The sequence below is a fragment of the Sebastes fasciatus genome, chromosome 6 (assembly GCF_043250625.1).
Source record: "Sebastes fasciatus isolate fSebFas1 chromosome 6, fSebFas1.pri, whole genome shotgun sequence".
Taxonomy (NCBI): Eukaryota; Metazoa; Chordata; class Actinopteri; order Perciformes; family Sebastidae; genus Sebastes; species Sebastes fasciatus.
This window is the reverse complement of record NC_133800.1, coordinates 31,044,395-31,167,203: the sequence shown is the minus strand read 5'-3', so window position 1 is coordinate 31,167,203 and position 122,809 is coordinate 31,044,395. Positions and strand designations below refer to the sequence as shown.

Sequence of the window (122,809 nt, the reverse complement as noted above, 5' to 3'; positions counted from 1 at the left end):
GTGACCTTTGTCTCTCATGTCAGATGCTTCACTTCCTGCCCTTGTGTGTTTCCCGCCTGTGTGATTACCCCGCCCTGATGAGTCTCACCTGTCCTTAATCAACCTTCCTCCCTTGTGTATTTGCTCCCCTTCGTCTGTGCCAGTTCGTCTTTACTGTTTTTGCCCAGTAAAGACTGTTACCTGAACCCTATTGAGTCCTTTACCTGCTGGTTTCCTGTGCATTCGTGATAGTGAGTGGTGCACAGAAACTTTCTGCAAAACAAAAAGCATGGCAGGCCCTTTTAATGAAACTTAACTGCATCAACAACTTATTAACTTGTTCAGTGTTGAGATTTATGAAACCAGTTTTGCTATTACCCTTCTTTTTTTCACCTGATTTGTAAAAAGCAATTCCAGCAAAGGATTTCGAAGGACTTTGTAATTCTTTTACTACAATTATAACAACATATTTGATTGCAAGGTCACACTACACTTAAATTATGCAAAGAGAGAGGCATGTGTGTATATGGCAGTCATCGTCTGACCTGCTGAATGCAGTGTCCGGTGTCCAGTTAATCTATAACACCATTAGTGCTTCAACCAGAGTCAATGAGCCAGTTTTAACACCTGACTGAAGCAGCTTTATGCTAACGAACAGCAGTGATCACACATAAACATTAACTTAGGACATACTTTAAAACACATAAGCATGCACTTACACACACAAAGATCCACAAACACACCCACTCAGTTGGTTCTATATATAGAAGCCGTGGATAAACATATCCGAAATTCAGGAAGCGCGGCGCTAATCTCCACACTGTGTTCATTCTGTCTATCTGTTGTTACCTAATTATTGCGGAAATAATAGTAGGATTCTCATGCAGTGAGTAATGTGGTTGGTGGAAGCCTTGTTGTGTATCTTTTAAGACAACAAACATTTCCACGTGTGCCACGTATTTGTTTTTGCAGCTCAAGGCTGATTCATGTTATATTTTCACTGATGTTTTGTTAGCCACGCTAGCAGCATGCTTCTAGGGGCGGTACTGTAATGTGGGTTTGTTGGTGCACTACTTTGGTCAAGACTGAAATATCTCGACAACTAGCGGGTGGATTACCATGATATACAGACATTCATGATCCCCAGAGGATGAATACTAATGACTTTGTTGCTCCAGTGCTACAAGGAGGTCAAAGTTTGAACTTATCCAGTGAAATATCTCAACATCTTCTACATGAATTGGTATAAAATATTGTACAGACATTCATGGTTCCCAGAGGAGGAATCCTAACGATCCCCTGACGATTCCTCCAGCATCATCATGAGGTTGACATAATATTCATGCTTTTGAGGGAAATGTCTGGAACAACTATTCCATCGTTTGCAAATTTGGTGCGGACATTCAAGTCAAGACATTCAAGAGCTGCAGCGCTGCGAAAGAGAGTTAGTCGATTGTTGGTGTGAGTACATCCCGGTACGGAACACACAGGCATCGTAGCTTCAGCGAGAGAGAAAGTCATCTACGCGACTTTTGAGTGTATCTTTCTAATTACGTATTTCCACCAACCTGGTCTCGTAGGAAGGCGTATAACTACCGCGACATTACATGGACATTCCGCGTGTCATGAGCATGCATTTTTGCCTTTATGCTTGTCATTTGTACGCCACACAAACGTGAGCAACAAAACCACTCACTTAGGTTTAGGAAAAACGTCATAGTTGGGCTTAAAATAAGTACGTAAACTAAGTAAAATACGTACGGGAACAACGTAACATAAGTACCTAAAACATGTCACAAACTTCAAAATAACTCAACAATACTTTGGGCCTTTTTCACTTTTTATTCTACGTCACTGGCTCCGAGCGTAGCATATTTACATGGATGTATTTACATTGCAGTCAATACAGACTACATGGCGTACAAATGGCACGCCACAAGCAAGAACGTCGTTCTTATTGCATGCAAAATAACTTACGAATTACCCTGTCATTCATTTGCCGTCTAAGGGCGCCGACCGGGCAGGAAACTGCCTGAATTCAGCTGTCACCTGAAAGGCATTTATACCAGCTGGGACAGGTGATACAAATCAGGCCAATCAACACAAAAAGTCCTGAGAGCAAACACACATGGCGAAATGTTAGTTTAATCCTGACAGCCACTGAGCTTATAACTGTTTTGAGACAATGCATGATTCAAAGTTTTATCCAAATAGATACGGTTGTATTTGTGTGTCAGAGAGATTTCCTCCTTCATGCCGTTAGCTGTGTAGTGGTGTGTTTACAGTGGGCGGCTTCTCTCCAGGCTTGTGTCAGACTTTCCACAAGTTCATATCACACATCCCCAATGCCATTACGCATAATCCAAACAATTCAATTCCACTGCCGTTATAAACAAAACGCGTCAGGAGCTTCTGGTCGTCGTTGAGGCCCGAGGCATGAGATATAGAAGTTCCCAGCATTCCTTGCAGGTTTCTGTTGGATTCCACCGGTGATGGGAGAGCCTGTCTGTGTGCAGACACAACAACATAACCAACACACCCATCTGAGCAGCATCCCCACCCAAGCCTTAAGGTCTCCTCTTGGTTACTGTGTACCGAAATAGTAACATCATTTAATCAAACCACACACACACACACACACACACACACACACACACAATTATTTCAGACACATGTTGAACAATGCAGAGCAGACATGGTGTGCTTTAACAGGCGACTGAATAAAAATATAAATAAAACAACATGTTTTTAAGAGTGGAAGTTACTCTGCGTGCTGTTCACTGTTAAAAAACACAATTAAAAGATGATTTATCTTAAAAAATATATGAGTTATCGCTCAGTGAAAAAGCGAAACAGTGTCCATGATTACGTCTCATCATTGATACTGAACCACAAACGTATTTTATGATCCTTCATTGTCATGTAATTTCTTTCTATTGCTCTTTGTACCGAGTAAAGTGCAGTTGTGTCTCTGAGTTTGTGTTTGTTTGTGTGTGTATTATTGTTGCCAAGTTATTTTTTTGGGGTCGATTTTTATGTTTTCAACCCCTAAAACTCATTAATTCCTACCATTACACACTGAGAAATCCCCAAAATAAAATAAAATATGGCTATACAATTTCAGTATTTGAAAAACTGACAAGGTTTTCACCTGGTAACAATGTTATGATACCTGCAGTATATAAACTATTAAACTGACAGTACTTTAAAGTGTACTTTCATACACTAAAAAAGTGGGCTACAAGTATATACTAGTATACTTGCAGTTTAAAAACTATTAAAATGAGAGTACTGTAGCGCTCGCGGCTCCGTAGCACGGCTGGCCAGCTAGGTTAATGGTAAATGGTAAATGGACTTGGACTTATATAGCGCTTTTCTAGTCTTCCGACCACTCAAAGCGCTTATGGTGAAGTCAAGGTGGATGAACTTTAACCGGAGAACCGGGATTTATTACTCTTACATACCAGGGAGGAAGAGTGCCCAAAACAACAAAAGGCTGGTAGCCAAACGAAACTAGCAAATCTGATAAACTGGCAGTAACGTTCGTGGCGTCTCTCTCCCGCTCTCCTCTTCTCCCCTCCTCTTCCTCCCACACTCCCTTGCTCTCCCTGCCCCCTACCCTCTTACTGAACCTGACCTATCCAGCTTAACTAGGTTAACATCTCCCCCCATGAACTCCCCATGTGTCTGTCTCATGTTAGTCCTGCAGGGTCGCTACAGTACTTTAAAGTGTACTTTCATAAACCAAAAAGTGGGCTACATGTATAGAACTATTAAACTAACAGTATACCTATTATACCTATTTTACCTGTTATACTTACTTGGCTTATACCGTGTACTTTTATAAACTAAACAGTGGGCTACAATTATATACAAGTATACTAACAGTATACCTATAAGTTCACTTGTAGTATAGTTCATAATATAGTTGCAGTACAAAACACAACTTGGATGTAAACTAGTTGTGTACTCAAAGTTTACTGTTCTTACACTTAAAGTACACTTAAAAGTATACTTTTATAAACTAAAAAGTGGTCCAATTTAGTCCCAAGAAGTATTGAATTAGTACACTACTAGTACATTGATATTAGTATATTTACTACATAAAGTATACATGATAAATTAAAGTTGAAGTATCCTACTTTTTGGTGAGGGTGTGTGTCAGTACTGGGCTGACGCTGTAATTATGGCTTAATTCGTGACCGGAGAGGGAGACATGAGGGAAGCAATAACAGTTAAAGAAGCAGGAACGAAATGTTTCTGTGGGTTTTAATGGCGACTAGAAACAAGTCAGAATACATCAAACTGTTTTGTGTCTCGTTCCCACTAATTATTCCCCAACAGGAGCCTCGTCGTGGATGAGAACATGAGGTGCAAAATGCGTTGCCTGAGGCAGATTAATCATTACACACACACTTAAACACACACATAATGCATCTATTGGTCTCTCTCTCTCCCTCTCTCTCTCTCACACACACACACCCTTCTTTCTCCTTGGAGTCGAGAGGCAGGCGTTGGTCTATAAAAGCTGCACCCAGGAGGTAAAGAGAGCAAAGCACAATCTCTATCAGCAAGGGAGAAACACCAACACACACTTTGCACACACAGATTAGAGCAGGACTGTCATACACACAACATTTCCTGGGATATGAACCCTCTCGTCCTCACCTGTCTCCTGTGCTTCGGTAAGTCTGGACTTGTACTTGTGTATATTTTTCTGTGTGCAGAGAGCGTGAATCAATGAACTGGAAAGAGGAGAAATGTAAAATGGTATGAGAGGAGAGGAGAGAAGGAGGTGGAGGAGGAGTGGAGGAAGGAAGAAATGTCTCTGCAAGTGAGGACAGGAGAGAGATATTCAGGTGTTTTAATTTGTGCAGCTCTCTGTGAAAAGGTCATCATATTTCAAATACTTCATTAGCCTTTGGTTGAGTCTTATTCATCACTGTTCCTGTCTGGTATGAGCGATGCGTTCAGGTATAGTACGGTCCTGGATGTGGACTGGTTGTACTGGTTTCATTTCAGAGTACAGTGTCTAATTTGCAAGCTCTCCATATTTTAAAAAGTGATGGATGAGTCAGATGTAAACGGGCCAAGATTACAATAAGTAACTAAGCAACCTTGTGTTCCTGGTCACTATAGAAGAAGAAGAAATGTCTTTATTTATGTCTTCTGGATAATTCATCTCTTTATGTAGCGTAGACATATAAACCCACATTAAACTGCCTCATATGATGTAAACTTTGACCCTAACTGCTCCTTATCATTTTCATATCTCATTGTTGTCTTTTTCTTTGTGTGCTGTTGGTTCTACAGTCGTCTCCGGTGCTGTCGGTGCCCTGGGATCCGAGGCCACGTTCTCCGGTGAACTAGCTGGAGTGACCGGGGGTCCGGCCTCCGGCGAGGGCCTCCTGAGTTTGCTGGGCGACGATGACGAGCTGGAAGTAGACGAGGACGTCTCGGGAGCAGACAACGGAAATTTCAGCCTTATCGGTACGAAAACAAAAACTCTTTTCTTCTTCACCTTGATTTTTTTTTTTTTATATTCCGCTTCAAATGCTTGTTTATTTGGGTTGAAGCTCATATGTCATGTTCTATTATGTATGTTAAAAGAATAACCAAATCTGTGATTGGTAAATATATGTTTGTTGAACCCAACGGTTCAAACATACGTTTTGAGGGAAACACATTTTCTCCCGGATTACGGTCGCAGTTTTTAAACAGTTTTAAACACGTGATTAACGTTGTAAATGGAAACAAAACAAAACAAAAACTACTTAGTTAGGTTCAGGCAACAAAACTTGGTTAGGTTTAGTAAAAAACACTTCATGGTTTGGCTTAAAATTACTCTAAAAACTAAACAAAAAACGAAAGAAATGACGTTGATGATGAAGTTTTACATGGGACACGAACACCGGTCTCCTGGGGGAAAGTCTGGTGTTTGTGGACTTTCTCTCTTATTATACCAATCATTATTCAATAACGTTTTTATTCAACATATTTTCATTCACGGTCGCTCAGTATACTACGTCACTCACTGCAGCCGTCTTCAGAATACAAACGGTCTGATTTTCACGGTCTGATACTTCAACAGTTTTACAACAAACTGCAACCTTCTTTACTTGCAAAACTATCTTTTATATTGACAAACATCATATGTGTGATTCATGGCACAATTCAAACGGGATTGAAAAATTGTTTGTCTCCCGCCGTTCACTATCTACATATTCTTTTTCTTCGATATAAGGTCCAATGGTGGTCCCTTCACCTTTCCTCCTTAATTTGGTTTTTAAATAGTATGGAACAAAAGTCAATGATGTATGCAGCTTCTCAGGATGTCATTAAACATGTTGAATTGAAATACTGTACATAATTTTACTTTCTCGTTAGTTAAAAGACGTGTTGTTTTACTGTCACAGAAGTAAAAACAAATGATAACATCTGAGTTTTTTGGTTTAGAGTGTATATGGAAGAGCCTTAAAAATGCATCTGAAATTCTTTTATCAGGACCTTCAGTCTAGAAACTCCAAATGATGCCATAAACCTTTGCCACAGTTTCACCTGCAGTGTCTCTTGTATTGCCGCAGATTTACATCCCAGTAGAGATGAGAAGAAGAAGAGGAAAGGCAAAGGCAAGAAGAGGAACAAGAGCAAGAGCAAAAACACGACTCCTATCATCCCCGAGCACACTATCACTAACGGATACACGTCGACTCTCAGCACCACGGAGGATCCCTGCACCTCCACCCACCTGGGCTACTGCATCCACGGCTACTGCAAGTACATAGAGGGCCTGCAGGAGCCAGTCTGTATGTGAGTACAGCATCAGTTAATCTCTCTGTGTTGATATGTTTACATATGTGTGAATAGGAGCTCAATTGTCATCCTGAAACTGAATCATCAGAATATATTTTTGCAGAACTTTCCAACAAGTACGAATAGAAATGACATCACTACATGGCTAAATTAAAATTAAAATTGATCATTTTGACTAAATTCAGTCCATTTTACAAGTGTGCACCAAGTTTAAACATATTTTAGTTCATTATCTGACACATCTTAACTCTTCACTCTGCAGATGCATGAAGGATTACGACGGGGAGCGCTGTGAGATCCAGTCTCTGGGGGCGATTAAAACCCAGCCCGATCAGATCACCAACACTGAGTTGGTGCAGACGGTCTTAGTGATCATCGCCGTGGTCCTGTCGGTCATCAGCTGCACCGCCATCCTGCTCATGACTTGTGCTCAGTGAGTATGCAACTAGCACACAGCCATACACACCTACACACACGCATTTTGATTTTAAAACGCCACAAAAGGCTTTCAGACCGGACATTAGGGTTTGTGGGTGGGAAGCCAGTGAGGGATCTTGCGGTAAAATTGGTACCAACTCCTCAATGACAGGTGCAAAGATGATGCTACTGACTTCATTTGTACCTCATAAATATAATAGATTAAAATGTATTTGATCTTTTACTTGTTTTACTCTTCTATTATCTTTACAACCTTATTTTATTTTGGGGTCTCTGCACCCATTTAACTATTTATCAATTTCTTAATTTCCTAAAGCAACATTTCCCATTTTCCTCAGCTCGTTACCCATTTTTGTACATGTATGCAATATTTTCCGTAAGGATCCAAAGGCTCCAGACTTATCAGATCATGAAGGATGATGGCAAGAGGAAATACTTTCTATATTTACGGTTTCCCAAAATGATATTTCTTTGGAAGGAAAAATTGGGTTAGGGTTAGGAAAAAACAACGTGGTTGGGCTTAAAACTACTATGATTATACAGTGAAAATGACACTGAACGTTGTGAACACAGGACACCAACGAACGTCTGATTGTAACGTGTCGCACGGGACATGAACAGCGGTCTCCTGGATGAAAGCCTTGCTTCCCTCCCGCCCGGTGTGTCTCTTTTCGCTCTTTAAACTACATCACTTGCTCTGACCGAATGCAAAAACGTCACCATTCAATGTACCCCCGGTTTGCAGAAACGTCCAATGCCAACATTTTTTCCTGGCGACTGGGGTGGCATCAGTATGTGTGTACAGTTTGTATTGAACATAAAATTGTTCAAACTTTTAACTCAAAACTTACAACATATGTTCTATAATACTGGTTCCCAGTGTGACCTGCTTCTCTCTCCTGCTTTGGGATCACTTTTCACAATAGTTGGAGCTATAATAAGACAGTTGTTTGGTACTAAAGCCCTCTTATTCTTCTTTATTCTTTAAAACTGGACAGATTATTGAAGTTTTAAGCGCTTGAGGGCAAACACCCCGGCGAATCTCAACACAACACACATTACAATCCACACACATCCTGCCCAGAAACACTTCTTGGCATTCAAACTCACTGACACATCAAAAAGCACATTAACACACCCAAACACGCCCACACTATACAGGGATTGCTCACACAAGCTGGACGCAGTGACTTCTACAGCTTTCATGGCTCAGTCTTACTTTTATTGTAGACTTTTCATTTCACCGGAAGTCGTGTCACGTCGATGGATGTGTTACTCATTCTTTATTTTAAATTGCTTACGGTAATGGTGCAACAGGTCATTTACTGTGGATCACAGCTCCTTATCAATATGTAACCAAATCACAGCTATTGTTGGAATGTGGGACAAAGTCAATAGTCCACTTCTTTACAGCCACAAGTAGCCAAAGTACTTAAGAAAGGAGGTGGAGAGAAAGTAGAACTTATTACTGTGAGAGCGAAACTACCTACAGTTTCATTTCCTATCAAAACAGACTCAATAGTCATATAACAATTTTATTAATCAATTATGTGCTGTAATCCATAGAAATTACTGCCAAAACACAACAAAAACACGCCTTGAATTTCATTTGTCCATTCAGGATCAAAGCCGTGTAACTGAATCCTGCCTATTAAAATAACTTTACTGCAATCATCTGATAATCACGAGGACTATACTCTCACGCTTTTATACTCATGTTGAATGTCTTTTGTAGTTACAGGTCACATAAAAACTTCCTGGCATCCTACCTGGGAACTGGGACGGAGCAGGAGAAGCTACAGAAACCAGTTGGGGACGTTGTGGTGTGAGGGCGTCAAGTTACGTTGAGGTAGGTTTCGCTGAACTTGTCACTCTTACTTTACTTCTTTACAGCTCAACAATGAATAGCCTACTGCATCAATTACATTCTGACGCCGTGCCATTCATCAACATCTCAGTACCCCCAAACTTAAAAACTTTAATTGACAGTTCACTAAACTGCTCCCCTGGACAGTCCAATCTAGTAACTAAGCTTCCAAGTCTTAATCCTGCACATGAAATACAACATTTTTATTTTTTAACTAAATTTTAGTCTCCACTTTTTTTGTCAACTATATTGCATGTTGATAGTGTTTAATGACGTCAGTGCCGTCATCGACTCTCGTTTTAGTTCTCACTGGCTCTAACGTAAGGTGCAACTGTTAGCTTACTACAGTAGTGGTGCAGCTTTAGCCTCAGTCTTTTAACACAACATCATGAATGTAGCCATGAAGTGCATATTTAAGACCTCTTCACATAGTCAGCGATAAACATTAAAAATCTTTGATTTCAGTAACGTTTCAACCAACTAATGTTAGTTTAACTAGCTAGTTAGCTATAGCTGATAAAATTTACTAGCACAATTGTAATTTCAGCCAAAAAAATCAACATTCCAGCTTTAAACAATGAGCCTGCTTTTGTCTATCAAGGAGCCATTGTTTTGGAAATTACTACAAATTTCTACGGTATATCTGCCCATGTTACCAACGTACAGTTCTAGAATGGAACGCTCGCCGTAGCAACAGTAACTAAGGAGGTGGAGCTTAGCAAGCAGTCAATTGCTGGGAATCCAATTAAAAACCCAAACCCAGTTCACCAGGCTGATGCTGTGTTAATGCCATTTTGTCCAACCAGTATTGTGATGCTGTAAGAAGGACATGCAATCAGGCGCTGCTGTATTTCCGGTGGTGTATATTTTGGTGATGTATTTCTTCCAAAAGTCTTGCTCAAGTCCCCGGAGGGCGGTGTCGGCCCTCTGCTCACGAGAGCCTTAAGCCAAACAGGAAAGAGTGGGCTCAGAGCGCGACAGAAGAGCCCGTATGCCTGTTGTTGTTATTGAACACGGCAAGTTGCATCACGCAAAGAGGAATCCCCACTCGAGGAATTAGTCCGGATTAGCCTGGGGGGGGTTGTCTCGGCCTGTCCCATCTCGGCGTCGCATACCAGCGTAAAGGAAAAACCACACACATTCACCTGTGTGTCCACAAACAATAACAGTCCTGACACACTGACTCCACACGGGATGACCCTGATGTAACAGCTTGATTACTCCACTGACATGTGGTCAGATCTCACTGAGCAACACACGCACGCACGCATGCAGACTTCACGTGTTCACACAGAAAGGTTAGCCTCCAGACAAACAATGCGGCCGTGCAGCATTCTCCTCGCAGCCTGCGCGTCACTAAGTGTCCACCCTGAATAAAGCTGCCTCACACGTACAATTAATATTGATGGCTGGAACATGTGTAGCATTTCAATTCATAACTGTAAGAACTTATCTTTCAACTTTTAACTTATTGGCTCAAAAATGAGACAAATATTATAACAACAATCTCACTCACCGACTACATGACCATGAATTCATGATGCTCAGAGGTTTGCAGGCTTTAAATATTTTTTATTAATGTGAAAAATATGACTCAAGTCTTATTTGGCCATCATTTTTATCAGTTTTGATAAGATTGTACTCACCAAAGCTACTGCTGAGATATGGGAACTCAGGGACAATGAAGTCTGACGGGACAATGTCAAGAAAGGAGCAGTCAGACAATTAGACAGGTTGGAAACTAGTTTCAGTTTTACGAGATTATTTAACTTTATTTGGATTTAAAAACAAAAGTGCACACACCCAGAATGTTAAAGGAACAGTGTGAAACATTTTGGGGGCTCTATTAGCAGAAATAATATTCGAAATTAATAATATTCATAACTATGTTTTCATTAGTGTATAATCACCTGAAACTTGTTGTGTTTTCGTTAGCTTGGAATGAGTCCTTCATATTCAAATGTTACCTGAAGGCCACCGTAGTTGCCAAACACGCTTCCGTTGCTCCTAAAGTAGTGTCATTATAGTAAGGATGGCCTTTGAGAGAGGCGAATGGCGTTACCACGATTTTGCACTCGGCGGCTCACGTTACTGCAGTCTTGGAAAGGGAGGAGTGAGCGGAGGGATACTCAGTTGGTTGCAATCTGTGACCACACCACTAGATGCCGCCAAATCCTACACACTTTACCTTTAATTATCAAACCATTGCGCGTACAGTGGGTCAAAGTTGAACCAAGAAGTTAGTCAGTAAACTTAATTTTCCTACAAACGCAAACTTGAATGAAACCTTTATGAAACCTATATTGCCCCTCGGGGAATTAGCTTTGCACAAAGAGCATAAAAAAGAATATCAAGTGAATGTCAACAACCATATATGACAGCTCATAATACAACATAAAGCATGAGCATCATAAAAACATCATAAAAAAACATAATTTGGGAAATCAATAAAGGACATCAGGTGCAAGTTAAAAAACTGCAGAGTTCAGACCGTGTGATCAAGGCTTGTTAAACAGCTGAATGGGACAAAGGATGTGATGCCTCTTCACGGAGTCCACCATGTTTCTACAGTAGCCCAGAACGGACAAACCAAACACTGACTCTAGAGAGAGACTTTCACATTGTTACCGTAGTAAGGATGTCCTCTGAGCAAGGCAAACAGCCACAGTTTTGCATTTGGCGGCTCACGATACCGCAGTCTTGGAAAGGGAGGAGTGAGCGGAGGGTTATTCAGTTGGTTGCACTGGATGGCACCAAATCAGCAGTTTTAAATAGCAGTTTTAATTTCTTATATTATAGTTTTACTTTTACAAAAAATGCTCGTTGTTTCCATGTTCACAAATTTATTGACTTTTGATTTCTCTCCATCTTTCCTCAGCCAGCTGCACGACTCAAAGACGAAGCGGACGGGAGGAGCCTGAGGACCTGATAAAGCAGTAGAGTGAATAGACTGCTTCATTAGATGCTATGTAACAAAGAGTTTGTTAGAATGTAATTTATTTAGTGTGATTATTTATTGCTAACGACTGTATGAGTATGTTTGTATGTTGGACCATTGTTATCATGTCTATTATGTGCGAATGTGTGCGATTCGGTCTTATTTATTGCACTGCCGTTGTTATAGGTCAGAGAAATGCTCTTCATCTCACTCTGGGAAAGGGATGGAATTTGATCACCAATAAAGTGTCTCAGTGTTAAGTGAAGGACTTGTTTATTTATGCATCTCTGTTTGAGTTTTGTGTTTACATTCCTATCTGCGGATGCGTCCCATACCTCCACAGCATGCTCACACAAACACCTCGGCCTTTTAGCCAAACACAGATAGAGCAGACGAGAATAACCCTGAGAGGAGCTGTCTGACATCATCCAGGAATTCAGACAATCATGAGAGCAACACAAAAGCATGAGAGGCTGGAAAGTCTTTTTAAGTGTTTGTGTGACAAGCAGAATTTATATTATTTCAGCTTTTGACTCTTGGAAGATTAATCTTAAAGAAAAACACAAAGATTTACACTACTCTGTCATTACAACCACTGTGTTGCTATGTCACTGAGTGACATCCAGAGCTTTGTGAATGGGTAGACGACGTGCTGTCGCACAGGTGTACTGGGAACAGAAGCGGGGGCGTGTCTGGTCTGATCTATTTTGGGAACGTCCAGGTAACTTGGTGGTTCAAGACAAATACAAACAAAGACTTGAACATAATTAGATGGTTCAACTTCAGCACAAAGAAGCCTGTTAGACTGTGCACAAAGAAGGTGACATAGTTTCACATGAACACGGGGAGACGCATGTTTGCAGCACAAAGTGGAACCAGGAGCAAGAAAAAAAGGCCATAACAACTAGATTCCAAGCTTAAAGAGGACCTATTATGCTCATTTTCAGGTGCATACTTGTATTTTGGGTTTCTACTAGAACATGTTTACATGCTTTAATGTTCAAAAAACACATTATTTTTTCTCATACCGGCTGTGCTGCAGCACCTCTTTTCACCCTCTGTCTGAAACGCTCTGTTTGAGCCAAAAAAGAAATAGAAAAAAGCCCAGTCTTCTCTGATTGGTCAGCTGGTCCACTCTGTTGTGATTGGTCAACCGAACCAAACTCTTCGGACTCTGCTCCAGCTCCACTCTAACTAGCTTTGTTTGGGGGCATGCTCAACTAGCTGCTATAGGCAAAATGTGTTACTTGATGACATCACCACGTTACAGAAGAAAAGGCGGGACTTCAATCAAGGCGTTTCAGACAGTTCAGGAGCAGTGTTTCTGTGGGGGAGAGTAACTAGACTTTGGGCTTTGTAACTTTGCACACCTTTTACGTTCACAAAAAAAACTATATAACACACTAAAGGAAAAGGGGTATCAATCTTCTCATCGAACTCTCCGCCAAAAAGCATGGTGTATTTACCATAATGGCAAACTATTCCTTTAAAAATCTGAAACTTTCCTCTAAGTCAGGGCTGCCCAAAGTGAGGCATGCAGGCCACAGTTGGCCCGCCATAAGGTTTGATTTGGCTCACCAGATGTTAGCAGTTTCTTTTAATTAAAAGGCCCGTGGGATCGCCAGTGATCGCTCCACAGTTAGGCTAGATGAGAAAAAACTGGCATGGCCATTTTCAAAGGGTCCCCTTGACCTCTGACCTCAAGATATGTGACTGAAAATGGGTTCTAAACAGTTTTTGAATGCAGCATAAATATCTACAAATGGTAAAGGCTATTTGAAAATGGGTTGAGTTTTAAGGGGTTAACTATGTAAAAGCTAAAATAATATTCAATTAGGGGAACTTGGTAGCCTGGTACCGTTTTGTATCTTGACCATCGGTGTTTACTTTTGGCCCGTGGCCCACCACTGAGTTCAAGTTATGGCCCAAGTTTGGTACAAGTCAGACATTAGCATATAAAGATGACTGTGACTCATCTGACAGGATACGACCGTTTCCAGTCACCTTAATAAAACAAGGTTTGTGTGTGTGGCGTTGCGTCAGTAGTGAGCGAGGGAAAAGGTGAGGCGAGGTGAGCAGCTCATCCAACACACATCCAGGTGATGCAAACCCAGGTAAACATTTACTCTTATGTGTGTGTGACGGTGATCTCCATGGCAGAAATGTCTATTTAAACATACCAAAAACATTCATTAACAGTCATGCATTCATCCATCTGACAAAATAATGTAATAAGGGTGTGGCGAGCTTTGATAGTTTCGGTGGCACCGAGGTGGGCCAGTGTGCGTTTGTGGGTGACCATGGTAACGGAGAAAACAAAACGGGCAGATGGTTGGTCAGTGATAATTCACTTAGAGCTCAAATAAAGGACATGCTGGAATTTCCTGGGTGTGGTTTTTTCCCCTTCACCTTTAGCTACAAGAGAGTGCCAAGGTAAGTATTTTTATTTTCTTTTTGTATTTATTTTTAACCTCCTACGCACACACTAATATTTCAGCAAAATGACACATGTTGTCAAGCAGATTTTAGTCATGCTAGAAGTGTGACTCATGGCTAAGTCAGTCGGCCCAACACTTTGATCCAGACTGAAATATCTCAACAACTATCAGACGGATTGCTGTGAATCTTTCTACAAAGATTCATGGTCCCCAGAGGATGAATCCTACAGACTTTGGTGATCCCCTGACTTTTCCTCTAGCGCCACCATGAGGTTTACATTTGTGGTTTTGAGTGAAATATCTCAACAACTATTGGATGGATTGCTGTGAAATTTGGAATAAACTGTCTCCTCTGGAAAAACTGGAATAACTTTTCCTCTGCAAGCAGCATCATTAGTTCAAAAATTAAATTTATATATATATATATATATATATATATATGTTTTGTCTTTTGCGTGGGTGTGTAGATGTCTTAATATCTGTATTTTTTTCTGGTCTGTCATATTTTTGTTAATCTTACTGACCACTCCTTTATACATAATGTTTGGTTTGATTACCTTTTGTTTACCTGTATTCACTGCTGTATTGCTGATTTTATGTCTACATCTCTTTAGTTCAAATAATATAAAAATATAAAAAATTTGATCACAAAAACAAAATAATACATCATAATTTAATTGTTGATTATATTTTGTATTATTTATCTTAATCTGCAAAGTAACTAAAGGTAACAAATAAATGTAGTGTAGTAAAAAGTACAATATTTACCTCTGAGATGTAGTGGAGTAGAGGTATAAATTAGCATAAAATGAAAATACTGAAGTAAAGTACAGGTACCACAAAATTGCACTTAAGTACAGTACTTGAGTAAATTTACTTAGTTACTTTCTACCACTGGTCTCAGTAGTTGTCTTACAGTAAGTTAGATGCTAGATTTGATGTGTATAGCCAATGGGGACCAAAATGCATTAACAATATAGCATATTTCTATTTTTCTATCTCTTATTAACAAGACTAATTATTTTTTTATTTATTTATTTTATTTATTTTATTTATTTTATTTATTTTATTTATTTTATTTATTTTATTTTTTTATTTATTTTATTTTTTTATTTATTTTATTTATTTTATTTGTTTTATTTTAAGTAATTTTTAGTTCTGTAAAGTGAAATAATATTGACCAACAGGTGAGTAAAATCTCCTCTTTGTAAATTTCTGCACCACCAACTAGAGCAGAGAGCACCACCTAGTGATGGAGCATGAAAATACTGAAAGTATGAGTGTCAGCGCCACATTTACAGTTAGTTCCAGGTCATAAAGTCTCACTGAGTGTACACAGTAGGTGTAATTAGTAGGCTAAGCCCACAAGAATTTAAAGTGGGGAGCAAATACTGCAGAGAGACAAATGTGCTCCATCCGCTCACGGGAACGAAAGAGAACAACGGTGTTTAAGATAAGAGAGACAAAGACAACGATGAATAATCCTTCCATTAATGTTACTGTGCCAACTTTAATCACACTGGCAAACATTTCCTTTTACTGGATGTGTTTGACGTGTTCAGTATTTGAACAAAGGCACTTATGCAACACTCATTTGCACGTTTCCTGTCGGGGGGTCTTAAGATATGCCGTGTGAATGTGACTCCTGTGGTGTCTCTGGTCTGAGTAAGCACACGATCAGCAAGATCTGTTTTTTTTTCTCTTTATGGTTCAGCGCTTCATGTCGTCTGCGTTGACATCACTATACTGTAATTGCAGGAAGCGTTTTAGAGCAGGAAGAAACAAGAAAATGTCTGTCACGTTTACTGAGACATCAAAGGTTTTTAATATCGATCGCACACAAAAAGTGAAACACACATCTGTGATGCAATGAAGGTGTGAAATTAAGAGCTACTGTAATGACACAAGAAAGAAATATGCATGTCTCTGCCTTTAAGACAGTAGCCAATGGGGTTTTAAGCAGTAACAATATGGAATAATAATGAGGAAATAATGAGACCTGGTGGTGAATCTCTCAGGTTGACGGGTTGAATAAATCACTTTCACTATAGAAAAAAAATCACTATAATGTAAATCCTGTTCATATAGGCTACAGTAGCATAAAATAAGCACAAAGATAGATGTTGTTAGGGTGGTTAACTTGGTCAAGAATATAGAATAATCAACGCGTTCTCATCCCAACTCGTCACATACTGACGCTCTGTCAGATCCCTCGGCGTCACTTTTCGGTCGCAGTAAACGCCTGAAAGCCACCACCCGCTGTGTGTCTTTTCACTCTTAAAGCTACGTCGACACACATCCGGCGCACTTCCCCTGAGTGTTTAATGTTGACCCAGATGAGTTTACATTGTAGTTAAAGGTACTGCTTATAACTTCTTACACGTATAAATCAATCCGGGTCGGTGTCCCATGCGCGCTTGAGTGTGGCTACGCTGTTCAGACTCAGACTCCAACATAAACTACACTTTTAGCTGATGTGTGTCGCCTTACTGTTTTGAGTGATGCTCGTTCATGTCTGTATGTAGAGTGAGCACAAGCACGAGCGTGAGCAATAGGATGCTGACTTGCATTGACTTAACGGCCACAGGTGTTGCTGTTAACAAGCAATTTCTGATTCTTACATCGAGTCCCTTTAATGGATATTGGATCTCATATTGACGCTAACGGGTGCCTTAAGCGGCGGTATCGAAAGCCGATGGCTGTGACTATTTGAGGAATGACAACGGGCTGGAAAAATAATTTCCTTATTAAATTATTATTGAAATACTTATATTTTAGACTTTTTAGAAGGCCGACGGCCGTGACAATGCATCAGTGTTTGACTCCCTGGGAATGAGAACGGGTTGAAATAATAATTAACAAGAAGGTGCTCCTTATATTTCAGACTTTTTCATTGTCTTTGTGATCCAGGTGAGTTGTTTCTCTGACAGAAAAGAGTACACTCCAGGCTTTTTAATCAAGCCACACTTCACTCCAAAAGAAGTGACACCGACTAGCGCTCCATTGCACAACAGAGGGCCTCCTGAATCCCCCTAGAAAGACAATAAATACATGTCATTTTCAGGTACAAAGATAGCAGTTAAGATGGTTTCTTCCTGCACAAAAAAAATTCAAACGTACTCACCTGACAGCTATCAGCCGCGTTTTTACCCTCTGAACCAGCACATATCATGTCTCTGGTGATAACATACTTAGATTGGCCGTAATATTCAGGAGAGTTGCACTTCACTCTTTCGATCACCGTCACATTGACAGACCTCAGGACATCTGAAGGTTTCTTGACATTGTTGTTTGTGGTCCCCCATCCAGCCACCAGACAGTTGCTGCCAGCTGCTGGGTCTTTGACGGTGTTACCCAACTTGAGACATTTCACCGTCTCTGTCATCTTCACTGGTTTCTTAAGCTGAAATTTAAAAAAGGAATTACTGATGTTGACTGTTGTCATAGTCACAACACAAAGAAAGTATGTTTCCCCAAGGCACCATTAATTTCCTCTCTGGATTTGCCATTCCTCATCCATCCACCAGATGCCCTCAGACTTTCACACCAGTCTCATTCACCTGCTCAACTGTTTCCACTTTCCCTCATCAGCCCTCCAGTATATAACTAGCCCTTTTCCACTCATACACCTTTGCTTTCTGGCCACGTGAACCTGATCTGCTCCTTGTTTTCCCCTGTTACCTGTCCCCTGACCTGCTCACCTGCTGTGCTGTCCTGTTCCCTACTTCTAAACGTATTCCTAATCTGAAGCCTTCAGTAAACTTCCCCTCATCCTACCTGCTTGCCTGGTGAGTTTTGGCATCTTTCTCTCCTGCCTAAACAGACTTATTGAGTAGTTTCTCACTCATCTTGAACCACTTTCCTAGCTTGCAGATTGTTGCATCTTTGCTTCATGAAGTGGTAATTCACTACTGGTAACTGTTGCCTTACCTTGAGCAGCATGAGGTCATTGTCGTAATCAGTTGGATCATAGCAGGGATGAGGAAAATGTTTTTTAACCTTGCAGACCTGCCTTGAATCTTTTTCGTTTTCTTTTTTTTTGAAGGAGTGCATGCCCAGAATCACCTCGTCAATGCTGCAAGAGCAGGAAACAGGGTTTTATTAGCTCGGACGCAGAGTTTAACATGCTAGGAGTGCATTAATCAATGATAAAATTATGACTTTACTGTATCAGTTTCATCATGTGCATAATCCCATTTACAGTTTTTCTCAATTGTTTAAACACTAGTACTTGGGACACAATGACAACAACCTGTAACTGGTGTATCAACCCCCTGATCCAATTTTGCTAAAATACAAGCACATTTCCTGCTTTACAATCACATTGCAGTTGTAAACCACACTTTTTTCAAAATACTACATACAATTCTTTACATTTGGCCCAATCTTCAAGGATAAAATCTCTTGTTTATTACGTAAAAATATTTTACAACATTACATATTTTATTTTACAGGAGTAACACTGAATGTGCAAAACCAACACTGTTTCTTAGAAATGTCTATGCATATGATGGTGTGTGTGTGTCATTTGAACAGTTTTGAACAGTCATTTGAATTTCATTTTGTAGAAGAGGTGTTGAAGTTTTGCCTTTCGTGTGTGTTTTTGGATTTGTGTTCTGAGAATATGAGGTATGCTTTCAGAAAACGTGCAAACAATTGAGAAAAACTGTAATATATATATATATATAATACGGTCAGGATATGGCTTTTTGCTGCAGTGTCAGTAAGTGTTGGGACTTCAGTGTTGGTTGGTCAGCCAAATAGTTGACTGAAATGATTGTCCTCAAACAGAGCTAATGTGACTGTGTGATTGTTGAAAGTGTAAAACTGACTCATGTGTGTGGACTAATATAATGCAGGTGTGTTTATCTTCACACTACATTTTTCTTTAATACCTCCTTTAGTCTGTTCTTTGTCGGGTGTGGAACAAACAAGTCGGCCAATTCAAAATAATTAGTATTGCATATCATATATATATTTCTTGTTTTGAATAGCATTGAAGAAACTAGTAGTACTAAGTTCAACTTAAATAACGTCATTTGAGTGGTTCCCAACCTTTTTCTTTAGGGCATCCTTGTTCTATCATTGAGTAAACTGACGACCCCTGATTAAGTGACATATTTTATGGATATTTCATATTATATTCAATGCATAACAATAACGGTACAGAACAACTGATAAACTGTACAATTAACCCAAATAATGAACGCAAGAACTGCAGAAAGTTTGTGTAAAATGAGCCATTTGGATGAATTTTGAGCAGATAATTTGAATATTGCATCGGAGATGAGTTTTCCTGTTATTTTTAGGAACTTTTTATACAAGTCTCTGTCTGTAATGTAGTTTTTTTGGCAAATATACGTACTGAATAGGCTTCTTTTTCTTTTTGACAAATTCAGTGTTTGGCCGTTGTTCTATCAGCTCTTCGGTTGTTTTAACTGCGTACTTTTCTAATGCAGGACGAGACTGATCAGCAGAGAGGGAAGGCTCCGTGACTATAACTTGTGTTCAGGTCTTCACTGTGCCCTTATCCTGTTTATATCTTAAATAATAATCCAAACCATTTAGTTTTCTTCACAGAAAAGAATGAAATGCTGAGATACAGGCCAACTGTATATTTTAAAAAAACGTCTTATACACCTCAAAATCAACCAGTGATTTAGAGCACGGACTGCACTTCTTTTTTAATGTTTGATTCATGCTTTCTCATTTGATTCTTTTGTCCAAATTAAAAATTAGTTTGTCCAAAGTGCAGATAAAAAAAAAATGTTCCAAGGCTCTAAAGCATATCCTGCCTCACCCTATGCCCTTTGTGGTTTCTTGAAGTGAGTGGCATTTGTGCTTGATGACAATCACATGCTTTCCTGTCAGAAGTCTGTCTGTCCATGTACTTTACATGTTAGAATAAGTTTTGCCAAACTAAATCTTAATAATCTTGCTAGAATCAGTAGAATTGTTTGGTTGCTGTTCCCCAAAAGGAACAACTGTAGACATATACTGACCTCAAAACACAAATACATCATTTTAAATGTTCGTGTGCAAAGCAGCCTCGTCAATATTAGTTTTACAGTACCAGTAGGAAATAAACGTCTTGTTCTTACCCAATAGTACAGTGTGCAGCAGTCAGGACCCACGATGGATGGATGAGGGTCCCTCCACAGATCCCTTTTGGACCTTGCAACAGAGCCATGTAAGGCAGCGAGTGGGGCTCCACTTCTTTCCCACCAATAATCTCCGCACCATGACCTGAAACAGAACACACACTCTGCTCATTAATTCAACAAAGAAGTATAGATTAGTAGGAGTGTTTTTAGGTTGTAGCGGGCTAAGTTTTAAAGCTAGAGTGAAGATACTGGTATCATCTGAAACTAGAAAACCCAATGAATCCATTGGTACCAACTATTTATGCAAAATTTTGGCTTGGCCATTTTCAAAGGGGTCCCTTGACCTTTAACCTCAAAACATGTGAATGAAAATGGGTTCTATGGGTACCTACGAGTCTCCCCTTTACAGACATGCCCACTTTATGATAATCACATGCAGTTTTGGGCAAGTCATAGTCAAGTCAGCACTCTGACACACTGACAGCTGTTGTTGCCTGTTGGGCTGCAGTTTGCCATGTTATGATTTGAGCATATCTTTTATGCTAAATGCAGTACCTGTGAGGGTTTCTGGACAATATTTGTCATTGTTTTGTGTTGTTAATTGATTTCCAATAATACATATATACATACATTTGCATAAAACAAGCATATTTGTCCACTCCCGTGTTGATAAGGGTATTAAATACTTGACAAATCTCCCTTTAAGGTACATTTTGAAACGTTAAAAAATGTGCAATTAATCACGATTAAATATTTTAATCGATTCACATTTGACCTATAAATTAGTCAATAAAATAAAACATAACGGCTGCACTGTAATATTGAAAGTAGCATTAATTTACATTCTACATGAATGAGGAAGATATCACAAAGTAAATAACTGCGATATAAAAGAACAAGTGACTCACTTGACTGGACAATGAGGAGGACCACGCAGCAGATAACGACCCCCGGGCAGAACATCATCTTCTCTGGTGAGATGGTGAAGGCTCTGAAACTTACCTCTAAGCACACACTTTATGTGTTAAGCTCGAAGGATGTGGTCAGACCATGGAAATGCGTGAGTCAGCAGAATGAACGCAAGCATGACATGAGAATCGATGTGTCCTGTCTTCTTTTAAAAGCCTTGTGGTGACACTTTATTGTCATTTCCCAGTCATCATCACCGTATGATTGTCAGACTGTGTGGTGGTGGTACGTGAAGCATGTCACATCATCAGGGTGCAGACATGTAGTTCACTATGGGTGGGCTTAGTGTGAAACCTAAAACTTGAGGCTGTTGTCAAGCCTTTCAGCTACACTTATGAGTGTGTATTTATATTAACGTCATCTAATGATTCAAAGGAAATCATGAGAAAGTGGAACATGTTGGCTGATGTGACACCAGGCTGGTGGAGGTGAATTGCTGGATGAATTGGATGCTATATTTTATTTTACCTTAAAGCAACAGTTTGACATTTTAGGAAATACGCTTACCGGTATTCTTCCTTTTTCTTCCACTCTCATATTAAATATTGTAAGGCTATAAGGCTACAGTCTACAGCTGGTTAGCTTAGCACAGATAAACTAGAAACAGCTGGCCTGACTCTGTAACAAAACCAGCACCTCTAAAGCTCACCAATTAACAAGTTAGCCTAGATTTAATTGGTACAAACACTGAAGTGTAAAACCAACTATTTACCGTTTTACAAGCCTTAGCCTACAGTCTATTTCAGGCCAGGCAAAGTAACTTTCTAGAGTCAGCACAACTCAGAACCATAGACTGTATATAAGAAGTGGACGTATTCACCCTGACGTCACCCATTGGTTTGTGGACTGCCGTTTTGAAGCCTCTAGTTCAGCATTTATTGCCGTCGCCATGTTTGCAACCAGAAGTGTCCATACTTGCCAACCTTGAGACCTAAAAAATAGGGAGGATTTCAAAACCAAAGAGGGGGTCAAATTTGAGTTTCCTACATTGTGGTGACATTTGAAGAATGAAAATGACAAAATAATAAGTACCCTGCAACAGCATTTTTTGTTAAATAGGCCTACTTTTAATTTTACTTTTAATTCTCAGGAAAGAAAACTGAATAATTCTCCCCTCTGCTGTGAACTTGTGAGTCTCTTGTATACACTAGGCTAATATTCATCACTATTCAGTCATTCATTTATTCATGTTTTGCTCCTGCTTGAGTATTTCTCTCTTAGTACTCTCCATTTCTCTCTCCTTCGCTCACTCACTGAAGGTCCTTTCAGACACAAGGCGATAACGACACCACTGTGCTCTGAAACCCGTTATCTCCAATGGCTTGCAGCACGCCACGACCTCTTTCCTGTGATGCTGTGATGTGCGGTGAGTGCAGCTCAAACCACGCCGCGTCAAAGATGTTAAGATGTCACGAACACCTCTGTTGGGCTTATACACGTTATAGTCAGTGCGAGAAACGGGTTGAGATGACGACGAAAAATTGCCATAAATTGGGAGAATTGTAACCCCGGGAAAATCGGGAGGGTTGGCAAGTATCGAAGAGACACGAGAGGGTGGAGCTAAGTACAACCAAACTAAAAAATTCATTTTTAGGCGACCAAAAAGGTTATAATTAACTTTCATGAACTGGAAACACACTGTGAAAGGTCAAAGTTGTAAGACGAAAACACGGACAACTCTCAGATCGAACAATGCCGTGGTAGCGACCTGTCAATCACAAGGTAGCCACGCCCTAGAGCATCCCCTGCTTTATGGTCTATTTGACTCTAAATGGGACCATCATTTACTAATGAACATCATACTGTATTGAAGAAGACTTGAAACTAGTGATTGAGACCATAAACTCATGTTTACAATGTTTACTGAGGTAATAAATCAAGTGAGAAGTAGGCTCATTTTCTCATAGACTTCTATACAATCAGACTTTTATTTTGCAACCAGAGGAGTCGCCCCCTGCAAGTTTAAGGCACTTCAGCATTGGCTTCACTTCTAAGAACCAAGAAATAGTCCGGCACATTAATTCCCCGTAAAATGTACTTTGATGCTAGTAGGCAGATTTTTCTAACTTTACACAGAGAAGCACAAAGAAGCATGTTTCCCAAAATGTTGATCCTGTGTTTTAATTTTCTTAAAATGAGCAAAAGAAATAGTCCTGTCATCATCTTACAGTATTTATTTATTCATATGGCTAACATTAGCAGCCACCAATGAAAGCAACAAGTCGCTTACAGTAGCTTACATTTATTGTTCAACACTCACAACAAAGTGTTACAGTATATAGCCTAATATCCTGAATGCACCACAAATCTTAAACTAGTTAGTTTTTGACCCACCCATCCACCCCGACCTGCTCCCTACGTGGTGTTCGCTGCTCTTTATACTTCGCGGTTCACAATTACGTAGATTACATGTTAGCGGATGGGACATGGGATAAACGAAAAAGTCAAAGTACACGTCAAATAAATTTTTTCCAGAGATGGTTTGTCATTTTAGATAGTTCTTATCTTGATGATGTATGTTCAAGTGTTAATCTTTCTGATAATGATCGTCATGATTGGCAGCTGTGAGTCTCTCTCACTGAAGCTGCGGTCATGCTCGGCTCGTGATTGGTTCAGATGGGTGACCTCGATACAGTGTCTCCATCGCCCAATCACTTCAGCGCAGACTCTGGCCCCAAATAGAGAGGCGAAGTCCCGCCCCTTTCGGTGACCTTGTTTCGAAAAAAATTTGAACGATAGTCCACAGAGATATTTTTTTGATCCCGTTTCAATTGCACCATGAATCACACATATGATGTTTGTCAATTTAAAAAAATATTTTGCAAGTCAAGAATGTCGCAGTATCGGATCAAAAAAATATTTCCTTATAGCTCTCTCCATTGACTACCGTTCATATTTGTTCTGAAATAAGGTCCCATGGGGTCCATCGGAAGGGGCGGGACTTTGGCTCTCTATGATGTCAAAATCTCAAGATGACAGGTGCCGTATACGGGATATTTTGGCTTCCCTTCTGTACAGTGGGAGGAAGTGGAGACGCGTCATCCGTCTTTATATACAGTCTGTGGAGATTACAAATTAATAGGAGTCTCATAGAGCGCCATATTTCTTTGATTGACGTAAAAAACGTTAAGTCAACTTCTCTTTAGCAGCCACAACCGTTTACCAGATACGTCACCCACTAACCAGACAAAAGAACCCTCCTTCTCAAACAGTAATCAGCCAAGATGAACACGTCAGACTGAATAATGAAGTGAAACAAAATAGCAACTCATCCTGATTTTCAAGCTAAAAATCACCACCAGATTAACTGCAATTTTTACACTTTTAAATAAATAACAATTACTGAACATCTAGAAAGCCATCAACGTATTTTAAATTCTATTTATAGGATTTTTAAAAGGATGTTTTTCACATGTAAGTCTTTCTTTGCCCCCCGACAATTCACAAAACCTCAGGAAACTGTGACATGTCATAGCGAACGTAGTGACTTTTGATGTGTTTCATCATAGTTTCACATTTACTGAAAACCCAGGACATGAATGAGTCAGCATAAAATGGCATTTAAATATCTCGGCGATAGACGACACAGCTGCAGCTCCAACTGTCACACCGATGCTGCTCTACTAATATTACTCAGCCTGTATGATGATGCAGTACATGTATTCCTACGAGGCTGTTGTGAATGTGTTGTAGTTGTCTAACCTGTGAGCTGGTAGAGGGGGCTGAGGGAGGGAAACTCCCAGGACCAGCAGGTGACTTGGTGATGAGGAAGGCCGTGACCTGTGACCAGATATTTCTTCTTTTCAGCCCATCGTAGAGAACAGATCTGCAATCGGAGTCATTAGGAATAGTCTGTCTGATATTTATACAGTGTGAAAACCGAGGTGGGCCAGTGTGCGTTTGTGGGTGACCATGGTAACGGAGAAAACAAAACGGGCAGATGGTTGGTCAGTGATAATTCACTTAGAGCTCAAATAAAGGACATGCTGGAATTTCCTGGGTGTGGTTTTTTCCCCTTCACCTTTAGCTACAAGAGAGTGCCAAGGTAAGTATTTTTATTTTATTTTTGTATTTATTTTTAACCTCCTACGCACACACTAATATTTCAGCAAAATGACACATGTTGTCAAGCAGATTTTAGTCATGCTAGAAGTGTGACTCATGGCTAAGTCAGTCGGCCCAACACTTTGATCCAGACTGAAATATCTCAACAACTATCAGACGGATTGCTGTGAATCTTTCTACAAAGATTCATGGTCCCCAGAGGATGAATCCTACAGACTTTGGTGATCCCCTGACTTTTCCTCTAGCGCCACCATGAGGTTTACATTTGTGGTTTTGAGTGAAATATCTCAACAACTATTGGATGGATTGCTGTGAAATTTGGAATAAACTGTCTCCTCTGGAAAAACTGGAATAACTTTTCCTCTGCAAGCAGCATCATTAGTTCAAAAATTAAATTTATATATATATATATATATATATATATATATATATATGTTTTGTCTTTTGCGTGGATGTGTAGATGTCTTAATATCTGTATTTTTTTCTGGTCTGTCATATTTTTGTTAATCTTACTGACCACTCCTTTATACATAATGTTTGGTTTGATTACCTTTTGTTTACCTGTATTCACTGCTGTATTGCTGATTGTATGTCTACATCTCTTTAGTTCAAATAATATAAAAATATAAAAAATTTGATCACAAAAACAAAATAATACATCATAATTTAATTGTTGATTATTTGTTGTATTATTTATCTTAATCTGCAAACTAACTAAAGGTAACAAATAAATGTAGTGTAGTAAAAAGTACAATATTTACCTCTGAGATGTAGTGGAGTAGAGGTATAAATTAGCATAAAATGAAAATACTGAAGTAAAGTACAGGTACCACAAAATTGCACTTAAGTACAGTACTTGAGTAAATTTACTTAGTTACTTTCTACCACTGGTCTCAGTAGTTGTCTTACAGTAAGTTAGATGCTAGATTTGATGTGTATAGCCAATGGGGACCAAAATGCATTAACAATATAGCATATTTCTATTTTTCTATCTCTTATTAACAAGACTAATTATTTTTTTATTTATTTATTTTATTTATTTTATTTATTTTATTTATTTTATTTATTTTATTTATTTTATTTTTTTATTTATTTTATTTTTTTATTTATTTTATTTATTTTATTTTAAGTAATTTTTAGTTCTGTAAAGTGAAATAATATTGACCAACAGGTGAGTAAAATCTCCTCTTTGTAAATTTCTGCACCACCAACTAGAGCAGAGAGCACCACCTAGTGATGGAGCATGAAAATACTGAAAGTATGAGTGTCAGCGCCACATTTACAGTTAGTTCCAGGTCATAAAGTCTCACTGAGTGTACACAGTAGGTGTAATTAGTAGGCTAAGCCCACAAGAATTTAAAGTGGGGAGCAAATACTGCAGAGAGACAAATGTGCTCCATCCGCTCACGGGAACGAAAGAGAACAACGGTGTTTAAGATAAGAGAGACAAAGACAACGATGAATAATCCTTCCATTAATGTTACTGTGCCAACTTTAATCACACTGGCAAACATTTCCTTTTACTGGATGTGTTTGACGTGTTCAGTATTTGAACAAAGGCACTTATGCAACACTCATTTGCACGTTTCCTGTCGGGGGGTCTTAAGATACGCCTTGTGAATGTGACTCCTGTGGTGTCTCTGGTCTGAGTAAGCACACGATCAGCAAGATCTGTTTTTTTTTCTCTTTATGGTTCAGCGCTTCATGTCGTCTGCGTTGACATCACTATACTGTAATTGCAGGAAGCGTTTTAGAGCAGGAAGAAACAAGAAAATGTCTGTCACGTTTACTGAGACATCAAAGGTTTTTAATATCGATCGCACACAAAAAGTGAAACACACATCTGTGATGCAATGAAGGTGTGAAATTAAGAGCTACTGTAATGACACAAGAAAGAAATATGCATGTCTCTGCCTTTAAGACAGTAGCCAATGGGGTTTTAAGCAGTAACAATATGGAATAATAATGAGTAAATAATGAGACCTGCTTTACCTGAGAATTAACCTTTATCACAAAATCTTTCCATGATTAGTGGAACAAGAGTTGAGCTGAAGCCTCAATGTCAATTTAAGCTTCTGATGCAGGAAGTGGTGAATCTCTCTGGTTGACGGGTCGAATAATTAAATAAGTCCCTTTCATGTAGGCTACAGTATATCTCATGGGGATAAAGTGAAAGTAGCATAAAATAAGCACAAAGATAGACGTTGTTAAGGTGGTTAACTTGATCAAGAATACAGAATAATCAACGCGTTCTCATCCCAACTCGTCACATACTGACACTTTGTCAGACACTCTCGGCGCACTTTGTGTTTAATATTGACAGATGGGTTTACATTGTAGTTAAAGGTACTGTTTGTAACTTCTTACATGTATAAATCATTCATCGGTGTCCCATGCGCGATCGCTTGTGGCTACGCTGTTCAGACTCAGACTCCAACACAAACTACACAGAAGCACCAAAACCGCAAAGTTATATCTAGTGAAGCCCGTCTTGCAAAACAGTGTTAACGCTTCCTGCTTTGGCCTCTTGACCGTGGTCAGAAGACACAGTGGAGTCCGTAGCTTTGGTCTCCAGGGCCGAAGTCGATGCTGTTCTCACTCGCTCCACCTCTCACGTGCATGCGCGCACACTACACAGAGAAGAGCAGAAGAGTAACGTTTTCGTCTCCGACCAAAACTCCGGTGTCTCCCCCTGTTCCTTCTGACCACGGTGAAGCAGGAAAAGTTGACACTACGATCAGCAGTGATTCATGGAGAGACCTTCGTCTGGTCAGCTAACATTACTGCCAAGCAGGTCAAATGTAGAGTGATATTGTGGTTTTAGCTGACGTGTGTCGCCTCACTGTTTTGAGCGATGCTCGTTCATGTCTGTATGTAGAGCGAGCACGAGCGCGAGCAACAGAACGCTGACTTGCATTGACTTAACGGCCACAGGTGTCGCTGTTAACAAGCAATTTCTGATTCTTACATCGAGTCCCTTTAATGGATATTGGATCTCATATTGACGCTAACGGGTGCCTTAAGCGGCGGTATCGAAAGCCGGTGGCTGTGAAAAAATTATTTCCTTATTAAATTATTATTGAAATCCTTATATTTCAGACTTTTTAGAAGGCCGACGGCCGTGACAATGCATCAGTGTTTGACTCCCTGGGAATGAGAACGGGTTGAAATAAAAATTAACAAGAAGGTGCTCATTATATTTCAGACTTTTTCATTGTCTTTGTGATCCAGGTGAGTTGTTTCTCTGACAGAAAAGAGTACACTCCAGGCTTTTTAATCAAGCCACACTCAATTCCAAAAGAAGTGACACCGACTTGCGCTCCATCGCACAACAGAGGGCCTCCTGAATCCCCCTAGAAAGACAATAAATACATGTCATTTTCAGGTACAAAGATAGCAGTTAAGATGGTTTCTTCCTGCACAAAAGAAATTCAAACGTACTCACCTGACAGGTATCAGCCTCGTTTTTACCCTCTGAACCAGCACATATCATGTCTCTGGTGATAACATACTTAGATTGGCCGTAATATTCAGGAGAGTTGCACTTCACTCTTTCGATCACCGTCACATTGACAGACCTCAGGACATCTGAAGCTTTCTGGACATTGTTGTCTGTGCGCCCCCATCCAGCCACCAGACAGTTGCTACCAGCTGCTGGGTCTTTGACGGTGTTACTCAACTTGAGACATTTCACCGTCTCTGTCATCTTCACCGGTTTGTCAAGCTGAAATTTAAAAAAGGAATTACTGATGTTGACTGTTGTCATAGTCACAACACAAAGAAAGTATGTTTCCCCAAGGCACCATTAATTTCCTCTCTGGATTTGCCATTCCTCATCCATCCATCAGACTTTCACACCAGTCTCATTCACCTGCTCAACTGTTTCCACTTTCCCTCATCAGCCCTCCAGTATATAACCAGCCCTTTTCCACTCATACACCTTTGCTTTCTGGCCACGTGAACCTGATCTGCTCCTTGTTTTCCCCTGTTACCTGTCCCCTGACCTGCTCACCTGCTGTGCTGTCCTGTTCCCTACTTCTAAACTTATTCCTAATCTGAAGCCTTCAGTAAACTTCCCCTCATCCTACCTGCTTGCCTGGTGAGTTTTGGCATCTTTCTCTCCTGCCTAAACAGACTTATTGAGTAGTTTCTCACTCATCTTGAACCACTTTCCTAGCTTGCAGATTGTTGCATCTTTGCTTCATGAAGTGGTAATTCACTACTGGTAACTGTTGCCTTACCTTGAGCAGCATGAGGTCATTGTCGTAATAAGTTGGATCATAGCAGGGGTGAGGAAAATGTTTTTCAACCTTGCGGACCTGCCTTGAATCTTTTTCGTTTTCTTTTTTTTTGAAGGAGTGCATGCCCAGAATCACCTCGTCAATGCTGCAAGAGCAGGAAACAGGGTTTTATTAGCTCGCACGCAGAGTTTAACATGCTAGGAGTGCATTAATCAATGATAAAATTATGACTTTACTGTATCAGTTTCATCATGTGCATAATCCCATTTACAGTTTTTCTTAATTGTTTAAACACTAGTACTTGGGACACAATGACAACAACCTGTAACTGGTGTATCAACCCCCTGATCCAATTTTGCTAAAATACTAATACAAGCACATTTCCTGCTTTACAATCACATTGCAGTTGTAAACCACACTTTTTTCAAAATACTACATACAAATCTTTACATTTGGCCCAATCTTCAAGGATAAAATCTCTTGTTTATTACGTAAAAATATTTTACAACATTACATTATTTCTCTGTCTCTGTCTCTGTCTCTGTCTCTGTCTCTCTGTCTCTGTCTCTGATTTCATTTTGTAGAAGAGGTGTTGAAGTTTTGCCTTTCGTGTTTTTGGATTTGTGTTGTGAGAATATGAGGGATGCTTTCAGAAAACGTGCAAACAATTAAAAAAACTAATATATATAATAAGGTCATGATATGGCTTTTTGCTGCAGTGTCAGTAAGTGTTGGGACTTCAGTGTTGGTTGGTCAGCCAAATGATTGTCCTCAAACAGAGCTGATGTGACTGTGTGGTTGTTGAAAGTGTAAAACTGACTCATGTGTGTGGACTAATATAATGCAGGTGTGTTTATCTTCACACTACATTTTTCTTTAATACCTCCTTTAGTCTGTTCTTTGTTGGGTGTGCAACAAACAAGTCGGCTAATTCAAAAGAATTAGTATTGCATATCATATATATATTTCTTGTTTTGAATAGCATTGAAGAAACTAGTAGTACTAAGTTCAACTTAAATAACGTCATTTGAGTGGTTCCCAACCTTTTTCTTTAGGGCATCCTTGTTCTATCATTGAGTAAACTGACGACCCCTGATTAAGTGACATATTTTATGGATATTTCATATTATATTCAATGCATAACAATAACAGTACAGAACAACTGATAAACTGTACAATTATCCAGATAGTGAACGCAAGAACTGCAGAAAGTTTGTGTAAAACGAGCCATTTGGATGAATTTTGAGCAGATAATTTGAATATTGCATCAGAGATGAGTTTTCCTGTTATTAGTCTGTCTGTATAATGTCGTTTTTTTTTTGGTTGTTTTTTTTGACAATCATATGTACTTAATAGGCTTGTTTTTTTAAAAAAATTCAGTGTTTGGCCGTTGTTCTATCAGCTCTTTTGTTGTTTCAACTGCGTACTTTTCTAATGCAGGACGAGACTGATCAGCAGAGAGGGAAGGCTCTGTGAATATAACTTGTGTTCAGGTCTTCACTGTGCCCTTATCCTGTTCATATCTTAAATAACAATCCAAATCATTTAGTTTTCTTCACAGAAATGAATGAAATGCTGAGATATAGGCCAACTGTATATTTAAAAAAAAAAAACGTCTTACACACCTCAAAATCAACCAGTGATTTAGAGCACGGACTGCACTTCTTTTTTAATGTTTGATGCATGTTTTCTCATTCGATTCTTTTGTCCAAATTAAAAATTAGTTTTTCCAAAGTGCAGATAAAAAAAAAATGTTCCAAGGCTCTAGAGCATATCCTGCCTCACCCTATGCCCTTTGTGGTTTCTTGAAGTGAGTGGCATTTGTGCTTGATGACAATCACATGCTTTCCTGTCAGAAGTCTGTCCGTCCATGTACTTTACATGTTAGAATAAGTTTTGCCAAACTAAATCTTAATAATCTTGCTAGAATCAGATCTTGTTTGGTTGTTGTTCCCAAAAAGGAACAACTGTAGACATATACTGACCTCAAAACACAAATACATCATTTTAAATGTTCGTATGCAAAGCAGCCTCGTCAATATTAATTTTACAGAACATAATATCTTCCACCAGTAGGAAATAAACGTCTTGTTCTTACCCAATAGTACAGTGTGCAGCAGTCAGGACCCACGATGGATGGATCAGGGTCCCTCCACAGATCCATTTTTGAACGCGCACCAGAGCCATGTAAGGCAGCGAGTGGGGCTCCACTTCTTTCCCACCAATAATCTCCGCACCATGACCTGAAACAGAACACACACTCTGCTCATTAATTGAACAAAGAAGTATAGATTAGTAGGAGTGTTTTTAGGTTGTAGCGGGCTAAGTTTTAAAGCTAGAGTGAAGATACTGGTATCATATGGAACTAGAAAACCCAATGAATCCATTGGTACCAACCATTTATGCAAAGTTTTGGCTTGGCCATATTCAAAGGGGTCCCTTGACCTCTGACCTCAAGATATGTGAATGAAAATGGGTTCTATGGGTACCCACGAGTCTCCCCTTTACAGACATGCCCACTTTATGATAATCACATGCAGTTTTGGGCAAGTCATAGTCAAGTCAGCACACTGACACACTGACAGCTGTTGTTGCCTGTTGGGCTGCAGTTTGCCATGTTATGATTTGAGCATATCTTTTATGCTAAATGCAGTACCTGTGAGGGTTTCTGGACAATATTTGTCATTGTTTTGTGTTAATTGATTTCCAATAATATATACATTTGCATAAAGCAGCATATTTTTCCACTCCCGTGTTGATAAGAGTATTAAATACTTGACAAATCTCCCTTTAAGGTACATTTTGAAACGATAAAAAAATTGCAACTAATCACGATTAAATATTTTAATCGATTCACATTTGACCTATAAATTAGTCAATAAAATAAAACATAACGGCTGCACTGTAATATTGAAAGTAGCATTAATTTTCATTCTACATGAATGAGGAAGATATCACAAAGTAAATGACTGCGATATAAAAGAACAAGTGACTCACTTGACTGGACAATGAGGAGGACCACGCAGCAGATAACGACCCCCGGGCAGAACATCATCTTCTCTGGTGAGATGGTGAAGGCTCTGAAACTCACCTCAAAGCACACACTTTATGTGTTAAGCTCGAAGGATGTGGTCAGACCATGGAAATGCGTGAGTCAGCAGAATGGACGCAAGCATGACATGAGAATCGTTGTGTCCTATCTTCTTTTAGAAGCCTTGTGGTGACACTTTATTTATTTTTTTTCATCATCACCATTTGATTGGCAGGCTGTGTGGTGGTGGTATGTGAAGCATGTCACATCATCAGGGTGCAGACATGTAGTTCACTATGGGTGGGCCTAGTGTGAAACCTAAAACTTGAGGCTGTTTCCAAGCCTTTCAGCTACACTTATGAGTGTGTATTTATATTAACATCATCTAATGATTCAAAGGAAATCATGAGAAAGTGGAACATGTTGGCTGATGTGACACCAGGCTGGTGGAGGTGAATTGCTAGATGAATTAGATGCTATATTTTATGTTGCCTTAAAGCAACAGTTTGACATTTTAGGAAACACGCTTACCGGTATTCTTCCTTTTTCTTCCACTCTCATATTAAATATTGTAAAGCTGTAAGGCTACAGTCTACAGCTGGTTAGCTTAGCACAGATAAACTAGAAACAGCTGGCCTGACTCTGTAACAAAACCAGCACCTCTAAAGCTCACCAATTAACAAGTTAGCCTAGATTTAATTGGTACAAACACTGAAGTGTAAAACCAACTATTTACCGTTTTACAAGCCTTAGCCTACAGTCTATTTCAGGCCAGGCAAAGTAACTTTCTAGAGTCAGCACAACTCAGAACCATAGACTGTATAGCGGACGTATTCACCCTGACGTCACCCATTGGTTTGTGGACTGCCGTTTTGAAGCCTCTAGTTCAGCATTTATTGCCGTCGCCATGTTTGCAACCAGAAGTGTCCATACTTGCCAACCTTGAGACCTAAAAAATAGGGAGGATTTCAAATCCAAAGAGGGGGTTCTGGGGGTCCTTTGTTTCCCGCATTGTGGTGACATTTGAAGAATGAAAATGACAAAATAATAAGTACCCTGCAACAGCATTTTTTGTTAAATAGGCCTACTTTTAATTTTACTTTTAATTCTCAGGAAAAAAAACAGAATAATTCTCCCTTCTGCTGTGAACTTGTGAGTCTCTTGTATACACTAGGCTAATATTCATCACTATTCAGTCATTCATTTATTCATGTTTTGCTCCTGCTTGAGTATTTCTCTCTTAGCACTCTCCATTTCTCTCTCCTTCGCTCACTCACTGAAGGTCCTTTCAGACACAAGGCGATAACGACACCACTGTGCTCTGAAACCCGTTATCTCTAATGGCTTGCAGCACGCCACGACCTCTTTCCTGTGATGCTGTGATGTGCGGTGAGTGCAGCTCAAACCACGCCGCGTCAAAGATGTTAAGATGTCACGAACACCTCTGTTGGGCTTATACACGTTGTACAGGGCGAGAAACGGGTTGAGATGACGACAAAAAGGTGTGAAAAATTGCCATAAATTGGGAGAATTGTAACCCCGGGAAAATCGGGAGGGTTGGCAAGTATCGAAGAGACACGAGAGGGTGGAGCTAAGTACAACCAAACTAAAAAATTAATTTTTAGGCGACCAAAAAGGTTATAATTAACTTTCATGAACTGGAAACACACTGTGAGAGGTCAAAGTTGTAAGACGAAAACACGGACAACTCTCAGATCGAACAATGCCGTGGTAGCGACCTGTCAATCACAAGGTAGCCACGCCCTAAAGCATCCCCTGCTTTATGGTCTATTTGACTCTAAATGGGACCATCATTTACTAATGAACATCATACTGTATTGAAGAAGACTTGAAACTAGTGATTGAGACCATAAACTCATGTTTACAATGTTTACTGAGGTAATAAATCAAGTGAGAAGTAGGCTCATTTTCTCATAGACTTCTATACAATCAGACTTTTATTTTGCAACCAGAGGAGTCGCCCCCTGCAAGTTTAAGGCACTTCAGCATTGGCTTCACTTCTAAGAACCAAGAAATAGTCCGGCACATTAATTCCCCGTAAAATGTACTTTGATGCTAGTAGGCAGATTTTTCTAACTTTACACAGAGAAGCACAAAGAAGCATGTTTCCCAAAATGTTGATCCTGTGTTTTAATTTTCTTAAAATGAGCAAAAGAAATAGTCATGTCATCATCTTACAGTATTTATTTATTCATATGACTCTTACATTAGCAGCCACCAATGAAAGCAACAAGTCGCTTACAGTAGCCTACATTTATTGTTCAACACTCACAACAAAGTGTTACAGTATATAGCCTAATATCCTGAATGCACCACAAATCTTAAACATTGAACCTAAAGGCCTGAGGGACATGAGAACGGCAAGATTTGTGGTCACAAATGGGCTATTTTCTTCATGTAAAACATGTTCATTGCCTAAATCCTCACTATGTGTTTTAGACATCGCTTAGTTTTGAATCAGAATACTGTTTTGAATTATGTGAATAATGTGAATTTTTGCTTTCAAAACATCCAAATGAGTGTAGTAACAGCAAAGGCCTGCTGATGATGAGGATGATGATAATAAATTATGATTTTACTTAGTCAGCATGTGAATAAAGGCCCAAACTTAAAATACTGTATCAAACAAAACAGGCTACTGAGAGCAAACAGATAATAAAAACAACATAAAAGTGCAAAGAGATACCAAATGCCATGCCATGATATGACTAATACTATCAGAATTTGCTGACACATTCACATTAAAGTTCCCCTTTAAGCGTTAATCTGAACTAAAATATTCTCTCATATGATTTCACTGAAATAATGTTTTTAGTTTTAAAGCTTTAAATCACTTTTTAGGGTTAGTTGTAACATCTGGCATGCAGGAACACCAGATGAAATAGCACATATTGTGTCAAGAAAATAAGTAGCTTATACTTTGCAATTTCTTCTTGCAGCTGATTCAATGACTCTTTCTTTTTCAGCTGCAGTCACATGAAGTTGCAGAAAGGCTGGTCGTGCAAATGCTGCCGCCTACAGTTTAATAGTTAAATTACATTTTGAGAACATTGTTCCCACCTTTGTTGAACCTACAGTACGTATGAGAACGTCATAATTTTAAGAGGAAGAAGAGCCTCTAAATACAGATCACACACGGTTTCCCAACTGGAAGTAAATCATCTACATCGACTCTTCGGCTCATTGATTTATCCATTGAAGATCATTTGCTCCATGATAACACATCAGCTCAGATTATAATGAGTGATTTTACGACACTGGCAATATTTCAGAAATGAGAACGTAAGAAAATGAAACCAGTAGTCTGCTAGTTTTAGTGGAAAAACGGATAAGACGATAGTAAATATGACACAAAAATACCACCAAACATCCACTGACTGCAGTTAAACATCATAGTTGCTCATCAGAACCAGCTCCAAAAACAGATGCATAAAATGCATTGATGAAATAATACAATTCCTCTAAAGGCTTCAAAATAAAAGGTTAAGCTTTCTTACTGGATATTGTGAGTGAACCACAATCACATCTCTATCTTGATCATGTGAACTGTGATCAAAATCAGTGCTAACTGTGTTTCTGTAAAGGAACAGCATGAGAAGAGTGCTGCAGGAACGAGTCCTAAAACAAGGAAATGAGTAAGCATTTTAGCACTTCCTGTTCCCTCGTCTGGAAGTCAATGGGTTTTTATTCAATGGGTTCTTAGTTAGCTGCCTGAAATAAGGTCTGTAGTTAACACAAGCTTAATAGATTTTAACATTTTGTTCTATGACATAAAATACATAATTTGTGTCTTAAAAAAAGTGGTTGCTAACGAGAGGCTAAATTAAACTACAAAACGTCATCACACCGACACATCCGCCTTTACAGCCTCATTGTGTATACTCGTGCTCATGCAACCGTGGTGTAGTTCATTTGCCACAGAGCTTATTTTCTGCAATAATCCAAAACCCAATGGAAAAATCCCATTGGCTTTTTGTGGAGGGAACCAGTACGATGCTAACTTCCTGGTTGGCCCACAAAAATACGTCATCCCTGAAGCACTCTATAGACATTATCTAAGCCTACACCTTTCACTCTAGCTTTTCTGAACGTTTTTAGTGTGCAACTTTTTTAGTGTTTAGCTGTTTCAGAACGTAGAAGTCGCTAAAATTAGAGGTTAAAGTCCATTCCCTTATTTAAAGGTTTCAAAGTAAACCAAAAAGCACCCAAAGATGTCCTAATTTTGATTTATACCAACTCAGCACCTCTGAGCAACAAGTTAGCTGCCGAAAGGCTTTCACTGTGAAGCAGCGACAGGAACGTGGGAATACTGAGATGGTTTATGCAAAATGGAGAAGAATGGAGCAATGAAACAAGTGATCTACAAGGTCACATGGAGGGTCATTTCTATGTCGATGTTCTCATCACTTACCAGTTGAGTTGACCATCTGGTCAGTTTCTCAAACACTTGTTTTCCTTAAACTGACCAGTTGTGTTCAATTCTGTATTTTTCATCAGCCCTGTTTTTGCCAGATTAGCAAATTCGTCTTCATATCGTTATGATATTCAACTTGTTCAGGATATTTCATGTTTACATTCGTAAACAATTCATGCCATCGAGAACAAGGTTACTAAAGGATTAAATAGCCTTTTCCCGTCATCTAAATCTTAAGGATTTTTTCGATTTCCTCAGGGATCAGAGTAACAATTGATTCCTCAGTTGAGAGCTCCACCGGTGAGACGGCGTGATCTGACTCCTTGACATCACCTGGAGAAGAAAAATAATGACATATGAAGGACACGTGGAGGGTAAATATTCAACACATTCTCACAGCAGTTTGTGAAATAGTCACAAAATTGAATCTACTTGATTTGTGTACACAGACACAAATTTCCCTTTTTATTTGTGATGCTCAGCACGACTTTCAAAAATGTATTTTTGTGCGTTTTCCTAAGAATGTCCAGCAACATGTGTCAATTTCCGCTCCAGTCTAGTTAAGTTTAGGAAAAGATTGACTTGGTTAGGTTTGGGCAACAAACTACTTAGTTAGGTTTAGGAAAAGTTCGTGGTTTGGATGACTTCTGGTTCTACACAGGACACGAAGACCGGTCTCCTGGGCGAAAGTCCTGTTTTTTGACCCACCCATCCACCCCGACCTGCTCCCTACGTGGTGTTCGCTGCTCTTTATACTTCGCGGTTCACAATTACGTAGATTACATATGAATTGATTTTGTGCTGACCATCATGAAAACAATGTGAAATTTGTGTCTATATACACGAATCAATACATTCAATTTCGTGACTATTTCACAAACTGCTGTGCGACTGGGCTGAAATATTTGACCTGCGTATATAATATGAGGCGTATTTTAGTGTATTCATTTAGAAGAAACGAGACTTGCCTTTTTTCAGGATACGATAAAGAAGCCACAGTGGAGGAAATAGAGACACGAGCTTCAGCAACATCAAAATTATAATGATGACTCTGTGCTGCCCATCAGAGTCCACTGGGGGAAGAGAAAAGACAAATATGCATCACATACAAATACATGAGATCAATTTTGTGCTGGGTTTCCGGTAAGACTAAATGACATTTAAGTCCTTCGTACCTGTTTTGACTTGTAAAGCTGTCGGGTTACTTTGAAGAGTCACGTTTTCTCCAGTAACACCGTCGGGCCGAACAACAAAAGCAGAAACCTCTATGAAGTGCTCTGTGGCTGAAGTCAGGTTGGAGATGGTGATGTTCATGAAGGCCGAGCCATCGGTGTAGGGGAAAACGAGCGTATCGCATGTGTTGGTGCATGTTGTTACGTTGTAACGGTGTGGCGTCATCTGCATAGACGCTGAGACGTTCCAGCTGAGAGTCACCTGATCGGAGCCCGCTGAGTCCACCGTCACTGTCTTTGGAGAAACTGGACCTGTGAGTGAGAGTAAACAAGTTAGAAAGGTTGTAGGTTCCCTAATCGGAGTCTGGTTCACTTGGTCTTGTGTTGAAGTCTGCTTCCCCTTGGAAAAGAGTTGCTCCCCACGGTCAGGGTTAGGTTGTTGTTGGTACAGCACAGTGATAACTAGTTAGGATTGGGGGATGGCTGTTTTAAGGGTCAGTATCGCAGGAATTGTGTTTCTCCATAACCTGGAGCCAAGACATTTAGATTTTGTCAGTGAAAATAAAATGTGACATTGAAAACATAATCTGAACTGAAAAAGGTAACGCTGACTTTGAAACACTTGTATTCGAAAAAGTTGTTTTGGCCTCTGAAAAATAAAACGAAATAAAATGTCATTAAATAAATCTAAGATTCCAATAAAGAAGGAAGGTAAAGCCTGTTTTTTTACCATGCACTCACAATATAATCGTATTTTATTTTTATATTAGGGCTGTCAAAGTTAACGCGATAATAACGTGTTAACGCAAATTAGTTTTAATGCCACTAATTTCTTTAACGCAACTTGAAATTTTTAGGTTGTAGCGGGCTCAGTTTTAAAGCTAGAGTGAAGATACAGATATCTAAATAACGCTCCAAGCGTTTTCTCTGGGCTCTCTGGCTTCCGCCCACAGTCCAAAGACATGCAGGTCAGATATGCATGCTATGTTGGCGATAAGATCAGGTAGGACCGGATTTTTAGTCATTACATCATATTAAAAAATAGTTTAGTTGGTGATGTCTTCCACAACAAAATTGCGTTCACCTTTATGTCGAGTCTGGCAGGAGTTTTGTGCCTTCTGTCATAGCAGCCAAAACACCTTGTTGAGCATCGTATTGCATAGACGTGTATGTAGCATTTATCAGTTTGTGAAATGTATAAACAAAGACGCATGCCTCACCCTGACAGACAAACATGTGCAGCTCTTCACAGTAGCGAGCCAGCAGCTTCTTGTCTTTCTTCAGCATTGCCTCCAGACTTGCACAGCGGCCTTCGTAGTTTCTCCTGTACCAGTGTTCATAGCCCAGCTCTTCCCCGTTCACCCACTTCCAGCCACTGAAGATGCTCTGACGCTGCAGGCCGAGCCAAAAGCTGACTTTGCTTGCAGTCGTGGCATTGAGGAGGGTGAAGTATTGCTCTTCCGTGCTCAGGACGGCGAGGTCAACATAGTGCCTCTGACAGAACTCCCGAGCTTTGAACCAGGACGTGGGTCTCTGGATCAGGAGGTCCTGTGAGATGATCTGGCCCACTGCTAAGTCATAGCACACCACTGAGTCAGGGGAACAGAGAGGAAGAGAGATGAGTTATTTACAGCTGCAGTACACTGTAATCCAGCTGGTTCTGCTTCAAATGCAAAATGCTACTGAAAGAGACTCTAAACAAATAAAAAGAAATGCAAAACAACCACAAAGAGATGCAAAATGACTACAAACAAATTCATAAATCACAAATCATATCACCTGCCAGCTGTTGCATTTTGCATCACATTGTATATCTCTAAATGCTGTACCCTTACAAAAAATAAATATAGTATTCAAGTATAAACCCAAGTATGCTTTATGTAATAATTATACTAATATCAATGTACTAGTAGTATATTTGTAAATGTACTACTTGAATACTTCTTGAGACTAAATTGGCCCACATTTTATAGTTTATAAAAGTATACTTTAAATGCAAGAGTAATAAACTTTGAGTACACCATTAGTTTACGTCCAAGTTGTATTTTGTACTGCAACTATAATATGAACTATACTACAAGTGAACTTATAGGTATACTGTTAGTTTACTAGTTATAATCTTGTAGCCCACTTTTTACTTTATGAAAGTACACTCTAAAGTATACTCTCCGTAAACTACTAGTTTAATAGTTTTTACTGCAAGTACAGTATACTTAAGTAAGTTTTCTTTAAGTGAACTTATAGTTCTCAGCCAAATATACTTTTCCGTAAACTTTTCAGTATAAGCCAAGTATGCTTGGACTATTCTATATACTTGTTGGTGTAAGCCAAGTAAACTTAAGTATAATTTTGTTAAGTGTATCTCTGATAAATACATAAAAAGTAAACCTGCCGAATGCTACTGAAAGAGATTTTAAATGAATAAAAAGAGATGCAAACTGACTACAAACAAACACATAAATGACAAATTATATCACCTGCCAGCTGTTGCATTTTGCATTACATTGTACATCCAAAACAAAAAAAGAAGTATACTTAAAGTTGATTGTATACTTAAAGACTTTTTCTGTATACTTGCCAAGTTCACTTAAACATTTCTATATACTTGCCGGTATAAGCCAAGTATACCTCAGTATAACTTGTTAAGTACATAAAAAGTAAACTGAAAGCATATTCTCTTATTTTAAGTTTAAAGAAGTATACTAATAGCACACTTGAAGTGTCAGTATTGACAATTTACAACAATCTTATGTCAAACTTGATCTAAATTAAAGAAATGAAGGAAAAAAATTACCCAGAACAGCCATTCGCTGCAGAATCTGCGTCGCACAGGCAAACATACAGCAAAATCTGTGTTTCTTCTGCCTATGAGTTGCTTATTTTTTCATTCCTTTACCGTCCAACAGCTGTCCATGTGCTGACCCAAATGTTGTTGATAATGTAGGTTTCATATCTCTTCCTGATCTGCCTAAACTTCCCTGTATGCTTGGGAGTTTTATACAATCACACTGTAGCGTGATGCAAGGGGGTGGAGAAAATGGGAGTGTCTGCTCACCTGTTTGGATGATGTCAGGATGTTTTCCTCTATAAAACCACACCACTGAACAACACCCTATTTCAGTCTCATTGCCTCATGATAGTGCAAAATATCATGAGGCAATGATATATATGCAATCTGCTCGAGCGTCACTAAAGTCATCTTTACGTTCTGATTATAGTGGTGAACAGAAAACAATGAATGCTTAGTTTGGCAGAGCAAAGTGTAACTGAACACCAGCAGAAAGGTGCTAAGCTTTTATCGGAGCTGCTAAACATACTGATATGCCCCACCCTGACCTCTATTTTTAGAGCTGGCGGTGTAATAATATATAAACAATAATTACTGTTAATTACATGAACAATCCACGTTTTTTTCAAGCAGGAAATGTTTGTAAAGAAAAAGACAATGAAGCGTGGGCAACCTCAGCCTTCACTCTGTGTCATGAATACTTGAATACTGGTTTGGATGTGACAGAGAAGTGTTTGCAAGAATAACAAGTGTCTTATCAGCCTGATCAGGGTTGGGATTTATCAGATGTTTGTGGTGACAAACCTCACATGCGACACCGTCTCTTTTTCAACCAAAAGAATTATCACATTTGATGGTGGGGTTTTGTTTCTTTCGTTTTTAAAGGTTGTCTTCACCGCAGCTACTTGTGTACAAAGTCTTCTCTGAAGTCTTGTCTGTCAGATAAAATCAAGAAGTGTCGGTTTGGGCACTGTGGCAAGTGAGACACCTCATCAACAAATGTTATGTAAAAACACATAAGCCTGATAAATAGAGAGAATAAGTCCACCAGACTTAATTTAATGTTCCAAATATAAAAATGTTTATTGGGTTTAGAGGTTACCTTTAAGGTGTAGGCAAGACAGAAAGGATAACACACATGAAACAAAACATTAACATCATTTTTGAATAAATAAATAAATAAATGGTAATTCATCCCACGTGCACAGTTTTTGATTTCAAAGTGAGCTTCTTGCAAAATGATGCTTCAACAATAATGAAAAATTGCATTAAATCTTAAAACAAAGTCTGGTTACAAAATACATCATTATATATACCAGGTTTTACAGGGCCAGGTGCCAGAGTGCATCGGTGGATTTGTATCTTCTTATTGTTCAAAGTGCTGCTTGAATTCAAGAGATGATTGAGCTAATGCTGTACAGGCACCTTGGCTTTAGAACAGTCCTCCAGTTAGTATTCGGTCACTGTATCAGCTTTTAAATCATGTCCTAAAACACATATTATAGACACCTTCTTGTCTGACAAATTAGATGTATTTTTTGACATCATTTTTGGATGGTTTTATATGTAACGGTCTTCTTGTGCTGTTTATTTTATAGGTGTGACTGTCTTTTTGTCCTGTCTTCCTGCACCGGAAAACACTCTGCTTTGCTTCTTGCTTGAAATGTGCTATAAAAATTAAGTCATTATCATCATTACTACTTTTCACACACAACCTCCGTGCAGACAGTCTTTTAATGTTGACTGAACCCCTCAGTCCATTGGAGGTATTTTCTGTTCACATGAATGCCCTGTTATGCATATTTCAATCACCAAAAAGTGAAACTTAAATGTAGTAAACAAAAAAGAAAAGAAAAAATGAATATATTGTATAGAATTTGAGTAACTTCTTAATGTGTTACTTTGCCCTTTACTCTCTTAGCCTAGTTTGACTGTGGTTTTCTAGCTTCTTATTGTGGTTAGTTCAGAGCAGAGGACAGGAAATGTGCATTCTCAACACGATGGCATTACCAAGAAAGTTATCTACTTGCATGCGGACACAAGTTTCACACCAGATAACAACATTCACCGTCCATGTTCAGTGACGTTGTTAATTACATGTCCCAGATGTGAAACTGCTGGTCTGCTCCTGCAGAGAAAATCTGAGTGCTGTCAGAGTTTATGGCCAAGTGCAGGACTCGATGAGAGTGACCTGAAAAGAAACAACAACATGATTAAACTTTGACCTTTAAATACCTTCTTTGTCATATAAAACAGGGGTGTCTCAATATGATGGAGTAATAAAGAAGTTCTAACTCTGACAAAGGATTCATATTGAGAACGGATAAACACCGGACCATGACGCTTGCTGTGGTTGTCTTTTATGGGGTTGGTTTCACTTGCATGACATAATTTGCGTCACATCAAAATACAAAGTTTTAGTAACCCGCAAATTTCAATGTAAGGCCGGACATCCACTCAACAGTAAATCACGAAGAAAACCCAAAAGTCTGTATATAAAGATGGATGACAGGACAACTCCCCAAAAGTGAAGCCAAAACATCTCGATCGCCCCCTGGTGGTTGGCTGCAGTATAGGTCATAAGTCCCACCTCCTCCATGTTAGCGGAGGGGACATGGGACAAACGAAAAAGTCAAAGTCACGTCAAATACATTTTTCCCAAAGATGGTTTGTCATTTTAGTTAGTTCTTATCTTGCTGATGTATGTTCAAGTGTTAATTTTTCTGATAAGTTTAGTTTTAATTTGTTAATTGATGCTATAAAAGGGGGTGAGATTGGCAGCTCTGAGTCTCTCTCGCTGAAGCTGCAGCCGTGCTCTGCTCGTGATTGGTTCAGATGGGTGACCTCGATACAGTGTCTCCGAGCCGAAGTCCCGCCCCTTCCGGTGACCTTATTTCGGAAAAAATATGAACGATAGTCCACAGAGATAAATATCTTTTTGATCCCGTTTCAATTGCGCCATGAATCACATATATGATGTTTGTCAATTTAAAAAATAATTTTGCAAGTCAAGAATGTCGCAGATCAAAAAAATATTTCCTTATATCTCTCCATTGACTACCGTTCATATTTGTTCTGAAATAAGGTCCCATGGGGTCCATCGGAAGGGGTAGGACTTCGGCTCTCTATGATGTCAAAATCTCAAGATGGCAGCTGCCGTATACGGGATATTTTGGCTTCCCTTCTGTACAGTGGGAGGAAGTGGAGACGCGTCATCCATCTTTATATACAGTCCATGGAGATTACAAATTAAAAGAGGTCTCATAGAGCGCCATATTTCTTTGATTGATGTAAAAAAAACGTTAAGTCAACTTCTCTTTAGCAGCCACAACCGTTTACCAGATACGTCACCCACTAACCAGACAAAAGAACCCTCCTTCTCAAACAGTAATCAGCCAAGATGAACACGTCAGACTGAATAATGAAGTGAAACAAAATAGCAACTCATCCTGATTTTCAAGCTAAAAATCACCACCAGATTAACTGCAATTTTTACACTTTTAAATAAATAACAATTACTGAACATCTAGAAAGCCATCAACGTATTTTAAATTCTATTTATAGGATTTTTAAAAGGATGTTTTTCACATGTAAGTCTTTCTTTGCCCCCCGACAATTCACAAAACCTCAGGAAACTGTGACATGTCATAGCGAACGTAGTGACTTTTGATGTGTTTCATCATAGTTTCACATTTACTGAAAACCCAGGACATGAATGAGTCAGCATAAAATGGCATTTAAATATCTCGGCGATAGACGACACAGCTGCAGCTCCAACTGTCACACCGATGCTGCTCTACTAATATTACTCAGCCTGTATGATGATGCAGTACATGTATTCCTACGAGGCTGTTGTGAATGTGTTGTAGTTGTCTAACCTGTGAGCTGGTAGAGGGGGCTGAGGGAGGGAAACTCCCAGGACCAGCAGGTGACTTGGTGATGAGGAAGGCCGTGACCTGTGACCAGATATTTCTTCTTTTCAGCCCATCGTAGAGAACAGATCTGCAATCGGAGTCATTAGGAATAGTCTGTCTGATATTTATACACAATGAAAAAATACCTCTGCTACACTTAAAGCACCTGAGAGTTTGTGTTGGCAGAAGTCACACAAGTCCCCGACTCTGTGTCCCAGACTCTCAGCTCTCCGTCTTTCCATCCGCCTCCTGTGGCGATCGTCTTTCTCTGCCACGGACACCATCCCATTGCCTAAACACACAAAAACAATGAATACAAAAACATGCACACACAACGGCGTCACTTTAGGATTAAGCAACTGTGGCGCACCTGAGACAGTGTGGCCACATTTAAGTGATCAAATTGTGAGTAATGATTTGCCTTATAATCTTGGATCATTATGTGCATTTATGTTTGGACATTTATTTATTTTCCTTGCATTAATGGAGTGATGATACGATTTTAAAGACAGATCCGGTGACACACGAAGGATATGCTGAGAAGTGGCATAAAACAATGACAGAAGCATATCATATTGCTAATGATAACAGCCTGTCATCTAGTGCCAAGGGCAAGTCCTATTATGATAAGAAAGTGAGAGGAGTGGTTCTAAAGCCAGGAGACTGGGTGTTGGTTAGGAATATAGGTGAACGTGGCGGGCCTGGCGAACTGCGTTCCTACTGGGAGAAGAGAATATACTATGTGGTAAAGGAACAGCTTTCAGATAACCCAGTGTATGTCATCCATCCAGAAAGCGACAATAAAGGGAAAACAAGAACACTGCACAGGAATCTGCTCCTGCTGGTCAATGACTTACCAGTGGAGTTTCCACCACAGCCAGCCAAACCAACTTCACAGCCATCACTGTTTCATGTACTACTGTCAGGATATAGCGACCGTTTTATAAAAAATACTTTTTTTAAATCATATTCACTTCAGCTTTATTGGAATGCCCGTTGCGTCTCATACCGGCGGTGCCAAACGCCGACGGCTGTGACAGAGCGTCTGTACTTGATGCCCTGGAAATGAGAACGTGTTGTTCTAATAACAGCTAAACCCTTCAGCACACCAACCAGCAGCGTGCCATTCCAGTTTGCACGAGCTAATATTAGTCATCAAGTCATACAGCAGAACACACCGTTGCTTGCAATATATGATTGTGTCAATCAAGTCTTTCTTCCCCCTTGTGAATGATGCAAGTGTTCTTTTGCAAGTCAAGCAAGTCAAATCAGTAACAAGATACACAACTAGGTCATGTTTTCATCATCTACTGGATGGATTGCGGTGACATTTGGTGTAGACATTCATACTCCCATCAGGATAAATTCTAATAACTTTGGTGGTCTGATGACTTTTCATCTAGCACCACTATCACATCAACATTTCAATGTTTCCAATACTTTATGACCGAATACCTGCAATGTATTTATTTATGTTAGCATGCAAACAATTGGCACCAGTTAAAGGTAGGGTTGCAGATGAACCCACGCGCACAGTCCACTGAGTGAGCTGAAGAGCACAGGAGAAATCAGCTTTTTATACACACTGACACTTGAGAGGTCAGATAATGATTAAATTAATCATTATCTGTAAGCTGGTAAAGAACAGCATCTTCGCAGACAGGAGAGCAATTAAACACATCATATCGTGGACAGTCATGACTTGTCTCTGTATATTAAGTAAGACACTAGCAGTTTGTTATTTGCAGAGGATTAAACGTAGGGTCTCTTCACGTTTCTACTGCAGATATGAAAATTCCCATCACAGTAGTGCTGTTCAAATTATTTTTTTGTTATATTAGTTGAATTTCTCATTAGATCCCGATTGCAATGTATAAATCAAATGCTCTGACAAAAAAAAGAGAAAACGATCTGGTATCTTTGGCTGTCGCAGGACTGTAATATAAATCTGCGAATGTAATAATTGGGCAGACTACCTGTCTACCTGCGTGCACTCTGCTCGTGCACTAATTACACGTCACCGGAGTCTTCCACAAGCTGCTACCTTGACAGCTGTGAGTACTAATAATAGCCATGTCCATTGTTTATTTTCATAATGATAATTGTGGGGGAGCTTTGGAGGGAGGCCTGAAGGGACGGATGTCAGTGTTGCTGACTTGGTGACTTTCTCTCTAGATCTTTTGGAGCTGGTGCTGCTAGCTACTTTCATTGGAAAAGAGTTGACGACACTGGGCTGGGTTTTTCAGTTGGAATTTTTAAATCTAGTGTACTCTTACTAGTTTCTCTGCAATACCGACCCTGCCTTTAAGATGAAACCACAGCAAACATAACCTAAGATAAGATAAAATAAGATATACCTTTATTGTCCCAGTGGGGAAATTTTTCCTGCACTCCGCCCAACTGCAGCTACTGTTCAAACACTAAATTAAAACAATAAGAATGATAAACGATTCCACATAAGACAGGGAAAGTTTCACAAAAAACAAATGTTTCAACACATACACAGTCCACGTACATAATGGCACATACCATCACACACACCATGGCAGGTATTGCACCCAGGTAGTGCACAGCACCGCCTACCGTCTTGTCCATATTTGCACAGACAATAGCCCAATATGATGCAACATAATGCACTGTCCCTATTTCACACATTGCAGCTTCCTAACATATTGCACTGTCCCCTATTTAACATATTGCAGTTTCCTAACATATTGCACTGTCCTAACTTATTGCATTGTCCCTGTATAACACATTACACTATGACTTTTTGTCACCTATTGCACTTCCTTTATATTGCACTTATGTCACCTATTTCGCTGTCTTAACATATTGTCTCCCTGCTGTACATCAGTCATTCTGAGCATGTTAGCATGCTGACATTAGCTTTTGGCTGTAAGCACCACAGAGCACACCACAACGGCTAGTGTGGCTGTAGACTCTTGGTTAAATACTGCACAATACAACAGAGTGCAAAGATGGGTCTTCCCTCCCTATTTCTTTAAAGTCAGACAAGTGGAGTCCAAGATACATTGCCTATAAAAGTATTCATGTTTTATTGTTTTACTTTGAATCAAAGTAGATTTAATGTGGCTTTTTTTTGACAGTGTTGTCACTGTAAATCTAAAAATATCACACACACAGTGTTTTGATTTCCTAGTCCCAATCACGAAGCATATACACTGACCTTAACAGCGCTGGGCTGTTTCATCGTAGCGATTGGCTGACGTGACCATGTGACCCCTGCGATGTCACTATCCCATATACAGAGAAGGCCCTCTGTGGAGCCGCTGGCCAGCCAGTCGTCTCCTGGCGACCACTGGAGGCTGCAGAGCCCCTCCCCCTGGACGGCTGCGCCCACCAGAGGCGTAGGAGCCCGGGGGTCAATGTGATGGATACGTCCCAGAACAGAGCCGCTGTAAGATCATTCCCCTGGATGAATACTGCACACTTCATATTGATACTGTGATGCCCTTTTTTTTTTATAGAGAATGATACTTTAACTTTCATTTAGTGTACTGACAACACATACCTGCTGAGTAACTGCTGTTTCCAGGAAAGTGCTCTGACTGCAGACAAGTGTGACGGCACACACCTTATCTTCTGCTTGTGTTCGACATCCCACAACTAAAAAGAAACCACAAACAGTCATCCTGCTATTACACCTCCCCTCACACGGCCCCCCCACCCCATACCACAGTTTGTATGAATCAGTTTCCATCTTCTTCGTACTCAGTTACTTTAAGCTGCAGAGCGTTTACCTGTATCTCCCCTCGCCTGGTGCCAACGCAGAGAGCTCTGCCGTCTCTGCTCCAGCTCAGACACGAGACGGACGTCTGATGGTACGCTCGTCCTGGTTGTGGACTCGGGTCCAAATGTCCCACCAGAGCACGAGTTTGTGAATCCCAGAGGTAGACAGAGGAGCCCAGTGCTAATGCAATCACACCGGTACAACTGCAATCGAGTAGATTGGCGTCTGAAAGGGACGAAAGGGAGAAGAGAGAAGCGACACTGAGTCATGTATCACAGAATGGGTCTTAACTAGCTGATTGAATTTTTCATTACAGAATAATACTAGTGTGTACTAATACTAGTTGGTTTTTTTTCGTTGTTTTTTTGTTTTTAGAGGATGTTTGTTTTTAAACAGACCTTGTGACTTTGAGGGTTGGACAAACAGATAGTGGGGGCTTCTAGCTTATTCTCTACAGCTTATAGGCAGTAGGTACAGGAGTCCCCCAACACTGTCAGATAATTTTCAACAGAAACTAAAAATATATACATTTTTTTAATATTTTTTTTTTTAATATAAAATACCCAACATTTATAGAGTTTTAACTGTAGAATTTTAAACTTTCACCAACATGCTAAAACCAACAAATTCACAAAATAAATAGAGGACATAACATCAGTGTTTATTTTCAGGTACAATGACCTGCTGTAAAAACTCTCTAGAGCATTAATATGTATTAATTCATGGCTGAAAATAGTCCCCCAACAAATACATAATTTCCTCCTATTTAATTAACATTTGCTAAAAACTACAGTGCCCAGCTATTTGAGGGAATTACCGAGGAATTACCGTCTTTTCATGGGATTTGTTGACCTAAAAAAAAAAAAAAGCTGACCGAGAAACAGAAAAGAGACAGAAAAAGACCACAGGCTGAGGTTTGTATGTTCTCTTACAGTAGTCGTTCAACAGTGACGGTGCTGCCAACTTCATCACTGACTCTCCCTGCTGACTCACGGACGTTTTGTCCAGAACAGCAAATGGCTGCAAAGCATGTCTTCTCTCATCAGAACCTGCAATGGAAACATACTAATATAAAAACACAGTCACAAACATATGCACAAAGTTTTACATCCAAAGCAATACATCTTTGCATTATTACTGTTGATGATGTCGATTGTATTAACTTTCACTCTGACACTAAAATGAAATCACTAATTTTTTCTCAAAAAATAAAACAAACTCTCTATAAAACCACCAAACACGCTCCTTTACAAGATGGACTAGAGATAATGTAATAATACAGGAACAGGAACTGCAGTCTGCTGCAGATAGATAAGCCACGAATTACTGCATAAGTTCCTGGTATGACAGCATGCAGTATCGTTCTACATATTACACGGTAGTGCTGTAACAATGTAGTGAAAGATAAAAGCGTGCATTCCGTACCAGCCTGTTGAGCTGCAGCTCTCCACACCCATCCCTGCAACAAAAGACATTATTTTTAGATTTAATCTTTTACTGGATGTTTATATTATGTATTTTGTGGCATAATGACACTACCTTCCTTCAGTAATAATTTTTTTTATTTTTTTTATTTATTCATTTTTATGCCTCCATGCCTGCAACAGCCAAAGGCATTATGTTTTCGGGTAGTTCGTCCCGTTCTTGTGAACGCGACATCTCAGGAACGCTTTGAGGGAATTTCTTCACAAACGTCCACTTGGACTAAAGGATGAACTGATTAGATTTTGGTAGGCAAAGGTCACTGTGACCTCACGTCCGTCCCAATCTCGTGATATCTCAGGAACACCTTGAGGGAATTTCTTCAAATTTTGCACAAACGTCCACTTGGACTAAAGGATGAACTGATTAGATTTTGGTGGTCAAAAGTCACTGTTACCTCACAATACATGTTGGTTTGGTCATACCTCAAGAATTCATATAATAATAATAACAAGAAATTGGATTTATATAGCGCCTTTCAGAAACCCAAGGACACTTTACAAAGGGGGCACACAAAAATCATACTAATAAATAACACAGAGGAGAAACTATAGCTAAGTAATTAAAAAGAGTGATGTGTAGGAAGAGTCAGCTGATATCATAGGCCTTGATGAACAGGCGGTGTTTGAGGTGTTCTTTGAAAATGTCCAGGGATGAAGCATTTCTTATTTCAGGAGGGAGAGCATTCCAGAGGGCTAATTATGAAAATTTCACATAAATGTTTAATAGGATAAAATGATGAAGTGATGACATTTTGCACAGACATGGATGTAAACTGCGACTAGTTGGCGAAACATACAACCACGAGGCGTTACTTCTAGTTTTACCTTAAGTGACCTCACAGCTTTTCTTATTTCACTTCAAGTAATCTTGCATAAGGAAACCACAGATACAAATCAAACTAAATGTTTTGCTCTGCCGTTTTTTAACTAAATCTTCCAAAGAAACCAGATCCTTTGTTGTGTTTTCTGTCTTGTCACTCACTTTTCAATGTTATCATTGTTATGATCATGTCAGAAAGAAAGACTGGCTGCAGAAAGGGAGTCTAGAACCTGCTGGAACATATTTTGTTTTGTTTTCTTGTGAGTGGCACAGGTTCAAGTTTCTTAAACAAACCTGTTCTGGGGCATTGTTCCGAGGCCCTCCCCTGGCAGCGAGGGTGTGTGATGTGCTTGGTGGCGTGATGACGCCACAGCAGGACACACCTGCAGCCAATGCTGCCTCTATAAGATATAAGATATAAGAGATAGAGATGATATCACAGAACACATTACATCATCAATCCGTTATGTTCCTTTACATGTGACATAGTGAAACAGCATTTAACGTGATAAGTCTCATGAAATAAACAAAACAAAAATAAATCTTACATTTTGACTGGATATTGGATTTGGGGGCCAATGTTGATACCATAATGGGAGATTAAACTAATTCTGGCAGTGATTTATCAGCCAAGGCAAGGTATATTACAGTATGTTACTCTGCAACACCGCCTGCTCAGCTTTTATATGCAACACCGACCAATTATAGCATTGAAGCATGCTGCAGGACACACAATGTATTGACACATAAATTACACAAGCATTAATGCATTTTTTTCAAGCAGAAAAATGTAATATAATGCAGTAAAATATATCCCATGTAATAAGCCATCATTCGACCTCTTACATATAGGTGGAACTTCAGTTAAGTATGCCACCTAAATTAATAATGTAGTTGAATTACAGATGCCTAAATACTTCTGAGAGAAAGTATAATGTGATGGTGGAAAAACTATGAAACAAGTGGCAGACAATTTGTGTCTTTGTACAGTCAAACTGTGGCAAATTAATTGATTAAAATCTGTTTTTAAAGTGGTGCTTGCATGCAATACTGCCCTGATTTGAAAGTATTTTCTTCCCTGTGCTTCTCAAAAAGAGGAAAGCCATTTTAAAGTGACCTCAGAGCAGAGTTTGGGTATTCCCTCATAATGAGGTTTAGATGTTTTGCGTGGGAGATCAGTATCACAGACAGCCAGGTCTTCTACATCCTTAATTATTGTGGTGTGTGTGGGTGGTTTTAATAATACCTGGAGGGTTTCCCCGTAGGACTCCCTGTGCTGATTCATGTTGTCTGGGTGGAGAATCCAGATCCAGTCTCTGACAGACTGTGTCTAGCTCAAAGCTGTGCTCATCCTGCCGCCCAGTGGCCAGCGGTGTACTCGCAGCTGGAGCTTCACTGCTCCCTCTCTGGGTGATCCACCTCCTGAACCGCCAGTATGAGACACGATGGGCGTCATTTTGTCCCTGAGAAGACAAAAACACAATGAATTATTTAAAGAAAAATCACAGTCAATGATCTCAAAATACTGAAAACTGACACAAACCTCATACCTCTACAAACTTCAAACCACAGAATTTCAACTATGTCAAGCAGGCAACGTTAAGACCAAAACTTCTGGTTAAAACTTTCAAAGCAAAGACATTGAAGCATTAAATGCTTTTATATTAAGCCAACATGTTAATATCCATAGATATAAAACAGCTTATACATACAGCTATATTTCACAAATTTTTTATCTGTTCAAAATGTATCTTAAAGAAAGATTTGTCAAGTATTTAATATTCTTATCAACATGGGAGTGGACAAATATGCTGCTTTTTGTAAATGTATGTATATATTTATTATTGGAAATCAATTGACAACACAAAACAAAGACAAATATTGTCCAGAAACCCTCACAGGTACTGCATTTAGCATAAAAAATATATGCTGAAATCATAACATGCATAAAGTGGGCATGTCTGTGAAGGGAAGACTCGTGGGTACCCATAGAACCCATTTTCATTCACATATCTTGAGGTCAGAGGTCAAGGGACCCCTTTGAAAATGGCCATGGCAGTTTTTCCTCGCCAAAATTTAGTGCAAGTTTGGAGCGTTATTTAGCCTCCTTCCTGACAAGCTAGTATGACATGATTGGTAGATACCAATGGATTCATTGGGTTTTTATAGTTTCATATGATGCATATATATTCACTTGCTTTAAAACTGAGCCCGCTACAACCTAAAAATTGTGTTAATGCGTTAAAGGTATTCGTGGTGTTAAAATGAATTTAGCCCTGAGCCCTAAAAAGAAGTAAACTAAAATAGAAAAAGTAATATTGCACAATAAATTGAAAGTAATATTGTAGGCCTACATGACATTTTGTCATTGTGTTATTTATGGATGGATTTATAGTGAAAATAAATGATTATATGCAATTTCTTTAAAGTTTTTAAGTGAAATTATTGTCATACTCTCACGGGGTCTTTTTTTTATGTTGGTTTTGTTTCATTTGTGTTTTCCTTTGATGTTTGGCACAGCTCTTTGTTTATGTTTTAATGTTTTCTGCTGTTACTATGTAAACTGCTATTTTGAAATAAAAATAAAAAATAAAAAAACTCGCCGAAATGAGCCAATCGCATGCGCATGCGTTAAACCCCAAACCCCAAGACCCGTGTCCTAGCCTCCTTTCTATAGGCCTTGTATTGTGGTAGTGTTCACTAACTTCCCAGGTCCGCCCCCAAGACTTGATGAAGGTCTGGAGCCCCCTCTCCTCCTCTCCTCCTCCCTCTCCTCCTCGGTTCCTGCTCCGGTTCCTTCTTGCCCCTCCAACATGGAGGCCTTAGGGGGCTACCCTACCAAGTCCTCCAGCCCTAAAGCGAAGAAGTTGACGGTGCTGTTGAGCATGACGGTGGGTGTCGGCTGTCTGTTCCTCCTGCAGACTCAACTGAAGCCCAGAAAACCAACCGACTTCTACTCGTTCGAGGTGAAAGACGCGAAGGGGAGGTCGGTTCCTCTGGAGAAATACCGAGGAAAAGTACGTCCACATCATCACCACCACTTCACTTTGAGAAGAAATCTACGCAAACGTTATCCAAGTCATGCAGTGTTAGTTAAAGGTGTGTTTCATTGCTTTACGATGTGTTTATTATACTTATTTCCCCTCTTGTTTTTCCTTCATGTGCAGGCGTCTTTGGTTGTAAACGTGGCGAGTCACAGCGAGCAGACGGAGGAGAACTACATGTCTCTGCAGGATCTCCACAGGGAGCTGGGCACGTCTCACTTCAACGTCCTGGCTTTCCCCTGTGGACAGTACGGGGACACTGAGACCTGGGCCAGCAGGGACATCGAGGGTTTCGCCAAGTCCACCTATGGTGTCACTTTCCCCTTCTTCAGCAGGATCAAAATAATGGGCTCTGAGGCGGACCCTGCCTTCAAGTTCCTCACAGGTTGGCATCTAAAGCACATCTGTCTGTCTGCTGGGGGGGATTAATGCACATCTGGCCTGCTGCAGCATAGGGGTCCATGTTTGGCCAGATAATTTGTCATTATTTAAATGTACTTCAGAGGAAATAACAACAAACTTTACCACTATTGGTTTGCAAGGGCCCCAGATTGGCCAGATTATTTTTGAATGAATGAAATACTTTATTTCGAACATAAAAATAAATAACAACAGATACAAAATAACAAAGAAAACAAGAGTAATAGTGTCCGAAAAGGAGTAGGTAGAAGTAAAACTTATATTTCCCTACCCCTTTCTCACTTCTCCTCTAATAACTCATATTTCATAGAATGATAATATAATATAATATATAAACTATCCCAGGTTTATTTACATCCCAAATTTAATATATGAACAACATCCCCAAGTTTATTTACAACCCACATATCCATCCGGAGTTAAAAAGTAGATATTAACCAACCCTTAATGCAACCCTTAACACAACTCTTCCTCAACCATATACCTCCCAAACATAATGCATGGTGATAACACCAGCCTTCCAGAAATAACTGTCGTGTCCCATACAACACACATAATTATGCTTCCTCAGAGGAAAAAACAAACTTTATTCATGTGTTTGAGAATGGTAAAAAAATTATTTTTGGACATGCATCTGGAAGAACATCTGGAGAACTAGTCTGTGAACTCCTGAAGTTATTGAAATGTAAAATCTGGTAGGCTACTTATATACAAACTAACCTAATTTTTAAGTGACATCTCAATTTAGCGCCTTACAGCTCTGCTAAAATAACATAAATTTTATGATAATGAAGCAGCTGCTGATTGAACATCCCAGAAATGATTTTCTGTCATTTGTTTTGAGCTGTAGTAATATCCAGTGTGTGAATGTAATGAGTTATATCGCTGTTATGACGATACAAACTATCATTTGTCATACTGTTTATATTGTGGTAGCTGTCATTTTTTTTTTTTTTTTGCATGAATGCAATGAGGTAGCATTAATTCAGTGATGGAATGTAACTAAGTACATTTACTCAAGTACTGTACTTAAGTACAGTTTTGAAATACTTGTGCTTGAATATTTCCATTTTATTCTATTTTCTGCTTCACTACATCTCAAATGTAAATATACTTTTTACTTCACTACATTTACTTGACACTTATAGTTACTAGTTACTTTTTAAATGATCATATTATATGATACGATGCAGCACTATACCACTAATCTACCCAGTAGTAAACAAAGTATATCAAAAATTGGCTTCACATTGACGAACTACAGCATTAAAGAGCTCTTGTGTGTATTTGTTAATGATAAAAATAGAACAAAATAATATTCTATGATAATATAACACTGAAAGGAGCCATTCTGCATAATGAGTACTTTTACTTTTCATACTTAAATTACATTTGCTGATAACACTTTTCTTAGATTTTTAGGCTATGGTATTTCTACTTTTACTTCAAATCAGAGTATTTCTTCCACCACTGCTTTAGTTGTCCCTGTATTAAATTTGTTGGAACATCTAGATATTTCATCCCAACAGTTTAGCAAATGCTTACCAGGGAAATGCACTATAGCTTGATATATATTGATATCACCCACTCCTATTAGAGAATAGCAAAAAGGGCAATTATTTATATGGCAGAGTTTCAAGTCATGACTTAAACATAGACATTACCTGCTATGAGGTTCAGGTTTGATTTTATTTAATATTTTACAACACCTAAAAAGCAACTCAGTCAGTTAGTCATAAGCAAGGAGCAATAATCTGTATTTACAAGTTGATTTACGACAAGCTCTGGACGTGGGAACATGCAGAGTAACATCAGAGTTCATGGCTGAATTTAGGTTGTATGATTTACCATTAATGAATGCTTGATGTTAATGTGTTTCAGACTCTGTGCAGAAAGTTCCCAAGTGGAACTTCTGGAAGTTTCTGGTGAACCCAGAGGGGAAAGTGGTCCGGTTCTGGCGAACGGACGAGCCGATGGAGAGCATTCGACAAGAGGCCACGGCGATGGTGCGAGAGATCATCCTGAAGAAGCGGGTGGAACTATGATGGCGACAAATGCTGGACACACCTGTGTGTGTGTTGTGTTGTGTCGGTGTTTCCTGCGCTTTGACAGCGAGGAAATGACTGAACTGCTACAGTGAGTGTGGGTGGCTGAGGTCTCGCTCCAGAAACATGCAGTATGAAAAGATCCACTTCAAGTCATTCGAGGCTGGTCGGAGTGTGTGTGTGTCTGTGTGTGTCTGTGTGTGTGTGTGTGGGACCATCCTGTGGTTAATAATGACAATCAGAATGAACATTCCTTATAATGACCACTGCTGCCATTAGCTGAAGGATTGTTTAGCCATTGAAGTGTGTTCAGTTTGGCTTCGTCTGTTCTTTGTACCATCTCTCTCTAATGTTTACATTAAAATCAATTTCTTATGGTGAAGCATAACGTTTTAGCCCATTTTGACTGATTTGAGCCCAACTTGTGAAACATCCATCCAGCATTAAAATAATGTCATAATTATTTGATTTAGCTCAAGAGCTCAGGATCTAACGATTATTTTCATTGTTGATTAATCTGTGGATTATTTTCTTGATTAATCGATTAGTTGTTTGTAGAGTTGTTCCGATACCAATTGGAAATGCGTCCAATACTGCCCAAAATTCAGTATTAGGTATAGGCGAGTATGCCAGTCTATGTAGCGATCCGATACCATAATTTATTAACCCAAAAAAAAATGAAATCGGCTATCGGAATATCTCTAGTTGTTTGGTCTCTAAAATGTTAGAAAATTGTGAAAAATGTTGACCAGTGTTTCCCAAAGCCCAAGATGACGTCCTCCGATGTCTTTTTTTGACAAAGATATTCAGTGTACTGTCATAGAGGAGTAAATAAAACCAGAAAATATTCACATTTAAGAAGCTTTTCAAAAACATACTCAAACTGATAATTAATATAGTTGTTTATTTTAACAGTTGACAACTAATCGATTAATCGTTGCAGCTCTATTCTCTTTTAAAAGCAAGAAAAATGCTGATAAATGAATCCACATTTTTAACTGTTGATGCCAGCTTGCAAGTAATGCAACACAAATGCATATTGGTGCTGATATTCTGTACTTGATTTTGTTATTTGACACCATATATAACTGTAATTTCAGTGTGTTTGGCAGGTCGCATCTGAACAGTGGTGTAGTGGTCGTTGATGAGGTGGGTGTACTACTAGGTAGATGGGTAATAGGTTACCGAGGAGGAAGGGTACTATCCTATATATTCCATTGGCTTTTTTGGCTGATATGGGTATACTGTAAACCGCCAGGAAAAAGAGGAGGGTATACTCTGTATACCTACGTAAAATCCTCCACTACACCACTGCCTCTGAATATTAAAAAAAACTGATGAATGCTTATTTCTTCAAATGTACAACTGGAGCTCTGAAACCCAACCTGCTGTTTTGAATTGATAGAAGTGCATGTTGATTGCAGACGTCTCCCGGCCTGCTGGTGTGGATTTAAGTGGACAGTTGGAGGGCAGCAGCAGGTAAGCTGGCACACACACAATCAACCAGCTAACAAGACACTGCCTACCAGCCATCCACGATAAGAGAGTTCAATTTGGCCATATTATCTTTCTAAGTTCTTCTTTGTTACACCAGAAACATTGAAAATAAGACCAGCTGCCCAAATTGGACAACCTAACTCTCCTGTGCAAAAGTTTCTAAACATCAAGTACTGTAGGAGTCTTCTATCTCTAAGTGCATGAGTCTAATAAACCTGTAGTCAAATGTAGCTGTTAAGGTAGCAGAGCAGAGTGAGCTGGCAAAAGAAACGTCAGCTAACATTACACTGCCTCCCAACCAGCCACAACTCATCCTCCCATACTGTACATGCAAATGAACGGATTTGACTATGTTGAACTGATGTAGAGCTGAAGGTTTCTCATTTCGCTGAATGCAGAATTTAATATATTTTTGAATACATTCCCCTCTGAAATGTATCCGGCTGTTGACTTTATATTTGTGAATGAAGTGTGATAAAGTGGCAGCATTAGCAGACTGTTAGAGGTCAGTGGGTAGCAGCAATGAGGAGTGCAGCTGACAGCTGTCCATCAGATATGGTTTAACACAGCCAGCAGCAGTACACTGCCACACTGTCACCACCACCACCAGCTCAGAGGATGCAGCCACAACTATTAACCTTATTTTTCCCTTTATTTCCCATTTACCTTGAAGGGACAGAGTCTTCTCTTTCCCACAAAATCCCTCGGCATCCTCCTCATATCGTCCTGGTTATGAAAACAAAAAAGACTTTTAGTCAAAGTGATGCTCATTATCATGAAAAACAACTTTCTCATAGGATAAACTCAGACTATTTTGAAATAATTATTCAGAAAGTTGGGGATTATTTTATTAATGTCATAATGAGTAGCAGTAAATGGGTGTTATTTAATCAACATTAAACAGTAAAATAAGCTGAATTTTAATAAGTGCTTTTCAAGTGACTTTTACTGGCAATAATCTGTCTTTATTACTTAATTTTATTCACTATTGCATAGTATTTTTTACTTAGACTACTCTTGCACCTAATTACAAAATTCCTATAATAAATGTCAGTTTTTTCTGTTTGTTTTTTTTACTTGCTTTACTTTACTAACATTTGAGAACTATTTACATAATATTTCATATACCTTTGTATGCATTTGTTTTATTATGGGTTTTTTTTTATTCAATTAAACTGTTTTTAAAATAAGGCTATTATGAAACATGAAACAACAGATCCTTTTAAACAACAGCACCTTTATTATTTTTGGGATTAAGCAACAGCTTACAATGGTTCCAACATATACAGTCATAAACAGACAACACTGCATCTAAAACATACTTGTAACTAAAGACAAGTTTTTTTTTATATTATTTTTTTTTTATATTATTTTATAAATTACTCACCCAGTCTTTTGATTCTTCAGCTGTAAATTTCATTTCCAGTCTCCATTACTTGAGTCTGTCCTGCAGGAGCCGGTGGTTGCCAGTAGCATAAGGTCATAATGGAAAAACAAATGTGGAGTGAAATTTACTTCTATTTAAGCTAGGTAGAAATTTTGACACAGAAATTCTGAGTAGATTTTACAGATGATATTTCACTACTTGGAGTTAAGAAGTGCTTTTCAAGTAACTTTTACTGGCAATTATCTGTCTTTATTACTACATTTTACTCACTATTGCATAGTATTTTTTACTTAGACTACCCTTGCACTTAATTACAAAATTCCTCTAAAAAATGTCTGTTTTTTTGAACTTGCTTTTCTTAACTAACATTTGAGAAATATTTATATAATATTTCATATACCTTTGTATGCATTTGTTTTATTATGGGCTTCTTTTTATTCAATTAAAGTGTTTTAAAATAAGGCTATTATGAAACATGAAACAACAGCACCTTTATTATTTGCAACAGTTTACAATGGTTCCAACATATGCAGTCATTAACAGACAACACTGCATCTAAAACATACTTGTTAGAACTATAGGCTATTTTTTTTCTTATATTATTATTTTTTTTATATTATTTTATAAACTTTTTACTCACCCAGTCTTTTGATTCTTCAGCTGTAAGTTTCATCTCCAGTCTCCATCACTTGAGTCAAACAGCATCTCTGTCTGTCCTGGAGGAGCTGGCGGTGCCTGGTGCAGCTGCTGTACCTGCTGTCTGCTCTCCTGGTCGGTCTCTGCTTCTATATATCCAGCATATGTCCCTCCTGGCGGACAGAGGAGCGGGAAGCATCGTCCTCTGCTCTTCTATTGGCTGTTAGGTTTGTTTTTAATGAAGTATTCCTCTTGTTAATGGATTCCCTCCGCGTCCTGGTTTCTACTGGAAACAAATAGACACAGTAAAAACAACAAAAAAGAGCAGCTACGCGGTAACATTTAAAAGGTGGAGGCGGCAACATGTTATCAGTTAATGACTCAGACAAGGACACACTTTATTTCTTTATGGAGGTGACAGTCTACAACTCTTTATCATAGAACTGCCAGACTCTGACTGTTAGCTGGCCTCTGTCGTTTGTCTGAAGTAAATATTATTCTAAAGCTTAATGATGATGATTAATTAGTATTAGGGCTAGTAATAGGAGTAGCATCTTTCAAACATTGGCCATTTAAAGCAAGGAATAAGGAATACGAATTAATATCTATTCTAAAAATAGTTCCTTCAATAATAGGCAGAAAAAATACATAATAATGATAGACAAAACATACATAATTATAATAAATTGTTTAGGCTAATATGATCATAGTAACAGTGCACATTATTCATTTTGTTTTCCAGATTATAACCTGTAATGTTGGATAAACACAACAAAATATAGCAGTTACAAGTTCTACAGTTTATGCAAAAAAAAAATTTCATTTTATTTTATTGTTAAGTAAAATATTTGAATTAACAACTAAACTGAAATAACAAATACATTAAATGTATTTAATTTATTTATCAAATTTAATATTAGTTAATTGATATTTTTTATTAAAATGTAATAAATTAAATACAAAGATTCTGTAGTTTATACAAAAAAAATATTGTATTTTATTTTTAAAGTAAAATATTTTAATTAACAAATAAACTGAAATAATAAATATATTTAATTTATTCAATTGATTTATCAAATATAATATTAATTAATATTAATATTTTATGAAAATGGAATAAATTAAATACAATAAAAGATTCTGGAGTGGATTTGATAAGTAAAATATTTTTAGTTAGCAACTAAACTGAAATAATAAATACTTTTTATTTATCAAATTTATTTTTAAATATAATAACAAATTAATATTCATGTTTTTTATCAAAATGTAATAAATAAAATAAAATGAAAGATTCTGGAGTTTATGCAAAAAATGCATTTTTTTATTTGATAAGTAAAATATTTGTAATTAACAACTAAACTGAAATAATAAATACTTTCCATTTATCTAATTTATTTTTTATATATAATAATAACAAATTAATATTCATATTTTTTATTAAAATTAAATAAATAAAATAAAATGAAAGATTCTGGAGTTTATGCAAAAAATGCATTTTATTTTATTTGATAAATAAAATATTTTAATAAACAACTTGAAATATTTGTTTACAATTTTCACAATAAAAATCAACAAACACAACAAGACCAACAAAATAAAACTCAGTTAATCCTGTAACTGCTTGTAGCTGCTGCTGCCTCGTTTTGCGGGAAGAGGCCTGGTGTCCGCGGGCCTCTGTGTTAATGACGAGCTGCTCTGCGCGCTAAGTGGGCTGAACGGCGCGAGCAGCGCACGTTCTCGCCACCTGCCACTTCCATATGCGCTCACACCTCGAGCTCGAGCCTGCATGGGACTGTGCGCGCTCTCAATGACAAGCAGCAGCAGACACATGAATGCTGACTGAGCAGCAGCTCCATCACAACTCATAGTAGTCCTTCATTCATATAACAAACATTAAATAACACAAATCAACAAACATTTATCTGACTTTTGATCCTTGAAAGGTCATATGCATATAGGCCCTATTTAAAGGAGACATATTATGCTCATTTTCAGGTTCATGCTTGTATTTTGTGTTTCTACTAGAACATGTTTACATCCTTTAATGTTAAAAAAACCCACATTATTTATCTCATACTGTCTGTCTGCATATATCTGTATTCACGCTCTGTCTGAAACGCTCCGTTTTAGTGCATTTCAACGGAATTGCGTTGCTAGGCAACAGCTTAGGTCCATGTTTACATCCTGTCAGCTGATGACATTCACATACACTGCAACAGTAAATAAACTGGGACACATTTAGAATGTTTACGTTTAAATCTGTGTAAAGGGTCTAAATATTGTATATTTGTGACATCACAAATGAGCAGAAATCCTGACAGTTTGTTTCAAATGCAGAGTTTCTGAATACTGGCTGTGTGTATTGGATTGAGATTTTCGATACTTTCACAGTATTTATATACGACTTAAGCCTGCTTTATAATAAAGAAACATGAAAATCTCACTTTTTTATAATATGGGACCTTTAAAATGCATACATTATGCCCTTATAACGTTTCACTTCCTAAGAAAAGAGCTTAAATTATATCTTAACTCTGTGTTAAGTGATATTTGCCCCACCATCAGTATCCCTCCACAGGAATAATTAATGGTTTTTATTTCTCCCGCCTGACTGTGTCTGGTTTGCAGCCTCCCTCCAGGTTTGGCGTCAGTCACCTTAGAAACACTCATTGTGTCTGTATTTTCCTTTCCCCTCCCGCATTGTCCCCCGCAGTTTGGCGGTAGCTTAACCGGTCAAATGTGTCACAACCAGCTTAAACAAAGCTCACCTCTCTCTCTCTCTCTCTCTCTCTCTCTCTCTCTCTCTCTCTCTCTCTCTCTCTCTCTCTCTCTCTCTCTCTCTCTCTCTCTCTCTCTCTCTCTCTCTCTCTCTCTCTCTCTCTCTCTCTCTCCCTCCCTCCCTCCCTCTCTCTATCTCTCTCTCTCTCTCTCTCTCTCTCTCAGCCTGCTGCTGCTGCTCGCTGACAAACCGACTGTTTGCAGTAGAAGTGGCTGAAGAAGGCGCGTCTGGGTCTGAAGGTTTGTTCGGTTAGATGAGAGCTGACAACAAGAGTCCTGATTGATTTACGTTGGCAGCAGGAAGTTAAAGTGTTAACGGTGATCAGTGATCATCAGGTCTCTGGGATCAGGGTTAGTAAGGTATGATACCTCAATGTCAGTGGTGGAAAGTAACTAAGTTATTATTTACACAAGTACTGTACTTACTATTTTGAGGTAGGCCTATTTGTACTTCTACACTAATGTTCACTACAATTCAGAGGGACATTGCATTTTTTTACTCCACTACATAAAGGCTGTTTTACAGTTTTACTCATTCTTTGGCTCAATTCTCGAATGAGAATTATTTTTTTTCAAAACAACTAGTTCAAACCTCTGAACAATTACTTTGTCGTTCAAAACAGATTAGAATTTCTCATTCATTCAACAGATTGCACGTTTTTGGCAAATGTGTGCAAAGAGTTAGTACAATAACCACTGACATATGTCTTGCTGATCAAAACTGATGAGTTGATTCTCAGTGAAACTGTCATCCTCTTCACAACTTCATCGTTCATCACATGCAAAATAATCCATTCAATTATCAAAATCTGTCAGATATACCTGTATTTTCCATAAATATCTATAACATGGTGTTACGTACTTTGAAAAGGTACAATTTGTTGTTGTTTTACTGAACTACCCAGCTTTTTTCATTGTTGCAGGGTTTGTTTTGGCATGGATATCATTTTATAGCAACTTTTCTATTCACTATATGACTTAACATGAAAGCTCAAAGGTGAATATTCTGTTTCCAGTAGGCTACATGTACATTTCTACACAAATACATTTTCTATATATAAATGTGCATATCAATTTCTGTGTAGTACATTATTGAACAGCATTGACTTTTTCATAATCTTTGACCCACTGTTGAAATGGGAATCTAAAAAGCTCCGTGCGATACACAACAGCATTCAGCTGGACAAAACTGACATTCTTGTATAGTACAATAAGCAGTCAGTGTCAACAAAAAGTAGAACAAAACATAAATTTATATATTAGAAACATTTCCAGGGTTCACCGCGATCATGAAAAAACGTCTAAACAATTTGACCAGTACGGCTCACATGATGACAAAACAACTTTTCATTTAGGTGGCATTGGCCAGTTTACTGACACAATGACTCAGTTTTGAAGCATGAATGAAGTGTTTTGGGCGAGTTATTACCTTTTGCAGACATGCAATAGAGTCTTGATGTTCCATCAAACAATTACACTTACAGTTTAGAGAATGTTAAGACTTTCAAAAAATGAGCCAAAGCGATTGAGAAAAATTGTAATAAACCAAATTACAGGTTGCATAGCCTCATCAATCAGTCAGTCAACTAACAATACTTTCTTCTCACAAAGTTCTATAGCTAAATGTTAAATCAGACAGATAGATAGATAGATAAACAGATAGATAGATAGATAGATAGATAGATAGACAGACAGCTAGATAGATAGCCTGTGTTTATCAGACCTCCATCTCTTTATCAGGTTCTTCTTATCTTTGTTTATGTTGTTCATGACAGCAGCAGTTATTGTAGTGGTGTCGTACTGCTGCAGCGCTGCCTTCACTGCTCTAAAGTAAACAGGCCCAGGTTTGGGGAGTTTAAACAGGTGTCTAACCTGAGGTTCCACATTGTCCTCTGGACCGGTCCGCCTCACACAAACCCACTTTTTACAGCTAAAGCCCTCAGCAGTGAAGCTGAAGGAAGATTACATCACAGATACCCAAAGGTCAGAAGGTCAGAAGGTCAGAAGGTCACATCCTCTCATCCTCTCCTTCTTATCCAAGTTTTATAAGAAAAGTTTTGGGGAAAGATGTGAGTTTTTTTCACTGGGGAATACTCTTTATACAGCTGAAGTGTTACCAGTATGGTTTAAAAGAGCAATAATTCATGCAAAAAAAAATTCCAAAACAAAAGATATAAACGAGGATGTTGGCTGCAATGCATCATGCCTCGGTGCCCTTTTTCAGACCACACAGTCACTCAGACAGAGACAAAAGGGAAGGAAGTCCGTGCTCCTTAAAGAAGGTCATAGGGTCACATTTGTTTCACTGCTCAAACAAGAAAAGTTCACATTGAAAACAGTTTCTTTCTATTTGTTTAAACTTCACCTGAGTCCTCATTCCATAATAAAAAGCACTCCAAGTCAGCTTTATAAAACACAACTTTTATTTCCAAAAATCATTTCTATTTTCCGAGACAGAACACATTGTGAGGTGTGAAAATAAACATAACATAGCTCCATTGTATGGCTAGATCATTACATTTTGAGGCATGTAAACAATGCAAACAAAAGCTGTGGCAGTATCATTTCCTTTGTCAGACACCACCTCTGACTGATTAGCTTACAAGCTACCTGAGGAAGACATTATTTAATCATTCACAGATCTCACTATAGATTATTAGTTAGGCATTGACAGTCACTGCCCACCCACACTTCCTTCCAGACGTATGGCACATTACAATCACTCATTAGAAGCACTAATGGATGGTTTCAGCTGTGGTCGGGGACCCAGCGGAAGCGGTACCCTCCTTGCTGAGTCCTGGAGGTGAAGGCACGTCCGTGAGGAAACACCTGAGTCCTTATGGTGCAGTGTTCTCTAATAGACGTTCTGAATGATGAGATGTTCTCTTCAGGCTCTGCTCCGTCCACCGCCATGCTGCTGTCTTTAGATATAGAAGTCTGTAGGCCTGAGAATGCACCGTACATGCGTATAGTCTCTGGTTCCTGCGGTGGTCTTGTTCCAGTAGCAGCAGCGCTGTGCAGGACGGCATTGCAGCGTGTGCTGACGTCCCTCAGCATGTCCTCCACTGAGTCAGAAGACTCTGTTTCATATCCTTCATCCAGTCGCTGGCGCTTGCAGGGACTCAGTGAAGTTTGACCACAAGGCGTCATGGGTTCTCTCACATGTGGGTCTCTGACTGTCATCAGTTTCTGAGGACCAGCAGATATAAAGTTATGATAATTCATGCATAAGAGGTTATATATTGTATCCAGGATGAAACTGTGCTTGTCTCAGCCGTGTACTCACCTCCAGCATTGAGGCCAGGTGCTTTGCACGGCTGGCCAGCTGCCTGAGATGGAGGTTCCTCTCCTGGAGGGAGTTCACCTCTTCCTGTTTTCGGTGTAGAGTCTCGTGGAGCTGCAGACACAGAGACAAATATGTCCAGTCATGCTGACAGAAGACACGTTGCTCAAACTGAGACTCCTTTCCTTTACTTTGGCATAACCAATGCATGCACATCTTTGTGTTTAGACACCATATGAGTATTATTTCAAGCACATCACAACCATAAACTCCACTCCTAGTGATGTTTACTACTGTCAATTGTACCATAAGAATTACACGTTTACTCCTTTACACAAACTCTCCAGTACACACCTTTTTAAACCAAACTGGGTTAAATAATTAAATTTCTGAGCATCATTTTGGAGATATAAAGTCTTGACACATGACTGAGTCCAAACGTGTCAATTAATGTCAAAGGTCATTAGAAGGACTTTGGGATGTCTTGGATAACTCCAACATATCAACAACATTACTACTGCATCATTTAGATCCATCATAACACAAATCACATATGAATATTGCCTTATCATGTGCACCACAGTCATGAAGCCAAAACTCCCCCAGTGAGGATTTACCTGATTGTTGACTTCCATGCAGTCTCCCAGCTCCCTGCCTTGGCACTGGCCGATGCCCCGCCAGGGAGCTCCATCCTGGGCAGAAGGGCTGGCTGCTCCTGTGGAGGAGTGAACCAGACTGTCCTCTGAAGACAAGTATCGCTGAGGGGTGAGGAGAGGTATGACACATCCCTGGAATGGTACCAGTTCAGCTGGAGACAGACTGCTCTCCAGTGTGGCAGGAGAATCTGACAGAGGAGACAAAAACCCAGGGCTTCAGTCAACATGTCAAGGATTTCCTCTGTACTGAAAAGATGATGATGAGATTATTATGATTATTATACACTGTAAACAATTGCTGTTAATTTACAGCAGGATTTCAACAGTATTAACCTGTTATTGCTAAAAACAGTGCTTTACTGTTAATACAAAAGAAAAACCTGTTAAATTACTTTACTGCTGATCAACTGTCTAAAGTATCATCAGTAACAGTTTCATTCAGTATTTTTTTTACTTCTGGGACCTGATCTGCACATGTGAGGCTTGTACATTGTACATGATTGTAAAATCAGTGAATTAGCTCTGTTCTTCCCTCACATGTTGTTATGGTTTGCATTCTGTGCTTGTAGCCAGCTAGAGACATGCATTTTGGGAAAAGTGTCAACAAGTCTATTATAGCCTTTTTCTTAACAAGTGCCTTTAATTGTATTTAGTGTGACTAGTCCTATGTCTGTAACCTACTAAGTCTATTCATCTAGGCAAAAAATAATGTTTATTAAAATGTATGTAAAAAATACAACCTAAATAGTGCATTAAAACAAATCAGTAAGATAATGTAAAAAAAAAGGTGGAAAACAGCTATATCTTTAAACAGTAAATTAACTGAACAATAAAATGTAAACAGTAAACAGTAAAATACTGTGAAATTAATTTAAAAAAAAAAAAAACAGTTCAAACTGTATTTTTCATGAACAGTACAAAGCTGTAAATTTCAGCGACAGTATAATAATATTAATTTTACAGTAACATAAAGGCAACCCTGCCATCAGTTCTTTACTGTTATTTTACTGGGAAATTCTTAACAGTGTAGGCTTAGATGTAAATGCTGCATCTCACCTGCCACGAAATCCAGCGCATAATCTCCAAAGTCTTGGTCGTCTACATCAGATTCATTCACCTGTGGGCGAAGAAAACAGACAATTAAAAGACATATTTGTTTTAAAAAGTCAGTCGATATAGAAATCAGAACTGTCCCCAGACCTGAAAGTCCCACCACGACCAAGCAGAGTAATGTGGCTGCATGGCAGAGCATGTCCTGGTGGTCATTTCAGTAAGTGTGATGTGTGCGTAAAGTGTTCAGTGCGCACGGTGAGCTGTGCCAAAGAGGCAGCGTGTGGACAGAAACCTGGGAGGTCCAGCCAATTAGCAGTAGCCTGCGTGTCATCATGAGCAAACTACGATCTCATTCGTGCAGAATTCCAGCACATCGTGTCAAACATTAACGACCTTAGAGATCTGCCACCATGCACTGTAAACTGTTTTGTTTTTTTTAATGAATTTGACATTTTTTGTCTGTATTTCAAAATGACAGAAATAAAATGTAAAAATGACATGTTTCATTTGTGATTTATATGTAAATGGTCTTAGATTTACAGTATTTTTTTGTAATCACAATCATAATCATCTGTATTTAAGCTTTTCTTGATCATTTTTTAAAGATAATAATTCTGTTTTTTTAGAGGTTTATGACTCTATTTTAACAATTAATTTATGTTAGAAGAAAAGGATTTCATGAATTTCTAAAAATATTTCTTGTAAAAATACAGATTTGTTTTGCAAAACTTCTGAGTTAATGTAAATTTGGGCTTTTGCAACGTAAACTTACATATTTCATTTGTGATTTATATGTTAATGGTCTTAGATTTACAGTGTATTACTCTATTCTAACAATAAATATATGTTAAAAGTAAAATATTTCTTGTAAAATTACAGTAATAAAGGCTAATTATATAAAGATAATTACTGGGGGTTTTTTTACAGTTTATTTATGTTTTTTTTTTACAGTGCATATTATTTCGCTGGTAGATATAAATAGTTGGAAATGTGTGACTTTACATGACAAATCAGGTGTCTCAAAAACATGAAATGTTTTAATAAGAATACGATTTCTTTCTGGTACTGATAAGGTTTTGTTTCCCTCACCTGAGAGCAGAGGGAGTCTCTCTCCAGTCTCACCACAGACGCACAGTCTTCCAAATCGTCCCATGCAATTGTTGAAAAAGCTGTAACACAAGAAAAGTGTGTCTGCATGATTCAACCCTCTACGTGTGTTTATTTACTGTCTTTAAGGTATGGGTGCATGAAGTTCAGATATACCTTCTTCAATGATGGAGGGCAGCTCAACGTACACATTGACTGGACTGCTGCTTCTTGGCATCAGCTTATCCTGCAGGTAGAAAGTCTGTTAACACCACTAGACAGAGCTGTATTTGTAAGAGCCATATTGTCTTATTTACAGTTTTTTTGCATTTGATTATCATTTAAAAAGTACATCGTGTTATGCCATTAAAAATGTTTGACATACATTATAATGTAGGTCAGTTCGTCATGTAATAGAATGGGCTTTGATCTATATAGACTCAATGATGTGTGTTTTTCCCTGTTAAGATGTGCTCCTCTAGTCGTCCTGCTATTGGACAATGTGGGCATGTCCCTTTAAGTGTTGTTAATGCTAGTTAAGCTTCAGTGGAGCAGGATGGGGAGCAACAAATTTTCTGCCACACAGATCACAGATTCAGTTATTTTCCAGCGGATTTGATCTGTTTTTGATAGTCCAAGATGTGTCATGTGGATATATTTTTGTTTGTTTTAATTTTCGTGGAATAAACTACTTTTCACTCACTATACGAGCCTCATCTTTGAAGCTGATCAAGAAGTGAGTGTCTGCAGAAGGCAGAAGGTGGAAGTTGGACATGGTAGTCTACCTGAGTCAGAAACCTTTACATCCTGCTAGAAAGAGCAAGCTGCCACACTATGTGTGCGTCATTGTAAAGAGAAACTTACCTTTTTGTTTCCTGCAGCTCTCCTTCCCTGTTGGTTGGGACACATTGCACCAAACACCTTTCTGTCTCTTTGCATCTTCACCAGCTCAGCTCAGCTCTCTGATGGCTGCAGGACTGAAGGATCCTGGTTTGATTTAGAAGCTCATATATAAACCAAATTCTCCCGGTTTGTGTGTCTCCATGCCGCGGCTGCAGAGTTTTGGCCCAATCAAATGCACTTATGTTTGGTCTCCAGGGAGTGACAGCGTCCTCGGAGATTAAATTGGTGCAGACTAATAACGGTTTTTCTGGTCTGAAGTGTAAAGTGGTGCCGCGCGTAAAGGCGCCATTTCAGCAGGTGATCTCTGTGCCAAATATGCTCTCCTTCAGCCTGCAGCCAAATAATCCCTCTGTGCACCCTGAGCCTGGCATGGCTTCTTCCAACCATGTCTGTTTTATAAAATCACCCTACACTGTAAGAAAATGCAAATGCAAGAAATATTTTCCTTTTAACATATATTTATTGTTAGAATAGTCATACACCGAAGAACATGTACATATAAATCATAAATGAAACATGTAATTTTACGTTGCAAAAGCCCACATTTACATTAACTCAGAAGTTTTGCAAAAAAAAATCTGTATTTTTACAAGAAATATTTTTAGAATTCCATGAAATCCTTTTCCTTTTAGTCATAAACCTCTAAAAAAACAGAATAATTATCTTTAAAAATTGTCAAGAAAAGCTTAAATACAGATAATTACGATTGTGATTACAAAAAATACTGTAAATCTAAGACCATTTACATATAAATCACAAATGAAACATGTAAATTTTACTTTTTTTTCTGTCATTTTGAAATACAGAAAATAAAATGTAAAATTTCTTGAAAAAAACTGTAAAAAACAGTGTACAGTGTATATAATGTATCTTTAAACAGTAAATTAACTATAGAATACTGTGAAATTAATAAAAAAAACAGTTCAAACTGTATTTTTCATTAACAGTACAAAGCTGTAGATATCAGTGACAGTATAATAATGTTAATTTTACAGTAACATAAAGGCAACCCTGCAGCCATCAGTTCTTTACTGTTATTTTACTGTGAAATTCTTAACAGTTTAGCTTTTTGTCTCTGTAATCTTCATAAGGAAGACCAGCCCGTTGGCACAGTCGAGACTACTGCTTTGTTTCATGCGTAATTTCTATCCAGCTGTGCGTAAAATGTCTACTTGAATTAGGTCAAGGACTGTTGCCACATTTAAAGCAAAGTGGAAAAGGAAAAGGGCAATTACAGCAGACAGCTCAGTAAACACTGGTGACAAATGCCTCTATTAGTACACAAACACGAGTGAGCCTGGTTGACCCTTAACGCTGAATGCACCTGTGTGGTCGACACTGTGTCAGCAGGTCGAGATGCCACGCGTAATGGATTATCAGAGAAAGCCCCTCAATTGAGCAGGCTGTGTTGGCACAGGTCAATTTCAAATAGTGAAGCAACGGTAAGTAAAGATGTGGGTAAACTGACCTCCGGGCAGACAGCTACAATAGCAGTCACAAAAATCACTCATACTGGGAGAGAAGTATTTATTTCTGCTATTGTCCCTAAAGAGGGTCTATAACCTCACATTTAGATCTTTGTCAGTCAGAAATATTGGACTCTTGTAGTCTCCTGTTCAGCAACAGTAACTTAGTCTGTTACGCCACAGTGAGTTTAGTAGAAACCCCTGATATGCCCAGGATAAAGTTGCCAGAATAGACAACATTCAATGGTGCATTTTGTCAAATTGCATGATTTCTTAGGAAAAATAGATAACTGTGTACTCAACTGTAAATCAAAAACCAGTTGGGTGCTCCTGGAAAATGGGGAAAAAATCAGGAGGACCCAAGCACTCAAATATATTAGAACAAGTGTCAACAGTTGCATGATTTCGTATCCATGTCATCCAGTCTCCATGACATCTGGACAGACTTGTTTCGAACAAAAGACCTTGTGGTTTTTCATCAAACATCAACTAAGTGAGTGTGAATTATGGCTTCACATTTTATTATCATTTAAGAGACAAACACAAATTAATTTACTGATTTATTTCATAATAAAAACAATTAATTACAGTACATTTTTTCCAGGTCCTTCATTTAAAGAGGTAAACAGTAACATATCTTGTAAAAACTTGCAGCAAGTCATTGCATATACAGTAAATAAAGAGAATATATTAATATACTTCATTGATAAACAATAGCATCAGTAAAATAAATAAACTACTATGTTGTAAAACATTCATTCAGTTCAATCAACTGATTGTCTATGAGGTATACATGAGGTTTAGTAGATGGGTTTGCATAAACACCAGACTTAACTTCTGAACTTTTACTCTAAATAACCCCAAGAATAAAACTCTCAACGTGGAGAGGAATTTGGCATTTTGCTAACATCTGAATGATGGCACACTTGAGGTCACATGGCAGACATCCCTTCCAATGTCTCCTGGTTTAATGACACCAACAGCTTCAGGTTGTCTTTGCACTCCTGGGCCAGATTGTGGTTGTAGCTCCCTGGACTCACAGACAGGAAGTGACCCTTTACTGCCTCAGAGAGCTCAGGGCTCTCAGCTGGTTGGCTACATAGTTCATCTGCATGCTCAACAAGCCCATGTTCAGTTTCCAGTAGCTCACTGGCTATCCTCAGTGCACAGCGAGCAGTCAGAGACGGCGGGTATCTGTTGAAAGCATAGTCTGCCAGACTCAACTCGCACACCTTTCGTGCGAGGTTGCTGCACTGCTGCCCGGCTCTTTTTGTGTCTGGATTCAACCTTGCAAACCTGTCACCACCTGTGATCTCAGTCTCAACCTCTGCAGCCTCGACGCAGTTGGTGTAATAGTCAAGGAAAAAGGCCAGGGTGGGAGCAGCGAGGCGGAAGTTGAGACGGAGGAGGATGAGACACTCCAGGTTGCAGAGCTGCTCCTTAGTGAAGGCCTCGCAGCACAGTGACAAGAGATGACTGATCTGCGGCGAGCACACCTCCACCTGGGTGACACAGATAAAGAGAGTGAGTTCTAACAATGAATGAAATTCAAACTATCTGTTCATTGAGCTTTTTTACCACACTCACTTGTTTGCTGGCTAGGAGGAGTGCAGTGACACCCAGCAGCTGGAAGCAGTCAGCAGCCACCGGTGTGGAGGCCATGAACCTGTCCATGATGTTCACCGCCAGGCAGCAGCACTCGAAGGACAGACGGAAGTGTTTGTGTACGGGGATGAGCCAGCTGACGAGCTTACACCGGGCCTCTGCAGTCAGCTGCAAATTAAACACACACACAGGATGAGGATTTTAGTGACAGTTACTTAAAGGTGGCATGTGTTTACCCCCTTTATGGGAAAATAAACATATAAAACCTTTTCTGTAGCCTGCTGTTCCATTTTTATAGCAGTTTCTCAAATATGTTCATGTAATTTTCTTCAGCTGAACAAAGACAAAACTGAGGTCGTAGTTTTTGGAGCCAAAAAAGAAAGATTAAAGGTTAGTGCTCACCTACAATCTGTGATGTTAAAAAGCTCAGACCAAGCCAGAAACCTTGGTGTAGTCATGGACTCAGACCTGAGCTTTAACAGCCATATTAAGACAATTACAAAGACAGCCTTCTATCACCTGAAGAATATAAGAAGAATTAGAGGACTGATGTCTCAGCAGGATTTGGAAAAACTAGTCCATGCATTTATCTTCAGCCGACTTGACTACTGTAACGGCGTCTTTACCGGTCTTCCTAAAAAATCGATCAGACAGCTGCAGCTGATTCAGAACGCTGCTGCTAGAGTCCTCACTAAGACCAAGAAAGTGGATCACATCAGTCCAGTTCTGAAGTCTCTACACTGGCTGCCTGTCTCTCAGAGAATTGATTTCAAAATACTGCTGCTGGTTTACAAAGCACTAAATGGTTTAGGGCCAAAATACATTTCTGATCTTCTGCTGTGTTATGAACCATCCAGACCTCTCAGGTCATCTGGATCAGGTCTGCTTAGTGTCCCCAGAGTCAGAACTAAACATGCAGAAGCAGCGTTCAGTTTTTATGCACCAAATATCTGGAACAAGCTCCCAGAAACCTGCAGGACCGCTCCAACTCTCACTTCTTTTAAAACAAAGCTTAAAACTTTCCTGTTTGCGGGTGCCTTTTATTCTGACACTGCACTATAACTTTTACTCTTTTGAGTTTTATGCAATTTTAGCTTCTATCCTAGCTTTTATTTTTAGCTTGTTTTTATTTTCTAATCTTTAATGTTTTAATGTTTTTATGTTTTTATAACTGTTTTAATTATTTCTTGAATGTTTCTGTAAAGCACTTTGAATTGCCCTGTTGTTGAAATGTGCTATACAAATAAAGCTGCCTTGCCTTGCCTTGCCTAATTGATCCCAAAGTATTCATGCATTCTGCAACTACTCCTGTCTTTCTTTAGTTCCACAATGGCAAAAATTCTTTGTTAATTTCAGGAGACTATTACATTTTATTGACAACATATGCAGAGATATTGAGAGGTACATAGTAAAAACTACATGATATAGTTGAGTAGTTAGATTCTCAATAGATCTATTGGATGGTTTCATAATATTGTGGCACATTTTTTTTCCAATAGAGATGAACTTTTCATAACTGTTCTGAAATATTGTCTCTATTTTGAAACCAAAAGGTAACTTTAACAATAAAATCAGATGTACAAATGACCTATTATGTTAGATGACAATATGTAATCAGTTCAGTTCAGTTCATCTTTATTAACAGACTCGAAGTCCATTAAAAAAAACATATAAATATATAACATATGTAATATAATATGTTTTGATTGTATACATTGGTCTCTTAGTTAATGTGAAGTGTGAGGCTAAATATTTGGGAGACAAGTCACCTAACTCATAAAAAAGGTTAAATACACATATTGTAATATAGGCTACTGTAGGCTACCAAGGTTTCCATTCAGTAACTGGCTACATTTCAGTGTAATATCTGACCTAATACTGTATAACGTGTCTTATATATCCTACTTGTGGCTGTCGTGCCAGGCTCTTGCAGGAGTGGAACTGCTCCTCTTTGTCCATCTGGATCTGGAAACCGACGTCTCCGTACTGGAGGAACCAGTTGGACAGCTGCTGTCCTGCAGGAGGCTCGTCTGAACGGAGCGGGGACACATCTATCCGAGCCGGAGCCGGAGCCGGGGATGAAGTCGGGGAGGATCCCAAGAAGTCTTCCTCGAAACCGGAGTCGCTCAACTTGTTCATGAGTGTCTGCTTCCTGAGCCGGACCGTCTGCCGCTGCTGGACCTGTGCTGAGCCACATTCACCGCTCACAAAGGACACCATCTCCGGTTTGTTGGCTGTCTCTCACTGGAGCCTCCATCGGCTGCAGCAGCGGTCTTCTCCTGGATCTCCTGGATGATGCTGGTTGTGGTGATAGAGAGTGGGAGTTCCGTCTGGTGACGTCACTTTTCCCGGGGTCTTCCCCGCTCCTGCAGCTTCACCTTTCTCCTGTTGCCGTGGCAACCGAGGCCAAACAATCACGTGCCATGAAGGAACTAATTATCCCTAAACCTTGAGCCATATGTTAGAGCTTTTGCTCTCTGTGGGCCCATTTCATGAGACAAAATAGATAAATAAATATGTCCTGAAAAGAATGTAAAAAATATGTTTTCACAAACGTTTCATTGGAAATATGAATTTCATATGTGCTAAATATATTACATTCACAAACTAGATTTGTGAATATGTGAATTCATCAAATGAAAATGGCTGTTTCACTTGTGCTATTATATGTGAAATGTTCAAACATTTCACAGAAATATCCATACTCCATTCTGTTTTAGTCCTGTAATAATCTTGCACATGTGGAAATTGCACATTGGTTTAGCACCTCATTTAATTTTATTTTAAAACAAAAATTTTAACTTGCACACTTTGCTTTTGTATGTTATTGTTATTCTATTTACTAAGTAGTAGTCTGGCATATTCATAGTGTATTCTAATATATTCCTTATATTGTGTATCCTATAGATATTATCTGTAGTGTTGATATGTATAGGCTATTTACTGTGTATTTACTGTTATTCAAGTGTGCTATTAGTATACTTCTTTTAAATTTAAAATAAGAGAGTATACTTTCAGTTTACTTTTTATGTACTTATCAGATATATACTTAACAAAAGTATACATATGTATACTTGGCTCATACTGACAATTATACGGAAAAGTATATCTATCTATCTATCTATCTATCTATCTATTTATTTATCTATCTACTTTATCTATCTATCTATCTATCTATCTATCTATCTATCTATCTATCTATCTATCTATCTATCTATCTATCTATCTATGTGATTTAACATTCAGCTATAGAACTATTTGTGAGAAGAAAGTAACCTGTTAGTTGATTAACTGATTGATGAGTCGATGCAACCTGTAATTTGGCTCATTACTGATCATCCTAGGCATGTCAGATCATTTTAAATAAATAAATGTAAATGTCTCTGGAGAATTTAGACACATGTCACATACACCATACATACAAGTAGCATCGATGGAAGAAGTACTCAGATCTTGTACTTACTGTAAATTTAAGTAGTAATACACTGTAGAATAACTGTTACAATTAAAAGTCCTGCATTAAAAAAAAAAAATACTTAAGTAAAAGTACAAAAGCATGAGCATCAAAGTATACTTAAAGTATCAAAAGTAAAATGACTCATTATGCAGAATGTCCCATTTCATTGTAATTATTGATGCATGTATGTGCACATCACTTTAGCGTTGCCGCTGGTAAAGGTGGAGCTATGTTTTATTTTATTTTATATAGGCTACTGCCAGGTAGCTTATGAATTCCCCCCAGGATCTATAAAGTCTTATCTTTTTTTCCACATTATTGTTATGATTATTATTATTATGCAAAACTAAGGAAGGTCTAAAATTGGAACACATACAAAAAACAACAAGGGAGGTGGAGACTGAGGTTATGTCATTGTTTATCCATAACAATGACATAACTTCATCTCCCATTTTAGTTTTTCTAAACTGACTTTGTTTCAAATCGCTACCTATGCAGTTCATACTTATATAATATATTTAGTGATTAATAATAATATTGATTTTGTCTAATAATCAGAGGGAGCTGCGGTGGGCGGGGCTTAGCTGACGACTACAAAACAGACAGACATACGTCATCTTTCAAACTCCAGTTGCAGGACGAGAGAGCCATCATGCAGAGTCAGACCTGAACCAGGCTCCAGTTATGCCCTCTGCTCACCTACAAAAGGTATTTTAATGACTTTAATATTCTTTGTGGATGATTATTGCTGACCTTTTTAACAGACGGCTGCATTTTGACGCAGCTGCAGTTTGAGCAGCTTGACGAAAAAACTGAAATAAACAGCAACGCTAGTTAGCTGTTGCTAGCTGTTGGTACAAGGCCTATAGAAAGGAGGCTGGGTCACTGGTCTTGGGTTTATGAGGTATGACGCATGCGCAGTGTAACTTCCAGATGAGATCAAAGATGCACCTTAAGTGGCCACTTTCAAATCTAGACTCAAGACCAAAAACTGTTCTCAGACGCTTTTTCTTAATTGATCAAATGCTGCACTTTACTTCTTTCTTTTGATTGTTTTTTATTATCCTTTTAATTTTTTTCTTTTAACTTATAGTTTTATATTCTTTTTTTCATTTTTTATCTTATGCACATTGTGCTCTTTTATCTTGCTTTTATATATGTAAAGCACTTAAGTCCTGTAATAATCTTGCACATGTGGAAATTGCATATTGGTTCACTACCTCATCTAATTTTATTTTAAAATAGAAATTGTAACTTGCACACCCAAAATGTGTAACTTGCTCACTTTGCTATTGTATATAGTATGTTATTGTTATTCTATGTTCATATTTTATAAGCTAGTTGTAGTAGTCTGGTATATTCATAGTGTGTTCTAATATATTCCTTATATTGTCTATCCTATAAATATTATCTCTAGTGTTGATATGTATAGGCTATTTACTGTGCCTTGAGTGCAGACCAGACTCTACTGCGCATGTGTGGTACCCCGGATATATGACGTATTGATGACGCGTGTCCTATCCTCCTATTGGCCGTGGCTGTTGCTACGTTAGCTACCGTTAGCTAGCAGTTAGCTGTCCTAGCTAGTGAAGCTAATAGCTAACAGTTAACGTTAGCGGTTTGGACTATAAGTTAGCTAACGTTTAATTAAGACAGTAATTAGTTGACGGTGGTGTCACGCTACATGCGTGATAAAAGTTATACACCGTTAATTCGAGGAAGAGGAAGAAGTGACGTAAGCTAGTAAGCTAACTAGCTGAAGCTAACAGCTAGTTAGCAATAACAAGCTCCTAAAGTCAGCTCACAGGTGAGTTAGCTCACATCACAGTTGCCAGGTAACTCGAGTCGCTCCTTAACGTTATATCTATGTGATTTTTCACATGTGGAATGGTGTTGTATAGTTGCACATTTGATAAATGGTGTCCCACATGTGATGAAAATGCAGCCTATATTGTTTATAAGTGCATTTCCTACCTTTTTTATACTAAAATGCATTATTATTGTTATAATTATTATTATTATGCAAAACTAAGGAAGGTCTAGAATTGGAACACATACAAAAAACAACAGTGGAGGTGGAGACTGAGGTTATGTCATTGTTTTATTAGTTAGTGATAATGTTTAGTTACAGGAGAAGCTCCAATGTTAACGTTAGTTTTTACTCAGATTTTCAGTTTAGAACTGTCAACCGACAATAAAGCCAATAAAAGTCTGTTAACGGTTAATCTGAGTTTTCAGAAGTAGGATGAACTAACGTTATGTTAAACGGGGGCTAAAATGACATCATTTATCGCCAGGTATCTGTTGGCACAAGTTCAAATTGTAGGTGTGTTTTATTGAGCTGCAAAAGTTTTGTAACAGTCTTGACTGACTTACATTATATGATGAGCTGTTAGCTGCCATTGACGGTGTCTGCACAAAGGCAACTAAAATGGCATGCTGTTTCTCCAAAGAAAGGACATCTTCCAAAGTCAAAAGTTTGGCAGATGTTCCTGTTGGCATACAGTTTGTGTCAAGGATGTTTTCATTAGTTTTGATTGGACTCTAACCACTCTATCTTTTATATCTCTATTATTGTTTTTATAATTTTTGTATACCTTTACCTCTCCTGTGTTTCACTCTGTTTGCTGATGTTGCTGCTTTGACACCTGAATTTCCCTCCGGGGATTAATAAAGGTTCACCTTATCTTATTACATGAGGAACAAATTTCATATTAACGGAACATTTCATCCTGCAGTTTTAGCAGAAGTGAACCATGGAAAACTCTGGCAGGCCTTATCAGGCCAGGCAAGGCGGCTGGGAGAGGGGAGCAGGAGCAGGAGCAGGAGCAGGAGCAGGAGCAGAGAGAGCAGAGAGGCCAGAGAGGCCAGAAGGCTGGAGGAACCAGGAACAGGGTCGAGGACACAACTACAGACCAGAGGGAGGTCAGCAGGGCAAGAACTATGGCGGGCCCTACCGGGCCAGTCCCAAGAAGGGAGGAATGGGGCCCTTGAGCTACTCCCCTGGTGGATTCAGAGGTGGTCACAGCCCCTCACAGAAGGATGACCCCCGGTGGTTCTCGGGTTCTGAGAACAGTGGTGGGACTCGAGAAGATAACTGGAGAGAGCGCTCGCAGCACTGGAGGAGGAGTACCCAGGGAGAAAGTCCAAGGGAGGACAGGGAGCAGGGGGGGAGAGAGGACGCTGACGGCAGTGGTCATAAATCAGGTGAGGATTTGGAAATCGGACTCTGGGGAAAGAGAGGAACACTTTTACGATTATTTCCACTTTTTAAAAAAATCTATGGCAGTCTGCCCAAGGCTGCATTCACACCAGATCAGGTGTTGCAGTGGTGCGGGAGAGCACCTTTTTAATGGCCCATTGACTGCGACAATGAACGTTTTTTGTTCCCTCATGGCTGGCTTGTACAGCTCTAGATCGTCGGTTCCGTGATTGGCCACTGCAGTGTGATGTCGGGTTGCGTTTTTCTAAAAGTTGATTCTGTTTTTAATTTTATGCTGCAGGTTTTGTTTTTTTTCAGCAGCCCAAATGCACTACCCCCATTCAAAATTATATGGAGGACATACGTTTTCACCGCACCGGTAGATCTGGTGTGAATGCAGCCTAAGGCAGCAGTCTCAGGTCACCTTTTTAAAAATGGGGTACACTGTGCAAGTTACTCCCCTACAACTCTGTTCCTGATCACTGTGATGTACTGTATATTAAAATCTAGTTGAGTCTGACTGTAAGAATTGACAGTACTTCATCATCCATACCATATACACATTACTGATTTAACGCCATCTCAAACACATTTTTGAAAGTTGTATTTCTTTCTTTCCCAGGGAGAAGACGGAGAAACAGAAACAAGAATAAAGGTTATGCTGAAGAGAACCAGGCCCCAATGATTGATGAGTCCACACTCTCAGCCAAAGAGCTGCAGAGCCTACGGCAGGCAGAGAGGCGGCTTAACAGAGAAGAGATCTTCAGCCTGAAGAAGGTAAGGGCTGTCTGTGTTGTAGCCCAAATATACATCCTTATGTAGATTTGCTTTTAATGCAAGTATTTTTGATAATCGATTTATTTTTCAAGCAAAATCTACAAAAATGTGGTTGTTTTAGTTTCTCAAATGGGAAATTTGCTGCTTTTCTTGATCTCAAATTATAGTACGTATAATATTTTTGGGTATTGGACTGTTGGTCAGACAAAACAAGACATTTAATGCTCTAAGACGTGTGCGCATCTTTCACTGTTTCCTGATATTTTATAAACCAAATGATTAATAGAGAAAATAATCTGCAGATTAATCAATTATGACTATAATTGTTAGTTGCAGCCCTAATTTGCTTTGATAAGCCTTTTTAGAGTAGTTAAACCTGATGCGTAATTCTTTCTTTAGAGTTATTTCAGTTATGCAATATTTGATGTGTTTATGAGGTACAGCTGCGTTAAGAAGATCCATAACTGTATAATTTTTGCAGCTGTTGTCTGATGTCTGTACTTTCCTCCTTTTCAAATTGTTTCAGAGGTCCCACAGCAACCCTGGTGCACTTTACACCTGCGCTCTGTGCGATGTTCTGCTGGACTCTGTGTCTGACGCTTACAGACACATCCGAGACAAACGGCACAAGAGGAGGGCCAAGGTATGAAATAGTCTTATTATGCAAAACATCATTTAGATGTTTACAGTTAACGTTTGTTGACAGATGATGCCATTATACTGTTATTGTGCAGTTTTAGTTTTTATGCATTTAAAACTGTGTTGAACTCTTTTTGCTTGTTTGTGTTTACAGGAGAAGCAAGAGCAGGTGATGCTGACTGAGATTCTGCCTCCTGGTCCGGAGCAGGTCAGTGCAGTGAGTGCGGCACTAGAGGCTGTTGTCCGGGAACACGGGATGAATGACCAGGATGTTGCGACGAGACAATGCGTTGTCTCCATGATGCAAGACCTCCTTCTGTCCGTCCTGCCTGGTAAGCCGCCTAGGGACGAAATATTTGTATGGTGACAGAGACATGACCTGAATTCATCCTGATCGTGACATTGATGTGTAGCAAACAGAATGTTGTACTTCACATCAGTTCATTATTATGTGTCTATGTGAATAACATTATTCCTTCTCTTTCTCTCATCTGTAGAGATCAGGCTCAGGCTATATGGATCATCTTGCACTAAGTTTGGATTTAAAGATTCTGATGTCAACATTGACATTCAGTATCCACCTCATGTGAGTTTGATAGTGTGAATGTTTTTTTTAATTTAACACGGTGGGTTTCTCACATTTTTCAAAAACACTCCCACACCTCTCAAAAAAATAAAACATAAACAGCTTTTTATTTACAGAATGCAGTTTAATTTCATAAGACTGTTGAGATTCAGGATAATTCTTATTGTGTTAGATCTAAATAGAGAAAGGGACAGTTATTTCCATTTATTTGTTATATTATAATCTTTAAAGTTGACTTCTTTTTGGATGTTGTTTTTAAGACATGCCACATTCACATGTTCTTTTTATATTGTATTAATGTTGTATAAAGACTTTGAAATGCATTCACAGATGCATCAGCCAGATGTCTTGTTGTTGGTCAAGGAGAGCCTCTCTGTGAGCCGTGAGTCACCTCTTATTCAGTTAACTGCACAATGCGTCCATGTCAAAACAATTCCACCGTAGGAAAGTCAAGTCATGTGCTAGACGGTCATGGAAGTTTAAAACTGAACACGTCTTGTTGTGTCCTCAGCTATTTTTGTTGACATGGAAGCTGATTTTCATGCCAGGGTGCCTGTGGTCATCTGCAAAGAGAAAAAGAGGTGGGTATCTCTGACAGAGTTTACATTTCATAGATTATTCCCCTGTCCAATTTATGAATCAAACTGAAGTGATGATCTTTTGAGATATTCAGGTTGATCATTAATCAAGACATTATGAAACTACCAGAATGTGTTTTCTTGCATGCAAAGAGTGGAAAAAAGACAATTGGTCATACCACCACATGCACAAGAGCAGTAAACCACAAATGGAAACTGAAACTTATTTTTCTCAACAGTGGCCTGGTGTGCAAAGTGAGTGCAGGGAATGAAAACGCGTTCCAGACCACCTCCTATCTGTCTGCTCTATCCAGTCGTGAGGATCTCCTCCTTCCACTGGTTTTGGGTCTCAGACGCTGGGCCCAGGTATGTTTCCGGTTGACATCCTCACCTCTTGCTCACATTAGCCAGGCAACTGGTAAACGGGCTCAGTATGCCTACCTTTTTAACATGCCTTGTTCCTGCCTCTGACTTAGATCAGTGAGATTGACCGTGCAGAGGAAGGTGGGCTGCCACCGTACGTCTTCGCCCTCATGGTTATTTACTTCTTACAGCAGCGCAAAGAGCCCCTCCTGCCTGCCTACCTGAAACAAGAGGTGTGTGTTTCTTTTCACCTTGAGACTGAAATAAAAAATATAGTATACTAACTAACTAACTAATATAATCATATGATTGTCTTTTTAGATTAAGGTGTTTTCACTCAGCAGGCTTTCAGACTTCAATCTCACACATACAGAGGATGGACATTTACACTGGGCCTACACCCCTCCCTCTAAAGAACAGCCAGCAGAGGGCTCCTGTATAAAGGGAAAGGTAATCATGAAGACACATGTCGTTTTATTTGTCTGAGAAGAGTGTCTTGTTCTTCATTTTTGGCAGTTTGATTTTATAGTTTTTATGATTAATGTGCTTTTTCTAGATCAGATGTTTTTTTTTCACTACAGTTAAAATAAACACCCTTAATCCGCTATCTTACTAGCGCCTGAAGGTTTACTGTGTGATGTGTTTCCTTGCAGGTTCCTCTGGTGTTTCAGAGCCCTCACCCGCCTGTGGAAGTTGGGTTTCTCTGGGTGGAGATGCTTCGCTTCTACTCGCTGGAGTTCAACCTGGCTGACAATGTAATGAGTGTACGGACCAGTGCTGTCCTCTCCAGAGAGATGAAAGACTGGCCGAAGAAACGCATCGCTGTGGAGGGTCAGAAACTTTTACTCACTAGGTTTTTGCTTTTCGGTACTGGGAAAATCACTAGTAGAGCAATGCTTAATCCCCAGGTTGAAATAAACAAGCAGTAATGAAATGAAATACCACTTTCTGCAATTCCATGTTCAGAGTTTAATTCTATCCCAGCCAGTAATGGACATGTTAATACTGTAAGTGGTATTTGGGATTTTGTTGATGTGCTGACTCCAAATGATACCCAACCTTAGATTAGTTTTTTTTAAATGATGACCATATCTACATTTTTGTTAAATATGTGAAGAGTTTAATCACTCTTACATGGTTTAACTCTAAATAATGTCTCTTTCTGTATTCAGACCCATTTGCTGTAAAGAGGAATGTGGCCCGCACAGTGAACAGCCAGCAGATGTACGAGTACATCCTCCACTGTCTCAAAACCACATACAAGTACTTTGCACTGCCTCTCAACACGCCAGCTGCCAACCACAAGACAAAGGCGAAGGGTGGACCTACTCAAGGGGCAAACGCCGAGGCTTTGAATGAAGACATCGCGTCAGAGTTCAGTCAGCTCAGTGTTCAGTCGCAAGATGCAAACCAACCTAAAGCTGTAGAAAACGGTCCTGAAGACTCTGATTGCATTATTGAGGAAGAGGAGGAAGTTGAGGAATATAGTGACTCAGATGAAGAACGAGAGAAGGAAAAAGTGGACCAGGGCAAAAGCAGTCTCTCTGAGGATGAGGAGGACGAGGATCTTGATGTTGACTCGCATAACAGACATCACTTGGACAGTTTCACCACAGAGGATGAGGAGATCTTCCCAGTGGATGAGATCTCAGGGGAGGAGCTTCTGTCTGATGAGGAGGGTCCAGATTTTGACACACCTGGTTCAATGGATGACGAAGTGGTGGATTTGGCACCTGCAGGTCTCACACCTCCACCTTTAGAGGATGAAGTTAAGGATAAGATCCCAGAAAATAAAAACCAACAACAGAAGAAACGGTCTTATGAGTTCACCAGGCAAGCTTTCACCAGAGGCAAGGTGAGTGTAGCCTCGTGTTTGTTTTCACTTTACATTCAATATTTATGAATACCTCTCTGGGAAGCAAGGTTCTTAATAATCTAAATCAGTTTTGGGTTTTTAATAATTTGGGTTGTATGTGACTGGAAGTTAAACTAGACAAACTGTGGCAAATAAGCTTATCTTCTTATCGTCAATGTCTCTTAGTCACACATGGTCGTGTGCAGCTTGTGCAAGCGTGATGGACACCTTAAGAAAGACTGTCCAGAAGATTTCAAGAAAATGCAGCTGGATCCTTTACCCCCAATAACACCAGAGTTTCTTTGTGCCCTTAACAAAGTCTGTGAGCAGTGCTACAGTGAGTATTATGTATTTGCATAAGTCTTTAGAGCTTCCAATTTTGCTTCAGCTCGATGTTCAAAAGTTTGATTATATACATTTGATTATATTTTACACGTGGCATAAGCATATTTGATGAACAATGGGGCTCATGCAAGAACATTTTCATATCCTTATCTAAATCTAACTTTTTTTTGATCTTTTGAGTGCTCCAAGTCAGATTCAGCAAACTTTCTTAATTGCACAGCCTTGTTGTAAATTGCTCGTTTGAGCTTGATGAATGCCACCTGTTCATTAGTAGGTGTGCATTTGTGAGTTTTAATAATTAGCATAAATGACGCCCTCAAATTTCTATATAAGGCTAAAAATGTTTCTAGAGGGTTAAAAATAAACATGGAGCTGCTGTCAAAAGTCAGCAGAGGACACACTAACAAATGTAGCAGATTTATCATTACAGATTGGTGAAATCATTAAAATAAAGTGTTTGACATTGGTGAGATCTGATGATGAGTCCGTTTCCTTTTTTAGCTGACTTCGCCCCAGATGAACTGGAAGTGGGTGTTAGAGAGCACATCCTTCAAGACCTGCAGACCTTCGTCAGACGACAGTTTGCTGGTGAAGTAAACCACCATCTTCACTGTTTAGCATCTTTTACTTAAACTAGTATGACTCTGCATTTTATTGACTTGTCCATTAATCACTAAGATGTTAGAGCAGAGTGCACTTTAATGATTAAATTAACAAATCATGTTTTGTGATGGACAGGAGCTCGGCTACAACTGTTTGGATCATCCAAAAATGGCTTCGGCTTCAGACAGAGCGACCTCGACATCTGTATGGTGCTGGAGGGGCAGGACACCATAGATGTAAGTTATCTTGTTAACTTATTGCAACATACTGTGATGTCTTTTTTTTGTCTAAGCCTTTAAGTTTGGCAACATGTCCATTCATAAACTTGTATGAGTTTAGTTTATTGATGAGAACAGAAAAGACAGGTTTTGTTGGTATTCAGTGTTTCTGCTACAATCATTGAGGATTAAATGAAATGGTGAGGTATTTGTAGTTATTGGTAATGCTGGTTTGTTAGCGTGATTCATTGTAATCTCAAACTCGGTTCCTGAATGTCTTCCACAGGATGTTGACTGCATCAGCATCATTGAAAGCTTGGCGAGAATGCTGAGGAAACACCCAGGTTAGTAATAAATCAGGCAGTTTTATTTTTTGTAGCCCAAGATCACAATGTGTGCAGCATACCAGACCCTCAGACCCTTGGGTCAGATAAGGAAAAACCCTTTAACCTCTGTTTACTAACACGTTTGAACTGATGGTAAAACAGTGGCTCATAGGAGGTTTTTAATGTTTATTAAAAATAAAATAGTTTCTCAGCTTGCAGCCACTCGATTTGTTTCCATTATCAAATTATAGTTTGTCCCATAATCCCTTGTAAAGTAAACAAACAAAATATCAATACATCCCATTTTTCACCAGGTCTGAAGAACATCCTGCCCATCACTACAGCAAAAGTACCGATCGTGAAGTTCTACCATATTCGCACCGGCCTGGAGGGAGATATCAGCCTCTACAACACTCTGGTGAGGCTTCTTCTCCCTCTGTTATTTTTCTGTTTCATTTTGTCTCAACTTTGCTATTGAATAACTTCTCATACTTGCTTTACAAACCTTTTTCTTTTCCAGGCCCTGCACAACACACACCTGCTAGCGTCATACGCCGCCATCGACAGGAGAGTGAAGATCCTCTGTTACGTCATGAAGGTTTTCGCCAAGGTGAGTGTGCTTTAGACACTTAAGGTGTCTCCAGTGTCATATGATGATATTGTACTGTATATGGTATTACTATCATATTTATTTTTGTCCCATTACAGATGTGTGACATTGGGGATGCTTCACGTGGCAGCCTCTCGTCCTACGCTTACACCCTCATGGTGCTGTTCTTCCTCCAGCAGAGAGACCCACCAGTCATCCCGGTGCTGCAAGAGGTACAAATGACTTGTTTGTTAAAAAAAGGAACACTATTTTAGTTTAAACTAGGGCTCTCAAATTGAACACAATTACATTTATTAGGTTACAGATAAAAAATGTGCACTATAGACAATCATGCGATTAATCGCCATTAAATATTTTAATCGATTGACAGCCCTAGTTTAAACATGTAAAACTAAGATTGACCTTACAGAACCTCTTTGTTTGGACACTACAAAAATACCCAGTTTTTAATCCAATTTATTCATGATTTTGATATTTTACATCCCAAACACCACCAGATTGTGGGCCTTTTCGGAGCTATAAAGAGGAATTTATTACCCTTTTGCCAAGAATCCGCAAGTTTTCTGAACTTCTCTCAACTGTTTGTTGCAGATTTACGATGGAAAGAACAAGCCGGAGGTGCTAGTTGACAACTGGAACGTGTACTTCTTTGATGATTTAGACACACTTGTGAGTATTTTGTATTTTTTACACATTCTGTGAGTGCCCCTGTAAAAATGTTCGTGAATGTGCATGTCAATAACGCATTAATCTTGTCGTCTTCCACCTGCAGCCCAGTCTCTGGCCACAGTGCGGGAAGAACACTGAGACGGTGGGGGAGCTGTGGCTCGGCCTGCTCCGCTTTTATACCGAGGACTTTGACTTCAGAGAGCATGTCGTCTGTCTCCGTCTGCACGACAGCCTCACGACCTTCAACAAGCAGTGGACGTCCAAGTACATTGTCATTGAAGGTCAGTTTGTGTGACAAACTCAGGGTCCAGACTTCTACAATAAAAAGATAAATGGAGGATATAAAACACAGAAGCATATACGTATTATTCCACTAGGTAGATGCAACAGATTGTTGTGTCCTGGTTTAAACTTATCCAACATTACAGGCTGCATTTTATTTATTACATGCAGCTGCTGTCCATCTAGTTCATTAAATTCATACCACTGTTAATGATTAGTACTGTTTTCTGAATCGTATTGACTGTGTGGGTGCTCTGAAATATTTTTCATTGTTAATGTGTTGCTTTCTTTTCTCTGTTCATATTTCAGATCCGTTCGACCTGAATCATAATCTCGGCGCTGGTCTGTCCAGGAAAAGTATGATTATTTCTGTTCTTACATTCTGTTGTTTCATTGCTTTTGTCCCTAGTGTCTTTTCTAATCTATATTCTTGTCTTTCTTTGTCTTCACAACAGTGACTAACTTCATCATGAAGGCTTTCATCAACGGCAGAACAGTGTTTGGCACATCAGTCAAAGCCATTCCTCCCGTGTACCCCACTCAGATGGTTGGTGTTTGCTGTCTAAACACCATATTTTAATACTGTGGTGGCATGATATCCAAGCATTAAAGTTGTGATCTGTCTTTATCTGTCTCAGGAGTATTTCTTCGATCCGGAAGTCCTCACCGAGGGAGAAGTGGCTCCCAATGACCGCTGCTGCCGCATCTGTGGCAAGATCGGCCACTTCATGAAAGACTGCCCCATGCGTAAGAAGTAAGTATAATCACAATACATGTCTGAGTTTGTCGCAGTGTTTATAGATGTCCATCTGAACCGTGTATCAAGCTACATGTTTGTATTATATTATGGATGATGTTGTCCCAGGTCCAGACACAGAAGGGACTCAGAGAAAAGGCCAGAGCACATGCGAGAGATGGCAGAGGACGGCAGGGATCAGGTCAGACACAAGGGGGAGCACTGGAGGAAAAGGGATGCACTGGAGGTGCGCTGCTGCTTCCTGTGTGGATCAAGTGCCCACATCAAGAAGGACTGTCAGCTGTACAGAAGCCCTGCAGGTACACTCAAAGTTTTTGCCAATCCCTCTCGTTTGTGCCAATATTATATTATTCTTCCTACCAGGAAATCTGCCTTCCCATGCATGAAAATAAACCAAACTTGGCACATAGTCCAGTCCTATGCCAAACTTCCGTCCACTGGCTTTGTTGGCTAATAGTCCTGATGCTGACGCTACAGCAACAGTCTAAAGTTTAAAACTATGAAAATCAGCCGAACTTGCTGCAACTTTGACCAAAATGTAGACCCAAGTGAGCAGAAATGTTCATATCCTTCAACCTGGCAGGAGTTATGAAGTCCATCACTCTGTTTTCCTCAAATCTGTAAAACTACTTAAATTATCTCTCAATTGACACCAAACTTGCTCCACTGCATCTTCAAACTGTCCTTCACAAATGGGAAGGAAACAACTGACTTCTTCCCTCCTTTTTAATTGTCATTTATCAGGTAATGTGCGGATGGAAGGCTATGGTTCCACCTCTTCAGCCCACGCCAGGAATTTGAGAGAAAGGGAGAGACAGGTATGTGACAGCCAATGAGAAATATTCTTTTAAAATATGTTTTTACCGACACTTTGGTAGACTGTTTATGTACACTGCTACACCTGTGCCCCTGTTTATCTTCCTTTTTTCAGGGTTCACCTATACAAGAAGAGAAGAAGAAGAGAAAACAGCAAAATGTGATATTAAGTCCACAAGCAGGTATGTACATTTACTGTACTTTTTTGCTTCAATTGAAAATCCTCAGGGTGATCAGTTGTTCATTGTGACAGTACCTCATTTTTTCTGTTTGTTTTGTTTATTTTAAATTAATTCCTGGAATATAGGAAGTGATTTAAAATACTCCACCTCACCTATCATCATACATAACACGTTTTCCCGTCAGCATACAGTACATTGTCAGGCCATGTTTGAATTATCTTTCCCCATAAATCCAACACCTTGTTTGTGCCAAAAATATGTCTGCAATTTAGGGAGACATGGTGCTCTACATAATCTGTACTGAAGAATTAGTCTCAGTAAAAACGTTTGTATTTTTGGGTCAACTGTCTTGTCTTAGGGCTCGTGACGAGAGAGAATGAGAGCGAGAAATGTTTGCAACAGGTACATGTTCATCCGTCTGTCTCTGGACTCTGGATTGTACGCTTGCTTATGTTTGGGCTAAAGTTTAGCACGATGCTCCTGTTTTTTTCTTTTGTTTTCTCTATCGTCCAAGAACATATTCTGTGATCATACTTGTAACCTGAAATGGTTTTGTGCAAATAAAGCCGCAAATACAGCGGTCAGATTATCAGTGTGAGGCGATCTGTCCTGTTTTGTCATTAAGCCTTAAAAGTGTGTGTCGGTGCCAGTTTTGACAATTGCATTCTGGTTTGTTTCAGGTAGTTTAGCCTGCCGAAATTTGGGTCGCTCTGGTCACAGGAAGAGCCCAGTGGAATGAGCAGCAGCTGTGGCTACACAGACCACGAGGGTCTCCTCTTGTCCAGGCAGACAGCAACCCAAAGTCCAGAAACCATTGAATCTGAATGGGACTGTTGGGCCAATGGGAGCCCGTTAAAAGCCAAAGCCAGGACGCCTTGACTTGAAGCCAAATAGGGCCTTTTTATGTGTGTTTTTCCCCCCTAAAGCTCTCCTCCTCAGAGGAGCTTTTTAAAGCTTTCATTTTAACAAGAGAAGCCATTATGCATGCACCTCATGTCTTTCTTTACCTACACTGCCAGTCAAGATTTTTTTTTTATACTCTGTACATTTCAGTGTCATTGCAGATTCAGTGTGAAATCGCTTAACTTAGAAAATGTAAGTAATTGAGAAGTGTCTAATAGCTTCAATCTTGATCGCTACAATACGGTATATTTTGCAGACAACATACTATATATTTGTGTAATACTTGATGCTAAAGCTTTTTGGCTCAACTGTCCTCCCAGTCAGGTAAGACCAAGTGTTCGTAAACAGTTACAGCTGTGAGACCAATGGAGATGGTGTGTTGTCTGCTCCTTAAAGTGGATTGAGGTCAGTTAGTCATCTACATAATTACAAGTTTTTTTTTAGGATCAATTTCAAATTGAGATTTACCAAACAAAAATTTGAATATATGTTGTTCAAAAACTTTTGCTTGGCAGTGTAAGTAATGGCCAGGATATTATTTTTTTAATCAAATTTCTTTTAAATCCCGTTTAATTTGTCCACTGCACTGACGTCCATCAGTCCGTTTCTCCTTCAGCCTTGAAAGCAGCTCTACCTACAGTATGTTTGTCTTGTCTCTGTGTTAAAGAAAACACCCTGTAGATATTTTTTCAGGATCAGTTTTATTTTGAGACTGCTGATCCACCCCCCTATTTCATAGACCCATGCCCCTCAACTGCCTGTGTGTGAACAGAAGGACAGTGAAACTGTACTTCCTCTGCTAACCTGTATGTGTCTCCACACATGCTAGGATGTGTTGTAACTATAGTGTAAGAACATATAGTTGGTAAGGTTTTAAAAAAAAAAAAAAAAAAATACATTTAGCTGGTCCAGCTGATAGTGTACACTGCTGCAAACACTGTGTTCACTTACTCCTAAACTAGAGGTAATCTCAGTTAGTTCCGTGAAGAGATAAATGTATTTATTTGCCACAAAGGCTTCATTTTGATGTAATGGTGCCACAGATTGGTAGCTGCACTGTGTGAGGGTACACGCTCTTAAATTATGTTGCTGCTAGTTAACGTCTCAAAGACCTGCTTATCATTCAACATGCGAAGATGGACTGTCTGGCTTTGTTGTTGTCCTAATATGGCTGAATTTTATTAACAGAAATGTGTTGTTGATGGGTATTGTAATCAAAATTCTCATTTTAAAGTAGCTTTGTTTTAATGCCAGCTTTATTGCATTTCTTTTGTTGGACTCAAATGAGAGGTTTAGTTTGTTATTAAGGAACCACAATCCTGCCAGGAAAGGTTGGCTTGCAATCCATTTTGTGTCTCAAAGAATTCATTAAACTGAAATCAAATCTCAGTGTGGAATATTTGCTTGAACTTTTTTTTTTTTTTCAAATTGAGGTTTATTGATATCAAACGGTCCCTGCATTTATGAAACACATTAGGTATTAGTGATATACGACTCCTAGGGATGCACCGATCTGACTTCCGGTCCTGATACCGATAGCGATACCTGGGCTTTGGGTATTGGCCGATACCGAGTACCAATCCGATACCAGTGTTTAATTAATCAGCTGTATGCCTCACTGTGTGGAAGTAACTGAGATCATTCTTTTATGTGTAAGGCAACATCAGGCTCGACTTTGCTCTCCTAACTTTGTAAAACAAAATGTAACAAGCATAGATAGGAATTTATTGAATTGTTATTTATTATTAAAATAATAAATTGTACACCAGCAACTTGGTAAAAAATCTTCAAAATTAAGAGGAATTACAGTTCAAGTGTAAACGCTTTTAATGCAGCAATAAATTGGTCAAAACATAAACAGGAATTAAAATTCCAGTATATAATATATAAACAGAACTGAATTGAATGGATCGGCCCCATTGTGATGATATCCAATGCGGCTATTTGAGTCAGTATCGGCCCAATATCTGATCCGGTATCGGTGCATCCCTAATGACTCCTATAATAAAATTGACAAAGCTGAAATTATGTTTGGATCCTGATTAACTATTTCTGATTTTCCTTTATTGCCTTTGCTTAAAACATTTTAGCCAATACAGTACCCAGTTAACACAACTGTACTATTAATATAGTATTTTATAATAAACTGGACAGTAGTACAGTTACACATGAGTACTGATTAGATCACACAGGGATAGTAAAGGTAGTCTATCTTGGTCACTGGGTGTCATGTTTTTTTTCTCTCATCTTTACAAAAAGACCTGTATGCCACTCAAATAGCACAGCAGAGCAGGAAAGTTCTGTATTGATTTTGGAAACATTGGCTTGACAAACAAAGCTGACTGAAAATATTTACAAAAATGAATAAATAAAATTAAAATGAATAAAAATTTATTTAAAAAATAAATAAAATTAAAAACATTTTTTTAAATATAAATAAAATAAAATGTCATGATGGTTACTGCTGTACGTTGTGCCAACAACACAACATTAAACAACATAATTAAAAATATATATATTAAATTTGTTTTAAATAAATAAATGAAAAAAAAAAAAAAATAATTAAAAATAACTTCAATTGGAATTTAAAAACGCTTTTTGCTGCTCTCTGGCAAAAAATAGAGGAACTGCAGTTATGTCATGATGGTTACTGCTGTCAGTTGTGCCAACAACACAACATTAAACTTCAAAATTAAAAAATGTTAAAATAAAAATAAACATTTTTCAGATCTTTTTTTCAGACTTTTTTTGTCCAACATTTTCAGATCTTTTTTTCAGACTTTTTTCATACATTTGTCAAATCTTTTTTTTCAGACATTTTTCAGATCTTTTTTTTCAGAGTTTCTTTTAGATCTTTTTTTTCAGACTTTTTTTCAGATATTTATTTTCAGATATTTTTCAGATATTTTTTTTCAGATCTTTATTTTCAGACTTTATTTTCAGACTTTTTTTCAGATATTTTTCAGATATTTTTTTTCAGACTTTATTTTTTCAGACTTTTTTTCAGATATTTTTTTTCAGACTTTATTTTCAGATATTTTTCAGATATTATTTATTTTCAGATCTTTTTTTTTTAACTTTTTTTCGGAACTTTTTTTTCCAGACTTTTTTTCAGATCTTTTTTTTCAGACTTTTTTTCAGAACTTTTTTTTCCAGACTTTTTTTTCGGACTTTTTTTCAGATATTTTTTTTCAGACTTTATTTTCAGACTTTTTTTCAGATCTTTTTTTTTTGACTTTTTTTTCAGACTTTTTTTCAGATATTTATTTTCAGATATTTTTCAGATATTTTTTTTCAGACTTTATTTTCAGACTTTTTTACAGAACTTTTTTTTCAGACTTTTTTTTCAGATATTTTTCAGATATTTTTTTTCAGACTTTTTTTCAGATCTTTTTTTTTTGACTTTTTTTTCAGACTTTTTTTCAGATATTTATTTTCAGATATTTTTCAGATATTATTTTTTTTCAGACTTTATTTTCAGACTTTTTTTTCAGATATTTTTCAGATATTATTTTTTTTCAGACTTTTTTTCAGATATTTATTTTCAGATATTTTTCAGATATTTTTTTTCAGACTTTATTTTCAGACTTTTTTTCAGATATTTTTTTTCAGACTTTTTTTCAGATATTTTTCAGATATTATTTTTTTTCAGACTTTATTTTCAGATTTTTTTTCAGATCTTTTTTTCGGACTTTTTTTCAGATATTTATTTTTCAGATATTTTTTTTCAGACTTTTTTTCCAGACTTTTTTTTCGGATTTTTTTTCAGATATTTTTCAGATATTATTTTTTTTCAGACTTTATTTCAGGACTTTTTTTCAGATATTTTTTTTCTGACTTTTTTTCAGACATTTTTCAGATATAATTTTTTTCAGACTTTTTTTCAGATATTTTTTTTCAGACTTTTTTTCGGACTTTTTTTCAGATATTTTTCAGATATTATTTTTTTTCAGATTTTATTTTCAGACTTTTTTTCAGATCTTTTTTTTTTGACTTTTTTTTCAGACTTTTTTTCAGATATTTATTTTCAAATCTTTTTTTTCAGACTTTTTTTCAGAACTTTTTTTTCAGAAATTTTTCAGATATTTTTTTCAGACTTTTTTTCAGATATTTTTTTTCAGACTTTTTTTTCGGACTTTTTTTCAGATATTTTTCAGATATTTTTTTTCAGACTTTATTTTCAGACTTTTTTTCAGATATTTTTTTTCAGACTTTATTTTCAGACTTTTTTTCAGATATTTTTTTTCAGACTTTATTTTCAGACTTTTTTTCAGATTTTTTTTTTCAGACTTTTTTCTGCCAACAAAACAACATTAAATTAAAAATTGAAAATTAAATAATATTAAAAATTATTAAAAATTTAAAAATTAAAAATTAAAATTAAAAAAATAAATAAATATGAAAAAAAAAAAAAAAAAAAAAAAACTTCAGCTGAACTTTAAAAACGCGTTTTGCTGCTCTCTCGCACAAAAGAGAGGAACTGCAGTTATTTCATGATGGTTACTGCTGTCAGTTGTGCGAACAACACAACATTAAACTTCAAAATTAAAAATTATCAAAAATGTTAAAATTAAAAATAAATTAAAAATTTAAAAAAATTTAAAAATATATAACAAATATATAACAAATATATGTTATATGTATATAATATATATATATATATATATCATATACATATACATATAATATGTGTAATATATATAATATGTATAATATATATATATATATATATATATTATATATATATATATACTGTATATTTCAAAGTAATATAGTAGTCAAGATGAATGAAATGAAAACAATCCAGACGAGTATTCCTACAGAAGCATAAATGATGTATTGAAAGGTTTTAGAGTACTTTCCAGTCCTTATGTAATATTACAAGTAGGTTACACAACAGAAGCTTATGTGAGTCTTAATCCGTGAACCCCATTGGCTGATGCGCCCGTCCGTCACGATATCAGCCAATCACAGGCTGGACTGCTTATTTTGGGGGCGGTTGTTCAATATTGTTCTGCGCCTGCGCAGTTGAATGTTGTGATTATAGCTGCAGCAACATGTCTGCCTCCATGGTGAGAGCGACCGTCCGAGCGGTCAGCAAGAGAAAGATACTACCGACTAGAGCCGCTCTGACACTGGTGAGATATAAACACACAGTAAAACACACCTTTCTGTCTGTTCGGTATGTGTTAAAACTCAAACGGTAGCGTTAACACCCAGCGGCTGGTATGAGGCGTGAACGTTACGTGACCCAAAGCTAAGCTAAGCTAATCTGATCTGTTTGGTAATGTGCCATCGACTGCTCTGTTCCATAACAGCGACAGTTAAACTGCGCATTAACAATTAACACTATACAGAGACAACAGTGTTAAGTTAGCCTAACCCTCTATTACAATTTTGAAAAACAATAACGTTATGTAAGTTAATTTTACAAGGTAAGAACTGTAATGTGCTGGATCGAATACTTAAAGGTCCCATATGGTAAAAACGTGAGATTTTCATGTCTTTTTTATTATAAAGCAGGCTTAAGTCCTATATAAATACTGCGAACGTATCGAAACGCTCAATCCACATGGAAATACACACAGCCCGCATTCAGAAACTCTGCATTTGAATCAAGCACAATATTTAAACCCTTGACATAATTTTAAACGTAAACTTTCTGAATGTGTCCCAGTTTATTCCAGGTTACAGTATATGTGAATATCATCAGCTGACAGGAAGTACACATGGACCGTTTTTTAAATTCCAGCTGAAGTTATTTTTTATTTCATTTTTTTTTTTCTATTTTCATCAAATTGCGCTAAAACGGAGCGTTTCAAACAACGGATAAATACAGGCATATTCAGACAGACAGTGTGAGGAAATTAAAGTTTTTTTTGACCATTACAGCATGTAAACATGTTCTAGTAGAAACACAAAATACAAGTATGAACCTGAAAATTAGCACGATATGGGACCTTTAAATACGGCTCACAAGAGACCGGTTTAAAATCGACATAGCAGAGGCCGAAATATCCAAACTTTTAGTCCATAATAAGGTCTAAAAACACAGGACTCCCAAGCCCACACAAGGGCTCACTGAATAGTTGGATGAGTATCAAAATTATGTGAATCATATGCTATGACCTTCACAGTCACAAGATCTCAGCCCAATTGAACACCAGTTGGCGATTATAGAGGCTTGTGGTGGCCCAACCACCTTATTAGAAAACTATTTTTTTCCTTTTAATCTCTATCTGTGATGTCCTCACCTTTTATTATACTGAGACATTTGTTGAACGTCACCCACTTCAATCTCTCCCAATTTACTGTCGCTCTTTACTTAGCTAGAGGAAAACATACCAGTAAATAATCAGTAGTTAGTAGATAAGTACTCAATGTGATATTACTGTAGATTAAATAGACTCTCAATGTAGCAAGCTGTCGGTGCAGAGTGAGAGACGTGGTTTGTTATTATGGGATAAACATGTGGTGAATATCAGCCTGATGACTTCTGCTAATGGTGCTGTTGCAAGATAATGTGTGTGTGTGTGGTGGTCCGAGCTGATAAAGGTAGTGTGCTAAACGTTAACACTGAAGCAACTGTTCTACTGTACTTGGTAAACCTAAAATGCTGCCAAATGATGCATTAAACATGAAATAATGTATTAATAAGATGCAGAATTTGTGGGCTTAGCCATCCTATCTTTTATAAATTAGGATTAAAATAAATAAGAATTTATAATCTAATGTAAAATACTTCTATTGCTATAAACTGTACTTCACTCTACAAGTCGTCTGTTTCTCTATTCTCATGCTTTTGCTCAGTGTGCTCAAAACAGTCACAGCTTTGCAAAAATAAACTGCTTCCATCTAAACCCTGTGTATTGTGTAATAACTTTAACTTCTGTTGTCTTTTCTTTAGACTCCAGCAGCTGTGAACAAGATCAGGTTTTTATTGGAGAACAAGCCAGAATATGTGAGTAACTGATGCGGCCAACATTCACTGAAACATCATATCTATAATGTCATCAAACAGACAGTGCTTCTCTTGTTATGGCAGCAGGGTGCCGTGTTGTTTTGAGTCTTTCTTTTTTACAACAAATTGGGTTGTTCTCTCTTCTGCTGCAAGTAAATACCAGCCTGCCTTCAGTCAGTGCAATATAACAATTATATAACACAAATTAGTATTTAGAGGTATACCAAAAGAAAAAAAGACTTGATTTTCCTGCAGGATTTGCTCATCTTTCATTTCAAAAGCTGACAAAACAAAATACTCTACGGTGTGCAAATGTCTGGTAATCATGTAACCAGAGTTCTTCCTCATCTTGTGTTGGTTGGGATGCTTCCTCCTCCTGCTGCTCTGTAGTTACATCTTCACTCTGCTCCTCCATATCTGCCCAAATCAATTTACCTTGCCAGGCAGCTGGATTAGAACAGAAATATACAGTATATACAGTATATTGCAAAACTGATGAAGCTAAAAAGTAGTGATTGTTAAATGACATTGATGGTCTGTCTTGCTCTTCATAGATCGGTTTGAAAGTCGGAGTGAGAACGCGTGGCTGTAATGGAATGACTTACACACTGGACTACACCAAGGAGAGAGGCAAATCTGATGAGGAAGTGATGCAGGATGGTAAGCTATTTGTGCTTTCCTTGTAGTTATTAAAGATTTTGAATGTTTGTGTTATGAAGATGGACAGAGTAATATTTTATTTATTTTATTTTATTTTATTTTATTCTAACGTTTTATCTATTCTTTGTTATTATACTGTTTGTCTCGCACCAAAAAAGCCAAAGAAAATTCCTCGTGTATACCCCTTGCACTTGGCAATAAACACCTTTCTGATTCTGATTCTGATTAAAGATCAAATACATTTTTTAAAGAATGATTCTCAGCAGGCATTGCCGTCTGCCACAGCAACCTTTAACCTCCTGCTAAAGATGGAAATGTTCAAATTCTACACATAGTGGTTTTAATATGAATATAATTTTAAAGGCTGTTTCACTGTTTGCAACGTATAATCAAACCCACAACCTTGTGTCTGAGTATTGACGCCAAGGTCAGAACTTGACGGCGTCTCTTCTGTGACTCTCTTGCAGGTGTGAGGGTGTTCATAGAGAAGAAGGCTCAGCTGACCCTTCTGGGAACTGAGATGGACTTTGTGGATTCGAAACTGGCCAGTGAATTTGTCTTCAACAATCCCAACATAAAGGGCACTTGTGGCTGCGGAGAAAGCTTCAACATCTGAGCATCATGGAGCCTCCGTCCTCTCCCAAACCCTCCCTGCTCCAAACCCCGTCCTGTCCATGAAGACTGAGAGACTGAATGTTGACAAAGAAATCTGAGGTGTGGACGTGCCTGCGTTCCCGCCACTGCTCTTACTACGTAGCACTCACATACAGGCACTTGTGAAGCCAAAGTATGCATATTCAAACTTACAGGAAGGTTTTAATACAATATATGTAGTCTAAACTATCTCAACATGTTGATTTTAGGTTCAGACACCTCTGATGTTGGCAACCGCTTTTTTATACTCGACTCTGCATCCCAATAAAAACCTTAGATGGACCTCAAAAGCAAGATGTTTTTTTAATTTAGTGACTGGCTGCCATTTTTCACACTTACACATGTTATTTTCAGGAATTCAGTATAAAAATCACCGTGATTTGTGTGCAAGATGAAATGGGGAAATAATGGGAAAGTTTGAATCTATCCGCCAACATCTACAGGCCAACATTAGCTCTTCATAAACACTGTAGGACGGTGTACCATCACCCAGTGTCGTGTACCCAGCAGTATGCAAAAGTGGAAGGACGAGTTTGAGTGTCTTGAAACTGCTTTATTGCATTGTAAAGTGTATATTTATCTCTCTGTGTAAATATAAAGAATGTATATCTCTCTTGAATCATAACGCACAAAAAACAAAAAAACGCACAAAACATGTATCCCTTCAAATACAGTAAGAGTACATGAGGTTTATGTTCTTTTTTGCTTGATAAAAGCCAGCACTTTGTGTTTGTTCTGTGAAATACGTGTGTATATATTAAAATAATAAAGAAGATAAATCCAGTATTATGAAATTGTGTGTTCACTGTCTTATGCTCAGCAGTCTTGACTGTAGGGTTTGTGCCAGGATGATCATTAACAGCCTAACCGATATGACAAACTTAGACCGGTTGTCATGGTGACGGCTCGGTTGCCATTAGAATCTTCATCTCAGTTGTCATGGTGATAGCTCAACTGTTGCATCTTCATGTTCAGCTTTTAAACTGTCACTTCTTTTCAGTGGACTTTAGTGTTCAGACAGAAGCAGAAGGAGGTATGGGCATTTTAAAAGATTTATTTTAATCATCCATATTATAGGATTTTATTAACATTACTGAAGTAACAAGTGGGCGCTTTGTTTTTTTTAAGGTCCTTTGGGATCATGGACAATCAAAACAAGGATGGGGATCCTGATAGCAGAGAGTTGTATGGGCTTAAGGTAGTAAATACAGTATTTATTAGATTTTACTATTTCAAAGCATTTCTACTCTAAAATAGAGTTGTTTTTAAATGCTGTGTCAAGGATGATACCACCAAGGGAGAAAGGAGGGATGCACAGATCCTCCATAGATTCAAACCTCGGCTTCAAAACTAACATAAAAAGGGTCTGTAAAGTAAAGTGCAGTTAGGCAAATTTCAGGTTTACCAGAAGATTCCTATCAACACAGGCAGCTACGATATATTTCCACTCAATGGCTCTCTCCCACATCACCTGTTGTCTGATAAGTTGGCCTAATATACACTCTATAGCTTTAAAATCACTGGAATCATTATACAAACAAATGCTTAAAACTTTAGACAAGAAGCCATTCAGTTTTCATCAAAAAATCCCTTACACTGGATGAAAGTCACTGAAGGATGATGTGTTTTGGCAGAATCTTCATTCATCTCTGTGTCAGATTTCTGTGAAACTCCCTCCTCTGCTGCCTGTTTCTCAGATTTCAGAGTTATTAAAGACTTTGGCTGAAAGGAAATCACCATCTTTTGACCCCCGTAACATCAGCACCTCCCTCTGCACCCTGAAGAACACGGGGACAGGCTCTTCCAAAACCAACGGGACCTTTAGATCCAGAGCCGTCCTCCCTGAGAACATCAGTCGGTTGTCCAAGTTTCGGTTTAAAAGGCGGGATCACCTGAGAGAGAGTTTAGCTGCCTCAGTACCTGTTCCTGCAGTACCTTCATCTCAGGGGGAACAACCCAGTTTACCATCCTCAGATCCTGTCATCCCTCCATTCCTGGTAGAAGAATCTCAGACGCTGCCCTCTGACTCAGTCTGCTGTACTGGAGAATGGCTTTCAGAGCGAGAGATGCATCATCACATCCTAGACGTGGAGGTTTCGACCAAACATCAGTCCTGTGAACCACGGAGGACGCCGCCTCAACAGTTTCACCAAACAGGTCAATAAACTATTAAGTCATTACATTCACAAATATATTTAGATCCATTATTGCTCTCCTTCCACACAACTAGGAGGGAGCGAACTCATGAAACTAATGAAATTAATGAAACTAATGAAACTAAATAGGCTGGAGAGGCACATAACTTGTTTTACAGTTACTACTTTACTGCTGTAGTTAGTTTGTGATGTCTTTTAATGAAAATTAGATAAATATGGTAATAAAGTAATTATTTTAAGATCAAAATATTGTACAACTATTCTGAAGGCTTCTTAACTTTAAAGAGGTTATATGGCCTTTTAGGGTTTACAAGTTGTAATTAATGGCTTTATTAATGTCAATAATGAATGATTTATGCTTCATAAATCAGTAATTAGTCATTGATCAAGATACATTTTTCATTGCCAAGTTGTGAAAATTCCCTTTATCCCCTATATCCTCACATAAGATGTAATATCAAGGGTAATCAATAAATAAATAACCACTTACTCTCCACCTTATTAATCAAAGATATATTAACATTAATAACTAGTACTATTTGTTACAACTTTATATATGTTTTTTATCAAAGTTTTCGGTCATAATAAACAAGTGTAAATGCACCATAATAACTTTAATAAGATTGTGACAGACCATTTCGTTGTGATCACATTAAGGCTGACTCAAATGCTTCAAAACTTCGACTGTTGCCATGGTAATCAACCGCCAAATCAGTGTTCGAATACTTTGTTATTTGTTTTTTTCATATACAAGTATGTAATAATAAAATATAAATCCCAAAATAGCCCATGAAATAAGGAATAATTAATTATTTATATTCAACATTCAGTATTATTAGTTATTCTCAGACGGATATTGCTATTTATCTGATATTGCACAGGAAAATATTGTTAGTACAATTGGGTTTTTCACTATGGAGCACAGAAAAAGACTAAATGGTTTTGATAGATATAGACAGATCAATATTGGATCCTTCACTAATTGTTGTAATGCTTGATCCTGATCCAGGACCAAACAGTGAATGGTTCTTTGAGGACTTGACGGACCTCCAGGTGAAGCTGTTTCTAGGAGCCTCAAAGAAATCTGGAGTCCGAAGGAACTCTCAGACAGCTGGAAAAACTACTCGCCACGACTAATCGCAACCCACACCTGTAACACTCACTCAAGACAAAGACACTGAAAAGATAAAATCAAACTGAAACCAGAAGAGAGATATAACCTGTTTGTTTTTTTACAGATCTCAAGCAGATAAAAAGAAAATCTTAAATGTTAGATGGGTTTGAAGACAACATGTCAAACAACAACAGCATAAACAACAGATGTCACCATTGTTTTTGAACGTTTTATCACCTCTTGTGTCACGCTGTGCAGTTGGCACAGTTTGCCACTTGCTACTTTGCAGCAGAGGCCATGAAAGACGTAATGAGAGCTTTAAAAACTGTGTTTGTTGTGGGGAGATCAAACTGTACTGTCACCACGACCCCCAGCTGCCTCCATCGTTCATGCATTTTCATTTTGGTTTGCAGATAAGAAGCAGTCACTGTGCTTTCCCTGTTTTTATAATGAATCAATTGTTATTGCGTATCATTTTTTAGCAGACTGGCATGCATATTGAAACTCAGCATGTGACAGCTGTTATCTGAAACCAGATCAAGCTCTGATAGCATCCCTGACCTGGTTACATGTGAAAAATATTTTTAAATTTCTGCCCAACAACACAGTTGCTGGACTCAAATTAATTCATCAGACGGAACTTTAATCAAATTGAGAGGAAATAGTGATTTTTGTGACATCGAAGTCTGATTAAAAAATAGATTACACTCAGACTCTTGCACAGTTGTCTCAGCTGTATTTAAAAGAACAGTGTGTAACATTTCAGGGATCTATTAGCAGAAATGGAATATTCATAACTAAGTTTTCATTAGTGTATAATCACCTGAAACTAAGATTTGTTGTGTTTTTGTTAGCTTATAATGTGCCCTTCATATCTACATAGGGAGCGGGTCCTCTTCACAGAGTCTGCCATGCAAGCCCCCAGGAAGTACGCCAGGATTTGAAGCAAATTTTTGTAGTGGCCAAGCGGTGGTACTACAACTTCCGTGTCCATAAACGGAATGCCATTTGCCAGTGCTAAACCGTCATACCGCCAGCCGCCGTCCGACTTCCGTTGCTCCTAAAGTAGTGTTATTATGGTAAGGATGACCTCTGAATGAGGTGAACAGCGTTACCACGATTTTGCACTTGGCGGCTCACGTTACCGTTACCCTAGTCTTGGAAAAGGAGGAGAGAGCGGAGGGAAACTCAGTTGGTTGCAATCTGCAACCACACCACTAGATGACGCCACACTGCTCCTTTAAATTCAGCTGTAGTTTGAGCTGACGCTAACATTGACTGCAACCTCTGGATGTTCACATGATAAAGAAATAAAATAACTTTATTTGAATCCAGCTGCACCCAGTCAGTCAATCCAGTCATTTTAGAGGGCACCCGGTCCTGGATAATTACAGGCAATGATGGAGATTGAGTTTAAAAGCTCCCACTACCTCAGTCTCTTTTTTTTTGCTTTCACATAAACGCTCACAAAGCAAAATGACGGTTTCCTCCAGAATCCCCCTCCCCTCCCTAGCTGGTCTATAACAGCTTTCATCTCAGACCTGCAGCGAACACAACAGCATCCCATCACTGACCAACACACAGGACTAAACCTCTCTTTAGAGAGCAGAGAGAGGAACACTGCAGGAGCAAACAGGAACAACACAGGTAAGAGAAGCTTATTATTTTATTCTATTTATTATTACTATTTAGTATGCTTAAATATTTGAATTGGCTTTTTCTGATGTCATGAAATAATTTAGATAATTTAAAGAAAAAAATATAGATTACTGATATGAACCTATTTAAATGTTTTTAATGTCTAAAAATGATTGATACTGCAATGATGGTATTTTTGTGTTACATTTAAATTGTGTTGTTAGGAAACAGCCACTGCAAAGTCAAATACGTTCTACATACACCATAGAGAGATTGCTGGCTCTGATTTGTGAAGATGATAGTGGAACCAGCAGCCAATCATGGTGCAGAATGTGGGTCCGTGTGCAACGAGTCCGCCGCTCTGGAGGGTCCGGGGCCACCGGTGCTGGTCGACGCCTGGCTGGTCCCCACCTTCTTCGGCCTCATCATGCTGGTCGGCCTGGTCGGGAACTCGCTGGTCATCCACGTGGTCACCAAGCACCAGCAGATGAAGACCGTCACCAACCTTTACATAGGTAACATTTCACTCTTTTTTTGGGTATCCTTTTGTTTGACCATCCAGTGAGAGAAAGGAAGTAGGATGCCCCAAACAGAAGTTAAAGGGTACAAACAGGAAACTCCAGGAAATTATTACTTTCCAAAGAAAAAAGATAACATATAAATGAAAGGACTCTTTCTGCAGGACCTGTTGAGTGCATTTCTTCCTCATAAAACTCCTACAAAGCCAATTTTTAAGTATTTTGAATCCCAAATTGTGTACGTCCATGTTTACCTGCTAGCAGTCTTCTTCTTCCCTGTCTTTGCCTATATATTGTTGCATATCTTTGGCCTCAGCACCTACCACTGTTATTGGTATTGATACAGTTATTTATGGTCTTTTTTGCCCCTTTGAATGCTTCTCACCTGGACATGTCTTGAATGACATTTCTCTGTTTAAGGAATCACTGCTCTTGTTCTCTTCCAGTAAACTTGGCCACGACCGATATCTTGTTCCTGGTCTGCTGCGTGCCGTTCACCGCCACACTGTACCCGCTGCCCAGCTGGATCTTTGGGGAGTTCATGTGCCGACTGGTGAGCTACCTTCAGCAGGTGAGATACGCACACATGAACACATAAACAAAGATGCCTGGAATTGCTGGAGACCATGTAATATCATGGCATGGAGACCAAAACACCATGCTACAGTACTGCAATAATAATAATAATAATATTAAAAAGTCCCATGAGACAGCAGAATAACTCCAGATTTACAGCTACCTAAATAAGGCAAAACTTTGGCCCAAAACATAAAACCAACTTGAAAGTATAAAAGGTCTGTTAGCAGTAAAAGTATAAAGTGTCAAACAGAAACCAACTTGTGTTCCTGGTGTTTCAGGTGACCGCTCAGGCAACATGCATCACTCTGTCTGCTATGAGTGTGGACCGCTGCTACGTCACCGTCTATCCTCTGCAGTCGCTGCGACACCGAACCCCACGCATGGCTCTGGTCGTCTCTGTGTCCATCTGGATAGGTATCACACTGACACACCACGCACACATTCACGACCTTGTGTTTACCTTTCAATAACCCTCCCTTTAATGATAATTATTTACCGTATTAAAGGGTAACTTTGGTATTTTTCAACCTGGACCCTATTTTCTCATGTTTTTGTGTCTAACTGACTAATAGTGACAACACTTTCTGAAATTGGTCCAGTATTGAGGGAGAGCGCTGTAGACTGCAGCTACGAAACGAACTGCAAGAGCAAGTGAGCAGATGTTCACTAAAATTTCTTGTTTTTGCCACTGACAGGCTCAGATGGTCATTATAAGTGTCCGACAACATTTTGGAAAGGACCCTACAGAGTAATAAAAAGTTTGTCTTACCTTTCTCTTGATCCGGTGTCTTGGCTAGTGCAAGTCCCACTTAAGAAGAAGTCCCATATGGTCTAGCGGTTAGGATTCCTGGTTTTCACCCAGGCGGCCCGGGTTCGACTCCCGGTATGGGAACTAGCTCCTTTAACCACAAGATTGGTGGTTTAATTCCTGGTTCCAAATATCTGATGTTGAAGTGTCCTTGAGCAAAACAGTGACCCCAGCAGCCCACCCCTCCTAGGTCAAATTTCCTGGTATGTATATAATGAATCTAAAAAAGTTCAAAGATTTTTCAAGTTCCATTGTGAAATCTGAATATCCATATACTCTGTCCATAGTATTCAAAGACCTCATCCATATTGTCGAAATCATCTGAAAATCTTTTAGCTAATACTAAGCTACATTTTCTGTACTCCAACACAACAAACCTTGCCCCCTACCCACTCACGTTTCCACCATGGGCACCGTCAATATGTCGTTACGTTCACTAAAAATGCTTTTCTTTTTTCAACATTATGGTGTGAACCTACAGAGAAATATAATGTTTTTCTTACCTTTCTGTTGACGCTATCTGTCTGTTAATGCAAGTCCAAGTCAAGGAGAAGTCCCATATGGTCTAGCGGTTAGGATTCCTGGTTTTCACCCAGGCGGCCTGGGTTCAACTCCCGGTATGGGAACTAATTCCTTTAACCACAAGGTTAGCGGTTCAGTTCCAGGTTCCTAATGTCTGATGTTGAACTGTCCTTGAGCAAGACAGCGACATATACATATAAACATGAATATGTGCATTTGATTAATCTAATACAGCTCTCTATTAGATTAATCAAATAGACTCTATTAGTGGACGTAAATGATGGCGCCAGCTTGCCCCAATAGCACCATATTGCAACCTGTGAGCAGCTGCCGTCTACAGCGCTCTCCCTCAATACTGGACCAATTTCAGAAGTTGTTGTCCCCATTAGTCAGTTTGACACAAAAACATGGGAAAATCCAGGTTTAAAAATACCCAAGTTACCCTTTAAACTGAAGTCAGAAAACAAACCATCCCAGTAAGTTGCAGAACGGCTAGAGAGCAGTTGGGGGTTCTCCAGTTGGTTCTCCAGTTGCTGTCCACATAAGTGAAACGTGCTATGAACATCATGCTCTGAGTCCCACAGTCTCGTCCTCTGTCCTCTGTCCTCTCCAGGCTCCCTGCTCCTGTCGATCCCCGTCGCCGTGTACCAGCGTCTGGAGGCCGGAGACTGGTTTGGCCCTCAGACGTACTGCAGCGAGGTCTTCCCCTCGGCCCGCCTCCAGAGAGCCTTCATCATCTACAGCTTCCTGGCCGTCTACCTGCTGCCCCTGCTCACCATCACCGCCTGCTACGCCTTCATGCTCAAGCGCATGGGGCAATCCAGCGTGAACCCCATCGACAGCAGCTACCAAGTAAGAGAAAGATATCTTCTAATTCACTGAAATCCACAGAGAGCAGAATGTGTTTCTGATCACTAAAGCCTCCCTAACTGCAGCTTCAGGCTCAGGCAGAGCGAGCAGCGGCGGTGAGGGCGCGAGTCTCCCGGATGGTCGTGGTGATGGTCGCTCTCTTCCTCATCTGCTGGGGCCCCATCCAGGTCTGCATCCTCCTGCAAGCGTTTGGCCTCCGCAGTTACGTTCTATACAAGGTGACGTACTCTCCATGATGTTTGATGCCGTAGGTACAGTAGGGGTGTAACCAGATACATTATATACTGTATAATAAAATAAAATCAGGCAATGACAGGACTGCGGAGACAGAAATGTATGCCTTTCATCTGAGTCCCTCTCCATTCTGCACCGACAGCTGAAAATTTGGGGTCACTGCATGTCTTACTCCAACTCCTCCGTCAACCCGCTGGTTTACGCCTTCATGGGCAACAACTTCAGGAAGGCCTTCAAGCACGCCTTCCCCGCCGTATTTCTGCGGCGCACGAGGGGGAAGGTCAGGGTGGGAAACATGGTCGCAGAGGACGGGGGAGAGATGGATCGCCAGGCGCCCAAAGGAGAAGCAGAGATGCACTTTCTTTCATCTGGGTCCTGAAAGGTCACGCTCATCGTTTGGACACTGTGCGCTCATTGTTTATTTATGGTTTGTTCTGGAGATGAGAGCGGTCTGCTCACCACGGTATACCTGGCGTACACAGAAATAGACACACACACATAGACCAGCCTGGCACAATATGGGCTTAAAATAGAAAGTACTACCAACACCAGTTAGTGACAGGTTTACACACAAACAGAGGAGAGGAGTAACGGCTGCCATGTGATCTCTTAAAAAGGACAAACCGATCAGGAGCCTCTCATGACCTCCACAAGCTGCTGAAGCACATTATCTTTGTCACATTTTTCTAACTTAGCTGGACTGATGCAATCAGTTTACTGGATGTCAGCATGTCTGAGCTCTTGGTTTTATCTTCGGCACTATTCAATATGCTTTATTGGCATGTTGGGAAAAACAAACACAACAATGGGATCCAGGCTATTTTCCTCCAAAAGCCCTAAAACATGCTTTTATGTCTGTGAGTCTATGCACTTATGCAGGTAATCCTTGTGTAGATGTCAGCCCGGCTACTTGTACATGATGTGCATTGTGTGCAACAGGAGGCAGTGTTGCATTTACACACTAGAATATATATGGAAAGACATTTTCCAATAAATAAATGCGATTAAAGGGATAGTTCAGGTGTTTTTGAAGTGGGGTTGTATGAGGTACTTATCCATAGTAGGTTTATTACCTACAATAGATGACGGTCGGTGCACCCCCAACTTGGAAAATCAGACAGGAGTACCGACACCGGAGCAAAGCAATACAGTGCTGTGGACGGGGACGTCAGAAATATCTTGACCTGGCAGCCTTGTTTAAGGTCCCATATTATGCTAATTTTCAGGTTCATACTTGTATTTTGTGTTTCTACTAGAACATGTTTACATGCTGTAATGTTCAAAAAACCCTTTACATACACTGAAACCAGGAATAAACTGGGACACATTTAGAATGTTTCCGCTTAAAATTGTGTCAAGGGTCTAAATATTGTATATTTGTGACATCAAATTCTGCCTACTGCAGGTTTAATTTGCTGACCTGCACTGATTTGAAATCAAAGTACTACTTCAACTAATACTACTGCTACTGTATTTCACCTAAATTACTTAAAGGAATTTTTACACAATGGGCAATAACAACAACAACATGAACATATTTTAAATCAGTTTTTTTTTGGTTTGCACTGAAGTTATGTGTCTGTTCTCTCGTGCATGTCTCGCGCGTGCTCACACTTTTTGTGGCGTGACAGTGGTTGAACAATCAGACATGTGACAGCAGCCAATGGGAGGGCTGCCTAAGAAGTTGGGGTCCTTGTGCTGCCTTCAGGTGACGCCAAAAATATTAGAATTTACACAGAATGAACATGAGGGAATAAAACACGATGCAAAATGTGACAACCAGATACAAGCCTGGTTTATGAACTGGGCAAGGCGAGCAGTTTTAGTCGGGTGCCAGTATAAACATTGAAAACAGGTTTTTCTTGCTGTAGATTGGCGGCCTCTTGTGTAATCTAAAGGTTTCTGTTTTATTGTTGTGGATCTGTTGTTGTGTTTTTAATAACAAAATAAAACACAAATTAAATTAAGTTTGCAGTTCATATTTGTTTTCATATCTCTAAAGTATGTAAAAAAAATTAGGGCTGTCAAAGTTAACACGATAACACATTAACGCAAATTCATTTTAACACCACTATTTACTTTAACGCATTAGCACAACTTGCGATTTTTAGTTTGTAGCGGGCTCAGTTTTAAAGCTAGAGTAAAACTAGAAAATCTAAGGAATCAATTGGTTCTAACCATGTCATACTAGCTTGTCGCAAAAGAGGTTAAATAAACTTGCGCTAAATTTTGGGGAGGAAGAACTGGCACTGCCACTTTCTCTGACCTCAAGATGAGGCTGTAGCGGACTCATTCTTGACGCTAGTGAAGATTCTGGTCTCATACGAAATTAGAAAAACCTAAGGAATCCAATGGTACCGACCATGTCATACTAGCTAAATAATAGAGGTTAAATATAACGGTCCACAGTTTGGCCAAATTTTGGCGAGCGAAAACTGGCATGGCCATTTTCAAAGGGGTCCCTTGACCTCTGACCTCCAGATATGTGAATGAAAACGGGTTCTATGGGTACCCACGAGCCTCCCCTTTACTGACATGCCCACTTTATGATAGTCACATGCAGTTTGGGGCAAGTCATAGTCAAGTCAGCACACTGACACACTGACAGCTGTTGTTGCCTGTTGGGCTGCAGTTTACATGTTATGATTTGAGCATTTTTTTTGCTAAATCAGTACCTGTGAGGGTTTCTTGACAATATTTGTCATTGTTTTGTGTTATTAACTGATTTCCAATAATAAATATATACATACATTTGCATAAAGCAGCACATTTGTCCACGCCCATCTTGATAAGAGTATTAAATGCTTGAAAAATCTCCCTTTAAAGGTACATTTTGACAGATAAAAAATTTGCAATTAATTTGCGATTAAATATTTTAATCGATTGACAGCCTTAATTATTATAAATGAAGATTTTTAACATCTATTTATCAACATCTACATCTGTAATTTTGTACCTTTGTAAATGTTTGAATTTAATTTAACTATTTTTTTTGCTAATATTTTATGAAAAATGTGTGATTAATTTGCAATTAATCGCGATTAATCAAGGACAATCATGCGATTAATCATGATTAAATATTTTAATCAATTGATAGCCCTAAAAATATATATATATCCCTCTGTCACAATATCTGCTAATAATACGATTAAAACACTAACAAGTAAAAAGGTGTGTTTTCTTTTTTCTTTCTTTTTCTTCTTTGAGGTATTTATTTATTTATTTTGTCTTTTCTTTTCTTTTACTTGTTTTCTTCGTTAAATATGTGAAATACATGAAATACATGAAATGTCGTGTCTTTTTCTTTGAAATTCTGACTAAACATTTCATTGTATAATTTAATTATTATTGTTAGTTTCTCTGTATGTGTATATATATATATATATATTTGTCTATATGTAAAATTCAATAAAAACATTGTTTAAAAAAAACCCCCAAAAAATCAAAAGAAGTCAAGAGATGTTTGCTTATGTATTTATATCTATGTACAGCCTATTTACACTACGACTTGTTTTGTAAGTAGGTGAGTTCAAGTTTACGAGGAGTACCTGAACGCAACATTGTACACGCTGCTATATAATTGTTGTCCAGCCGACGAGCTGAGCTGCAGGAGGAGAGAGAGAAGAGATTGAGGTGGAAATCATTCGCATCTCTGAATCAAACGTTGGAAACATCCACAAGAAAACCTTTTCTATCATCATGGAGCAGAAACAAACCATCAACTTTGGAGCAGGACCTGCAAAACTCCCTCAATCTGTAAGTTTAGACCCATTTACTCGGTTTGTGTAACGACGTTGTGAGAGAAAAAAAGCTGCGAAAGGAGACGAGCTAACTTGTTACTTAAAAGCATCATTGCAACATTTCAACATTTACATATTGACATATTGACGGTGGATCTGTCGGACGTGTTTCCTCCTCGTTATGACACAGACTTTACCAGCAGTTATGTGAGATATTGACTTTTTTAGTTGTGTTTGTCAGCAGCTCCTGCAGGCTGAAAACTGAGAGTTGAGTTGCATCATCCTCATTCATTCATGTGGAAACCTGCTCCCTTTGTGCTTCACTGGCAGCAGCAGATACAGCCTCTAGATGGCAGAAAGATATCACATCACACTTGATGTAAAAGATAAAAGCAATGTCATCTTAAAGGTGACCTTTTTTTAAGTTCAAAGAGTGAAGACAAAAAGTGTTAGACTCTGCTGAACTCAGTTACATCCACATCTGTGCAGAGTATTTTGTGTGTTTGGTCTTTTGCATAAAACACATTATTTGAGGACATAAATGTATATTTGTATTGGTGAGTCTGAGGTGTTGTAGATCCCCATAAACATATTGAAACAAAAACAAATGGGAAAACTGTAGCTACATCAACATATCTGTCATGTAGCATGATGGGCAACACCACTAATCTACAGTAGCCTACAGAATAATCTGTAGATATTTTACTTTTTTGACTAATTATATTTGCAAAAACATTTTTTTTTGTGACATCTCCAATCTCTAAACAAATCACATTGAAATCTGGATAATCTTTATTTGGATTAAGAGGAACAATACAATTTGTGTTGTATTCTGTGGTAAAATGGCCTTGTTAGACTTACTGTATCATTATATGTTATAATGGTTAACTCACTGTATTATTATATGTTATAATGGTTAACTCACTGTATCATTATATGTTATAATGGTTAACGCACTGTATCATTATATGTTATAATGGTTAACTCACTGTATCATTATATGTTATAATGGTTAACTCACTGTATCATTATATGTTATAATGGTTAACGCACTGTATCATTATATGTTATAATGGTTACTGTCAAAAATCAAACACAACCTCTCCTCTAGTTTGCTTCTGAGTTTTGGACTTTTACATGGACATTTACTTCTTGTTAATGCTGCTTGCACTTTATCTTTTAATAATAATATAATAACTTTATTTATAGAACACTTTTCATACAAGAGCTGTAGCTCAAAAGTGCTTTAAAAAAATAAATGCTACACATCAAACAAGTGCAGATAAGCAATAAAATGAGACAATAAGAAGACAGTAGATGCTGAAATATATTAGTGAAATTAAAAACATTATTATTATTAATAATAAGAATAACAATAAATGAGGGAATTATTAAAAAATAAAATACATAATAATAAATAGAATGATATTAAATATACATTTTAAACCGTCCTTTTACAGACCATCATCATCATTTCTGACCCAGTTTCAGGTCTTTGAAGAAATACGTCATATGTGGTGTTTTATATTGCAGGTGCTGCTTCACGCACAGAAGGAGCTCCTCAACTTCAGCGGCCTCGGTATCAGTGTTCTCGGTGAGTAGAACTACAGATGCATTTCAGTTATTACGAAACAAAACTACTGTTACTCATTATCAATACATCTATACTGTATGTTATAAACTTATTTTTTGTCTTAAAACAGTAGTCATGTGCCCATATGAACATTGAACCAGGTTTTTCTTGCTATAATCATTCAATGCACTTTCAATGGAAGTGATGGGCGCCAAAATTCACATTCCTCGCTGTGTACAAAACTGTTATTCCAAAGTTTATCTGAAGCTATTATCAGTCTGAATTAAACATGAGTATCTCTCCCAAAGTTGCAATGTTTTTAGTAGAACATTCCCTCTTCATGTTTTAACTGCAGTGGAGGAACGTTGTACTAAAAGGCCTTTGAAAGATATCTTACTTACTTATACATCACTTGACATATTTCTCACACACCAAGAGCCTGTGTCCAGATTCATGATAACTTCACTAGTCTACTCAGATCAACAGTATTATCTGCCCTCATAGCTCAGCGCTGCTTCATCCTTCACTGGAATCTGTTCTAGAGATGTGTGCCAATGTTTAATGTAATAATAGTCTAATGATATAATAAAATGCAGATGACGGTGAGATGAAATTAAAGTGCTTTTGATTCTGTTCAAAACAGAGATGAGTCACCGATCAGCAGACTTCAACAAAATCCTCAACAAGACAGAGAGTCTGATGCGAGAGTTGTTGTAAGTGCTGCTTTTGTTGTTTCACATGGCATCTAGCCATCTACTGTGTTGTCCTCCTCCTTCACTCCTCTTTCCTTCCTCCATATTGTACTGCAGCACCATCGCAACACTTCCAAACTAGCATGTTCATTTATATTTTCTTACAATATACACATAATATTGGTAATACATTTTGAAACAGGTGGTACCATCATACTCAGGAATTCTGTGGTGACTTCTTCTTCCATAAACTTCCATAAAAATCATTTACATATAAATAATGGGACAAGTAGGATGATGGGAAGGATTATATTGCCACATTAATAACTAGCTGTACATCTCTCTCATGTTCCTTTATGTCATTTACTTCTTTTTCAAGTGTTTGTCATGGCTGAATGCCAGAAAGGTTCAGGGTTGGGCCGTGCTGACGTAGTGTTTGTCAATCAAGTAGGTGTGTTTCTCCACGTAGAAGTTAACATTCAACCTCGCCCTCCTCTTTATAATCTGTCAAAACAGCATGTACCTTTTAAGTGCCAAAGGTTAATAAACCGAATAACCTAAACATATTTAGATATGTTCATACCACTAATAATTACATTAATATCTTTAGGGATTTCAGTATTTAAATTAATGCAATTTTAGCATTAAAAAATCATTTTAAGTGGCAATCTCATAGATTTTTATTGAATAAATGTCTGTTAAGTGTGATGAAAGTATTGCAATTAGGGCTGTCAATGGATTAAAATAGTTAATCATGATTAATCGCAAATTAATCACACATTTTTTTTCCGTTCAAAATGTACCTTAAAGGGCGATTTTTCAAGAATTTAATACTCTTATCAACATGAGAGTGTGCAAATATGCTTGTTTTATGCAAATTTATTTATATATTTATTATTGGAAATCAATTAACAACACAAAACAATGACAAATATTGTCCAGAAACCCTCACAGGTACTGCATTTAGCATAAAAAAACATGCTAAAGTCATAACATGGCAAACTGCAGCCCAACAGGCAACAACAGCTGTCAGTGTGTCAGTGTGCTGACTTGACTATGACTTGCCCCAAACTGCATGTGATTATCATAAAGTGGGCATGTCTGTAAAGGGGAGACTCGTTGGTAGCCATAGAACCCATTTTCAGTCACATATCTTGAGGTCAGAGGTCAAGGGACCCCTTTGAAAATGGCCATGACAGGTTTTCCTCGCCAGAATTAGTAAATTTGGAGCGTTATTTAACCTCCTTCTCGACAAGCTAGTAGGACATGGTTGGTACCAATGGATTCATTAGGTTTTTCTAGTTTCATGAAATCTTCACTCTAGCTCTAAAACATTTCATCCTCACCAGTGTATTACATACTAATAAACTGTGTCTGTAGATATTTTGCAAACTGTGTCTCAGTGTAAGAAGGTGAGATGAGTGTGAGGTCTGTCTGTTCGCGCTCTATAATACAGTGTTTGTTTAACACAGTGACATTTTTGTCTTCACAGAAACATTCCAGACAATTACAAGGTGATGTTCCTGCAGGGCGGCGGGTCGGGACAGTTCAGCGGCGTTCCTCTCAACCTGATTGGCCTTAAAGAGGACAAGTGCGCCGACTACCTGGTGACCGGGACGTGGTCGGCAAAGGCAGCAAAAGAAGCGGAGAAATACGGCAAAGTCAACATTGTCCACCCGAAGCTGGACAGTTACACAAGTAAGTCTGTGTGCATGTTGTGTTGATTTAGAGGATAATGGTCTTCTTTATGGCTATTCAACCAACATGGTGTTTTAATAGCAAGCATGTATTAGTGATATGGTTTAGTCCCAGAATGAGAGAGCGGTTTTATAACTCAAGTCATTTCAACCTTACTTTTTTTTCCTTTTAAAGTTCAACCTAATTACCACATCAAAAAGTAGTTTCAGATCTTATGAGTTGGTCATTCCCGCTGCATCAAGACAGTACAAAACCTGTCTGTGTGCCCAGGCTGTTACACAATAAACAATAGAGCCGACTAACCAATGAAAGACTCTCAACGAGCAGCATTTTCCACATGGTTGGGTCCGACTGGGGTTTTCAGTGGAGCTTTTGTTCATCATAATGTTTGGAGGCAGTTTCACAGTGTTTCTTTTAACACACATGAATTATAAGATGGGTAATACAAAATCCAAACATGTTGCACCTTCTGTCCTCATACGGGCTGGTTTTTATTAAAGAACTTTCTTCAGTCTGCCATCGCCAGAAAGACAACCTGCATGTTTTTTTGAATATCTGGCCCTGTACACAGATAGTCAGTTGGCACATCTAGTTTTTGCCATGTTTGCCAAAAGTTCATTTTGGCTGGTGGAAACAAAATACTCTAAAGAAAAAGATCCAGAAAGAGAGCAGGTTCTTGGTCCTCCCTTTTGTAGGGCTGCACAATTAATACAAATTTTATCAAAATCGCCATATGGCCTACTGGTAATATAAGTTAAAAGTGAAATGTGTGTCAAAAATACCATTTTTAAATTAGACATTGTGGTGCTGCAGAGATGTCCTGGACTACACATCATATTCCAAAGACTTAAGAAAACATCCTTGTTTAGTACAGATCCAACAGATTTTTACAAGTCAATGGTTTGGTTTAGAGAACTGGCTTTAAAAATAACCAAATAAACTGGTTTAAATATGTGAGTCTTGTTTAACTATGTTCTGTTGTTGCTCCCTCCAGAAATCCCCGACCCCAGCACCTGGACCCTGAACCCCTCCGCCTCCTACGTGTACTACTGCTGCAACGAGACGGTCCACGGCGTGGAGTACAACTTCACCCCTGAAACTAACGGGGTGACCCTGGTCAGCGACATGTCCTCCAACTTCCTGTCCCGACCTGTGGATGTGTCGAAGGTGAGGACAAGAATGATGCTGAATAAAATATTCAACTCTTTCGCTTCTGGGCCCCTTGTGCCCCAAATCAGTAACAGGAAACCTTTATGATCCCCAAATTGTAAGTGAAAATTTGCACCCATGTCGTATTTTAACATTTGTCCTCTTGCATTGTGTAGTTTGGGCTGATTTTCGCCGGAGCTCAGAAGAATGTGGGCTGTGCCGGAGTAACTGTGGTCATCGTGAGAGAGGACTTGATAGGCCACGCTCTGAAAGAGTGTCCTATTGTCCTGGACTACAAGGTGCAGGCTGAGAATAACTCCCTCTACAACACACCGCCGTGTTTCAGGTACAAACGCACCTCTGTTTTTATCGTCAGAAGCTCACGTTTCCTACAGATTTGTGGATTATCAATATATTACTGTCGGCAAGGTCAAATACATTTGCAAAATGTACATGTTTCACAAGTTTTTAAAAACATTGCTGGACTTTTTTTCCACTGATTTCTATGTCTCCTGGAAGTACTGGTTGCATTTTTCTCCAGACGAGTTTTCAAGGTACAGTTCAGCATTTTGGGAAATGCACTTATTTAATTTTTTGCTAAGAGTTAGATGAGAAGATTGATGCCACTCTCATCTGTCTTTTAAATATGAAGCTACAGCTGGTTAGCCTAGCTTAGCATAAAGACTGGAAACAAGGGGAAACGGCTAGCCTAGCTCAGTCCAAAGGTAAAAAAAAAAAATCATCAGCACCTCCAAAGAACACCAATTAACACGTCATATATTGTTTGTTTAATCCGTACAAAAACTGAAGTGTAAATCGACACGTTGTGGGTTTCCGGGGGGGTTTATGTGTTGGACAATTTCTTGGCTGGGACCAGTTCCTTCCTGGAGTCTCCACTGGTTGCCTAGCAACGTCACCGTGATGACTAGATTCCAGTGGACCCTGTAAAAACATGTTTTTATATGTCGTTTTTTGGATGGAGGAAACAAACGAGATATAATGTTTTAAATAGTGATAATTAACCTTTGGACAGAACCGGGCTAGCTGGCCAGCAAATGAGTGTATTTCCCAAAAATATTGAACTATTCCTTTTTAAGGATATTTAGAAATGTTTCACAATCATCAAGTAAAAAATTATTCATAACTTAATTTTGTCGGTTCAGTATCTACATCATGGGTCTGGTTCTGGAGTGGATTAAGAACAACGGCGGCAGCGCTGCCATGGAGAAGCTCAACAAGCAGAAGTCCTCCATGATTTATGACATCATCAGCGCCTCTAATGGTTTCTATGAGTAAGTATCACTAAACTTCAGCGGCAGATCTACAGTATGTTGAAATAGGAAATTCATTGAAGGTCATAACTTTCTGGGAATGTCCAGGTCCACAGTATACAATGACCATAAAAAATAAGGGAGAATTTAAACTTAACGCTACTTACCGCTGTGTCCACCTGTCCAGGTGTCCCGTAGACTTGGCTTGTCGAAGCCGCATGAATCTCCCATTTCGTGTGGGGAAGAAAGAGGGAGATGAGGCCTTGGAAAAGGAGTTTCTGGCCGGTGCATCCAAACGTGGAATGATATCGCTGAAAGGACACAGGTTAGTCAAACACACGCCTCCTGTTGTTGCATTATTACCTACTTTATTTCTATGTTTCATGGGTTACTTACAGTTGGATGCATATTGGATTTGTTTTCTAGAGCTTTGTAGAGCTCAAACGTGATGGTTTGTCTCCCCCTGCAGGTCAGTTGGAGGAATTCGTGCATCTCTGTACAACGCTGTAACCGTGGAGGACACTGAAGCCCTGGCCACCTTCATGAAAGAATTCCTGAAAGAGCACCAATAAAACAGGCCACACTAAGAGTCAGCTGATATCACACAGCAGCATTACAACACTCCGGTTAAAAAAAGCCCTCAGAGATCCATGTTGGATCTGGAAGATGCACCTTTAGACACACGTTTTGTAAAACCCGTTAATTGTCCTCAATAAGTTTTAACCACTACTCTTGTCAGAAATGTCTTAATTACATCTGTGTTTCATAGAATTAATATTTTAATGAATTTGTTGACTAACAGTGCTTTAATGTACATACTGTAGGTAATTCCTGTTTGTTCAAAATTATTTACATTCCAGTAAATCTGACTTGGCAATATTTACATTTCGCAGTGTAATTTATTTCTCCTCTTGTGTGCTGTTTCACTATGCACCATATTTTGTATTTTAAAACCATTATGAACCAATATCAATGAGTGATAACTTTGCCCGTCTGAGAACAGAGAGGCTGAGACAGTTTTTTTTTTAGCAGATCTTTAGATATCAAGGTGTGAGATTTCTGCCTCCACCCCAGTGGGCTACCTCTGGGTTGCTGAAGTGCCTTAAACTTGCATTCTCTCTAACAGCCAGCAGGGGGCGACTCCTCTGGTTGCCAAAAGAAGTCTGATTGTATAGAAGTCTATGAGAAAATGAGCCTACTTCTCACTTGATTTATTACCTCAGTAAACATTGTAAACATGAGTTCATGGTCTCAATCGCTAGTTTCAAGTCTTCTTCAATACAGCACGATGTTTATTTAGTAAATTATGGTCCCATTTAGAGTCAAATAGACCATAAAGCAGGGGATGCTTTAGGGCGGGGCTACCTTGTGATTGACAGGTCGCTACCACGGCGTTGCCCGGTCTGGGAGTTGTCTCAAAACTGGCAGTTTTTGGCTTCAAAGCTGTAGTCCAGATGTTCAAATTCATGTTGTTTCCTTTTTTGGGTTGCTAAAAAACTTAAACTGAAATGAATTTACTTTCTTTTTTTTAATCAGGCAATATCATTTCAGTGTAGTTTTTCTTTAAAAGACATAGTTTTGATTTAGTTTCAGTTTAATAACAATATTTTTCACTGCTTATTTTTGTTTTAGTGTACTATAATAACCCTGGTGTTTTACTCTTAAATAATAATCTGCAGCACAACTACTTTACAAGCACAGTTAATCTTCAGCAGCAGTCACCTCCTACTACTTCACTGACAGCGAAAACAGCTCAGTATGTAGGAGTGAACAGGTCTTCATAACATCAGCAGGGCGGCAGGATGGCTTCATGGTGAGAGAGACCGTCCTCCATCTGGATGTCCAGAGGCCAGTTCCCCGCTGCCTTCATCCTGCTGAGGCTGTTCTTCAGCTGCCGTATCAGCTCCATGAGCACTGAGTGTATCTGTCCCTGACCTTTGACCTCCCTGGAGGAGAAGCAAAATGAGAATTTCATTACAGGGATCAATGACGTAATTTACCCTTACAGGCTGCTAAAAATACAAAATTGTTATGTAGATTTGCTTCACAATGACTTTTTGTGATGGGACTGTGAGAGCTGTGTTGAGTGCGTTTACTTTATTTATTTATTTGACTCTTTTCTACTGTGCATGTGAGTGTCAACAGCTCCTGCTCTCCAGTTTAGTTCCATCACTCAACATCACTTTATCTGTGAAAAACTACAATCTTGGGGCCTCTTGCTTATAAATCACCGTTTTAAAGCCCAAAATGTATTCTAATTTAAATAATAACTAAAAACAAGGTTAATTTGAACACGTTAAAAGAGAAATTTGTTACTTTTTATGTTGATGTCCAATCAGTGTTGATGGTAAATGTAGTCGATTGAAACAATAAATTCCTGTGCGTGCTATTTCAAGTAGCATAGACGCAAAGACACGAAACTCCGGTGTTTTTTTGACAACAGCTGCTGACACCATTTTGAACTGAAAACGCTTATTATATTAAATTATAATATTTTATTGTTCAACACGGCAATTTCGGCAGCATATGAAAATAGAATATAAATCATTTTGTTTTACTTTTATATGGCACTTTTTATGCGGACATTTATACTGGCTTCCGGTAGTCGCTTTCAGTCCAAAATGGCGGCAATGGAACCAACAATTGACTTTCATTTCTTGGTAATATGTTCTTTGGCTACAAATCGGTTGTTCATCCGTATATCAGTGATGTCCTTTGTTTACGGAAATAAATACAGAGTGCTGACAAGATGAATGACAGTCGGAAACGAAGCAGCATGTAAAATTATGGTATTCTGGAAATTATTAGGTTTAGTATAATGATATGGAATAGTTTAAGTGATGTATATGTGCACAGATACTAATCATAGGTCAAAACAGAGCTAAATTTGGCTGAATTATAAAAGGCAGAAGTGGTAAAATGAAGAGCCGTTTAGGAGCCGAAAGAGCCGGCTCGTCTTGGTGAGCTAAGCCAAATGATCTGGCTCACTAAAAAGAGCCGGAATTCCCATCACTAATTTCGACCAAACCAAAGTTGCAGCTTTTTGGAACAGTGGAAACACTAACCAAGACGTGTTTAGTGAGTTTTATTGTGTTTCTGTCCAGTTTTAATGTGTATTTTATGATGAGTTAACAAGGTAATTAAGCCGGTCTTAGTTCGGTGTAAGAGAAAATCTTGAGTTCATAAGTTGTACAATTGTATTTTTCTGTTTAGGTGTAACAATATTTAATTATCTGATATTTTTGTGAGTTTATTTTGTTGCTCTATCAGACGTTGCGAACTCGAACGTCGGGCGCAATGCATTCTGGTACATGTAGGCACAGCTGGCAAGACTGCAGCAGAAGAAATCAGCTTTCTCAGTCAATATGCTCAATATAGCCATATATATAAAACAGTATATAAAACTGTTTTATAATATATATATAACAGGCATTGAACGACATCAATTCAATTTAATTCAAACTTTATTGCAGACTTAAGGTCCAGATAAGAAAAAACAAAAAACAACAATACATTACATATAATACATTACAATACAGGAAGCACTATAAAAAGTCATGATTAAAAGATATTCAAAATATAAATATATACATACATCAATGCCTTACATATAAAGAACTATACCAGTGCCTCCACGGCTGTGATTGGTACCCTGTAATGCTAAATCTGATGTTAGACAACCACAAGATGATGTCATTCTCAGAGTGATTAAGCCGGCATATAAATTTGTACATGAGATTTCTTAATACAGGTTGAAAAGTATTTATGTCTGCAGACAAACATTTCACCTGCACTGCAACATCTTCAAGCATGTCCCCATGTTTTTCCATCTCTCAAGTTGCTTTGGGTAGGAGACAGGAAGTTTATAAGTGGGAAATAACAGTATTCAATTATATCCCTCATAGAGGCTATTTGTTTAAATATGGCAATATGTTTTTCCATATTTGAATTGTTTGTCAGTATGAATGTTTTTTCCTCTCCTACAGAGGTCTCACAGAAGACATATTGGGGTGGCAGGGTCCACTATACTGTTTGTATAGGTGTGTATATTTTTTAAATACATGCAAATAGTCGTCTGTAACCGTTTGTAACTGCCCCGGATATACTGCAGCAGGCATTTTCCTGAAAAATCATAACAATAATAAATAAACATGATCATTTTTATTTATAGAACACTTTCTAAAACCCAGGTTACAGAGTGTTTCACACAAGGCCCCAAATAAAAATATTAAATATAAAATCAAATAAAATGGAGAACCCATAAGTGACAAAAAAAGACCTGGACCATGATAAAATAGGTTAAACAAATCCCAGTATTATAAAATAACAGTGACAAAGACACAATTGAGGCAAAATTAAGTCAAATGATAGAAAGAAAAGCTCAATTAAAATCACCCTTAATTAGATGTATGTTTTAAGAAGAGATTAAAAAAGGCCACTGACTCTTAACTCATAAGATGCCCAAATATTTAGAGTCTCAGCCACATGTGCTGCTAACAAGCTTGAATAAAAATGAACTTAGAAGATGTTTTTGCAGCAAATGACCTCTAGGTGTCAGCGTTCATCAAGAAACTGGTCTGACTCCACCAATTCAGTAAGGCTTTATTTTTTTTTACATAAAATTTTGATTAAATCATGTTGCCAAAGCATATACATTAATAGATTGACAACATATGGTAGATAATATATATTAATATAATAATACTAGTGTCCAATAATAGATGATATGGTAATTAATACACAAGAACGACACACACACACACACACACACACACACACACACACACACACACACACACACACACACACACACACACTGATTAGTGTGGTTTCCTCTGATAAGGTCAACTCGTCACCCCAGGCGAACGAAGCGTCCTCAACTAAAGAACAAAATCAGTATCTTCGCCGAATCTCTGCCTCATAATGTTTTGACAGAGCTCGACATTATTGCATTTCACTTTCTATCGATCTTTAGCATTTATTCCTTTCAAGAATAAATTTCAAGCACTGAAAATATATTCACATTACACACAGAAAAGCATGTTGTTTACAGTTATTGTTGTAATGCATACGATGTAATTCACTTTCCAGGAGCTGTATATTTTAGGTTATTACCAGGAAGAACTCCTCTCCTGATGTACACGTTTGTAAAAAGGCTATTAGTGGGCATGATAATAGAAAATGAGATGCAGACGAATGTTTTGTCAGCGTTTTTCTCTTTCATGCTTTACAAATCTATCAGTGCATCAATGGTTGTATGGGTGGATATAAGTGGGAATTGAACTATTGATGTTGCAGCCTCTCTGAGCGTTTTCAGGCTTAGCGTCTGTATTATGTTGCAGCCCACTTTTGTAGAAGCAAGATCCTTTAAGTGATATTTCCCATTAAGTTATTTTCCCCCCTCCACATAGATTTAATATACCTCTTGAAAACTACCTAGATGGCGGTTCATCATGAAGTGTCACCTCTGAAACTGACTCTTTTTTGAGTCAGAAAAAAAAAAAGCGACTAGCTATTTTCTTACTTTCATTTTGAAATGTAATGAAACACAAGGTAAAGTTGATCCAGGAGTTATTATTTTATATAACATCCCGGATGATTCTTTCCAAAAAGTAATTTTGGCTGTTAGCAAATATCAATACCAAGAGCAGGGGAGAAAGTCTGAATGCTGGTGTTGACTGTGGATCCCCAGAGCGGG

The 122,809-nt window shown here is 38.6% G+C and overlaps 13 protein-coding genes, 1 long non-coding RNA gene and 2 other non-coding genes across 25 annotated transcripts; 10 read left to right on the top strand and 6 right to left on the bottom strand.

Moving 5' to 3' along the window:
* Positions 1–4,517: 4,517 nt before the first annotated feature.
* On the top strand, positions 4,518–12,295 carry areg (amphiregulin). Its single transcript, XM_074639214.1, has 6 exons — positions 4,518–4,664; positions 5,293–5,469; positions 6,564–6,789; positions 7,055–7,225; positions 8,966–9,079; positions 11,976–12,295. The coding sequence occupies exons 1-5, from the start codon at positions 4,628–4,630 to the stop codon at positions 9,057–9,059; spliced, it is 705 nt and encodes a 234-aa protein (XP_074495315.1). The 5' UTR covers positions 4,518–4,627; the 3' UTR covers positions 9,060–9,079; positions 11,976–12,295.
* Positions 12,296–16,265: 3,970 nt separating this feature from the next.
* LOC141769801 (granzyme A-like) lies at positions 16,266–21,731 on the bottom strand. The gene is made up of 5 exons (XM_074639228.1): positions 21,486–21,731; positions 20,575–20,719; positions 18,404–18,548; positions 17,598–17,876; positions 16,266–17,505 (listed from the first exon to the last, which is right to left on the bottom strand). Exons 1-5 carry the CDS (start codon positions 21,541–21,543, stop codon positions 17,347–17,349), a joined length of 786 nt encoding a protein of 261 aa, XP_074495329.1. The 5' UTR covers positions 21,544–21,731; the 3' UTR covers positions 16,266–17,346.
* LOC141769802 (uncharacterized) lies at positions 17,883–36,008 on the top strand. Its single transcript, XR_012594332.1, has 6 exons — positions 17,883–18,261; positions 22,637–22,675; positions 22,806–22,912; positions 33,997–34,035; positions 34,166–34,272; positions 35,871–36,008. It is a non-coding gene; the product is annotated as an uncharacterized LOC141769802 (long non-coding RNA).
* On the bottom strand, positions 28,656–36,513 carry LOC141769800 (granzyme A-like). The gene is made up of 6 exons (XM_074639227.1): positions 36,402–36,513; positions 32,850–32,943; positions 31,951–32,095; positions 29,853–29,997; positions 29,057–29,335; positions 28,656–28,964 (listed from the first exon to the last, which is right to left on the bottom strand). Exons 1-6 carry the CDS (start codon positions 36,495–36,497, stop codon positions 28,806–28,808), a joined length of 918 nt encoding a protein of 305 aa, XP_074495328.1. The 5' UTR covers positions 36,498–36,513; the 3' UTR covers positions 28,656–28,805.
* Positions 35,074–41,849, bottom strand: LOC141769798 (uncharacterized). Its single transcript, XM_074639226.1, has 5 exons — positions 41,285–41,849; positions 39,711–40,079; positions 38,494–38,802; positions 38,287–38,391; positions 35,074–37,651 (listed from the first exon to the last, which is right to left on the bottom strand). Exons 1-5 carry the CDS (start codon positions 41,328–41,330, stop codon positions 37,545–37,547), a joined length of 936 nt encoding a protein of 311 aa, XP_074495327.1. The 5' UTR covers positions 41,331–41,849; the 3' UTR covers positions 35,074–37,544.
* Positions 41,850–42,314: 465 nt separating this feature from the next.
* On the bottom strand, positions 42,315–60,814 carry LOC141769790 (cell division cycle protein 20 homolog B-like). Of its 3 annotated transcripts, XM_074639210.1 has the most exons (13): positions 60,281–60,814; positions 59,641–59,700; positions 58,920–58,979; positions 52,494–52,710; positions 51,542–51,648; positions 50,369–50,402; positions 49,876–49,992; positions 48,954–49,168; positions 48,725–48,819; positions 48,380–48,608; positions 45,359–45,484; positions 45,157–45,280; positions 42,315–43,469 (listed from the first exon to the last, which is right to left on the bottom strand). In XM_074639210.1, exons 2-13 carry the CDS (start codon positions 59,671–59,673, stop codon positions 43,372–43,374), a joined length of 1,455 nt encoding a protein of 484 aa, XP_074495311.1. In that variant the 5' UTR covers positions 59,674–59,700; positions 60,281–60,814; the 3' UTR covers positions 42,315–43,371. The 3 variants fall into 3 exon arrangements, with proteins under 3 accessions (XP_074495311.1, XP_074495312.1, XP_074495313.1); XM_074639211.1 differs by lacking the exon at positions 59,641–59,700 and having other exon boundaries at positions 42,316–43,469; positions 60,281–60,813; XM_074639212.1 differs by lacking the exons at positions 48,380–48,608; positions 48,725–48,819 and having other exon boundaries at positions 42,317–43,469; positions 60,281–60,807.
* On the top strand, positions 53,893–57,224 carry gpx8 (glutathione peroxidase 8 (putative)). Its single transcript, XM_074639213.1, has 3 exons — positions 53,893–54,264; positions 54,415–54,676; positions 56,593–57,224. Exons 1-3 carry the CDS (start codon positions 54,061–54,063, stop codon positions 56,754–56,756), a joined length of 630 nt encoding a protein of 209 aa, XP_074495314.1. The 5' UTR covers positions 53,893–54,060; the 3' UTR covers positions 56,757–57,224.
* A 4,670-nt stretch (positions 60,815–65,484) lies between the features above and the next one.
* Positions 65,485–70,257, bottom strand: mcidas (multiciliate differentiation and DNA synthesis associated cell cycle protein). 2 transcript variants are annotated; one of them, XM_074639858.1, is made up of 7 exons: positions 69,997–70,257; positions 69,310–69,379; positions 69,136–69,215; positions 68,050–68,110; positions 66,955–67,181; positions 66,341–66,451; positions 65,485–66,243 (listed from the first exon to the last, which is right to left on the bottom strand). In XM_074639858.1, exons 1-7 carry the CDS (start codon positions 70,069–70,071, stop codon positions 65,803–65,805), a joined length of 1,065 nt encoding a protein of 354 aa, XP_074495959.1. In that variant the 5' UTR covers positions 70,072–70,257; the 3' UTR covers positions 65,485–65,802. The 2 variants fall into 2 exon arrangements, with proteins under 2 accessions (XP_074495959.1, XP_074495960.1); XM_074639859.1 differs by lacking the exons at positions 69,136–69,215; positions 69,310–69,379; positions 69,997–70,257 and adding an exon at positions 68,194–68,236 and having other exon boundaries at positions 65,486–66,243.
* A 1,832-nt stretch (positions 70,258–72,089) lies between these two features.
* On the bottom strand, positions 72,090–75,866 carry ccno (cyclin O). Its single transcript, XM_074639857.1, has 3 exons — positions 75,012–75,866; positions 73,089–73,274; positions 72,090–73,003 (listed from the first exon to the last, which is right to left on the bottom strand). Exons 1-3 carry the CDS (start codon positions 75,324–75,326, stop codon positions 72,434–72,436), a joined length of 1,071 nt encoding a protein of 356 aa, XP_074495958.1. The 5' UTR covers positions 75,327–75,866; the 3' UTR covers positions 72,090–72,433.
* A 1,265-nt stretch (positions 75,867–77,131) lies between these two features.
* On the top strand, positions 77,132–91,663 carry tut7 (terminal uridylyl transferase 7). Of its 4 annotated transcripts, none has more exons than XM_074639207.1 (29): positions 77,132–77,271; positions 79,302–79,770; positions 80,388–80,542; positions 81,069–81,185; positions 81,336–81,513; positions 81,679–81,767; positions 82,098–82,149; positions 82,279–82,348; positions 82,585–82,711; positions 82,822–82,941; positions 83,030–83,158; positions 83,362–83,539; positions 83,881–84,563; positions 84,750–84,900; positions 85,410–85,496; positions 85,647–85,747; positions 86,016–86,073; positions 86,370–86,473; positions 86,576–86,665; positions 86,764–86,877; positions 87,257–87,334; positions 87,438–87,615; positions 87,926–87,973; positions 88,072–88,163; positions 88,255–88,370; positions 88,482–88,672; positions 89,118–89,191; positions 89,305–89,371; positions 90,052–91,663. In XM_074639207.1, exons 2-29 carry the CDS (start codon positions 79,320–79,322, stop codon positions 90,108–90,110), a joined length of 3,957 nt encoding a protein of 1,318 aa, XP_074495308.1. In that variant the 5' UTR covers positions 77,132–77,271; positions 79,302–79,319; the 3' UTR covers positions 90,111–91,663. The 4 variants fall into 4 exon arrangements, with proteins under 4 accessions (XP_074495308.1, XP_074495306.1, XP_074495309.1 ...); XM_074639205.1 differs by lacking the exon at positions 90,052–91,663 and adding an exon at positions 89,730–90,011; XM_074639208.1 differs by lacking the exon at positions 77,132–77,271 and adding an exon at positions 78,071–78,370.
* Positions 91,664–95,256: 3,593 nt separating this feature from the next.
* On the top strand, positions 95,257–99,335 carry isca1 (iron-sulfur cluster assembly 1). Its single transcript, XM_074639204.1, has 4 exons — positions 95,257–95,412; positions 97,182–97,235; positions 97,790–97,895; positions 98,363–99,335. Exons 1-4 carry the CDS (start codon positions 95,332–95,334, stop codon positions 98,509–98,511), a joined length of 390 nt encoding a protein of 129 aa, XP_074495305.1. The 5' UTR covers positions 95,257–95,331; the 3' UTR covers positions 98,512–99,335.
* Positions 99,336–99,508: 173 nt separating this feature from the next.
* Positions 99,509–102,803, top strand: LOC141770218 (uncharacterized). Of its 4 annotated transcripts, XM_074639854.1 has the most exons (4): positions 99,509–99,582; positions 99,678–99,747; positions 100,247–100,706; positions 101,715–102,800. In XM_074639854.1, exons 2-4 carry the CDS (start codon positions 99,691–99,693, stop codon positions 101,840–101,842), a joined length of 645 nt encoding a protein of 214 aa, XP_074495955.1. In that variant the 5' UTR covers positions 99,509–99,582; positions 99,678–99,690; the 3' UTR covers positions 101,843–102,800. The 4 variants fall into 4 exon arrangements, with proteins under 4 accessions (XP_074495955.1, XP_074495956.1, XP_074495954.1 ...); XM_074639855.1 differs by lacking the exon at positions 99,509–99,582 and having other exon boundaries at positions 99,594–99,747; positions 100,312–100,706; positions 101,715–102,802; XM_074639853.1 differs by lacking the exon at positions 99,509–99,582 and having other exon boundaries at positions 99,595–99,747.
* Positions 102,804–102,970: 167 nt separating this feature from the next.
* kiss1rb (KISS1 receptor b) lies at positions 102,971–108,419 on the top strand. The gene is made up of 6 exons (XM_074639203.1): positions 102,971–103,972; positions 104,422–104,546; positions 104,833–104,968; positions 106,498–106,736; positions 106,820–106,972; positions 107,131–108,419. The coding sequence occupies exons 1-6, from the start codon at positions 103,753–103,755 to the stop codon at positions 107,365–107,367; spliced, it is 1,110 nt and encodes a 369-aa protein (XP_074495304.1). The 5' UTR covers positions 102,971–103,752; the 3' UTR covers positions 107,368–108,419.
* Positions 105,375–105,446, top strand: trnae-uuc (transfer RNA glutamic acid (anticodon UUC)). The gene has a single exon. It is a non-coding gene; the product is annotated as a tRNA-Glu (tRNA).
* trnae-uuc (transfer RNA glutamic acid (anticodon UUC)) lies at positions 105,917–105,988 on the top strand. Its single transcript has one exon. It is a non-coding gene; the product is annotated as a tRNA-Glu (tRNA).
* A 2,138-nt stretch (positions 108,420–110,557) lies between the features above and the next one.
* On the top strand, positions 110,558–117,990 carry psat1 (phosphoserine aminotransferase 1). Its single transcript, XM_074639202.1, has 9 exons — positions 110,558–110,744; positions 112,262–112,322; positions 112,945–113,014; positions 114,486–114,691; positions 115,686–115,858; positions 116,017–116,186; positions 117,004–117,132; positions 117,299–117,436; positions 117,581–117,990. Exons 1-9 carry the CDS (start codon positions 110,688–110,690, stop codon positions 117,681–117,683), a joined length of 1,107 nt encoding a protein of 368 aa, XP_074495303.1. The 5' UTR covers positions 110,558–110,687; the 3' UTR covers positions 117,684–117,990.
* Positions 117,991–122,809: the final 4,819 nt, after the last annotated feature.

What these genes read in the sequence shown, in the direction of transcription:
- tut7 (XM_074639206.1), top strand. Translation starts at nt 79,320, where the DNA reads ATGGAAAACTCTGGCAGGCCTTATCAGGCCAGGCAAGGCGGCTGGGAG. An exon ending in AAGCTTTCACCAGAGGCAAG is followed by an intron (nt 84,564 to 84,749) that starts GTGAGTGTAGCC and finishes AATGTCTCTTAG; the next exon opens with TCACACATGGTCGTGTGCAG. An exon ending in GATATTAAGTCCACAAGCAG is followed by an intron (nt 89,372 to 89,729) that starts GTATGTACATTT and finishes GTCTTGTCTTAG; the next exon opens with GGCTCGTGACGAGAGAGAAT.
- areg (XM_074639214.1), top strand. Translation starts at nt 4,628, where the DNA reads ATGAACCCTCTCGTCCTCACCTGTCTCCTGTGCTTCG. An exon ending in CACCTGTCTCCTGTGCTTCG is followed by an intron (nt 4,665 to 5,292) that starts GTAAGTCTGGAC and finishes TTGGTTCTACAG; the next exon opens with TCGTCTCCGGTGCTGTCGGT. An exon ending in CTGCAGGAGCCAGTCTGTAT is followed by an intron (nt 6,790 to 7,054) that starts GTGAGTACAGCA and finishes TTCACTCTGCAG; the next exon opens with ATGCATGAAGGATTACGACG.
- ccno (XM_074639857.1), bottom strand. Translation starts at nt 75,326, where the DNA reads ATGGTGTCCTTTGTGAGCGGTGAATGTGGCTCAGCACAGGTCCAGCAG. An exon ending in GCCTGGCACGACAGCCACAA is followed by an intron (nt 73,275 to 75,011) that starts GTAGGATATATA and finishes TTTAATTTGCAG; the next exon opens with CTGACTGCAGAGGCCCGGTG. An exon ending in TCCTCCTAGCCAGCAAACAA is followed by an intron (nt 73,004 to 73,088) that starts GTGAGTGTGGTA and finishes TGTGTCACCCAG; the next exon opens with GTGGAGGTGTGCTCGCCGCA.
- gpx8 (XM_074639213.1), top strand. Translation starts at nt 54,061, where the DNA reads ATGGAGGCCTTAGGGGGCTACCCTACCAAGTCCTCCAGCCCTAAAGCG. An exon ending in TGGAGAAATACCGAGGAAAA is followed by an intron (nt 54,265 to 54,414) that starts GTACGTCCACAT and finishes CTTCATGTGCAG; the next exon opens with GCGTCTTTGGTTGTAAACGT. An exon ending in TGCCTTCAAGTTCCTCACAG is followed by an intron (nt 54,677 to 56,592) that starts GTTGGCATCTAA and finishes AATGTGTTTCAG; the next exon opens with ACTCTGTGCAGAAAGTTCCC.
- isca1 (XM_074639204.1), top strand. Translation starts at nt 95,332, where the DNA reads ATGTCTGCCTCCATGGTGAGAGCGACCGTCCGAGCGGTCAGCAAGAGA. An exon ending in CTAGAGCCGCTCTGACACTG is followed by an intron (nt 95,413 to 97,181) that starts GTGAGATATAAA and finishes TCTTTTCTTTAG; the next exon opens with ACTCCAGCAGCTGTGAACAA. An exon ending in TGAGGAAGTGATGCAGGATG is followed by an intron (nt 97,896 to 98,362) that starts GTAAGCTATTTG and finishes ACTCTCTTGCAG; the next exon opens with GTGTGAGGGTGTTCATAGAG.
- psat1 (XM_074639202.1), top strand. Translation starts at nt 110,688, where the DNA reads ATGGAGCAGAAACAAACCATCAACTTTGGAGCAGGACCTGCAAAACTC. An exon ending in CCTCGGTATCAGTGTTCTCG is followed by an intron (nt 112,323 to 112,944) that starts GTGAGTAGAACT and finishes TGTTCAAAACAG; the next exon opens with AGATGAGTCACCGATCAGCA. An exon ending in ATATCGCTGAAAGGACACAG is followed by an intron (nt 117,437 to 117,580) that starts GTTAGTCAAACA and finishes CTCCCCCTGCAG; the next exon opens with GTCAGTTGGAGGAATTCGTG.
- LOC141770218 (XM_074639854.1), top strand. Translation starts at nt 99,691, where the DNA reads ATGGACAATCAAAACAAGGATGGGGATCCTGATAGCAGAGAGTTGTAT. An exon ending in GAGAGTTGTATGGGCTTAAG is followed by an intron (nt 99,748 to 100,246) that starts GTAGTAAATACA and finishes CCTGTTTCTCAG; the next exon opens with ATTTCAGAGTTATTAAAGAC. An exon ending in TCAACAGTTTCACCAAACAG is followed by an intron (nt 100,707 to 101,714) that starts GTCAATAAACTA and finishes ATCCTGATCCAG; the next exon opens with GACCAAACAGTGAATGGTTC.
- LOC141769801 (XM_074639228.1), bottom strand. Translation starts at nt 21,543, where the DNA reads ATGATGTTCTGCCCGGGGGTCGTTATCTGCTGCGTGGTCCTCCTCATT. An exon ending in ATGACCTCATGCTGCTCAAG is followed by an intron (nt 17,877 to 18,403) that starts GTAAGGCAACAG and finishes TTTAAATTTCAG; the next exon opens with CTTAAGAAACCAGTGAAGAT. An exon ending in ACGCGGCTGATAGCTGTCAG is followed by an intron (nt 17,506 to 17,597) that starts GTGAGTACGTTT and finishes TTGTCTTTCTAG; the next exon opens with GGGGATTCAGGAGGCCCTCT.
- LOC141769798 (XM_074639226.1), bottom strand. Translation starts at nt 41,330, where the DNA reads ATGTTTGCCTGTGCGACGCAGATTCTGCAGCGAATGGCTGTTCTGG. An exon ending in GCACATGTTTGTCTGTCAGG is followed by an intron (nt 38,803 to 39,710) that starts GTGAGGCATGCG and finishes TCTCACTCACAG; the next exon opens with GTCCAGTTTCTCCAAAGACA. An exon ending in AGCTTTACAAGTCAAAACAG is followed by an intron (nt 38,392 to 38,493) that starts GTACGAAGGACT and finishes CTCTTCCCCCAG; the next exon opens with TGGACTCTGATGGGCAGCAC.
- LOC141769800 (XM_074639227.1), bottom strand. Translation starts at nt 36,497, where the DNA reads ATGCTGTTCCTTTACAGAAACACAGTTAGCACTGATTTTGATCACAGT. An exon ending in CCTCCTCATTGTCCAGTCAA is followed by an intron (nt 32,096 to 32,849) that starts GTGAGTCACTTG and finishes GTTCTGTTTCAG; the next exon opens with GTCATGGTGCGGAGATTATT. An exon ending in ACGAGGCTGATACCTGTCAG is followed by an intron (nt 28,965 to 29,056) that starts GTGAGTACGTTT and finishes TTGTCTTTCTAG; the next exon opens with GGGGATTCAGGAGGCCCTCT.
- kiss1rb (XM_074639203.1), top strand. Translation starts at nt 103,753, where the DNA reads ATGATAGTGGAACCAGCAGCCAATCATGGTGCAGAATGTGGGTCCGTG. An exon ending in TGGTGAGCTACCTTCAGCAG is followed by an intron (nt 104,547 to 104,832) that starts GTGAGATACGCA and finishes CTGGTGTTTCAG; the next exon opens with GTGACCGCTCAGGCAACATG. An exon ending in CCATCGACAGCAGCTACCAA is followed by an intron (nt 106,737 to 106,819) that starts GTAAGAGAAAGA and finishes CCCTAACTGCAG; the next exon opens with CTTCAGGCTCAGGCAGAGCG.
- mcidas (XM_074639858.1), bottom strand. Translation starts at nt 70,071, where the DNA reads ATGCAAAGAGACAGAAAGGTGTTTGGTGCAATGTGTCCCAACCAACAG. An exon ending in GAGCTGCAGGAAACAAAAAG is followed by an intron (nt 69,380 to 69,996) that starts GTAAGTTTCTCT and finishes TTCTACCTGCAG; the next exon opens with GATAAGCTGATGCCAAGAAG. An exon ending in TGCGCTGGATTTCGTGGCAG is followed by an intron (nt 67,182 to 68,049) that starts GTGAGATGCAGC and finishes CTCCTCTGTCAG; the next exon opens with ATTCTCCTGCCACACTGGAG.
- LOC141769790 (XM_074639210.1), bottom strand. Translation starts at nt 59,673, where the DNA reads ATGAAATTTACAGCTGAAGAATCAAAAGACTGG. An exon ending in CTGAAGAATCAAAAGACTGG is followed by an intron (nt 58,980 to 59,640) that starts GTGAGTAATTTA and finishes TTTCATAACCAG; the next exon opens with GACGATATGAGGAGGATGCC. An exon ending in GGAACAATGCCCCAGAACAG is followed by an intron (nt 50,403 to 51,541) that starts GTTTGTTTAAGA and finishes CTTTTGTTGCAG; the next exon opens with GGATGGGTGTGGAGAGCTGC.